Below are 107,780 nucleotides of genomic sequence, written 5' to 3' on the forward strand. Positions count from 1 at the left end.
CTGTATCTCTACATCTCTTGTGGTTTGTGCATCCTTAAAGAGATGTACGTGAACTGAGGAAATCTATTTAGCTCCCTTTTCAAGTCAGGTCTTGTGAATCTTCCAAGAGATACTTAAAAGGTCAAACCCCACAGAAATCAAGAACAAAACAAAACAAAACAAAAACAACAACAACAACAACAACAACAACAACAACAACAAAAAACACAAAAAAACCACCACCACCGACTCTTAGTGATCTCACTGGAGCTATGCCGTCATACAGCAGCTGGGATGTAATTGCTCAGAGAAACAGTTAACATCGTTTTTTGGACCTTCTGTACCATGCACACAGTTACTGAGAGATTAGAAAAGTATTTTTCTTAGTAAAGTGGCATCAGCGTAAATCAAAGATCTAATACACACTCTTCTGAAGTCATCTGCTATTGATTTCTGTGAACTTCAAATCAGACCTGCAGTTAGGAAAGCATTAAATAAAGAAAAAATGGAGGTTTTCCTTGGTGTGATGCAATGGTAGATCTGCATCTGTCATGCAATCGTTTGGCATATTTCTATCTGCAATATTTGCTTGAAGCTTGTTTGGTTTTATATGGGCACAAGTTGGCATGATTATGATCAACATATTCTCATGTTATGAAATGGGTCCCAACTAACCAGGTGAGAACCTGCTTGGTTATTCTATTTCAGGACGGACTTGAGCAACTCTTAGAGCATCTTTTTCAAACCAGGTAAATAATCCAGTTAATTAATATCTATTTGTACAGAAATCTAAAAAAGAAAGCTACTGTCTAGAACGGCAAGTGTTGGTGGGCAGGCATTTATAATACCTACTATCTGAAATGCAAAAGGGGGGATATGATGGGGAAATGTGCAAATCTCGCACCTGACAACCACACACCAAAGAATGCCCAGAGTTTCAGTGCTGGACATGATGTGAACACGTCCCTGCTGTCAGTGAGTCTGACCTGTCATGGTAAGGAACTGGAGGTCATGTGGAAGCTAGAGAGTAGCTAGAACTACTCTCTCTTTCCAGAAGATTTTCTTAAATATGCTCAAATAATCATTGGAGGAATGATGACAACCTCGAATAATGTCACACTTTCAAATCTTTGTTTTGGCTCTGAACACACCCATGACAATTTTTAGCTTGGAAACTTTGGGATCAGCTCTTTTTCACAGTGTAGGCTCTTCATCCACAGGCATTCATGAATAGAAGGTGACATGTTTATTGTATCAGGTGGGAGTATAAAGCACACTTAAGATTTGTGCTGCTGATGATATTATGTGCCATTGTCACCTAAAAAAGTACTTAGAAGCAAGTTAAAAATAGCTGGGCACATAAAAAAATGTACACTGCATCCAGAGTAAAAGCAAACACTTCATTCTTACTGACCAAAAAGAACATTTAATCAGAATTAATTTCTGTAGGTGACTGTGTGGCTCTATAGGTAATCAGTCTCCAAAGACAAGCCAGGAGGTAAAAATGTCCATTAGAAGACAGGGTCGGAGACATTATGCTGAGAAAACTGAAGAGTTGTATTTATGTTTCTCAAACAGAGAGGAAAATTCTTATTCCAAGAAAGCATGCCTAGTGGCAGCCAGGGGAGTTTCTAGGAAAATCTTTGAAGATATGCTAATGCTTTAAGACTCATTTAAATCACTTTTTAAAAAGTTTCTAGAAGATGCTCTTTTCAAAGCTTGTTTACATTAAATTTAAATTCCAAGCAAAATGATTTAGAGAATAGCAAGTTTCTGCAGAATTATGCAGGCAAGTCAGGAAATGCCCTAGTTAGGATTGTCCTTCAAGCTGTAGCTCAGATCTGAATATATATGTAACTCTACACATATAAACATCTGCATAAATTTTGCCATTTAGTGCTGATCCAGAAATGCAAGTCAACTGGAAAACATTTAGGGACTGAGAAAGGGCAGAGCTGGAACATGTAGGGTTACAGAGGCAGAGAGGGGGCCGCTTGGCCAGCTGTCACAATGCGTTAAGGGAACTGATGCTGAGGTTGCCCCAGAAAGACCCCACCACTTACTCCCAGGCCTTCCAATGTTTAGAAGAAAACCAAGTGAGATGGAGGAAGCAACAGCTACTGCCTTTCCATGTGCTTCGGGCAGCAGAGAATCTGAGCCATTGCCTTTTGATTATCTAATAGTGCTATTTCCATGGGTGATTTGCTATGCCTCAGTAATACTGCCACCTCAAATATACACGATGAGGCATTGTCACAAGTGCTCCTTGAGGCATGGATAGCGAGCATGTGCTAGAGGAAGCATATACAATGCAAGTGCTTGCACACACTACATTCTGTTACCCCTCATAGCTGCTCCTAGAACAAAACCACAACTCCAGATGATCTATACTTTGACCGATAAGCATATTAGTATTTATGGGAATTGCTGTGTAAAGTTACACATGGTGTTCCTTGCCAAAGGATCAATTTAACATCCTGCCCTTAAGGTGCATCAACTGTCTGAACAGTTTCCTCTTTATAGATTTGGGCAATATGAGACTGCATTTTCAGATACTCCTGGCTGGGATCCAGTCTAAGATTCACAGATGCATTGATTCAGAGAAGGAAATGAAGGAGATGGGGAGGAACAGGGGGAAGTAAAGACCTGGCAATCAGTCTTCTATTGCCCGCATTGGAGGGACTCTACCAATCAAAGACATGTTTAAGAAGGGGCTCTGAATCACTGATTTCTGTTCCTAAGTAACCAAAAAGCTTGTGATATTTTTTGTTGACCAGTTAATTGACCGTTTAAGATTCTTCTTTAGAAATACACTTATGACTGTGTCTACTACTCACCAGATTGGCACCTGTCAAAATAATCCTAGCTTGGGTGTTGAAGGTGGCTCCATTCCTCTCTCCAGCTCATCACCTTCAAGCTTCAGCTTCATTCCCTATGAACCAATGTGTTCATAGATGAACCCATTCAGATGGGTTAATCTATTTGGCAACTCTTCCTCAGGATCTGGAGTGCCATTTTTTACAATTTCTCTACTTGAAGTGGAATTGCATTCAGGAGTGGCATGTGTCCATGACTAACAGCCCACTAAGGCTAAATTTCCATCTTCACTGTCCTCTGTAAGTCTTTCTCAGTTAAGGCTGGGAAAGTCATGATACTCAGTCTGTTTTCCCTCATTTGCATAGCTCTTGTAGAGTTAAAACAAGAGCAATATAATTATTGACAAATCAGCAAGAAGGGGAGATGTGCTGATACATGCTGGACATTAGCAGGGAGGGAGCATGTCATTAGCCATTAGACCATAAGCCAAGCCAGCTAGGTCTGCTCAAAAACAGACAGTTTCACTGGATTTGCTGATCCTTCCAGAAGGAAATATTTTCCATAGACTACTTGATTGTGCTTGAATGGAATTCATACAGGAATGCTGCTACAATGCTTTCCCACTGTCCTTCTGCCCAGCTCCTGGGTTGCTCTCCTTGTTGATGTCATTGGAAAATGGATGTACCAGTTTCTCAATGACCTGACCAGGGTGACTTTTTTGCCTGTGGCTCTGAGGTTTTATTTCCTTTCATAAGAGGAGAGGCAACATTTAATGAACAGATATTGTTGATGTTCCTCTCAGCAAAGGACAACTCCTTTATTTTTTCAATGTAATACAGCTCTTCATCACATGAAGAAATTTGTTTTCTCAGCTTAGCTCACCACCATGTCTCACACCTAGCTCTTCAAAATGGGAAAAAACGGTGTCTGCTGTTTAGCTGCTTAGAAAGAGGAGAGTGCATAGCCAACCCATTGGAGAAGTTTGTATCAGTAAGGGAGAAAAGAATTTTTAAAAATGGCCAGCTGTTGGTAAATGGTATGTGGAAAAATCAAACCTTTAAGACATATTTGGGAGGTGCTATCTGTAACATATACCACATGCTGCCTGACATTGTGCCAAGGTTTTACAGAATCCTCTGAAAATTTAAGATGACTTTTTTCTCTTTTCTTTTCTTTTCTTTTCTTTTCTTTTCTTTTCTTTTCTTTTCTTTTCTTTTCTTTTCTTTTCTTTTCTTTTCTTTTCTTTTCTTTTCTTTTCTTTTCTTTTCTTTTCTTTTCTTTTCTTTCTTTTCTTCTTTTCCTTTTCTTTCCTTTTCCTTTCCTTTTCCTTTCCTTTCCTTTCCTACCCTTTCCTTTCCTTTCCTTTCCTTCCTTTCCTTTCCTTTCCTTTCCTTTCCTTTCCTTTCCTTTTTCCTTTCCTTTCCTTTTCCTTTTCCTTTCCTTTCCTTTCCTTTCCTTTCCTTTCCTTTCCTCTTATTCTTTCTCTTCTCTTCTCTTTCACTTCTCTTCTCTCTCTTCCTCTTCCTCTTCTCTTCTCTCTCTTCTCTTCCTCTTCTCTTCATCTCTGCTCTTCCTCTTATCTCGTTCTTCTCTTCTCTTCTCTTCTCTCTTCATCTCTTCTCTTCTCCTTCCTCTTCTCTTCTCTTCTCTTCTCTTCTGCTGTTCTCTTCTATTCTCTTTCTCTTCTCGTCGCTTCCTCGTCTGGCCTTCCCGTCACCCGTCCTTCCCTTCCCTTCCCTTCCCTTCCCTTCCCTTCCCTTCCCTTGCCCTTCCCTGCCCTTCCTTCCCTCCCTTCCTTCCCTTCTCTTTCTCTTCCACTTTCCTTCTCTTCCCTTCCATCCCTTCCCTTCCTTCCCTCCCTTTCCCTCCCTTTCTTTTTCCTTCCCTTCCTCCCTTCCTCTTTCCCTTCCCTTCCCTTCCTTCCCTTCCCTTCCCTTCCCTTCCCTTCCCTTCCCTTCCCTTTCCTTTCCTTTCCTTTCCTTTCCTTCCCTTCCCTCCCTTCCCTTCCCTTCCCTTCCCTTCCCTTCTCCCTTCCCTTCCCTTCCCTTCCCTTCCCTTCCCTTCCCTTCCCTTCCCTTCCCTTTCCCTTCCCTTCCCTTTCCCTTCCCTTCCCTTCCCTTCCCTTCCCTTCCCTTCCCTTCCCTTCCCTTCCCTTCCCTTCCCTTCCCTTCCCTTCCCTCTCATGTTTCATTGCAGACCAGGGGAAAGTTAAAAAAGCATTTATTTATTTATTTATTTATTACTGACACTGACATCTTTCTGTATGTCAGTGGTAGGGGAGTAATATAAACATTTGTCCAAACACTTGATGTATTTGGTATTTATATTTTAAGCGTAAATTTCATGCCAGATATTTTCTCTCTCCAAAGGTATTTGCTCCTTTACATCTGTGTTGATGTTGCATAACATAAGAAAGGTATTTTGCAGATGAACACATACGTATTTCTCCTCTGACTAATTGTTGCCACCAGAGTTTCATATCCATTCTCTGCTGAAGACTGAACTCTTTCCACTTTCTGAAAGATGAACTATCATTAGACTTAATCTTGTGGCATTTTATCCACACTGTGGCTCCTAAAAGGAAAGACAATGCTGTAGTATGGAAAGGGCAGGGCAATGATAAATAAAAATACGGATAAAGTCAAGGTCTGTCTTCAGCCAGATGAGCTCAAAGAGGAAAATAGCAGTGTTCTTCATTTAGAAAATCCATTACAGCATTCTATCTCTGGCTGCAAAATGGCATGAGTGCTGCTGTTACATGTGTCTGCAGTCAACTGGAATGAGCAGAATGGCAAGAGCTACTTAAATTCTGTGTACCGATTCCACAGCACCTCATAAGTCACTGGAAAAGCTGTTGTGCAGAAAAAAAAAAAAAAAAGGGGGGGGAAAAAAGTGTGTGGGGGAGGGGTGGAAAAGGAGAAAGATCTAACAAAGTTAATTTTGATTTAAATGTGTTCCCATTGTTCCCATTGTTGGAGGTTACATTTCTGACCTCTTATTGATGTTCATGAACGTAAATGCATATTTTCTTGTGTGGCTGTAAGAGTCTGTTCCCAAAGGAACATACTCTCCTGATGATGATGGGCAGAAAGTAGCCTTTCATGGAGAAAGCAAATATATCTGTGCTAATTCCTCCCTCTACTCAGCCTAAGACATTTGACACTGATCTCTCTCTGAAATTGACAAAAAGTTATCACTCCACTAAACTGGCCACATTACCGATGACACGTCAATCCTCTCAAACATCTGAGAACACAGGGTGAACAAACACGTTCAAGTTATGAATGTTGCCTTCAATTAGCAGCACTGCTGCATGCAGAAATTGTTTCTGGGCTGTTTTCACACTCCCAGCCATCTGCTACAATGGCACCCAGGCAGCTCAGAAATTCTTGGGTTTGTTTCATTGATGTACATGTGCCAAATGATAATAGGTTGACATGGCCAGGCTATCATAATCCTGCAAGGACCACTTCTCCTATTGGAGGTCTCTAGGAAAAGACTGCCAACCACCTGCCTTACTTCCTTATGAAGCACTTCAGTACCATGGTGATGAATGCACAGAGATGATCAAACACATCTTTGCTATCAGACAAGAAATCATAATCCTTTCAAGCAAGGGAAAAAAAAGTCCATAACATTAAAATACTTAAAAAGTGCAAGCATATCTTTTCATTGCAGAGTCTGACTGTGAAGCCCACTTCCTGTTATTTCTTGTTTTATTTGCCAGGATAACGTCCACAAAATCTATAGCTGCATTTGAAAATAAAAGGATCCTGAAAAGACTGCCCTGCAATGATGATTTATCAAGAACAATGTTCACAGGAAAAGCATTTAACAAAAGATCAGTCAAATGGCACTTTGTATGTACCCTGTTAGTGAAATGCAGCCACCTCTGGGGCAGACGACGGGCATTGTTGTATGGTGCACATTAGGAATACTGAACGGTGGAAAGAATCGTGTATTCATCTGAACAGAAAAGCTTTTACAGAAGCTGTTTGAAGACAGTCAACTCCATTGACCACAGGTGGTTTATATGGGGTTGTTTGTTGATCACAGCATGGAAACAGATGCTCTCTCACTGGTCCCCTGTGTACCTTTGGTCTGGTCAGGCTTATTAACACTTCCTCCAGGAAGACGGGCATCCTGGCAGGAGGAAAGATCTTCTGTCTTTGATGAAATTTGCCTTCCAGCTCATGTCAGTGTCCCCTTGCACCACATACAAGCTGGTGGGATCATGGATCTTCAAGGATACGAAGAAGAAAGCAGTGGCAGTACATTTATTACCAGACACAGACATCTGGGTTTGTGGCAGCTGAGAGGACAGCATGGCAACTTGCTTGCTAGGCACCCAGGTAGTGAAGCTTGACACCTAGAGAAGCTAATTAATGGTGAAAGAATGACCCAGCAGGTACGTAGGTATGCTGGTAGCAATGATAGGGAAGAGTAGGAAGATATGCTGTAGGATAAGGTCTCACTGCTAACAAGGAGAGTGAAGTCCAAGACCCCTAAGCTGACTTTTTCTGAATACTGCTAGTTTCCTGGGAGAGACCCTAGGGGGAGGTAGAGGTCCCAGGTACCCATGTGTGGATAAGTTGGGGGGTAGAAAGGAAGGATTTAGGCCTATTAAGACCAGGGGACAGGAGGAGCCTGTAAAGGATGGATGGGCTATGCCTTAAAAGAAACAGATTCAATTTGCTAGTACAGGAAACCAAGGTTGAGGGAGCTAACAAGCATGGAAGACTTTTTCACAGGTGACACACCCTTCAGAAGAGACACAGCTAATGCTCATTGTGTCTCTGAAAAGGCCAGAAGGAAAATTAATAGCACAATCACAGTGAACAGAGAAAATCACACTGCCTACAATGCCAGTAACTGAGTGACAGAGCCAGGGCAGTATCCACAAGTTCATTTATACCAACACCAAGAGTCTAAAAATAGCTTGGCATCAAATGGCAATCCTCATCAAACCAGCACCGTGGGGATGTTGGGGGAAGATGATCAATGGTAACTCTGCCACACCACCCACCTTACAGGAAAGATAGGTTGGGACATGCAGATGGGGGAGGGATGCTATACGTGAAGTGCAATAGCAGAATTGTATCATGGAAAAGAAACTAATTGAAGAATGCTTGTGGGTTGGAATACTGTAATATACTGTGATCAGGCTGATGATAAAGTTTAGGAAATGCTATCTCAGATCAGAGAACCTGAAAATTTAGGACTGGTACCTGTAGAAGTCTTAAGCTACCTCTCACAGAGTGAATAAATGCATCATCAGTATGAGACACAGAACAAAAAGTTCCAGGGAGCACTTTAAAAACTTTTTCTTAGAAACTTCAGGGGGTGTGGGACCTAGTTCTTGACATACTGGCTAAAGGCTGCTCTGTAATAATACCCGTGGAGCCACTAGGTTTAACGCTACAGTGTGAAAGAGCAAGCCAAATGAAGTCAGGCTGTAGCTATTCAACTGCAAATAAGAGAGCTACGTAAAAATAAGGGAATTGGTCATACATATACAAAAAACAATTCAAATGCCTTTCAGTAGTCTGGAGACTGTCCAATGACATTGTAACAGAAACTCAAGTAAACAGTATAGCACAAGTGAAAAAGAGAACAATAAAACCCTGCACAGAAATAGCAAATAGAATAGACTTATTAGAAATGTCAGGTAGGTTACCACTTCAGGGGCTAAAAGGTCAATACTTTCAAATTGAAATGTTGCCCAAATGAGGAGAACAAGAATGGTCATAAAGCAAGTCAGATAAAACGTAAACAGGAAATGAAGAAAGCTAAAAATGAACTTGAAGAGCACTTTGGAATGCATACTTATGCTGACAGCAAGAAATGATGTAAACACTAGAAAGCAAGAAGTGCTAGGAACTGTGAGATGGTTGGCCGACCAATTTGTAAAAATGACATTCTGTCAGGGCAAGTCCCATCTACAAATACAGCCCAGAGTAGGTGCTGGGAGCTGCAGACTCATAAACTACCGTTCCACCCCCAGTAAGAAGTAGTCTGCCATAGAAAATAATGTCTCAGAGCAGGGGATGAACACAGTTTGCTATGAAAGGGAAAGCATGGCTCCTATAATGGGAAATCTCTGCACCAACCTGCTGGAGCTCTACAGGGTTGTCAATAAGCATGTGGATAAAGAAGATCCAGTGGACATCATACATGTAGATTTTCAAAAAGTCTTTTACCATGTTCCATGTTGAAACTGTTTAAAGATGTTGAGTTGCCTTGAAGGAAAGCTGCTCATGTGGACTTAAAGGATAGAAAGCAAAAGATTAGCTTAACAGTAATTTCTTAGGATAGACTGCTGAAGGGCTCACCGAAGAACCAAGGCTGGGATCTGGTTTTTCTTTTTTTTTTTTTTTTCAGTCTTTGTCAGTTCCCTGGAAAAGTGACATAGAAATATCCAAAACATGGAGGTAAAGAGAAATATTCCAGTTGCAAAATGCCAGCAAAGACCTTATAGAACTTTGCAAAGGTGTGGTGGGAGTAGGGACAGATGAGACTCAGAGAGTACATAAATGTATGTTATCCATATAGGGGGAAAATAATCAAATCCACGCACATATGATGCTGAACTTGAATGTGCAGTTATAACTGAAGAAGAATCTCAGCGTCATCATTGACAGTTCTCTGAAATTGGCTTTTGGTGGCTGCTGCACACTTAGCAAACAAAATTTTGGTAGTCATCAGGAATGAACATGGTAGAAGTTATGTTTTGGCCCTAATAAGGATTTTGCACTAAAGTACTATGTAGAGTCCTGTTTTCTGCATCTCAAGAAAAGTCATAGTAAAGTTAGAGAAGGTTTTGCAAAAGTCAAAAGAATAAGCACCTGCCTTGCAAGAAGAGACTGATGGAGGCTGGGGCTTCAGTTTAGAGATGCAAGGCATTATTCATAGGGAAATCCAAACCTTACTACAGGTAACTGTAGAGGCACACTGTATCAGTATGCTAAAAGAAAACTCATGGACCATGAAGGTAATAAGTTAAAGGGAAATAGCAGAGATGAATCTTCAACACTGGTATTAAAATATATATATATATATATATATATATATATATATGACTACTGAGGAAATATGAGGAGAATGAATCATTGAAAATGGCCAGGCTCATAGGCTCTTGCTAAATAGTGTCTCCTATTGCCTCTGCTAGCGAGACAGTATTGGGCTGGATGGGCCACTAGATCTTCCACAGCATTATGGCTGCTACTGGAAACAGGATACTCAACTAAATGGTCTTTTGAAATGACCCAGTATAGATTTTCTCATGTTCCTAGAGCTGGAAATTAGGAAAAAAAAAATCAAAATACCCTGTCCAGGTAACACAGATCAGAACAAACCAAACTACTTCTTACTGAGGATTGCTAGAAGAAGCCCTGTGACTTGCAATTGTGAAGAAATTGGGTGACAGAAGAAAAGATCAGCAGAGGTGAATGATGCCATATGCATGGTGCTTGTTTGTGACACTAGCCCTTCAGCCAACCTCACTGAGTGTGGCCAGGCTGGAGGACTGAGTCAAAAAAACAAAGCAGCAGATTAAAACAACAGTTGCCCCAATTTTAAGAAGGAGTCTGAGAAGAGTCAAACCCAACTTCACAACAGTCAGACAAGGGAGGATTTACCATTGAGTTACCTGCCCATAAGACCATTATTCATCTAAGGCAGACATTGGCCATCAGACACTGATGTAAAAGACTGAGAAAGGGAAGGAAGAACCAGACTTACAGGTCTCTGACCTGCATTACAAGGTGTGAACAAAAAGACATGCCTTGCCTTAGAGAGCAGGAGTCTAAAACAGGAGATGACAGGGAGTATTACAGGTGTGGAAGAGTATAAGACATTAGTCTAGCGCAAGCAGTTCTAGCCTTAGACACCTTCACAAAATAGATCTACTTTCATGGTCTTACATCCTTGGAGATGTGAAATGAAAGTGCTTATAGGACGTATCCTAAACAACTGGACTGAGGGAAGGGAAGTCTGTGATGGCCAGGTTCAGGGAAACCCATGTTCTTGAAAGGACAGCAAGAAAAATCATGGAAGCTGAAGCCAAAGATGTCTGAAGCCTAGCAGATACTCAAGGCATGCAGGACACTGTGGAAGGAAGGCTGGCAACAGTCTGTCAGGGTCAGATTTAGCTGAATCGTCCATTTTCAGCCTATATTAGGTTTATGTGGCAAGATTTTGGCAGTGGGGAGCTGCAGGGGTGGCCTCTGTGAGCAGAGCCCAGCAGCTGCCCCATGTCAGATCAGAGCCAGCTCCAGCCAGCTCCAAAAGTGACCCGCTGCTTGCCAGAGCTGAGCTATTGAGCAACGCTGGATGGGCCTCTGGGAGAGCAGGTTGAAAAAAGGGGAAATAAAACTGCTGTGCCACAGCAGCTGGGAGAGAGTGAGAAAATGGGAGACAACCAGCCTTGCAGACCCCAAGGTGAGTTCAGAAGGAGGGGGAGAGGTGCTCCAGGCATGCAGCAGCAGTTCCCCTGCGGCCTGTGGAGAGGCCCCTGGTGGAGCAGGCTGTCCCCCTGCAGCCCATGGGTCCCACATGGAGCAGATCTCCACGCTGCAGCCCGTGGAGGAGCCCCCGGTGGAGCAGGTGGATGTGGTCTGGAGGAGGCTGCAGCCCATGGAGAGCCCCCGCAGAAGCAGGCCCCGGGCCGGAGCTGCAGCCTGTGGAGAGGAGCCCACGCAGGAGCAGGGGTCTGGGGGGAGCTGCCGCCCGTGGGGTACCCGTGCTGGAGCAGCTTGCTCCTCATGGATGGGCCCTGTGGTACAGAGCTGTGGGGGAGCAGTTCTTGAAGAGCTGCTGCCTGTGGGCAGCCCCTGCAGGCTCAGTTCAGGAAGGACGGCATCCCATGGGAGGGACCTGTGATAGGCAATAAATTACATTAATCCCCTATGCTGAGACTGTTTTGCCTGTGACATTAATTGGTGAACAAACTCCCTGTCCTTATCTTAACAGTTGAGCCCTTTTCATCATATTTCTCCCCCTTTTCCTTTGAGGAGGGGGAGTGAGGGAGTGATTGTGGTGGAGCTCAGCTGCATAGAGGGGTAAAACCTCCATGCCTGTCCAGGAAAAACCTGGAAGAGGAACCATACTTATTTACAGTAGGCAACTTTTGTTTCAGTACCCTTGATTTTTCCTTAGTACAAACATTTGACCACCAACTTCCCATCTTTATGACATGCTTTTGATAGCATGAATAACAACTTAGTATCTTGAGTAGGCTTAGAGGAAGGGAGGAGCTGCTAAATTTACTGCCTCACCAAGCCAAAGGGTACCCTCAAGGTTTGATCTGTTTACTCTTCAGTTACTAAATAGATTTGGAGGAAGAATTGATATAAAGGAGAACTATGCAGCTGGTACAGAAAAGGAAAAGGCTTTTAGGACATCTCCAGCAGTAAACCAGTTGTGTGAGTTCATAGGCAGGTGAGGAACCTGTTTGAGATACTGATTTTGGGGTAGGGTATGAATGCAAGTAGGAGACCAAGGGAAGAAAAAGAGAATCAAGTTTATATACACAGCTTGCATGCTGTTTATACAAGTTCTTCCTCAGGCTTATGTGGTACCCATGGAACAGTGCTGCCAAAGCTTAAAATCTTGAGGCTTTTAAAACATTTTCCTTTAATGCTCTTCTCTCCTTCAGTGTCTTGTGGATTCTGGCTCTTGCTTCAGAGATGATTGCCATTTCCAGTTATAAACTTGAGGAGGAAAGCTGGCAAAAGCAATGTAGTCAGCTGTTACAGCTTTGGGGAGATGAAGGGGTAGGGGTGTCAAAAAATGGGGTCTGCACCTTAAGTTCTCCTTAAAGCTGCAGATTCATGGGTCCAGAAAGAGAGTCAGTATCTTAGGATGGCAGCGAGAGAGGGACAGTTATAAAAGTTCTTGCTCCCCTCTTTGCAGAGAAGCTTGAAACTACAACCCTAGGGCTCCTAGAGGAAGGAGACGAGGGATGGCATTGCCTTCTTTTGCTGTGGGGGAGAGTTTGGTTTTCCAGGCAGCAAGGACTGAGATAAGACTTGTGATTATTATGATAAACCTGATTCTGTGACATCGAGACCTCCTCTGTTCTTTATGGCTTTTTTTCAGTGCCATGTAAAAGGAAACAAACTGGTCCAACTAGACATGAACATATTTTTAAAGGGTTTTTGCAACTTTTCAGCTGTGTTTCACCTTTTTCTCAATTAAAAAAAAAAAAAAAAAAGAGGATTTGGAGGGTGGAGAATGTGGTGCAGAGGGTACAGAGCAGTAATTGCCACAGCACACCTAGAATCAGCCGCCAGGAAGACAGGGAACTGCACCAGATGCATCATTGGTCTGTGCATCGTCAGCCTTTATTGGACTCTACAGTGATGTGGGAAAGATGAAAGCAATCTTTTGTAGTCTCTCTTCTGAAAGGATTGAACCTCTTCCAGTGCTGCAGTTATGTATTTTAACAAATATGAAGTTCAACAGGACAGATTAGGCCATTAAGACAAGAGCACGGAGTTCTTCCCATTTAGAAGGAAAACAATCAGAACCAGAAGTTTGGACTCATCATTCAAGCTGCAGCACCAATGCACTTTAAAGGAGACTATAGTAAGAAAATTAATATTCCTCTCCCTTACCTTGGCACTCCTCCATCTGCATATTAAGCCCATGGGCTTGTAACAAACAGATTTTCCATATAAATATACAACACGTAATTCAGTATGTGAGGCTGATTCTTGTGATTAACATATTAATTTTAGTCTTGTTGCTCAACGATCATGTCTCTTGCTGTTCTGCATTATCTGTTATTTCCCAGGGATGTTTGCTTGCCAAAAGTAGCCATCATTAAGCAAAATGCTGCAAAGATCTTGGGCTTTTGTTCTTTACTTTGGCCCAGATCTCAGAGGAGGAGACTTTTCTGTGGGGTTAAAGGGATTTCCTGTAGATCCTAAGAATGATCAGGTCCTGGGCTGGATGCAGCCACTTCTCCAGTACTTTTTGGTTTTCCCTCCCCTAAAGAGTCCCTGTGCTGTCTTTCACCTCTACAAACCATGCAGAGGAAAAGTTAGGGTAGCAGACAAAGCTCTACTGCTGAGTATGCAGCCCGCTTATCTGTGCAGGTGATGGAAGATGTGGGAGTCACAAATGCAGCCCTTATGAAACCGCATCAGTAAAAAGGAACACCTAGGCACTGAGTCCACAACATTGTGCCTACTGCAATAGAGTATTTAGCACAATTCCCATTCACAAATAATTCATGCTGATCAGCTGGATCAGCATCACTCTTGATGTTCTGCACGCTGCTCTTCCTCCATTCATTCATTAACTGCTTTAAGCTTGTTTAACGATGCTAATAATAGGCAAAAAAAAAGGTTTTGATTTACAGGATTATCTTCTCAATATGAACACTTTCAAGTTCATTATCAGTTTCAGAATGTGGCTCCAAGTGAGATAAAACCTTTGGCTCATGAATATTGTTAATAATGCTCTGCATGCTAATGAATTGGGCTTCTGTATTTAGAAGCCAAATAAAAAGCAAGCCTAGGTGAATCAGCATATGCTTTACAACTGAGCTATCTTGATCTCATCCAGTGACACTACTGATCCCTATTTAATCATACAAGATGACAGTACTGAAACGAGATAAAAAGGAAAAACTAGCATCTATGACTGGGTAACAAATCTAAAAGCTGTTGCAGTTCTGCTGGGTAGAGAGGCTATAATTTCCTTTAAGATTACAGAGGTTTTACAACTACTGGATTTGGGCCATCATGTCCTATTGGTTATGTCTCTGACCTTGCACACAGCTCTGCTTGGCATGCAAAGGCTGACACGCATCTCGGCTGAAAAAATGAGGAGCTTGACACTTGGAGAAAGCACCACTGTGGTCAGGCCACGCCAGGGGGGCAGAAGAGGAGCAGGGCAGAGGCAGCCACCACGTGTTGAACCAGGAGGGGAACCAGGGGAGGAAGAAGCAGCGAGTGCTGGTGCAGCCACTCTGTGGGACCTGAAGCCTTCGTCACGGGGGTGCTGAAGGGAGGGTGTGAGGCCCCTGAAGCACGTTCCCCTGTCTGCGGCTCCGTGCAGGAAGCCTCAACTTTTACCTCCCATATGGTGCCAGAGCTAACATTAGAAGCGTTCAGCTTGCGCAAAGCGCCAGTTCAGGAAAAAAGTAAGGAGGCTGTTCCTAACCAACGCGAAATTCTTCAACCACTTGCCCCCGCATGCCATCTGCCCAGTTCGTCACCCGCGCGAGGGCAAATTGGAAGCAATCCCAGGGCAAACAGCCTGGTGAGAGGGAAGAGAGCAGAGAGGAGAATCTGTCCCCAGGAGTCCTGTCTGCACCATTTGTCAGACCGGCGTCATAATTAACTGTGGAAGTGTTTTCTGCAACGCCTGTCTCAGAGGTGTACCTGCTGAAGGGCGGCTCTCTGCTGTGGTGGCAAGCAGCACGGTCTGTCGGCTGAGCATTCATGCCTCCCGAGAAACACCAGGGTGCCAGCTGGAACAGGTGGTGTGACCAGCCTGAAGTCCTGGCCGTGTCCCCCTGCTAGGCAGAAATGCAGTCATCTGTGGCAATAAATAAAGGTGAGGTGGTCTCTATCACAGTTCACAGACTTGGTTTTTCCAGCTGAGTCTTTCCTTGCTTGCTTTGCCCCATTCCCCCTGTTTACCATCTTACTCCAGGGCTCTCAAGGCAAAGTCTCATTTGTTAGAATGTTTGCATGTAACTTGGTGTTATTTTTAAGCACAGGTTCAGGAAAGTCAGATCTTTTACTTTCTGCTTTCAGCACAGTATCTGACGTGTAAGAGATCCAGCATTAGGGAGCAACCCCCACTGGATTCTGCCACCGCATGGGCAATGCACATGCCTATGTTGCAGGCAGCAGTAGGATTTCCTATGCCATCCCCTTGTCTCCATGGGGTGCACCATATGCTTTCCTGAGAGCTGCAGGAGAGAGGATCTTCCCCCTCACACAGACAGTCTGCAGCATGGTGGGCTGTGAAGGAAGCTGGATTTCTGTGAGAGCTGTCCAAGTAGCGCACAGGAGCTCTTACACCCCTGATCAGAGGGACGGAGCTGCTCCACTCAGCTGGCTGCAGTGCATGTTGCTGTGGTTGACTGGTGAAGACAACACATTCCTGAGACAGAAATGTTTTTGTCTTTTAATAGCTGTACTAGAGCTCGCTGTATCTCAAACGCTAATAGCTTGCCCTGTCTTCTCACTCCTGTTGTGGGATGTATTTGACTTCAAAGCAGATTGTGTGTTTGCTACTGGTTTTGGACAGAAGTTGGCATTTTCAGTGAGGCTGGTGTGTTATCTCTAAAGTTTTATACCTCTGGACATAATTATAACAAGTTTTTTGGATGTGAGAAAGCAAGCAAGGGACTATACTAAACTACATAAAAAGAAAGCAATGATTTGTCTCTCTTGAAGCCGGTCTCAGTGTACTGGGTCCTTGTAGGGATGTGCATCTTCTGTAACTAAATGGATAGGAAACCCTGTCAGAAGTAACATAGAGATTGCTGGAGCTCATCTGCCTGAGGGACAGAACCCATGACTGAACGAGCAGCATTTCTCTGTATTTTGGAGTCTCCAAATACAGGATTTACACAGACAACAGATGGCAGGAGGAGTGAAAACAATCAGGTGACGGCATGTCCCGTGGTAACGAAAACTCAAGTCCCGTTTGTAAGTAATACAAATAATGCTTTGCCAATCTCAAAGACCAGTTGGAGTCAGAGCCCTTCCAAAAAGCTAACTATCTGTGGAGAAGAACATCCCCAGTGTTGTGTGGCTCTCCAAGTTTTAGAAGAGACCTTGGTTCCTACTGCAAAACTTTTTCCTTCTGTCTGGACACACTTACCACTTTCTTGCTGTAAACTTGGTTCGTAGCTCTGCTCCAGAAAGGGCACGTCAGATGGGAAGATAAACAGATGTAGAAGAATGATGAGGCTTTTTGCAACATCATCACCTTGGCAAAGGAGGAAGACAGTCTTATGAAGCCTGCTGGATACTTGTTCATGAATTGATGCTGTTGTATTAATGATGGAGTTCCAGTCTAGTCTTCAATGGCTCCATAAAATAGCTAGTCATAGCACAGTACGGAGAAAAAAAGCAAAAGCCTTGCATATGCAGTGACAAATAAATAAGAGAAGCAGAAAAGTTAAGAAGGAACTAAATCAAGTAAGTTAGCATCTACTTGAGAACCAGTCACCAATTCCATAGCTGGAAAATGCTGAAGTGGCTACAATTCATATTTTTCTGAAGCATTTGGTTAGTTTACAGGAACACTTCACCTGCTTCTTCAATGGACTTTTAGAACATTAAGCAGCTGCTCTGTGAATATCAGCCTCTAAAGATCCACTGGGACTCTTTATCTGCAAGCTGCAAACCTTTACATATCAGTATTCAGGGGTCTTGGATTCCACAAAATCCTTTCCTCTCACAGTGCTGCTTCTTTTCCTCCAAACCCTTTAAGCCATGCTGCAGTTTTATTGTTTCGCTCTGATACCCTCAAGAGGTTCTGTTAGGCAACTAATGAAGAAAAGCAAGGAGGCTAAAATGTGTGTATTTCTGAGAATATTCTCAAGAGATTCCCTTTGAGATAGTGGCCAACAGCAACGAATGCCTTGGTCATACAGACCTTGGGAATATCCAAGACGTAACTGGTACACAATGAAACACTGAAGAGCAAAGATTTATTAAGGGGGCAAGATCTTAACAAGAATGGAGTGCTAATGAGGGAGGAAAGCCCAGGAACCGCTCTTGTAGTGCTGCTTTTAAACAGAAATACAGGGCAGGATCTGACGAAGTATATCCAGGCAACCTTTGCATTTTAATCTCCTTATTTTATATACATATATATATATATATATTTGTGTCAACATTTGAAAGAACTATGGGAAAAAATTGTTCATAAGAGCTACTAACCATGCAGGCAGGTAGGGCACAGTTAAGCTGAATGCTCCTGATGCGTGACTTAATGCATTTGTATGACATTCAGCCGCAGACACGGTGACTTCTTCCACTTGCCACTGGACATCAACCAACCTAGCCAGTCAAAACTGGATTATTTCATCGCAGGCAATGAACCAGTAAAATGTTATACAGAATAACTGGGGATTTATTTATTCTCTCTGCTTGAACGCTTTGCTGTTAATAGCTGCAGCTGTCACAGATAGGCGTATAAATGGGCTTGGAAGTTCAAGGGCCTGCATGCTGGAATGCCTCGCGTAAGTGGGCACACGGGAACGTGAGCTGTGATCTGCTCCTGCTCATACAAACTGCAGGAGGAAAAACTTGTAAAAAAATATTTTTCTCTTTTATTTCCTTTGGTTGTTTGCTAGAGTCATCCTGAGATGCCAAAGAGAACAAGGTGATATGGGCAGCAGCATAACAAGTACACAGTGCAAAGGTACCTAACCAGTGGTAAGAACAAGTGGATTTCCAAACTATTCAGTGCCTGGTCTGCTTGGTGACCTCCTAAATCCGGGTGATCTTGCTGTTTGGACATGGTACATTTTTTTTTTGTGGAATGACTGCAGTTTCTGACACAAATTTCCTGTACAGATGACCCTGAGTAACTACGATACGCACGTACCACTTTGGCTGTAATCCCACCTGAAGTACCTCAGCTATTCTTAATGGCTGTGCTGGAATTGCTTATTGGAGCTATGCCACAGTACAGAAAAAAATGGATGATTTGTGGGGCCAAAAGACCAAGGCATTTAAAATAAAACTTCAAAGGCCTATGGCTGATTTCTGTGTTTAACTACCTGGTAACAAAGGATGCGAACAGCTGGCCTGTTAATTAAAAAATGGGCACCTTCCTGCAAGCACTTAAACATTCAAATCCGTTCCGGTGAGTTATCTGAAAAGCACCTGCCCTCAGGAGAAGACTGTGCTTTAGAATACAGCTGGATCCAGGCACCCAGGCTCTGGGGCAAGGTGAGATGTTGCATTAGATCCTGTTGATTAGTTCTCGGTAGCTCCTTGCTTGAGAATTATGTGGTCTCAGCAAAGCCACCTAGTCTTCTCTTTGTGCTCTGTAAACAGCTACTGGACTAACTCAGGATCGTGCTGCTCCTACGCTCTGCTACAAAATGCTATTTTCCTGCCAGGAAATGTGTTGCAGGTAGGACCATGGTGACTTAATTGCAGGAAGAGTGAAGGACAGACTGAAGTGTAACATGCCCTCTCCTGGAGCTAAGGCAGGTATGGCTGAGCTAAGTGGACAACCAAGCAAACAAAAATAGACTGTACAATGAACTATAGGGCTTCTATTGAGACCTGTCAGCAAATCCCTATAAAGCATTCAAGGATGACAGACAGCCCTGCACCTTACAGCTCACTTCTCTGTGGGAGCCTTCTAATGCTGGGAAAGCAGATGTAGCTGGCAAGTGTCCTCTATTAGAGATAAAGAAAGACCGTGCTGTTTACCAGGCATGTGGATGCGGGGTCAACCTACCCTATACCATTTGAATAAAAACAACTGTTCAGGTTTATTCTTGGCCTATGGCCAATTTAGGGTAATTTCAGTAGGTACTGCTTAACACTTGAGGAGTAGTTTCAACATTTTTTCCACTATCTGCTGTACTTTGAAAGCATGCACTTCATCAGTATAGATCAGTTAAAACATGGTGACTTGAGTAACAGAATTTATTGAAATACCGTGATTGCAAGGAATTAAGGAGGCTAGCACCTATGAGAGATGTCAGAAAATACCCGGATTTTAGAATACTTTAGCAAATTTTTTATCAAGACTTTCAGTGCATATGTCACAAGCAAACACATAATTGCCCTACCTGTTAAGTCATGAGTGGTGTTTAGTGAAGCAGAATTGTGTGAGACCAAAGGCAGATCTTGCCCAGGAAAACCAGATTGCTTTCATGTCTGCAAAGAACAGAAATTTAAGTGTGGAAAGCTACCCGAGCCAAAAAAAGAAGCTGCCAAGATATCTATAGATGACTACACAGACCTTGCCAAATCATTAACAGACATTGGCAGGGATGGGAAATGTGAAATTGTTTTTGCATGGTGGGATTTGGTCAAGGGGGAGCAACGTAAGGCAAATTGGCCTTGAGATTTACAAGCATGCCTTCCGTACTAGTTTAAAAGAAACTGAAATAACTGAGGAAACTAGGGCAAGGACACCACACTCAGGCCTCAGCTTGTATTAGGGGCTGCAGTTTTATCTGTTGCAGAACCTGATACTAGCGCACTACACAGGCAGAAATCCCTTCTGGAGCACTGTAGCTGATAAGTGTGTATGCTAAGAGGCTTGGTTTTTCTTCCCAGCTTCCTGGAAAATAGCTCCACAGTTGAGTGCTAGCCTATCCTGCAGTGCTCTTCTCATGTGCCTGGGGTGCTTGGTTTAGTCATTTGTTGTATAAATGCAACTTCTGTTGGTCTAGTAACTATCTGCTGAGCCGCTTTGTTTTGTAAACCTCTAGCTGGGTTTTCTAGGCTTGCTTTATTTAAAAAATGTTCTCACTGAACTGGCAGTGAAAAAAGAGCTAAAGCTCCTAAGAAAATTAGTTTTCCTCTTTTTCCTTTTTTCCTCTTACCCATTAGTTTTTGCTGCTGCTGTTATTTTTGCTTTTGCGACAAGTCATGTAACTTTACACTGGGAAGTGTTGACTACTTTTAGAGGGGAGTGATTCTGACTCCCTTTCTGGCTCAACTAGCATTTATTATGGTGCTTTTCAGTCTTGTACCCTGGACACGTGTTGAAATCCTGAACACCGAACTGGTTACAGGTCTCCTGTTATTGCTAGCAGTGCACCCGAAGTGTCAGGCTGCTGCACCTTACTCGGGTTAGTATGGCATGTAGCAGGTGAGAAAACAGATTTTCTTTGGCTGAGACTCCTGAAAAAAAGCAATTATTTGACTTGCTCTGACACATTAAGTCCCATCAGCTGGTCATCTCAACTACCTGGGCCCTGCCAGCTGCAGAGGATTCGTGATAGTCTCGTGACTATTACTTTCCAGCTGCAATGTGGTAGTTAGTTGGACTAAAGCAATTAAACACTAAGCTTCAAAGCTTTTAAGGTACATTTTTCATTTTCAGCAAGATGTATCCTAAAGCTTATCTCTAACATCTCATCTATTACAGGTTGTAATAGTATATAATCCCAGTTGTGTTTCTGAAGCGCAAAGTTTTCCACCTGCAGCTTTACATGGGTAGCGTGCAGGAAGGTGACCAAACCCCTGAGCAGACAGCCCATTAGCACAGGATGCCTCAGTTTTAATAGATCAAAAATAGCTCTTGAAAGTTGTAGCAAAGGATCTTGCTCTGATGCCCCTCAAGCATCAGACGTTACTTGGGCAATGGCCCAACTCCTTTGTATTTCAGGCCCTCTACTGTGTGGAAACCAATTAGGGATCAAAAATGCACTCTTAAAGGGAGCGCTCACTTTAAATAGATCTTTACTTGTTGGATTGCAACTTCAGTGTAACAAGCTGTTAGGATGTTGTACGTATCTGACTCTTGTGCATCTCCGCCACTCCACCTCCCATAAGCTTGTCTCTTCCCAACCCCTCCCCTCCAGATAATGGGTGCATGCTTTCTGTTCAAGGACTAATTTGGTTGCTTTTAGGTAACAGGCGTACAACAGAGCTGTTCCCAAAAGGAGATGGCAGACGAGCTGTATCAGCTTCACCAGTTCTTTCGTTCTGCTGATTCATTCTGCAATGCCCGATGGAACATCAGGACGGCTCCAACATCCAGATATCACTGGGCAGGCAAGCAGCAGGACCCCAGCCTTGCCCAAACTGGGATACCTTTTCTGTGCTCCTTCCAAGCCCTTCCTACTATCAATGCACCAGCCTAAGAAGGGATCACCTCCTCCTCTGGGAGAAGCAGCACGCCCACTGAATTATAATCATACCATTAAATTCTTGCCCCTGAGCACCCACTATATCCAGGGGCTATCTCAGATCTACTTGGTTGCCTCTAGACTTTACTTCCTTCTCATTCTGACACTAGGATCCAGAAAACACAAAGTCAGAGCAGGAGAATAAAAGTGCAAGGCTAAGATGTAGCTGGAAACCTAGCTCCTTGATGGGAACCATCATCATTAGGAATTCCTTTAAGGAACAAAAAACTAACCTCCGCTATCCTTTGTACAATTTTTAGGCTGGGGAGGTAAAAGACTAAACTGTAATGCTATGAAGCGTGTTTAATAAAAATACTCTCAGCTCTGACATAGCTGGAGTTACCTGCAAGCTGTGCAGACTGTTTCTGAGTACTGCAGATAATCTGCATACTTGTCCTAACTACCCTTTGCTAGCAATGCTCTCCCTGGACCTAAATAAAGATACTCATAGCAATTCATCTCACAGAAGTCAGTGCTAATCTTAATTTGCCTTAGTGGCGAGCTTTGCCTCTGCATGAATGTACCCTTACTAGACTTTGTGTAGTAAAAACAATTCTGGGAAAAGCTTCCCTATGCCCTCTGCTGGTTTTCCAAGGTACACATTTCCATCTTTGAGTTAAAACTCTTCCAATAATAAAGCAGTATGTTCCCCCACATCTCCATTTTCTTCTGACCAAACTGCAGTAAGAAGTATAGGGCAGGAGTCACAGGTGTATACTATACAAATTGTCTCTGTCAGCTTCCCTGTGGCTTGACAAATGACTACCATTTTTCACATTGCATTTCTTTCTGAACTAGACTGTTGAAGACGTTCATACAATCCCCATTCTTTCATAAGCAGCGAGCTCCTTTGAGTGAGTCTATAGTAGTTTCATATGCAGTCTCATAGTAGTTTCTATGATTCATTTGGTTGCTCTTTCCTGTCCAGGAGGGCAGCAAACTCCATGCACCTTCAGCTGGAACCTTATTGGACTCAAAGCCATTTGTTTCTCCTTGTCAGTTACCTCTTTGCATTTCTGCCTTCACAGCCAAGCTTCTTAACGCCTATCTCTACAACCTTAGCAACTATACTAGGTTATGTTCAAGGCTTTTCCAGGATAATTGTGCTATCCTTAATATAAATTCCAGATATTCCAGAAGTGTTTTCCAGCAGCTACAGTCTGAACATTGCTCTTGTGCCGACTAATGCTGGTATTCAAAGCCTGTTCAGCATGATTCAAGTTAAGACTGGTTCAGAAGTCTGACCCTTCCATTTGTATGTTTTTTATGGCACTTCATTTTACTCTCTGTGTAGAGACAACCTAACTTGTCCATAGACGTAAGACCCTTTGATAGTAACCTACAACTTCGAAGGAAAATATAAAAGCAGTTTCAAGAGCCAGATGCTGATGCCTGAAAAACTTAAGTAGGAAATACCCTCAGTGCTAGAAATCCGTACCACAATGGCAAGCTGAGATATACAGTAGAGCCAAGTTATGGCTGTAATAAAGGAGCTGATGTCTTAAGAGCTACCCAGCTTGAGTCATGAAGGAGTAAGACCCAGTCTCAGCTAACTTTGAGAGTAAAGTCCAATAACCCAGAGTGTGAGAAACAAAGTTAGATATTTCTCACAAGAGCAAACCCTCTAAGATAAATTTAAATGTGAGCTAGATGTCACAATGGATACACAATGGCAGTAACTCTGCCTTCTCATGAAAAAGGAGGATGAGAAAGGAGGTGTTAATCAATCCAACTTTAGCTAGGATTTTGGATGTGAAGACAGCTTATCTTTTTTCTTTTTTTTTTTGTAAATTCTCTCTGCTTCAGTTTCCCTTCACTCATCTGTACCTTTTTAAGGTGATTAGTTGGTTTAGAAAATGCTGTGTCAAATCTGTATCTTGCAACAGGAATGGCAGAAAGCTTCCGAGGCAGCAGAATGTACTAAACAAGCAAACAAACAAACAAAAAATCCATACAACAAAAGTACATAGCATGCATCCATTGTGAAATGATTGCTTTCCTAAGAGTCTATATACTTCTTCAGAAGTGCTGCTATGCTGACAGTATTACTTTTTCTGCACTTACTTCTTAGGGCGACATTAGTGGATTATTTTAAGAGGTCAAAATGCAATGTTATTGACAAAGTTCTTATAATTTTCCCCTGCTATTTCCAGTCATACAATGGACAGAACATTAAAGGAAAGGAAGAAAATTTACTAAAATCATGCTAATCAAAGCCACTACTAGGGAGTCCAGAGCAATCCTAAAATGCAGAAATGCGACTTGACCGTAAGCAGCTGCAGCTAACCTCCATGACTAATAGGCAGGCAAGCAGCAATTTTCCTGTGGACGGTGTCCTGTTGACACTGTAAGTCCAGCATAGTACAGCTCAAGAGCATCATGAGCTAGGCAACATGTTTTGTGTCATTGTCCACCTCTTCACGTGAAGGTCAAAAGAACTGGTAACGCCATGGAAGCTTTTAACACCTACAACACCAGGACCAACACTAGCACTGGTGCCTGAGCTCTTTAACAATCAAGTTTTCTCTACATCTGTCTGTAACAGTTTGCATGCTCAAGTGGGAGAGCATGCTGTTGGCAGGAAGGACACTCCATTCTAGCCATACATGTCTCAGGTGACTTTCCTTCAGCAAGATCATAAAACACAAGTTCTCAATGGGAATAACAAAAGCTGACATCAATAGTTACTTCAGAGTTTTAATCAAGATTTTAACAAATAATCAGAAGTTTAGATGGACATTCACTTATGTTATGGTAATTTTGAGCAGTTTTCAGGTAATGAAAATTCATGAAATACAGTGCAATTGGTTTATGTTGAAAGTCATTAACCCAGCCCTGACCTGGAGCATTAAGCAAATACAGTCAGCTTCAAGGGACAAAATGAATCCTGGAGTTATGCTTCCCATCAGTGCATTTCTTCAAACAGTTATCACTTAACCTTCCCAGAATCTCTGCTTTCAAATTTCCACCTCAACAGTGCCAGCTAGAAGTCCAAAATACCCAGCTAACTTATGTCTGGCACCACAAGTAAACACCTCCAATACTCTCTATCTCCAGTTTAGATCTAATCTAAGCTAAGGTCAAGGATCTTCTCTTGGCCTCAGCCGTTTTGCAGAGTTGGAAATTGAAGGTATTCAGACAGACGGCAATGTCAACTGCCCCACAGAAAGGTATTGCACAAAGATGAGCAGTTAAGACTGCATCCTTATTCATGGCTGTGATTACTTCGCCACGTATTCCATTTAAGGTATTTTCATTTTTAAGTTAGGCCAACCATCATTTCAGTGGAAGAGACAAGATCCCTGCAAGACATCTTCTCATAGACAGGGACGCACACCAGCATACATACCACCATTTGTTAGGTACCAAATCCATTTTAATAACACAACCCACGAGCCAGAAACCATTAAATCCCTCTTTCCAAAAAGGGCTGCATGCAGCTCTCTGGGGTACTCAAAATCTGACTTGTGGCCGGAAATGCCTCTGCTTTGTAGCGTTGTTACTCATTCCCGTCTTGAGCATCCACTTTGACTTCATCCTCTGCAGGTACTGCATATCACGCTGCTGAGCGAAGACTGCCCCTTCAGAGAGAAAGGAGGAAGGGAAAGCGGGATAAATGTTTGTAGGATCACTACTAAATTGCAAAACTGCTTATCTATCCTTCTAAATCAGCAGTTAGCTGTATGTTTTCTCTTCATACAGGCAAGTTTCTTTTCACTTCTCTCTTGGTAAAGGACAGTTTCCTCTGAACATCCACAACTGTGGTGAAGGAAAAAAGTCATTCCAGTGTGGATATAGAACACATCACTGCTCCCCAACTCAAAAGGTACTCCACCTGTCAAATAATGCTTTATGCTACATATTAAACATCAAGAGTAGTGGCTTTGACAGGCAGAGATGAGATTATTACCCTAGAAACCAAAAAATATTAGGAATTCACCAAATATCACAAATGTGCTGGTGAACTGAAGGGCTAGCACAGAAGCTGCAATGGATTTTAGACAAAACCCACTTCCTCTTCTGCTTAGACCGCAGGAATGAAAGGGAATTGAGTGGAAAACTAACTAAAACCCCACAAACATGAAACAAACCTGACTTACATAATTGTACTATGATGATATCCTAGAATCTTATCACCTGCCAAAAGCTCAAATTGGCACCTACCTGTCTGGCTTGTCCAGCCCAAAGCTTTGTACTGCTGCAACACCCGACCCACTGCTTTCTTATTTTTGGCAACAGCCACTGTTCTTGACAGACCAAACCGTTGCTTGTAGTATCTCATTAAAGAACGATGACCCACTCTGGCACCTATTTAGAGGAGGAGACATCTTACTATGCATAATAATGCAGTTTCTGAAATATGGTAGTTAAGCATATTGTGAAAATTGTGGAAAGGTCAAATGCCAAGAAATGCTTTTAAAAGGCTAAGGCCTTAAGAAGAAAAACAAAAAATCTTTAGGACTATTATAAACTGAATGCAATTACTGTAAGGTTTGCTGTAGTGCACTTTACCTTAGGAAAAACACCAAACCACCTCCAAACCCTGAAGAACACTCTTCAAGAGGGCCTTAGCTTAGATAACAAATAGGTAGTTATCAGAAAGATTTAATTAGGGGAATAAGCAGAATGGGAATGCTGTTTCAAGTAACCACTGAAGACATCGGTGACATTCAGGAAGATCTCCTTTCTGTAACTGCATGGTTGGCCACACTTTTCAGAATGGAAGGGCTGCGGTCGCCTCATACAAAAACACCAGAACAACAACAACAACAAAAATGCGTAGGAGTGCCAAATTCTCAAATACTGTTACAAGGCAAGAGTAAGGTCGTTTAAAGAAATTTGTTTCACTGAAGTAGTTTACTGAATCTGTTACCAGTGTACCAGCTACAACTCTGCAAAAAAAACTACACTAGATAACCTAAGTTATAATCTCTTCATGTTGCACTAAAGCAAGATAAGGAAACTCTTGCAGTGTTATCATGAAACATGATAACATGTCACAATCACATGTTAATGAAGGAGTCAAGTAGCAAAAGGAACCCTGTGCCCCAAACCACATTTATATTAATGCTGAAGTTAAATTTGAGGAAAAAAAGGCAAGGAAAAAGAAAGAAAGAAAAAAAGGCTTCCAAGTTTGTTTAAGCTATTTTAGTATTTTCTGTAAAATGACAGACAGGTCTTTAAATTTTGTAGTGAAAACCATGTAAAGGGAAGACAAAACACCAAATGCACTTAATGCAAAATTACTTGCTCCCTTGCCAAAGGAAAACACTTATCACAATGACTTCAAGTAAAAACTACACCTATGAGAAACCCAGAGAAAGTACATCTTAATACAGATCATGTGCCTACCTGAAGGAAGTATCAGCTCCATGGTGTCATCATCGTATTCCAAGTCTTTCTCTGCTGGGAGCTCTCCAGACACCTCCCCATCTTGCCCTTCCTTGTGATCAGGGTAACTGCTCCTAGAGAGAAGCAGTATGTGTTTTACATGTGGCGAGCAGCCACAGCTATCCAGACCCATTACACAAAAGAACCGACATGTACAGCTACAGCAACCCACAACCATCATCATGTTTCACCTACCCTGATTTGAGAATTCTTCCCAGTAACACCTTTCCCTGAACAGAGGCTGAAGACAAGAACCTCCAAGTTCTATAGCCCAGTGTGGTTCTGCTGCTGTGCTCTTAACAGGTATTTATTTATTGTGAAAAGCCACCACCATATAACATAGCCCATCAGCTCTGCAGATCTATGGAGAGCATGCCAAGAAGCTCCCCATACCACCTGTAACCATAATAGTAGGCGTTTCTGAACAAAGTGATCACAGCTGAGGATAACTTCCAGAAGACCAACAAGAGGCCTCTAAACCACAGCAGTGCTGTTTAACTCCAGCTACTTAAAAGAAAAAAATCTACAGTAGATCTTAAAGCCTAAAAGGTAACATAAGTGATATTTCTATCCTTTTATGATCTTTGATGGACTGAAACCTAAACTCAGTAACAGCAAACATACAAAATAGAATTCAAAATACATTTCCATGTAGGACTGGTAATTAGTGGTCACAGGAGAGGAGAACCCATCATGGTGTTATGCTAACCTAGAAAGGTGACAAAACAGCTACACAAAATAAGCATCAAAACAGAAACAGGACCGAATTTTAAAAACTAAGAGATAAGATAAGAGATAATAAGAGATTGTGATGTGATGTAATGTTTAACTGTTCTTTTGTCTGCCGTCAGCTGTGCTCCACTGAAAGAAGTGTCCTCACCTGAAATCATAGAAGTCTGCAAATTCCAATGCTGCATCTCCATCTGTGAAGAGTTTGCAGTGGCTTTTGTCATTCATGTGAGCCTGTACTGCTTCCGTGGAGTAGAAGGACTTCCCCTTTTCATTACACCAGATGCAGATTTTCCCAACACCAATTTTCTCTCCTGCAGATAAAATTGACACTTTTATTGGTCCCTACTCAATAATTAACATTTCAGTGATGTGGCCTTCTGAGCTTGAAGGCAGAGAGACTGAGGAAGAACCCTGAGTCCTTCATCTCCAGAAAAGCCCTGCTGTTCCTATGCCTTGATCACATGGCTCCATCAGGGACAAAGTCTGTGCATTTAAAGAATTCATGTGACTAGGTATGGATCATTACGTATACTCAATAAAACATTTCAAGCCTCCATTACAACTTTCTATCTGATACTCCAGTAGTATTTTATGCTCATCACTATCACATTAGACAACACACTAGACATTCTTTGCCTAGCTTTCAGCTCTGTCTCACTGGCATTGTCAACAGATGAGGCAAACACTTATGACTCATTAGGTATTCAGAACCTCCCCCAGTATAAGACGGCTCAAATGTACACTACAGCAACTGAGATTTGTCCTAAATTTCATGTTACCTGAAAAAACTCTCTCAGCATTAGAAAACCATGCAAGACCTACAGGGTACATGGCCACCTGTTTGCTCAGTAGGGTTTCCTCTCACTCTCCCTAGAAAACCCACAGACCTCACCACGATCAAAATACTGAACTAGACAGCTTCCCAATCTCACACACACAAAAAACCACTACTACCACCAAAACACATTTTAAGTTGTATCCAAGTGAAAATAAGCATTAACAGTCTATAATTATCCGTGTTAAAATCAAAGATTTACAGGCATACCCAAGTACTTAATTAGTCCCCTGAGATCCACAAGGTACTCTATGTCTGGAATGAAGAAACTGTGAACTTTTGTCATATGGGCCACATTCTTCATAAGAGATCTTGAATGGTGGGAACAGAACAAGCAGTCCGTGACTGGTATGGCCCCAACAGCAGGAGCACTTTCAGCTTCTGCCTGCTCCTCCTCCTCTTCTCCCACGCTTTCCATCTCTTCATCAGAGCCAATATCTTCATCAGAATCCATATCTTCCCAGCCTTTTCAATGGAAAATTAAGAAAGATTTATTTACTTGATTATTTCTTCCAAGCAGAACAGTTCCCAAATAAGTTAAAAAATAGTTTTCAGAAAATACTGCATTATCTATTCTTACAGCTAAGTACCACATGCTTATTTCCAGGTGCAAGGTTTCATCATTTCCAGTAAAACAATTTTTTTTGTAAAACTCACAGCAAAGCTCAAGACTGGTCATAAAAAAAGCTGGCAGGTCTCAAATTTTTCCCCTCCATTTTCTCAACTATTAACTTAACTGCAGTTTCAAGACCTTTAATTTAATTCGCTACAGCACAAGAACACATGCATGCCTCATTAAAAACAATACAACTCCGTCAGAAACATGGAAATACTCATTTCCAGCAGTGACTTAGCAGCAAGGGAAAACACACTCCTGTTCACACATACTTCTTTAACCAAGGAGAAGAACAAGCCACTTCTCACAGTTACCCAAGATTTATTAATAATTTTACATGCTTGCAAGATTTCTGCAGCTCTCAATGAAGGCTACAAGCAACAGAGCATTCCCCACAGGTACTGACAGCGGGCTTCAGGACTCATCAGGAGGGGCTTTAACTCCACAGGGAAATGCTATTTCTTAACTTTATTTTGACCTTTTGTAAATTCACAGGGCCACTGCCAAATATGATAGATGTTTAAAACCAACAGAAGCAGAGTACACTTCATCTACATCCTTAATGAGCTGTCAGATGCACTATTACCTAATTATAATTTGAAAAAAAAAAAAAGGCTAGTGAACCACGAATCTGGTTATACGGGTAGAGGGATCTAGAAATCTTTTTCAAAGGGGGCAGATGTGGCACAGAGAGCATTTCCTACTTCTCTGCTCCCACTGCTCCAACTGCCATGGCACACAGTGTTTGAGAACAGGCAAAGGGACACTCCCCAGTGCTGCAGGCTGCTAATTAAAGATCTTTGCTACAGGATATAGTTTAACGATTTTAATGAAGCTGAATTAACAGGACATGTAGGGAACACTCCTGGACAAATACTTAAAAGGCAAATTAACACTGGGAAACCTACTGAGATTTAGCATCACAATTTATGACAAATACATTAATACAAAACTAGTGTAAGCTGCCTTCTTCTTTAGATGCTAAGATCCACGTTCAGCGGCATACATTTCTTCTCCTGTAAAAGAACAGTTCTATTCTATGCACAGATTCCCCAGAGACTGCAACTGAAACTTCACCAGCATTAAAAATGCTGTAACAGATGTAGTAACATGCCATAATGGCTTCAGTACTGAGGTTGGAATAGTATGTTCCCATTTCATTCACTCCTGGCCCCCCTGCTGCTGTTTAATCACCCCATTCTAATGCTCTAATAGATGCCTTTGTGGCCTGCACTGTAAGCTACAGCACTAAAAATGTCTAGGTTAAAAATAACCCCTCCTGGGAGTCCTGAAGCTCTGATTATTTCAGTTGTCCACTTCCCAGGCCAGCCCTCAGCAAAGAGCTGTATCCACACAAGTGGTGAGGGTGGCGCAGCAGGAACAGGCAGTTGGGGCAGCAACTCTTAAACTATTTTTATTATAGATGCCAATGTGCTGAGAAATTATGCCACAGAGTGGCAAGCTATGGAGCAAACTTCCACCTCTGATCTTGATGGGCAGTGAAAAACAGAAGCCCCACTCCCATCTCTTCTCAACAGCTCAGTAAAGTGAACCATGGTACAAATAATTATGATTGGTTTTTTGTTCATTTCATTTATTTTTCAGAAGCAGTTTCAGGGTAACCTTCTGTGTTGGCCCCGGAATTCCCCTGGGACTTTACACAGGAAACAGTGCTCAGGTTAGCAGCGCTTATATCCAGCCCTTGCACGTGTTAGTATCTTCCACTGCTGGCTGATCACACACTGTAATATGGAGTCCCTAACTGCAAGCATGGACCAGCCTTAAATCCTCTGTTCAGATGAAAACTTAATCAACAGGAAGACCTCATGTAATTAAAAAAGCTGCACTACTAAAGGAAACAAAAGGAGACTTTCACACAAAACCAACTACACAGCTTATACCCAGCTACCTGTCATCAGCCTATTTACTGCCTTACTTTCTTCTGTATCCTCCTCTTCCTCTGCCTGTTGTTTGGCCAGCTTCTTTGCTTGTTGTTCAAACCACTGCAGACGTGGAGGTTTTTCGGATCGTTCTCTACTCTGCAACTGACTGGTGCTTTCCATGGAAACTGGAGAGCTGCTTGCATTATTAGGAGGTAAAGGTGTTTTCTTTGGTGATGAAGATGGCTGAGCTCTGATGGCTTGCTGTATAGCTGCGTTCATTTCATCTTTGTTCACGCTCTCCAGGGCAAGCCCCTTTTCCAGGTTCTTTTCATTCAGTATTTTCACCTTCTTGCTGACAGCTTGAACAGCTTTCTTCTCCAACTCCAGGTGCTTCTTGGACTTCAGGTGATTCTCATAGGCATTGAAGGTGGAGAACCTCTTGCTGCAAACTGTGCAGTAGGTGGCAGTGCCTTTGTTCTGCTCCTCTGCTACCGCTCTCTGCGCTAGGACTCTCTCTTGGAAATTCTCGGCGGTGACAGGAGGCATGTCAGCAACCTTGCGCTTCAGATTGTATCTGTGCCAGTCGGTTTTGTAATGGGCACGCTGAATGTCAGCATCCTTGAAAGCCACGCGGCAAGTGATACACGTGTAGGTTGCCATTACTAGAAAGTGGGAAAAAAATAATAGTCACACTAATAAACAACCAGCAGCATAACAGGTACAGTTCTGGTACAAAATGACGTTTATTAAACACCAACATTAGCAAATGGCATGTTACCTACTAGGACAATCAAAATACAGAATCATAGAATGGCTGGGGTTGGAAGGGACCTTAAAGATCATCTAACTCCAACCCCCAAAGGCTCACATGTAGCTATGAGAAATTATGGGTACCACAGCAGCACCTCAACATCCCAGCTCTGGACTCAGCACCTGCTGTGCTTGCCAGGCCTCAGAGACAGATTGAGATGGGAGCTCCCAGCCTTAACAACAGTACTTCAAAAGCTCTGCCCCTTTTTACCAAAGACCAGAAAGTAAAGGTTCCCATCAGGCTTGTATTCTTCTAACTACAGGCTTTCGAAGAGATTGGCAAACTAAGGGTAAAAATGGAAAACCTACTTTCACACCTGTTTTCAGTTTTCCACAATCCCGTCAGACAGAAGAAAAAATCATCCCATTTAAAAATAAAAACCTTTCAGTTATTCTGGAGCAGTGCATGTGCAGCTGACAGCACTCTTTGTCCCACAGAACTGTTAACCCAGAGGTGTTAACCTGGTGTCGTATCCAGATCGAGTGCTCAAAGACACTGCTACCCACCAGGAAGTGAAGAGAGATCAGAGGTAGCAGTGCCATAGGAGTGCCTTTGCAGTGCCTCATCAATGCTGAGCTGCATTGCTGGGGCTGTCACGGGACAACTGGAGGGCAGAGACCTCTAATTGATGCCCTCCTTTCCAAAGCCAAAAGCCACACATTTCCTTCTTCCTCAGTTCTTAATGAAACTTGATTTAAAACAAAGCCAAAACAAAGCAGTTGATGGAATCTCTTGAACATCTTAAAAGCAAAGAGCAATGAAATGTGTTCTCACTGGAGATCACTAAAAGTACCCCCATGTTTTAATTGATTTAGAAAAAAACATGGTTTAAACTCAGGGGGGAAGGGGGAAGGTAAGTAATAGGTCATGAGGAATGCGGTCTGAACAGCAGCTGCTCCCAGAAGAGCAAAGCAATGGTGAAAGGCACGTACCGAGAGAGCTGGAAGGTTCTGCCTGGGACAGCAGCTCCCCAGAGAACTGGGTTCCTCCTGACTTACTGCTTGCTCTGTCCGTAATCCTGCAGTGACAGAAAATACGTTAACAGAAAACAGCGGCCATACTATTTTACATGACATGCAGCTGACGCGCGTCACACCGAGTGGACGTTTACCATCACAGAGCAGAGCACTCTCTGCCCCCCCAGGAGTCCGAATCGCTCTCTGAAGCGTCTCCCTCCCGCCCACACCACGAACGAAGCGCCGAGTTTTCCCTTATATATTGGGGGGAGGGAGGGGGGGGAAGGGGGTTAAGGAAAGTAAACGCCGTGTGCCTTGACGGGCCTCATCCCAAGGGCCGGAGTCCTGCCCGCCCGGCCTGCTGCTCCCTGCGGAGCCCTCCCCGCGCCGGTCCCCGCCGCCACCAGCCGGCCGGGCCTGGGCCCGTTCCCCGTCCCTGCGCCGGGCCGGGCCGGGCCGCAAGGCCCCGGGGCGGGAGCTGGGCCCAGGGCCGCTGTCAGGCCCGTCCCGTCCCGTCCCCGCAGCCCGCACCTGCGAGGGGACCCGTCCGTGTTCGTGTCCGTCCCGGCGCCGGTGCCCGCCGAGGGCCGCCCTGTGCCGACTGCGGCCGCGCTGCGCCACCAGGAAGGGCCGGGCCCGGCCGCCACCTTTCGCGGGGTGGGACCGGGCCTGCACCGCCATGCCGCCCCCTGCCGCCGCGGCGGCCACAGCTCAGCTCCTGGGCAACAACGTGTGACACCCAGCTCTGCCCCTGGACAGCTAGGTGGCAAGGTGGCACCGCCGGGGCACGAGCGAGGTGTTTGTCCAGGAGGACCCCCACCCCACCGAGCACTGCCGCGCATCAGGGGAAGGAAAGGAACAAAGGATGGAGTGGCAAACATCTGCGTGTTTTTTTCCACCCCCTTGTCTCGGGAACAAACATACAGTTGGATACAATGAAAGATAAAAACTAACACATATTTATTAAATGGTTTTACAAACAATCAATATAATAATTCCATGTTTACAAAATAGTAATCAAGCTAGGTAAAGTGCTGCAAAATATTTTAAATAAAGACATTTTGTAATTTTCCAGTTTCTGGTTACCTGTCAAGGTGTTACAGACTGTTACACTGCTCTTAAGCTAAGAACAAGCACTTGGACTACAGTGAATTTGTTCTGAACGCTTAGATGAACAGTCTGGAAAAGTGCAAAACAAACAAAAAGCAAGTAAAACAAGTATTGTCTTGTATCCTATTACTTCGGGTTAAAATTATTTCCCCTCCTCCTCTGAGTAGAATGATTTTTTTTTCAAGAGCAAGATTCGTAGTAAATGTCTAGCACATGTACAAGGAGAAGTGCTCTGCATTGAAAAGTGCTTTTATTCTGGACTTAATGCATGTAAGGCCACCAATTCAGTATTGATGACTCAGATGTAATAGCGCACAGGGAAATTTTGTGAGTACGAAGGAGTGAGCTGCATCCCACAGACCCTGCCCTAACACACGTAGCTTTCTCCAGGTGCGGGTACGTGAAGAAGCCACTGAAAGGCAAGGAGGAATGTGAACCACGTGACTGGAGGCAGAGGATGCAGAGCTGCACGCACGTGGGCAGCTCCTGCATCGCACAGATCCCACGAGATCACACATGGCATTACCTCCTGGTCGCTTGCTCACACGTCTGTGCTCTGTGATCCACAGCCTCCACGCTGATTGTGCTGGTTTTTGCCTGGAAATTGTCCGAAAGCAGGCCTCCTATGTAACAAAAGCACGTTCCAAAGCCATGGCCTATCCCATACTCACTTGCCCTTTTTCCTGCCTTACTTTTTTTAATTTTGGAAGATGATGGCAACGCTTAGTTGCACAGACTTTGTGGACCACTGGCAGATTACTCGACAGGCATTTGTACATAACAGCTACGTCGCGGCTGCTGTTAGAATACAGCAAAATGAAAGTTTCTCATGTGATGTCCAACTAAACATGGTATGGAAGGGATCTCACAAAGGAGAGAAATGTTTTCTTTGTGTTCTGCTTTCCAACTATTGGCAGTGGAATGTATTGTGTCTGAGCAAAGGGTTTCTTACCTGCGCTTGCTTAGGAAGGTAGGGGTAATTTTCCACAAAAACTAAGCATCTTTCCACTATCTTAGGAGGAATAGTAAGTATTAGAGAATTACCTCCTTTCACAGTATTTAGGGGCTTGAATAAAAAAAAAATACCATGTAATCAACTACCATGAGAACAGACAGAATTCAAGACAGGCAAATAAGTAATTAATTATGTCCCTAAGCTTTAATGATTTGCTTGCTCAAGTTTTGCTTTTACTTTCCATAAAAAAAAAGTGACTCATACTTTATTGAAGAAAAATGGATCTGTTTATCTATGTTGAAACCAGAAAATGGATCACTTACAAAAAGTCTGAGAAACTCCTCCAACTGCTTATTCTTCTTGATCTAATTATTCTAGAAGAGCACCCCTGTGTTAGGTACTTTTATAACCATGGCATTCTTCATAAAACAACAATAAAGTGCACGCTGTTGCGATGCCACCACCGACAGCTAGTTCGCATATCTCATACACCCGCTTCAGCAAAACTCGCTAAGCGCTGCTGCCTCTCCAGTTCTCCCTGTCCTGGCGCCTGTTGCATCTTCTGGCACCAGCGAGTGCCCTTGTTTGGGAAGCACGCTTGGCCTAGGTACCCTGCAAAGTCTTGTCAGCAACTTGGAAGTTGTACTCTTCTTAATATATAGATTGTCCTATACATGCAGCAAGGAGACAACATTTTTAACTTGTCTGAGAAACTTAAATGGCCTTTGAACTTACTGATTTTCAGCAAAAGCCTCTTTTGTTTTTGTTTTTCCAAATGGGAAGGACAGACTTGGGGAAGTCGAAAAGGAAACTTAACAACTAACAGTATGAAAGCGATGTGGCCACATTTCTAAAATAATTTCCAGAAACTTGTTTTTAATGTTAAGATGTTACCATTTCAAAAGCTGCATCTTCTGGGATCTATATCTGGCATCTGCTTATTTCAAAGTGGATTGGATAATGAAGGCACAGGCTCACTTTTTTACCGGTAAAGGACAGCAAACACAATCAATATGCATTACTGACACAAAAGCACAAGCAATGATAAAGCCAGTGTCAAAAATTATCAGCATCTTTTCTTTAGCTACAATCTGTTCGGCCATCTGCCTACTTTTTCACGTCAGGGAAAAAAAAAAAGAATGGAGTTAAACACAGGTTTACCTACACATATATGTTAGTGAACATTTTTACACTCCGTTGCTGTACTTTCTGAGGGTCCTGGATGACAGTATTCACCTCTTAAAATGCCAGCAAATGGAAAATTACTTGAGTAGTAGTAGCAGCTGACATGGTCCCTCGACTCTGCTAACTGTTTACATCACATTAGAAAAACTAGCTTTACTTCTTCCTACTTCTTTGATTACTATTGCTTGGTATTACAATTTGATTATATATTAAAGGTGAACAAAAAAGCCCTACGAAAAGTCAAACAAGTAACCTGCTTAAGATCCCATGCCATTCACTGAGCACACATGGAGTTTAAAATGACAAATAATTTAAACAAGTTCATTTTTATTTTACTAATTTACGTGCCAAGAAGATTCTGAGTGACTTCTATAGCGAATGACCGCACTGAATACTTCAGGTGTATTAAGAGATCCAGCTTGCAACACAACTTTTGTTGCAAGTGATGGCAGCTGTTCCGGGGTGGGGGGGGGGGGGGGGGAACAAACAAAAAAACCACAATAACAAAACAAAACCCAACCCCACAGAATCTTGAATTACAGAAGTGGCAGCTAAAAAAGCCCTTCTCTTTGCTTCTCTTATATCTTCCGTACTCCAAACAGTAACTACCCCACCTGCTCCCCAAAAGGCTGTTCAGTTTACATATTAACTCTTAAATATAAAAATGTATTGGCTGACTTTACACAGGCAATACTGCCAAGGACCAGACTCTATCACGGAACACAGCAGGTGGTCAGTCAAATAGTGTGCCACATTACAACTCTACAAGGCTAAAACAGCAAAAAACTTGGAAATGCATCACCATATCCAAAATAATTCAAAGGTTTTAAGTGTTAAATCAAGTCCTCCGATGATAGTATTGCACACAGTTAAACTAGAGTTCTGCTGGTTAACATGTTCATAAATAGTAGATGCACTATACCTAATGGTAACTGTAGGGCTCCATACGTTTCAGTATGATTGAAGGAGGCAAGACTTAATCTCACTGCAATCCTCTGATAACTCATCCTTGCTGTGTGAACCATTATGATTGCCAACCATGGTTGGCAACTGAGAGTAAATAAATTGCCGATGTTGAAACTTTGGCTAAGGACCCCAAAAATGTATGTTTGGCAAAAAGATTAAAAAAAAAACAAACCTCTTCCCCAAACCTTTTGAACAACTGACCTCCAACACTCATCTGCAACCAAACAGTGGATAGATAATTCATTTCCATGCTATTACATTGAGGTTTAACTACCAGAAACATTAAACTATCAGTATCAGCTGATATTTATCCAGTTAATTCACTCTGCATAAGGGAAATTATTACAACACATCTAAAGTGATAGTTAAAGCTTACAGCTCAGAATTTTCCTTTTTTGCATTTGATTTTGTGTGTGTTTTGTGTTTCATTTCTTCTGTGTCACCAACCGCAATTCCCAGGTTAATGATTTCCAAGCAAATTTGAAAGGAAGCCTGAAGACTTCTTTTTCTCCTGGGATTCTGCTTCTTGGCCTTGTGAAAGTCCCAATTCTTTCTCAATCTGCTCAAGCTCAGACTGGTCAAGCAGTTCAAAATCATCGGCTTCCTCCGTGTCTGTCTCTTCACTCAAACTGGGCACCGCATGTGATGGAGCTTGCTGTGCAGACTGCAACTGGTCTTTGATGGCAGCAGACACTGCAGCTGCGATGACATCCCCAGCAATTCCACTCATTAAATTAAAGGTTTGGTCACTGGTCAAAGGCAAGGAGAGCCCTGCAGTGGATGGTCTCTCTTTACTCTGTCTGGAAGAATGATCCACCTTGAAATATGTTTGTTCTTTTTTTCTTTTTTGCTGGATGGGCATACCAATGCTTGAGTCATCATCATCATTTGTTCCTGCACCATTTTCTAAGGAAGGGAATTCTGAGAGATCTCTAGCAAAAGCTTCCTCGTGATCACTAGGTCGGTCAAAATCTATTACACAGGATTGACAGAAGGGAACAGTGTTAGCAAACAAGAAACACTTCCCCAAAAAAGCAGCCAAGTGTAAAAATGCAGTTAGTAAATTTTCCTTTGAATACATTTACTATTCTGTAGTCTTCTGTAATCTTAATGCAGAGGAGCATTATCTTACATCTAAAATAAAATAAAAATCTAGTACTTCAAATCAACTGGTATCAGCCTGACTTTGAATTTGGATTCATAGTGTGTGTGAAAATCATTCCAATCCCAAAAAAAGAGAAATAACACAAGCATTCAGCTACATTACATTTCCCATTTCAGTGACTCCACATTAAATTTTTCTACCTAAAGTCAATTCGCAATATTTATGTAGTGATTTGGAAAAAGTGCTTGAGAATGACTCTTTTCAATAATATTTGAGGAAAAAAGTGGTATTTAGCTGTATAAAAAACAACCCATGCAAATCTTCAGCACAGACAGTTCTAAATACACCAACCACCTAACGTGCTAAAATTTATAATGTGGGAAGTCTTTAAACTCCTTTTCTTCACTATATATATACATATATATATTACAAATACGTGTATATGACGGTATTACAAATTTTTAATAAGCTTTTAAAAAGTTTAATAAACTTTTAATAACATGTTTAAATAAAGATATAAAAACAATGTAAAGACTTAATTCATAAATTTTTGCTTTCATGTTCAATGCTTGTACTAAATAGAGGAGAGAAAATGGGAACTCTACAGATTACCGGTATAGTTTCATGTTTCAAAAGGATAAAAAGCAGAATGTAAACAAATAAAAGATTGGATTTTAATGACTGTTTTAATAGTACGTTATTAGAAATGCGGAAAATATATTGATTACAATACATGGCCTGTGGAATATGCCTTAATGAACATAAGGGAATACTTCGGTCTAGTAGACAGTATATGAATGTAAAAATAAAATATAATCAATTTGAACTTACTTCCTACGAAAACAAGCAATATGAGCTTTCATAAGAGCTAAGGAAATGAATCCTAAAAATGTCTGACACATCAATTTCATCAATTTTCCCACTTTCTTTGGGAAAAAACAGTCTGGAAAGGTGAGGAAGAAGGGTTATGCTGTCTGCAGAGTGGTGGCTCAAATGCACAGAGCTTTGACAGGAGATGAGACAGTCCTCGGGTGCATCCCATCTGGTCTTGTACTTGTGTGCATGTCCAATTTGCTGAAGGGTTCCGTAGGGGAGAAGAGTGGATGTTTATTTTTAACTTAGCAAGGCCTTTAATACAGTTTCACACATTATCCTTACAGCGTAATTGGTGAGTGAACTAGGTTGGTAAACTGCTCGGTATGTGGAAAATTGGCTTGACCACCAGCTCAAGGGGTGGTGATCAGTGATACAACGTCCAACTGGATGGTGGCGTCTCTCAAAAGTATAGACACAATGCTGTTCAGTGTTTTTATTAATGATGTGGATGACTGAACGGAGCGCACTCTCAGCAAGTTCATGGACAGGAAGGAGCCACTGTGGGGCAGGTGCATTTAATATTCTGGAGGTCAAGGCCCACAGAGGGACCTCAACAGGCTGGAGAAATTAATGGGCTGGAAGGGGATGTCATGAAGACCATCAAAAGCAAATGTGAAATGCTGCATCTTTGATGGAATAACCCATGCAGCAGAACTAGCTGGAAATGAGACAGAAAGTAGCCACTTTGAAGACATTCCAATTTATGATTCCATGATCATACGATACTATTTACAGCTTGAAATATTAACAAAATATTTTAAATTATTAACTTGGCATTTATAATGTTGGTAAGTATTTCCACCCTACTTGCCATTTTCATTGAATTTCTTCCTAGAATAGAACTGCAAGACCAGAAGAGAAATAAATCCACACATAAGACTGCACCAAACTACTGTTCTTAATATTTATTCAGGCAAAGTACTAACTGAAACCTTGGTCTGTAAAAAGTACGCATTTCAGGATCTAGTCAAGATCAAGACAAGTGCTTGAGGATCTCTTCCTAGTCTTAGTTTTCGTGTTTCATTCAGGCTCATGGCTGGATGTCTTCATCAGCATTCTAGTATCCAGAGCCTAAAAATACTTTCTTTAATTGGCTGTTTAGCAATTCAAAGTATTCACTTCTTCTTCCTCAGCTTTTATTTGTATAGTTTACTCCGAAAAGCATTATTGATACTAACTTGCTTGCTTAAGAGGTCTGATGGAAGAGAGAGCTAAGTCTGGCATATATCCAGAGGTGTCTGTTTTACTCACCACTAGTTATGTATTTAGATGCTTTGTTCACTACTTGACTATTTTTAAGATGAAGACAGCTCTCATAGAAGATGCATTCAAAACAAAATAAGCACTGGAATTAATTCTAAATTCACTGTAGGGAAGAACAAACAAACAAAACCAAAACCAAACCCCACTTATGTCCTCAAATTCTCTAATAGTTTTCAGATAACTTACAAGAGTGCAATTCATTGATGAAATAGATGAAGCCACTACATACCATCAGATGTGTCTGTCTGTGGAGAATACCCCTCGGATAAGTTAAAGGTCCCATTATCGGTCCAAGATACTTCTGATACATCTGTGTCAGACACTGACAGCTCTTTGGCAACAACAGCAGGACTAACCTACATACAAAGAAGTCCCATACATTGCATTCTTACACTCAAAAAAATCACACAACAGGAAGCCAATGCTTAGATACTGAAAAAGAGGTCTCTAGCATATCACAGCACTATACATTGTCTCCTATTTAAGCTTTAATTGTAGAAACGTGAAAATAACAGTATAGAATACTTAGAAGTGAAGCATCCCGCTTCTTAATTGAAGACGGTTTTAAGCTAAAGAAGCCAGAAAATTCCAATTAGTCATTGTATAGGATTCAAGTAATGTCCTAGTGTAACAAATGCAGAATAGGCTTGCAAATACAAACTACGTATAAATATAAAGAAATTGTAAAAAGTTGTATTGAAACAAAAAAATTATCCATAAGGCAATTAAAAATAGCTAAATCAAAAAATCATTATCCTTTATGAATTTATCCAATAACTGTTCAATTACATCTGTAACAAGTTTTTATCTCTCATGAGATATCTTTTTTTTTTTTTTGCATAATACAATAACACCTTCAAAGCAATCACTGTCAAAGTCAGGTTCTACACACGACTGATCTAATACTGCTTAAGAACCTCTACAAACCCAATTTTTTTTTTATTCAACTGATGTTCTAATTATAAAGGAAAAATCCTTTGCCATATAGTTATTTAGAATATTAAAAGAGAAAGGAGGCATTAGATTATTCTCATACCTACCTGGAAAGATATTTGTAAATATAATACTGATTTACACTATCACTGAATGTGATCTGACAAGTCATTAAACAAGTATCTGACGAATAATATAGGTTTTCTATGAAGATTTCCCTTTTATAATTTAATTTGATAAAAATTACCAGCAATTTTACTTTTGAAAACTAAACAAAATAACCTGCCCTTTCTATGAAATTCTGGTTTAATCATTCTACAGCCAATATAAACTAAACACATTTTTAGTTTAGTAGGCCAAAGAAACCATTATCTTGAAGGCCAGAAGTCACGAACGCAGCAAATTAATTAGTATAGGTCTAAAGATGGAGACTATGAATCACTTTTAAGACATACTGCTTAGTTCAGGAACAGAGCCTCCTAGGGAGGTTAAAGTCTTCCACAGAAAACTCTCCATTATCTATATAGATTTTAAAAAGAAGACAGGGCTGACTGAAAAAAGTCACCTTAGGACAGAGGGCTGATATGTCTAATTCACTGTCATCTTCTGTGGGTTTTGTTTTTGCTGTTTCTGAAAGAAAAAAAAATATTTTTTATCCTACTCGTGACAATGGACTTCCAAGTTCTGCGTGTGCTATCACACAGCTTGAGCACAGCAAACTGTCACCTGTTGACATTGTCTATCACTTATGTACTTATGCTACCAAGGTGAGAAGAAAAGGCTAATCAAAAGGCTAGATATTTATCAAAATATATTGTGCAGCAGCCAAGGCAAGAGAGATAACGTTGCTCTGAAATGCATTCCAACACATCTATTTACCTGTTTTGTACTTCCTTCCGAAGCCTCTGTTACTCACACTAATATAACGTGCCCTGGCAATATATATCTATCTTTTAAACTACGCTGCCAGTACAAGGCATAATTGCAACACACTGTTAAAACAGGCAGTACAGTTATTCCAACACATTACTTTTATATGAGAACATACAATTTTCTGGATAATTGTGTGTAGTCTTCACTCACAAAACTTTCCTTTGCACCCAGCTACCCTGCTTTCATAACATTCATATGCAAATATACATACAAAGCATCCTCTGAAGGCTAGCAGGATGTTGCTCCTAACAATGAACAGAAAAGTAATTTTCATCTCATCTCCTCTCTCTCTCAGAACAGTCTCATGAACATTTTAAACTAAGATAAGCCAGTAGCACTGGAAAGCACAGTGATGTTCTTCTTGGTTGCCAGTTTTTGCAAGTTGCTGCTTCCTCTCTTGTGCCAATACGAGGGTGTATGAACTCAAGAGCTGAACTCAAGTGGTGAAGCAAGGTAAGGAGGTTGCCTGGGTTAAATTAAATTGGAGGGTGAGAGGCAGGAAAGCACAATTCTTACCTGGACCATCTTCCCAGAACTGGCTTATGAAATTTATGAAACAATAGTCTGATCTCTCTCTCTGCCAGATTCACTTAAAACTAGAATAAGGTGGAATAGTGCATGAAAAAAAGGAATAATGCATTGATTTATTTTTATTTCTAACAACTACTGTTCTATATGTAAGAGATACAAAAAGGCAGATGGTTACACTCACTGTATGTAGGAACAGCACACTGTATTATGAACTGCTACGAGGAATGCACACTTTAAGATAGGAAATTACTGATGTGAATCTAAATAAAAAAAGGTTAGGCTACCTGCAAATAATCTGATCACAACTACAATTTGGTTTTAATAAGCAAAACTAGCACACACAAAAAGGAAACCACAGACAACCTCACTCACGTTTTTCTGGAAACAGCTTTATTACTTAAAATCTAAAGGCATCTGATCTTATAAGGAATTCATGAGATAGGTGAGATTTTGTTTTAAACCCTTGTCTAACTAAAAACTTTGATTAATTTGTAGTTACTATCCTACTACAATTCTTAAATGTTTACCGAGTATTTGGGGAAGAAAACGTCTCTTTTTTTTCTTTGTTGCTCTTGGGAACAAAACAAGGCAGATTTAGATGCTAGAACAGAATTCAGGCTCTTACTGAAAATTCTGTGATGCACTAGTTTTGTATCCTTGAGTGGTTCTCTGTCCTGGATGAGTTTGACTTATCTAAAGAGAAATAAGCATTTCATACTTTACCTTAAGTAGTATTTTCTGAAAATCTACAAGCAGTACAGTTAATCATGTATGAAGAGAACCATCGATCTTGCCTTGTTTCCTTCCATGAAATCTATTTTTTTTTTTTTTAAACTATACCCCGATGTTTGACATACACTATGACTCATAAAGCTAATAATGGTAGCCAGGTTCAAAGTCCAAAACACCTTTACATTTGGCTTCACAGGACAAGCCAAACTGTGTGCAAGGTGAATAAAAAGGTCTCTGCATACAGAAATACATTATTTGGTACTACACTTAGTTACTCACCAGATCTCTCTCTTTTCTTCTGGTTAATGTATTCCACTATTCCAAAATCTAGTTTCATCAGAACAGACTTGATTTTGTTGCACAATTTCTGTCCAAATTCATTGCACTTGAGGAAGGGACATAAAAAGGCACACAATACTGTGACAAAAATAAAGACAGAAAACGTATTGAAATATCGCTTTATAAGAAGTTAAAAAATAAAAATTAATGCATTATATAATTATTAATTTTACATAACAGAATTAATTTTGCCTAAAAGACACTGTGAAATCCCCATATCTGACAAACTGTTAATGTCAAAGCCATTTTCTAGGAGCTACTTCTACTCATCACAAAACAATACCATTGTATTCATACCAAATTACACTTTTCTTAGTTCCAGTAAGGAACAATTTATGATCACTGCAATATTTATCATTATCTTGACTTAGTCTGATTTTGACATCTCTACCTGAGATACATAGCTATACAACATTATGCCAAAATCAACAAACTGAAAATACTTGTAAGCTGACTTCCAAAGGACAAATAACATTTGTCAGAACCTACATATATGTGTCTGTGTGTATATATGTGTGTATACATATATATATATATATATATATAAATAATACTCCTTATACATACTAATGACCACATAATGATCAAACTGTGTACATAAATCGTGAAAGAAAGAAAGACTCTACTTACACAGGACATAGGAGAGAACAACTCCAGGAATGTAACTTCCCAAGACAGTGAAAAATGTACATACACTGCAGACGAGTAGGCAAAACTGACAAAGACATTAAAATTGGCCATTAACGCTTCAATTTTTAGAAATATTTAGATCATTTTGCAAAAGAAAAATTCTCCAGAATGTTTTATTCTAAATGTAATGAATGCGGTGGAAAATAATATGTATATATATATTTAATTAGAAAATCCTTTAACACTTGTGCAAATAAACATCAAATGTGCATTTGGGCTAATCAGGACGTACTTTCTTTTCTATTACAAAAATATGCTATTTTTATTCTCTTGTTACTGTAAAGGTTTAACAAGTTCACAGTTACCACTAAAATTACTAGAAATTACTTTGCCTTCATTACACAAAAATGGCTTAGCACTTAATATGCAGGAAACAAACAAATCACTAAATGCAATTTTACAATGCATACTTGCTGCATGCTTTCAAAAACCAAGAAACCCTTCCTATGAGCAGTACAGTTCTCTCCTCTGTTATTTTCTCTCTCAAATGACAGTGAGCATTTTCTTGATGGTTGTTGGACACTCCAGCATCCCCATTAGGACAAGACCGAGCTGAATTTTGAACATAAAACCTGAGATTCAACCTCTGCTGTGACTGAGACATACAGTGCATCTTTCTGAAATGCACAATGCTGAGTACAGACCCGATCTGTTCAAAGTTTACAATAATTTTGCACACAGCACCTGTGCCTAATTTGCTCAAAACTGCAAAGTAGTGATGTGTCTCAGAGAATGAGGTCAGGAAAAAGAAAGGAAAACATGTTGTCAAAATCAACTTTTCTAAATCAGGATTAGATATATCTTAAAGATACACTTACTTCGTCATGTTACTACAGGACAAAATTACAGTACAGTGTATACCGATATCACATTTCCTTACCTCAATATACACCAACTTATTTAAAACATAATTTTATTTTCTAAGCCACATCATTACTTTTTGTGGAATTCATACATCTTTGAAATGTATTTGATCCTGTTGCTTGATCTGTACTTTCACTCTAAACTCCTGATATTTGCATGCACTACTAAATAATTTCATTTTGCTAATTCAGAAGGGTTGGAATTAATGAAGGATTTTGTAGCAAAGTTAATTGTGATCAAAAGAGGGAAAAAATAATATTCTCATTTTACATTTTTATATTTGGCAATACAAATGTAAAAATTAAATCTACATTTTCCAGTACTATTGTCATTATATGCTGCTACATTATTTACATTTTTCTTTAAAAAAGAAAGCTGTTTCATGTTGAGCTACAACTACATAATCATCTTCTTCCTATTAGGAAAGAATAAACCTTATTCTTGCTTGTCTCTTCATGAACTGGGTTCTCCAGCTCAGTCTTTCCAGACTAAAAAAAAAACAAAACAAAAAACAAAACAAAGTAGAGCTGTACAGAAGAAAAAATTATCAGAATAAAATATGAAGAATTCTCTTCTATCATATAATGCATATAATACAGCTATTTCTGAAAACTACAATTATTTGGAAAAAACACAGGCATGTTTAAGAGCTTTTTGTTTGTTTTTGCTTTTACAAGTTATTATTAAATCGTGGTGTTTTAAATTGCCTTTCCATGGAATGACTGGTGAGGTTCCAGCAGCTAAAAGAGGAGGAACTGTATTGCAATAAACTTTACCGTGGGCACATTTTCTTGCTGTTTACCTACCAGCGATCTGCACAGGTAGTACTTAACAGAAATTCATGACTAAATGTATGTGTTTTGTTTTACATTGTTTTTCTTTTTTTTTTTCTCACCTTTGTATCAAACGATATCAAATTATTACTCGGCAGTGCTTACCTTGCCAGGGTTTTGTTCCTTGAAGTGGGACATTTCTTGAAGAAATACAAATAAATTCATCAGTGTTTCTGAAATGCACTGATTTATTCTGAGTCTGTAGTCCTGCCTGGAACTTATGACTTCCCAGCTAAGTAAAACAAACACAAACACCCAACAACTTTGGTTATAGCTCATATGAAAGTTAGAGCTGTTTGAAAACATTTGAAGCCTTATCAACTTCTAAGCCAACCACGTTATACACATATTTTATACATATTTTTCTTTACATGTTGTAAAAGGTATAAGCATTCACAAGCATTCTGGATTTTCTGTTGAAAGTCAGTTAAGAGGTTGCTTTTGTCCACCCTTTCTATTCTCAGTGCACCACACTGAGAGTTGCAATGCACACCTCCCTAGCAAGAGCAACAGGGTTACCTACACAGCACAAGGAGATAAACGTTGAAGGAAAATGGGCTGGAATTTGAAGGGTGATTTACTGGAAAGTTACACGTATAATTGCACAGGCTACAAGAGATACATTGACTCTTTCTAAAAAGATAAGCTTCTGATTTGCTTTTCTTAGCAGGGCTGTGGTTATTTGCTACTACTTTTCACATAGTTTTGTTAGCACGCAGGACGTACTAACATGGCACTCACTGAAAGAATGGTTATTAAAAGGGTAAAGATGCCTGAATTAGCAGAAGCTTTGATCAATGAATCATAATAGCACATAAAATAATGTAGCCCACGCATGGGCTACATTACACTGGGTTCATTACACTGTAATGTCAAATGTAAAGAAAGGTTTTGGATTACATTATTACTTCAGATTTCCTGTCACAGATTAATAATCAAACTATACAAATGGCAGCTAACTATATGCAGAAATGTGTATTTCACTTTTTTCCCAACAAAAAAACAAATTACCATTTATACATTTACAGTCGATAACCCCAAAGTTATATCACTTCTTTCTGCAAAATGACAAAAGAAAAAAAAATTGAAATTCCTCTGAATTTCAAATCCAACATCTCAGCAAAAGGTCAGTTCTCCTTGAAACCTGTAACTAACATTTCAGCCAAAACATGGAAAACATATCCGACATCCAATTCAGCAATGTTCTTGATGAGCCTAAAGCAACTTTTTCTTAAAATTATGGTTTTCTAAATACACAGGATAAGGAGACTGTGGGCTCCTGCTGAATTGTACACTTGGTCCAACTGTTTCCCAACCTTACACTTGTGAATTTTTAGATATTTAGATATAAAGCAGCAATAAGCCTTCCTCCAACATACACATGACATTCATTTTTATTTTACATGGGCATTTTACATATTTTCTGTTGCTCTATGGACATCTTGATTACTTGGAAGTGGCTTTATGAACATAATGGAGACTAACCACCTTCTTTTCTCCTATTTTCAAATACATGGTCTAAACAGCTCTGTTTTTCAGGAAGAATTTCAGTCAAAAATTTACACATGGAGAAATCTTTCTCTGCCTCTATTTAACTTCATCAACAACTTGCATGCAAGTTGTGTACTGCAACTTCGCCACAAGGTGGTGATACAGCAACAGCAGCGTCAGAGTGAGGTTTGGAAGCCATTTTATACAGAACTTAAATAGCATTAAAGGCGGGGGGGTCATACTCAAACTGTTGTAATGCACAGTAAAGCACAGAACACAGCTTTTAGAAAAACTAGTATTTCAAACATGGTGTAAAACTGATCGAAGTTTGAAACCCAAATTGTTGCCGTATTCCTGGTATTACTCTAGTATTTATTATAATATAGTATTTGCTATAGTAGTGAAGTAGTGCGATTACCTCTTATGTTACTGAATATTCAGCGAGATTTTTTTTTTATCAAGAAAAACCATAAACAATTTTAAGTAATGTATCTGAAAGCCATAGGACAGTAGTCTCATGCCTTGGGCAAAGCAAATACTGCAATATTGAGAAAACGCAACACATTTTCCAGCCATGCACGGCACTGCATGCAGGTGCTTTCCTCTTACAGAGAATGTAGATAAAAACATTAAATAGCTCAGGAAGAACACCGCAAGAACCCAGCAGGAGGGACTAGGAATGTTACACAATATTTTATCCTCTACACATCCACAATATGAATCTCAACTTCCATCCTCTCTGATATTTAGAGGCTTGAGAAAAGTACCATATTAGGGCTTCATCTGTGTGAGAATGTCATTTTATGGATGGGCTATTCTCCTGAAAGAAACATTGCTTCCAGCTTTTGTAAACCCCTCTGCAGCATTGATACGTACTTTAAGAGTTGCCTGCTTATTCTAGTATTGAAAAGTACTATTGTTACAATATTATGAATTACAAAATCATTTCACAGACTTTACTCCTACCCTTTATTTAAAACTGCTGGCAGTTAAAGTGGAACTTAATGGAAGAGAGAAAATCGGTAGGTCTGGTCCTGCTCTCAAAACAGAGTTTTGAAATACACAGGGCAGTTACAGATAGTTAGCTTATTAATGTTAAAAACTAATCAGGGAAACAAAAAAAGATGAAGGCATAAGCCACAATGATAATAATGCAGACTATTTTCATGTAGATCAATGAGGAGGAGATACTACAAGGCACAGAGAAACTATTAAATACTGACACGTCAAACAAGCAAATTATGCAGAAAAACAAGAAGCATGGGGAAAATTCTTTGGAGTTGCTTCTCTTGGTTGTTAATACTGCTTTCTTCTACCAAACTGAAAAGATGATGAAAACATGAGCTGCAGTGTATTGCTAGATGCTTTGGTTCTGTGGTCTGTATGTGGTGCATTAACAAAGAAGAAACCAAGCTGGAGGACTGGATTGTACAGGTGAAGTTGGCTTCAAAGCATTACAAACCCACTATTAAGTTTGCTTCGCAAAAGAATACTTGGCAGTTTCTTGTAGCATTAAGCCACAAGAAACCATGATGCATTGTTGTCAGTTCTGCTACAGCCACACTTCTTTTATTTTATGAGGAACACCAGCGACCGTTTTAGGTCTCGTTCTGATCTTAGGCAACTAGAAATGTAAGAAAGCTGGCTTGCAGATCCTCAGTGCAACAGCCAGATGCACATGCAGCTTCTTGATGCTTGCATCTCCCACCAGCTGTCAGCCCTGGTAACATCCGTCCCTCTTGTCCCTTTTCCCCAGAGCTCACTTGAGTGGCAGTGTGATGCAGAGGGCTGGAACAAGGGGGCAGCAGCAGAGATCTTGGTGGTGGGGGAGTGAGAGAAAGGAGGGGGTACAGTGTACATTTGTATGTATGCAAAGGTAGAGAGGTTATTGCATGCTCTTTTGGAAACAGAGATTAAACTTGCATCAGATCAAATGGGCACTTAATGCCCACTCCAGAAAATCATGTTCTCAGTCATCAAATTTAAAAACAAAAACTAAAAAGATCCATGAAGTGTTGCAGATGTATAACGTGAAGTGCAAGACTGTGACATCAGTCAATCAAGAACAAAAAGTACTTCAGCACGATGTTACTTACAGTACCTTAATAAATTACTTAAACGTGAAACCTATCCTTCCTGCCAAAATAGATTTTCAAACTCCTCCAAGCTGTCCCTTTGAGGATATAAGTAGCCAACTCTGAACAGCTTCAAAGTTTTCTGCATACCCTTTAGAGAGAGTAACATTTTATACTCCCATCACTTATATCGAGTTTTAAATGAAGTACTACACTTCCACGCTTAAGCTACTGCCAATAAAATTAAGATATTCAGAGAGAAAATTGATTACTCACATCCTTCTGACTAACTACTACATCATTTCTAAAAGTGAGCAAATATGTAAACTGTTACCTAGTAGCTGTAAAAAAACACACCCTCCCTCCCCAGATGCTTCAACTCATCACAGTCACAAACGCTGGCCAGAAGAGTCACTGGCATTACATTCTCTAAAAATGACTGATGGTGTCATGCTCTCATTTTGTATCTGGACATCTGTTCAAGCAAAGCCCCATCACATTTCTCTCAGAAAGGTCAGTAGCTCTCATGTTACTGGTTTAAAGATCTCTTCGTGATGTGCTGGATTTTTTTTAATTATGTGTACACGGTTATATGTATGTTCATGTATATACACTACTCAGAACTGCAGCAGGCACAAGTAGACATGATGTGGCAACTGAAGGATTGCACCTACATAAACAGAGGAGGCAATAATTATAGAGCTTCTAAACCTGCTTGATTTCCCAGCTGTAAACACACACGCTGCAAACCTGTACAGAGTCTGTAATTTTAAGTGGAACTTAGAATCTATTTGTCAAGGTGGAAGAGCTCAAAGTTAAATTACCAAAGATATGTAAATCAAAATATAGGCAACGTGGCTATTTTGTATTTGGCATTTTTAAAAAATAATACGTAGAGCTTATAGAAATCCAATTCCAAGGAGTGTTTATTATCATTTCAGAGGATAAACATTTGATAAAATGACACAGCTGTAAGGGACATGATATCTAAGGACAAACCTCGCAGGCAATCAGGAGTTAAGTATAGAGCTTGAACAAATGAAATTGAGTATGTAAACTATTATCAAAACTGAAACATGAAGTTTTACTTTTTCAGAGCTTCCACAGTTCTCTCCTGAGAGGAACGGAAGCACCACAGTGCAAAAAGAAACGACTATAATGATGCAGTTACCCTTCTTTGAAGCAAAGATTTTATACCTGGCATGTACCTATGCCAAAAATATGTTTTTAAGATTGTCTTTGAAATTATTAAGGTACAGAGATAATGGATATAAAGCGGTATTTGGATTTTCAAAAAGTTTGTGAATAATACCTAAATGTGCCCCTCCCACCCCTGTAATTTAAATTTCAAATGACCACATACTCAAAATGAAAAGAACCATCCCTCTCTCTCCAAAATCTATAATAGTGTAAAAGCACAAATTTACCATTAAGTGTAATTAAGAACCAATGACAAAATCTCTAAAATCTACCACTGAACTGTGTGGTAGAAAATAATGCAATATTGATTAGCCTTATTGTAATACAATATACCAAATTTGTGAATGCTCTATGTACTATGTGGAAAGACAAAGTAGCAAAAAACACTGAGCTCACAGCATAGCATCTTAATAACGTATGTCAAATTTAAAAGGCAAATATGCAGAATTCTGTTTTATCCTGTGCCACTTTTGGATCCTATACAATACTTAAGCGTATGAAAGTAATTATTTTTGTGTCATGTGGCTATGACAAAATCAACAAAACTTGCAATTTAAATGAATCACTGTGGCACCATGTAGAATTCTACTTTCTTCAAAGAATTCCATGAAAGGATAACACATGTAATTGAAAGAATGGGGAACACAATAAGCACCTAGGAATATACTGTTCTCAGACTTCAATGAGAAACTTCATCTAAAAACTTCATGTTACAAAGTCCATTAAGCTTTTCTTAGAGAAATCTCTCCATCTTGTAGATAATCCATACACACTTTATTTCCCACTGCTAATCTCTAAGTGCTGCACAAGACTCAGCATAATATTGGGGCAAGCATATCCTTTAACCAAGCACACTGAACATCCTTTCAATGCTAAAGCTTCAGCACACTTGGTATCTCTAATATACACAAAGTTAAGACAGATTTTCCTTTTACATTGAAGCTGGAGAATGTGTTTATCAGCCTTACAGAGTAACTGACATGTCCCAGTCCAAAAACCTCTGTTGATTATCATCTCTCTCGTAGTTCAAATACATTATTTCTAAGACCTAAATGAATTATATAAATAATATGCAACATGGCTGCTCAAACATTAAACTGTTTTCCCTCTGATTTCATCCGTCTTCCTCGGACACTTCAAAGTTGTGCTTTTTACTAACAGCAAGTCAGTTCAAATTGCTTTTTTTTTTTTTTGAAGGGAAAATATGCAATAAGAAGCTGGAAAATGGTCTTCTTACACTGCTTTCAGTAACACATGCCCCTTTTTATTTCTTGACCATTAATATTTTTGATAATATTACTGTACAATAAATACGTTTAAATGATCAGCATTTAACAAGGCTGGATGTGTTTTTTTCTCAGTGGACTGCACAGCAGACTGCTCAACACATGACTATCAACACAACAAAATATAAGCAACCTTTCATCCCTGACTATATATACTTCCTGCACAGTGTATTACACTAAAGTCATCATGGTATTTTATTCTCTTCAACTGATATGTGAACAACCCGTCACTGCTGTGCTGCTAAACTGTATCAATCCCATAAACGAAGATTTTTTAAAATTTTATTTCTCCCCCCCTTATATTGCTGATCCAGAAAAACTTGTCTTAAAGAAACTTCAGTGAAGTCCCCAGAGTGAACGCTTGAGTTGAGAAACACTCAAGTATTCTGCAAAGGGACAGGGGAACTCATCTTGTCCTATAGGCTGCCTGAGGTGAAAAAATACAAACGACTACTAGGATTTTATTTTGGGGAGGATGCATTTCTCTCTTACACTCGAGTATAAGATCAGATGTCTTAGAAGGTCTTGTCAAGGAGCTATATTGTTTTTCTTTAACGATTAGATGCAACTGTTTAACTCCTGTTTTTCCCCAAGGTAACTGTAGTACACAAGTTCTTCAATGCAGCAGTGTTGCTTTTAGCTGACACTTTGACACTTTTGACACTTTTAGCAACACTTTGTGTCGCTTTTAGCTGACTGCCCTGCTAAATAAACAAAAATGCACACCTACTAAAATTTGGGGTGTTCCACTGTCTGCTTCTCTACACAGACTCTTCTAAGCTAACTGACAGGTCATCTCTCATGGGAAACACTTCCTTTGGTCCACACTACTCTCATCCAGCTCTCCTGAGAAGAATGCCACCTACTCCAGTCTGAGGTCATCCAAAATGTGGAATGTGATCTGACAGTCAAGTGCTTAGTCCAAAGTCGTGATTTACTAAATCAGCATAGATTCCTTAAATGCATCTTTGCATGAAAATGAGTCTTTCAGTGTCACATCAATGCTATTGTAGACTTGTTTTCTATTTAGAAAAGTGTATAATGTTATTACTATTCTATATGGGCTGTTTTATTTTTACTAAAACAGCAGAAGGGCTGGGATCTTCCAGGTCAGCATTTGTGAAAGAAACTGGTCATGCAGAAGAGGCATTTCTATCACACTACTTTTGTTTAGAAAAGTGAAGAAGTTTTATTTCTGTCAACAGAAGCATAAAGTTGTTTAAAACAACTCTGCCCATATGCTGGAAGCAATTTTTTTTACATTTTTTTTTTCCCCTCAAGGACAACTCTTTTAACCCCTTTTCACAAACTCAACTCATTTTCTTCTTCAGCCTCCACATTCTTCAGCTGGGATACTTCTAGTTCAAGGCCTCTAAAAGTCAAACAGCTAAGAAAGATGAGCTGAGCATTCCTTGAGTTGCAGAGCAGCTGCACAAAAAAGAAAAATTGCATTTTCAAGTGCCAAACAAAGAATACTTTTAACCCACAAGAACATCAGAACTTTTTTGGGGATATCACAAGATAGTTTTAACTCTTTCTGTGAAGAACGTCATTCTGATCGTTTTCAATGGGTTTCAATGCAAACAGTATGAACTGGTGACCATTTACCTTGATGCATTACTGCAACTTCCTGGCATAAGCTAACCACACATTGCCTACATCTGTGCACTGAATTCAGTCATAAAAGGAAATCAAATGCTTCCCACTTTATTAACTAACATTAGCAGCAGAAACAAGTATTCTTATATAATTACAAATCAGTAATGAAATAACATGCAGATTTGACTTTAAACTGGATCGCCATTTCTCTAAGTCTAAGCACGTATTGGTAGAGGTCATGCACTGAGATTATAATTCTAAAATAACTGGTTTAAAATATAGTTAAAAATGACAGCTACCTCTCATTTTTATCCAAGTCAGAAAAGGTTCCTGGCTAACAGCTTAGTGCATCATCCTTTTCAATAAGGAGCACATGATAGCAATTAGAACAAAGACATTGTTGTAATACAGTTAGTTACACTTCAGTACCTCTTTTAAGCACATACAGCCATGGGCTTCCACCACTTCAGAACTGAGCATTCACAGTAACTTTAATACAGTCTTGACAATCATTAAGATTCCTCATGAATTGTCAATTATTTATTTTTTTTAAATAAATTATGCTATCCTACACCAACGATTGTGTTTAACTGGGAAAACATTGTCTTATGTCCTTACTTCAGTCTTTGACCTCTGACCACATCTTTGCTCCCTGTTCTTTATCTGCCTGGGATCATAACAAAACAGAACAGAAGATATGAGTAGGTACCTGATCTTCACAACTCTTAAGCCTTTTTACCATCCTTACTATGAAGTATTTTTGCTATGTTCCTTTGGTTATTATATATTTAGATTCACAGTATGAATAACAAACTATTGACCAATGCCACAGCTTTAATGGTGTTATAATGTTGAAATACACATCCGTGACACAGTATTATACATTTTCAGGTGTGGGACATAAGGGGAGAGGATATATGAAGTATTTGGTTTTAGCTGAGGACTACAAGGATTGCAGCATACTGAAAGCAATCAGCAAGCAAAGCTCATTCTACAACTTCTACAAATTTTTCAAAAAATATATAAAACAATAGCTCTTTCACTCTCTGTGCCCTCAAAAATCACCCCATTATCTGTGCATTTACATTAATATCTCTTCTTTTGCAACCCTAAAATGCACTGCTGTAGTACAGTTCCCATACTGCTCCAGTACAGTTCCCATAGCTCCTCCTCCTATTCCTTCCTGTTTAACTTGGACCAAAATGTTCTGACCTCTACTAAATCTCAATAGCACATCAGTAAAAATGATCCTGAGCTATATCCCACTTGTTATCACAAAAGACAAAAAAAAGACAAATTAATTCCAGAAAAATTGGAACCTTTCGATTAGACTGTTTTCTCAATCCTTATTTGTCAATAGCAAAGGACGAGGAAGTAACGTTAATTCAACAGTAGTTTCAGAAGTGATAAATGGGGAGAGCAGGCTTTACTATAATGATTTTTCAGGTCACTGCTTTAGAAATGTTTGTCCTTTTTCAATAAAAAAAGTTTTGATTCATAAAATAAGAAGTTCTTAACAGGTTTGGGCCTAGTATTATCTCTTTTTTTTACTGCCAAAACCTGTTACAGAGAAATAATTGTGAACAAAGGAAGTTATGTATGACAAAGTGTGTATGTTTTGCATAGAAATTGCCTCCATTTGCATACTGATAAACACTTTTTTTAAAATCAAAATTATGATTTTGTTTTTCTCAGCTGATAAGATCTCCAATCTTGTATTTGATAAAACATTTCCAAGGAAGTACGAGATGTATATCCTTCATAAAATCAATTCAAATATATATTTATAAAAAGTGATTATGATCTGAATCCTCTTTTTCAACATGTCATACATATTGTTGTTTTCCTGTATTGAAAAATACACAGTTTAACAAACTGGAGATCCAGCTAAACAGTTTTTAATGAATAGCAATTAACACTTCCGTGGCTATCACATAATTAAAACATTTCATTAAAAACATTTCATTAAAAGGAAAAAAAAAGTGCTACCTTGTGCTACAATTACTTTGCATCTATGTCATATATAGGGCACAACTTAGATCCCTGCAAACGGAAATGCGTAGGTGACCCCACCCTTAAAGACCCAATTATGCTACTGGGGATCCATTCACCCACATTCATCCAGTTAGGTGACAATGCCCTATCTGATCTACAACGGACCACCAGAAATATTTTTTTCTGTATTTCACCCATCCTGCAACAATGCATATGCATACATATTGGAAAAGCATCCACAATGTTCAAATTTAAATACAAAAAGAAGAAATCAAGTCCCAAGACATAATGGAATGCTCACTTTTAATTCTTACAATTTTGTCTATTTGCCTACATGTACTACTTTCTTTTAAATTAACCTCTAAAAAAGTCTACTTCCACATACAGGACTTTTTTTTTTCTTCCCCCAATATCAAATATTTATTAATGCTGTTTTGGAGCCAACATTTTAATTAGCATCAAGACAGTGAAAATCTTAACTATGGAAAGACACTTTGGACTTTAAGAAATCTAAATTATAAACTCTGTCATAGCCAAACACCAATAACATCTGCTTTTAAAATATCTATTTTAAAATCTATTTAGCTAAATTTAATTAGCACATTTATTTCCACGGGAATGTGCTAGATCACATTTCAAAAAACCATATTTGTTAAATTGCTGTGAAGTTTTAGGTCCAACTACTTTCTTCTTGTCCTGGCTGTTGGTTTTATTAAGATAAAAATTAAACTTCAAAACAACAGGCATACCACAAAGGGACACAGTGCCCTATCTCCTACTAATGAATTATGGTTCTGTCAGCATGTGGCTCCATATAAAGTATTTGCCTCTCTGACATTTTGAGGCTTGTAAGCTGTCCCATGGCTGGGACAAAGTAGAAATCACCCAGTATTTTGTTCCATTTGGATTTAGTTTAAGAATTATACAAGACTTGTGCAATTTAACCTCTACGTATATTAAGATTCAATTATTCTCTTCTAAGAGGCCTTAGATTAGCATTAGAGGCAAAGCTCTCAAGAACTAGACTATCTGTTATAACAAATAGCAAACTGATCTTAGAACTAGTATGAAAACTTAGGACATCATACAGATTAATTATAGGAACCCTTGGTTTATATTATGTTGTACAAAAAGGCCATCAGAATCAATTTACAGTACCTTTCATCTTGTCCCAGATCCTCACTGTCTGGCATTTCAGACGTAAAAAAAATTATGTCTCACTCTCTCTACCAATTTAGATAATCCAGGCAAAGATCTTCTAGTCTGCTTTGTGTTTTAGAAGCACCACACCAGGAACCTGTTCTGTTTGCAGTGGAGAAAAGCTCCTTCCTCAGAGAGCAAATGTTTACAACACATCCTAAGTGTCTGCTTGTCTTGAATGAAGTTCGGAGTGTTCTGCGTTGATTGGCCAATGCTATAAATAAACAAGTCGTGACTCACCTTGCACACTATGACAGGGTGTTTAGTAGCAAGCACAGCCAAGAGCACAACATTTTTTTTTCTTTGGGTCATGTGAGAGAAAATCACCACCCGGTTATTACATCTTATTTTTCTGCTTCCACTGGAATTCTTCCTCAATGTCTTTCATTTGCTCAGGTGCAAGTGAGCATAAACCAAAATGATACGAAGCTAAATGGCACAGCGCTTTAAAGTAACACATTTAGAAAACTTAAGAGTGAAGAGCTTACTGTAACTGTAAAAATTTCTATTTTTTACTTCTCACAAAGTGCCAGTCACTACCTGTCAGAACAAGCAAAATTTTTTTCCACTGACTAAATTCACAGCCGAAATAAAAACTTAGCAATTCTTTTAAAATATGGATTAGGAAGAGAAGTTTTCATTAAAGATTAATTGCATTATTTTTAAGTTCTGATTCCAAACTTGTCTGCCACAAGCAGTCTCAGCTGTCATAGGTATAGTGGCAAATTATACTGGCAGTCCTCTCATAAATGAAAGAATGCTGACAGGTGGAGGCTTTCTGCCAAAATACTTCCAAACTCTTTGTGAGCAATCTAAGGTGCACTAACAAAATCACTTTCCTCATATCGCTTTTTGCTGCATGCATGACAGGGATTCTGTCACTCCAGCTACACCAGCTATGTTTCTATTAACTTTCAACACCCCAGCCACCTTATCTGTGCTGATGAAGCTTTGTAGTGCAGCCCAAGACTCCAGAGGTCATGTATTTATGTTGTTCAGCACTGCTCCTTCGCACAGCTTCTTTCTTCCATTTAACAGCCTGACCTGTTCTTTGTATGTTTTCAAACAATTATCCCATCCAAAGACCCTCACATGGATTTTTTTTTCTCTATAAGGGAGTCCACACCAAGACTTAGATCTGCCTGTCCAGCATGTAAAAATTGTCCTGGGAATGTCACATCTTAAAGATAAAAAAATAAAATAAAGCTGGAACAAAGCCATGGCAGATTAAAAATAACCACCCTGTATCCTCAATTTGTTAAGCTGTACTTGATGCCTTGTGGGTCCTACAGCTGGATGCTGCTTAACTTTCCAAACTACAAGCGACCATATCCGTTCTTCTTATTTCAATATAAAATGCTTCAAAACAAATAGTAAGATCTAAATAAAAATTGTAAAAATTCCCAAAACAGCATAATCAGAGATCTATTACTTTAAATTGTATGATTTATATTTACTTTGCAAGTATCTAAATTAATGAAGTGATCTCAGGAAATGGTGAGAAAACAAAACAAAAAAAAAAAGGAACACTGGGTGTCTGTGAAGAACAACTTATTTTACTATTAGCATTTACTGTTACTTTATTATTTAGCATTCTCATTAGTTCTTTTCTCCTTTTCTTAATCCCATCCAATCTTCTGTACCCATACCTTTCCTCAACCTTTTGTATGACATGTCATTCTTGTAACAGTTTAATCCTACTGGACTTTAAACAGAAAAGAGGGAGAATAAAAACAGGAATAAAATCCTAGTTCTAAATTATTATATGTACACACTCATATATATATAAAACCTTGTGTAATTTATTGTTTTACATATAAATATAAATAAAAGCCCTGTCCTACTCAGAAGTTCCACGGCAAACTATACCTGCTTATTTGAATATTCTTTTATTTTTTCTACTTACATGTATAGCTGAAATAATGAGAGCTGTGTTTCCTTCTAGATTACCCTGAAACAACAGAACTGCTTAACTCCAAACGTTCCTTCGTAAAATCTTTATCTGTGACAGTTTCATTTTCAGATCAAAATTCTGAAGTCTGACAAGTAGGAAAAGAATAAAAACAAATAACTGAAATCTGCAAACAGGCAAAAGCAACATTCAAAATGTAAATGTAGCATCAAAAATGAAAGCAAAACTAAGCCTTCTGTAAAACTTAATTTCTCTTGTTTGTTCATATGCATTACAATACAGTTTAACATAGCCACTTGCATTTTACTGTGACACCACACCCTTTTTAATATCTTTGATGGCCACATTTGTAAGCTGAAGAGACTTCAGTATTGTGCTTATCCCTGTGTACCACTATTGGAACTTGCTAAAATCCCTATTTTTCCAGTACTACTTTGGACTCTTCATTCCCTTGTCATGCTCTCATAAAAATTATTATTTTTACAGAACCTTATCAGCACTCATCACTGCAACAGAAAAATGTTTCACAATTTACAATTCCTTAGAACTCTTCCCCTGCCCTCGGTGAGGTATGGAGGATATTATCACTCTACTTACTGATAGATTTGGTTCCAAACTGTCTACCAAATGAGTATCTAACTGAAATGTCAAGGACCTGTTACTTTGAAAGCAGAGCATTTATAAAGCACTCACGGACTACTCTACTGATTTCAGTGCTCATCATTTTTGCAAATCAGACTTCAAAACAGTATGAGCACATAGTTTACAGTACTGTTATGACAGTATTTTACCTCAAAGATGGTTGTCTCAAAGACAACCATCTACAAAATTCACCACGTTTTTTTTTGGTCTTACATCTTCCATACGCAAGGGAATGAGAGCTTGTATTGACCAAACTGTATTTTTCCAGCAGATATGGCTCCAGGCTACTTCACAGCTGCATGAAATGGAATGACTTCAAATACACGTGGGTGGGACAGCAGTAGGTGAACAAAAGCACTGTACTGAATCAGGCCAAAGAGTATCTGGCACCTCCAACGGTGTCCAGAAGTGCAGCCTAGGAAAAAATGCATTGCTACCTCCTCCAAATGTTCTTCCAGGCTCCAACTGTGTCTCATGGATTTCCAGAGCCAGCAGTGAGGTCTGTATTTTTAGCTCTCCTCAGTGGATTTTCATTCTGTGATAACATTTCGTAACATCTTGCAGGAAGGACGTCTGCAGATTAACTACGTGCTGTTTGAAAAAATCACCTGATTTTAGCTGCTCTGAACTAGCCACTTCCAGCTTCAGCTGATTTCTAAGAACGTCTGTTGGACCAGATAGATGACAGCTCTGTCACATTAGATTTTCACACTATTACTTTTACAGACCCTTACGATATTCTTTTTGATGGAACGGCAGAATTGTGAGGTGGAGCTGCCTAGAAAAAAGCTAGTATTAGAATTGTTAAAAATCCGTTTTAAACTTTTTCAACACGGAAAACTCAAAGTAACAAGAATGACAGAACTGAGGAGGGAAAAGCCGTTTCCCTATCTACATTTTCACTGTTCTTTTCCTAACTCTTCCCATGTATACTGTAACCAATTTAGGATGGAAGAGACCAGAAACATACGCTGTTATTCCAGGTGAGGGCATGACATCTATTTACACCTCATCGTTAAGATATTTTTATTCTGTCTCTGTACCTTTCTTAGCAATTCTAATTTGTTTTTGGCAATTAGTAATTACTACACTGACATTTATGTCACTGACAATTCATTATGATCAAACCATCTAATTTCTGAATAAGAATGGCCAGTTCAGAACTAATAACTTTATGCAGAGATTCAGAACTAGTTTTTCCTCTTATAGCAGCCTTTTGGACTTTATTGGTCAGCTCTTCCCATAAATGCAGTTTTAATACTTTAAAGAACAGAGTTGTGAAGCATGGTTCCCCTTTTCTAAGAAAAGAGTTGCTCCTCCCCAGAAGTATTGTCTTTAACCAGCGGTTTACTTTTTTTTGGTGGTGTTTCCTTCCATATTCCACCAGTTTGCCCAGTACAGACTACATCACCAGCCCACAGCTCCCTAGGTGTCCCCTACAACTTTTTTTTTTTTTTTTAATAATTGTGTATTACCACTAATGTCTTGGTACAAAAGTTACACAGTAAAGCTTGTAGTATTTCATCTTTGAATTCCTGTAGAGCCCTAACACTATTTGTTATTATTCTGTTTATCACCCTCTTCTAGAGAGGCTGCAGTTTGCTGTAGATTCTTTGAAGATTATTCTAATGGGAAAGAAATCCTAAAGAAGATCATTATAACGGGAACCTTCCTAACTTTTCACAGTGAACACAAACAGAAAATCCATTTAGTTCTTCTGCTATGGCCAGATCTCTAAATTCTTCTCTTCTACTTTATCATCTACTGGCACTAAAAAGTGTCTCAAAGATTTCCCGCTCCTGATGTGTTAACAGGACTATCAAGATAAATCAACTACATTTACTGATTACACTAATCGTCACATTTTTACCTTTTCAGTGAGTTGCTCCTCACACTCGGTTCGCCTTCATTACCACAGCTGTATACAAAACTTTCCAGAGTACACAGTCTTCTTCATTACATTTAGATAACGTTAAGAAATTATCCTTACTTCTGATCATCTACATTACCCTCTTAAGTAAAAAAAAAAAAAAAAAAACAAACAAAAAAACCCCACCTTCTTTAGACTACTTCCTTGATTGTTGGTAACTGCTCTCTTTACACACATGAATTAAGACACCCTCCCAAAGATGTGCTAGCGCATAGATCAGATGCCAGCCTGACATACTACTTGATCAGGAATTCCTACCTGTTATGTTCTTATCTTTGATTTGGACTGAACATGTATCACAATCATCAAGTAAATGGCCTCACAAAACAGTGTAGACATCTGCATGAAACTTTCCTTTTACAGACAGCCACTGAAGAATTCAAAGGATGTCATCATCAAGAGAAGAAAATAAGCGTACGTTCTTGACGGAGACAAGAATGCAGCTACTGAGTAGCTGAGAGGATTGGAAATAGTGTAGATGCACTGTTTTACATACTCAGATACTGAACATGCTCAAGGACTTCAGCAGGTGGGTGAAAGACAACACGCTGTCCATGTGGAGTACAAGGAGGATAATCTGGCACTGTGTGGTTGACAGCGTATCCCACTTAGTCTGCAAACCTACAAGTATTTTCGTTAGTCATGCTTTAACTTGTCTACCAGCTCCAGAACTAGTCACAATCACTGCTGCCTTCTGTGTCTCTCCTCATCTAGAAAGACAGTAAGAGGGTGTTTTTCATGTATAACCCTGGTCAAATTATTCAGCTATGAGTGAGTCTCACTTTTAATAATGTGAATAAAAATAACAAACATGATACTATATACTTATAAACTATCTAAAAAAACCTCAACTGACTCATAGCATAAAATCAAATTACAAAAATAATATATAGTTTAGATCAGATTTCCAGAAGAAATGGGAAGTCTAGCTTTTTACTTTTTGTAGACAGTTTATGCTGATATTACTTTCAGCAAGAGTCTGTTTAAAAGTTTAAAAATTACCATAATTTCAAAAGCATGTTTAAGATTAAACTCATTTGAAATGCATGTTACTTGTAAGAAAACCTCTCTTTTTAATAACATAAACAAAGTTCCCCAAAATACAGTGTTTTTTCCCCTTTTTTCAATATAGAAGAGTGAATAGACTGGTCACATTTATGTGTACGTGCATGCACGTACATTTATGCATTTATACATGCACACATGAAAAAGTAAATGTTTTACTATATTTCATCAATTTGAAATGCACACCCAATTTTCCAATTTTTTCAACATCCAAATTTGTTGAATACCTGTCCCAATTCTTTCTATCTAAATCCAACTTCAAATTAGATATGTTTTTTATATTATATTATCTTATATTTACTTAACTTTGAGATCTCATCATACACTACAAGGTACAGGAAGCTTGTTTTAGAAGAGATGAAGCCTTTCATACAAGCATAAATGAACAATCATCAAGACAGACCTGCTGAATATGCACAGTTCTTTGCAGTATTATACAGTATTATACCACGTATGACCTCAGTCTGGTAAGCATTGTGCTAGAAGAAAGCAAACCTTAAGACACCTACTACACACGAAACAGTTTTTGTATTATCTGTACATGAGACTAGGAATGAAAAAAAAAAAAGATCTTTCAACAGAAGACCAACAAAAGTAAAGAAAATATGCACTCTGGATTTTTTTTCTCTCCCCTCATGTAATCCTGCATATTATGTGGGACTCTTTCTTCATACCTGAATAAAATAACTACTTGTTACAGCATTTTTTAAATCACAAGCTGCATATTCAGGAAAACAAAACAAAACAAAGCCAACATTCGGATTTGACAAAAAAAAGATACGTGACATTCAAAAAGCTAAACATGATATATCACATGCAAGAAATATTTACTCAGCAGAATAAAGCACATGAATATGCATTTCGAAAGAATCATGAAAAAATGGAATATCATAGCAACACGACTATCAACAGACACCCAAACCTGACTCGTATCAGGAACAATAAACTGTCATTGTGAGATATTAGTGTTTCAACATAAAGCACGCATAATAGTGCGCCACTGTGCATGAGCTTATTTCCAAGTTTTTGAACACAGGCAGAAAGAAGAGTTAAAGGAAGTAAGAGACACTTCAACAGCATTTAAAAAGCAAGTAACTGCAGTCACATGAAGATAGCAAATTTCCTTCTAGTACAAATATGATAGATCATGCTAGAGTTGTGTGACAGAGAAGAGCTGGAGACAGGGTTGTAGAAGATCTTACCACTAAGGCTGAAAATCTCAACTGCCTTGGGGCTTTTTGGCCATGGGATCTCAAACAGCTATAAAAGAAACACATTTTGGAGAAAAAAACAAAATCAAAAAAAACAAAACAAAACAAAACAAAACAACAAAACACGTCACCTAGCAATGATCTGAGCAATTTGTAAAGATAACTGAATATTTTGCCATTTTTTTTGAAGAGACTCTTTACACACCATATCATGAAATTGTTATTTTGTTTACTATACCACGTTTCCAATTTCCTGAAGACCTAGAAAGGTACTTATGCACTAGTTCATCTACAATCGTGATCTGTAATTTAGTTAAGTCACATTAAAATGCAAATTCTTTCTGAGGCATACACTCAAGATTTTGAAACCTGCATCTCCACCAGTTTCTCTTGGTTTGTAGCAACCTGAATCTGCTTATTCTCAGCAATGATTTCTTCTGCCACTGAAAAGAGGTGAACTATATGTAAGGCAGACCAAATAGCAAGATATTTATACAATGAAATCAGCTTGCATTGAATGAATTGGTAAAGGATAAAAAATACTTAAGGACACATGAAGACTTTAAAATATTTTTCAAAAGTGTTGATACAAAGCATTAAAGCACAAACCTGAGAAATTTGTTGCCTTCTAATGTAACTCAAACACAGCGCAAAGCAATGCAAAAAAACCCAACCAAACAAACAAAAAAACCCACAGACTGCCATTGAGCTACCAAAGAAAAGAGAATATTTGGATGATATTTCTCTATGTAATTAAATTCAAAGTAAGAAATCACTCAGCTTTGCAGAATCTCTAAGATTACTATGACACTCAGGGACACATACTGACAAATGCCCATGTCCAAATGATTTTGCTAATATGCTAACAGTTTGCTAAGAGAACCCACCATTACTTTGACACTGACGTCTTCCTACGAAGAGGAGGATATGAGCCAGTTTTCCACCTTATTAAATAATTTATTCTTAGATGCAACATAAGAATATCTCAGAGCGGAGAGTGCAATTGCAAGCCATAACTAGATCGAAGTCCAGGTCACCAGCCCTGAATTAGACATTACAAACTTAAGGATAAATTGTCACAGGACTTCATGTACATTATAATGGATTCATAGAACACAGTTACATATTATCGATTATTTTCATTGACATCAACTTGTTCTTATGCCCCAACTCAATCAGCCAAAGTTCTTGATTAATATTCGGGATTGCTAGCCAGGTTTTTTCATTCTAAATATGACTTTATATTGGTTCTTCTGGTTGCCCTTCTGGGCTTCATCCTTTGTTAATGCCTACGTCACAAAAGAGAGAGAGATTACCAAATTATACTGTTAACTTTTCTCATCGATTTATCTGTTTTTTTGATTTATTGTGTGATGGAAGATAAAGTCTCTTAATGTTTGCTATGTCTGAAATTAAAACCAGAATAAAATTCTCTCCCTACAAAAAGGGTTTTTTCACTAGAATCATCCTTATTTAGTCTCACTGTAAGAGCTTATAAAAATGCAAATCTGTGACACAAAAGTATTAAACTATCACTGCTGTGACTTGATTTAGGCCAGATTTTTTCTGACAGACCAATAAGTAATTAATTTGTATGCTACTTATTACTACTTTCCAACTCCAATACATGTAACGGCACATTAGTGAATCTAATACAACAAAATCAAAATGTAAATTTATATAAACAAAGGTTGAAGTATTTACCAACTAAAACAGATCAGTGAAAATAATGCATGACATTTTAGAAGCCACATACTTGTGTATGCAGAGCAACCAAAATGTTAAAAGCAAAACAATAAAAAAACCAAACCAAAACAACAACAATATATAGGAACTCATCATCACAGTTCAAGTTACCATTTAATCTCAATTACAGCTCTGCCAGTTGGAAGAAGACATATAAGCTTCTTAAATGCTAACATCAAAACAAAAAAAATACTCTTGAATAATATCACAGACAACAGAATAGGAGGGTGAGATGGGCAATAATGAGAAATAGCATCTGAAATACATTAGACATAGAAATGGTATGTTTCACATGATGGCAATGCATATACATATACAATTGCCGACTTAATAGGATGACTAATTCTGAGATTCACTGATGAAAACAAAGTAAACTTTTATCCTGGAGTGACTAGTATACCCAATTTCTTTCTGGAGCTTCTCCAAAGCAAATACTTGTCAAACCACAATCCTTCTGAACTTTTAGCATCCAGCTCTCTGTGAAATAACTGCAAATTTAAAGCTAGGAAGGCCAATAAAACACCACAGAGCTCCACAGAGAAAGCAAGAGGGCAGCCAAAATTGCAACAGAGAAGTCAACCCCCTCCTACAATCACACCTTCCCACAAAAAACTACAGAGCTAAACCATTCTGGGGATAATACAAGCCAAGAGACATTCAGATCAGGAGCAATGATCAGTGCAGAGCTGCAGCCTAGCCTGTTTGTCATCGAGCACACAGGCAGACTTACAATTTAGAGGAATGCCCTGAACTGGTTGTGTAAATGGTGCCAGAGCACTCAGCCAGAAGTGCTGAACCTGATAACCTTAGCCCTGCCTTAAAAGATCATAATAGGGATGACATTCTGCTGAGAGGCTGACAATGCTATCAGGAAGACAAATTAACTTCACTTATCTAGACTTTTGTACCAAAGTATATAATAATTTAATTTTCCCGTTCCTTTCCTATTTTTTATTTAAGTTCAATCCATTTCACAAGGGCTTTTAGACCACATATACAGAATACCTTGTTTCGCAAGGCAGAATAGCAGCCCTGTTTTAACTTTCTTCTCCCTCATTTTTCATGGAGGCCTATAGATTTCTAAAGAAATCATTTATTAAGCTGTAGGAAGTATTTTTCAATTGCATATGCTGCCATCAGTATACTGAAGAATTAAGCTTTAAGTTTATAAGTTACTCATACATACTTGTATTTTATATACATAAACGTGTAAGCTGCATGGTATTTTGTTAAAGCTTTTGCTGTTTCCTTCAGAATCTTGTCCTCAGACATAACTCTGCTTTGAAAAACCTTCTCTGTTGATATACAGATGTCCTATACAGGAGGGAAACAGAAGGGTGAAAAAAATAAGTTTTACTTTAGTCCAGGGAAGTAAGCTTTTCTTATTTAAAAAAAAAATAAAAAAGGTCTTTATTTGGCAAATATTCAGAGCACCTTAAATACACCAAATACATCGTCTTTCAACTACTTTTCAGGTGTCCTGCATTTCTCTTCAAATCACCCCAGGAACTGACAAAGGAAGCCCTAACAGACTGATTTCCATATGCTAAAGCTGTTCTTTAAACAAAGAAGCAAAAAAAAACCCTCTTCAGTATGCAATTTCTTTGATTAATGACTGATGAAATAAATATTTTTTCCTAAGTACATCTGGAAGGGTTTTGAACAAAGGATTTGAAATAATTTTCAAAGTATTGAATGGAAAATTCTGCTTATATATCCTTTACAGTAGCTTCCTTAGAGCTCTATTTGTCATTAGATTAAGGAGTTTTCAGCTGAATTCCCACATGTTTTGAGACTTTGATTATAGTACAAAATACTGAGTTCAGCAAACAAATGATAACTGAAGTTGCCAAGCTGTCCATCCTAGGAAAACTGTGTGCTCAGGGCGAACTGACAATGGAATCAGTTTTGTTCCTGTACAGCTATGATGTGAAAACTTCTTCACACACGTTTCGGGTCCTTGCAGTCAATACATAAGACAACAGTCCTACACGGTTTTGTTTCAGTTCGCATTCTACGGAAATATACAGGTGCATTTGGCTAAATGTTCTTAAAAATGTTAAGAAATTGTTTTTTGTTTGTTTTTAAAAGATCACACGCAAACCTCAGACATCACGGCTCTGACTGACTTTATGACACTGATCTCACACTCAAATGCATTAAAGCAAGTTCATCGACACATTCTGACCTTGAATTTCCCATGAATTTGGTAACAACAGTGTAAAACTGGGCAATGGCTATCTAACATGCCCTTCCAGAATTTCTCAGACTTTAACATTTATTTACAAGTTATTACAAATTAAAATTACAAATTACAAATTATTACAAATTAAAACATACATAAATGCAGAAATAAATAGATGCATTTATTTCAGTCTTAAGTGATTACTTTAGTACTACGTCACTAAATGAAAAGTCTATGCTTGTAATATGGTTAACAAAAACAGGTAAACTGGGCCAGTCAAAGGTTTATCTAGCCCTGTATCCTGTTTTTAACAGTTGCCAAAATTGAGTACCTGGGGGTACTGACGGAACAGAATAAGATGCGGGAAAATACGTAATGATACCTCTATAAAATACAATACAGCCTCAAATGAACTGTAGATCAGGGACTTTCAGAGGAGGTGACTTTGTATTTTAATAGCCTTCAATTAATTTGCTTCAATGAACTGTCTTGTAATCTATACTTTTAATCCACATGTACTTCTAGTTTTCACAACAATCCTGTGTTAAGGATTTCCAAAGCTTAATTGCATCCTTTTATTTTCTCAACCTGCTACTTGCTATTTTTATGCTTCCTCATTCCAATAATGGGAGAGAAAAGGCATGTTCCTTATGGTATCTTAGAAATACATCTAACAGAATGGTTCCAGCACACCCTGCTGAAGGACTCCTTCTGACCTTCCATTAACACAAAATTAGCCATTTACTCTCACCTGTCTCCCATATTCTTTTTTTTTTTATTATTGTTTGTTTAAAGCACAGGAAAATCTTCTCTTGAATTCCAGACTTATTTCCTTTTAGAACAAGGAAACTCAGCTAATGCCTGTTGGAAATTCTACTGGCCTACCTCAAACTCTACTCAGCGTTCTCTCGGTTTTCTTGTCTGTGATTTTTACCACAGATTTTTAAATACTTCTGACATTTAAAAATACTTATTTTAACATATTTCTACTACTTAAAAAGTGGACATTTTTTGCATTCACCACAAAATTCTCTTAAAAATTATCCTGACGTTATCAACTGGCCTACAGCAATGTCAATGGCCATAACTATGTCAGTGATCTCTTAGTTGTACTCCCAATCAAAGCACTTAATAAGAAATGGCTTAAGAAATGGAAGAGGATCGTTCTCGTTATAGAAAATCTTACCTAGGAAAAGAAGGTGTTTGTCATATGATGCTGTGAACATAACATACAGCAGGTCTTGAAAGAACTTCCATATTTTTAAGCTACAGTAAATATTTATTTCTGAAAATTTTTGTTAAATTGGACTCCTGAGTACATCTGGTTACCTCACACGTATTCCAGGAATGGGGAAACTTACCCTGAGCATGAAAAACAACATGAATATATGCCGCCCTCTATTTTCCTCAGTGTAAAAATTAAAGATGTGTAGCTTAAGAGCAGAATTCCATTGTTATTTAGATTCTGACTACAGCATTTTGGAATATAAGCAGAGAAAGAATTTAGGCACCAAATGCACTTCAGTAGGTAAACATGCAACATATGCAACATCTCTTCTGCAAGTAAGAAGAAAAAAAGCAGACTCAGGGAAGGAATATCATAACATTTGTTTCAAAATAGCTGAGCTGTTTTATTCAACTGTATGTTGAAACACGTAAAAGAATATAACATGTTACTCTGCTGATAGGCTCACATGCTTTAACAAAACTGTGTGCCAGGACATTCCTTACTAAATTAGTGACTAATCAGATGTTGTGCTGGGAAACACACCCTCACATGTTACAACAACCCAGGCGTCTGCAACAAGAAAAAAAATGGGTCTACAACTAAGTTCTCATGCCCTCGGTAAATAATTTCCATCATGCGTTTTGTAATCTAATGCCTGTATTTGGCAAACCAGATGCAATTAAAGGTCAATACCCTACTGCTTTATAAACTCTTGCTATTGACTGTCACCGTTCTAAAGATTCTACGCAATGAAACCCTTTTGGTTACACAACAACATGCAGTATATTCTTATAAATTCCTTGTTCCATTATTCATAAAGGAAGTAAGAAACATTTGAGTTGTCAGATTAACTAAAGTTGACTTTTTTTTTCCCTTTCTTCTTATTACCCTTAAATTTCCAATACGCTTTATAAGTTATTTAGAATTTGAAAACTTGACATTAACTCAACAGGCTGTTGGGAAACATGCACATACTTTCTTTTTGTGCAAAACATTCTTGCTGCATATGGGGAGTGTATTGCTTATGGAAAACTGCGTAGCACTATAGACCTTACCACCTGTGTTCTTGTTGTTGAGATTTGAGACAGTACAAAATGTTACTTAAATAATACAGTTTATCAAGCCACATACAATGGTACAGAAAAACAAGCTTCCTAAGCAGAGAAAAGAGCCATGGATTCAATGACTTGTGTCTCAGGTTCTAGAAACCTTTTCATTGTCTGCAGAATGATGTGAACACTGGTCTGACAATGCTGCAACCAATATTCAGGTACAACTGCCCTGGAACAATTCAATTTCCATGTAGAATCATATATATATATATATATATATATATATATATATATTCTCTTAATTGGATTGACGCTGATTGATGTGGCAAGAAAAATTCTGTGACTGGCATCAACTGTGACAAGCAATCACTGAAAACGGGAGGCAAATGCCTGTGATAAATAAACCTATGGCAGATTTGGGATTTTGATTCAGTAACCTTTCCATGTGGGACAAATTTTAGTTTTGTCCCCAAATAGTAAAATAACAAAAGCAACACTTCTTCCTAAAGGAAACATAATTTAGACCAACGTTAAAAGGGAAAAAAAAGCCAATTGTACTTACAACAGAAAAATACCTCTTTAATATTTTTGTTTGGCATAACCCATACCATTTGCTTTTCATGCAGTCTTTCATTATTATATTAAAATACAAAACACAATTAAGTTTGCTACCTGCTTTTTTGAGATTTTATTCAAATATGATTTGACCTGTTTCAGAAAAGCTACTTCAAAATGAAACAGTCCATTTTTTCTTAATCCTAAAAGTAGTATCTCTATTTAAAGTAACACTGGGGGCTCCCTGAATGCTATAGTTTATAAATACCCTTTAAGATGACAAGTCAAATGACTTCAGGATTGTAAGTTATCTCCCACAGTTGTTCAACTGTTAAAATGGAAAGCGGTAAGAATAGAATAAAAATATCCATGGTGAAAGTGTTACATGTGCAATGGAATAAACATAAGGAACAAGGCACATGAGCGTCCTAACATTAATCTTTACACTTAAATTTACCCTTTACCCTTTAAAAAGGTCAATTTTATGAACTTCTCTGTTGATGAGCAATTTGAGGTCTGTCATACTGTACAAAGGTCCACACTGGTCAGAAATGCAGCCTTCCTCTCTGTACTCGTGATCTGTCCCATGCTTATTGCAATAATATTCTGGTAGTTCAGGCATTTATAATAATTCCATGCAACACTCCCTAATTATAAAGAGCTTTTTAGAAAATATACACAAGGCAAAAAATATCAGCATTACATTTGTGAACAGAACAAATCCCTGAGACAATCAAACACACCAAATAACTATTTGGTAATCAAACAGGCTGTTCCTAAACTAGACAGTAGTTCAAATGTACTGTAAGATAAGACCATACAGAGAGTTACAAACAGAATGTGTTGACTGTATGTCAGTTTTCTGTCCTCTTCACCAGGCTTCGTACCTTGCTACTCTAAAAAAATACTGTTGTTTGTTAACCAATTCAAAGATAAAACATAATCAGCTGAGATCTCGCTATCTAGAAAAATGGCTGAAACATTTTATTAAGTCTGCCTGGGCTCTTGGATATCTTTAATGCAGAAGAAAGCCTTACTGACTCTTAAGAGTTTGGAGTTGCGCTAAAAAGGGCATTCTTCACTTCATGAGAGATCGACTTTTCCAGTTTACACTGTCTACAGCCCCTTGGAATACAATACCTCAACTTGAAAATAAAAAAATTAAAGATCTCACACCAACCAATGACCTTGTTTTAGTGTATTGATATACAGCTACTTCTGCATAGACACAACAATAACTTGCAAGACATTTGAAATAGATTCCCACCATAAATTAGAAAATCCCAGAATACCAAATGCTAATTCAAATATGTTCATGGATGAGGAATAAATATTCAGGGTGAGAGCTGACAGAGGCAGGGAATTGCAGGCTCTTCATTTCAGAATGCTGTGACTGTATCCAAGTTTTCTCCATTCCCTGTCTGAGCCTGGTAGGAAGTATCTTGCTGCCCTTCAAGAGACAGTTCATAACGTGAGGCTGAGTTCAACATATGTGCTGAAGTACACCTGTCTAAGAAAGAACATTACTTTTTGGCTGACATTTTATGAGAGTATGTTTAAACCTTTTTGATTCTCCAACTGGATATTTATCTAAGATAAGAAGGGTCTTTTCCACTTTCCCCCACATACACTTCATTCCAAGTTTCACTTTCTTATTGAGGAAATACATGTCAATCATCTCCTTGAACAGATTTTCCTATAATGCTATTTAGGTAAGCAGCCAAAATAAGAGCGTACTCTTCTACACCCTGCCTCTGAAGCATGCTATTCATAATAAACACTTTGTTAATATAAACGAGTCAAAAAAGTAACAAAGCAAAGTGTTTTATACCGCAAGTGCAGTACTAATCAGATTTGACAACAACATATACAATGTATGTGCCAGAAGCTGAGAATTTCCAAGCAATTTTGAATAAGTAGAGAAAGAACAATAGATGCTATGCCTTAGCAAACAGAATACAGTATTTCTGAGAAGCTGATCTGCTCAAAAATGGTCAGTGAACACCATCTGCTTAGATTTAGGAAGTACGTGAGCGTTTTCTCTTTTTCTACAACTCATTTAATACTTTATGTGGAGCTCTTGCACCCCAGAACAAGCAAAGCTAATTAATTGCTTCAACAGGGGTCCCTCAAGACATACAGAAAAAGTAAGGCAGATGGTACCAGCACAATTTTCTCTTGAGTATTTCAGGTATAATTTTCCTATAGAGATGTTCACTGGCTTAAGAAATCAACCCATGAAGATGGGATACATAAGTATTTTAAGAGAAGCTTGCAGCTCTCACCTTACATCCAAAATGCGTCCCACAAACTTAACACAGGAGAGGGTACATTCTCTTTTCCCTATAGTAAGGCTTTTAAAGCTTTATCTCTCATGCTAAAAAACACTTGTGATAATACTGCTGCATCAGTGTGGAACAAGAAAGTATTAACAAGTGAAGGACACCTTTAAACTCCCTCGCTGAAAGCTGAGAAAACTTGGCAAACTACAGGCAACTGAATGTTCTTGCACTGTACAAATGAGCAAATTCAACTGCAGGATCTGCCATACTTGCTCTTGCCTAAGACAGGAGAGTAGATCTAGACACTTGTTTTTGAGATGGTACAAAAGTGAAGAAAGGGACAAGTGGCACAGGAGAACTGCAGAGTAACACCAGCTATTATTGCATTTTTCTCTGGCTCATTTCTCCACCCACCTCCTCGACTGACCTGACTGTATTCACTTTATCAAATCTTCCTTCAACTCTCATCAGCTTTCAGGAGCTGTTTTGTTTTCTTAATGCTGAAAACAAGCTGAAGGTTAAAAAAACCACACTGAAAACAACAACAACTTTGGAGGTTACATTTTTCCTCAGTGGTGCTAATACGGGTATTATGTGACATGCCAGCAAGAATGACACACAGCTATCAAAACTGGGTCAGCTCAGAATTAGCAGTTCTTAGGTTGTTCACAATGTAAAAATCCACCTGGTTGCACTCACAGACACCTTTAACAGAACTGCATTTTGGGCATAAACAGATCCATAGGCAAAACTCTTATGAATAATTGAAAGGTGACTATAGCTCCATACTTACTCAAAAAAATAAACAAAGGTAGAGCTGGCTTTATGTTACAAGTTGCTGAAGAAAAGCTGACATAGGTTTATATATAAAGTGATGAACAAAGGCTGTATTTCCATCCTCCCATCATTATGAAGCTAGCATTTTTTCAACTGAGTGCAAGAGTTCATTTTTACCAATGAGTAACAAAGGAAATTAATTACTGAGTCACTTTTGCACAGGATGCAGCATACCCTGCAGTTTGCAAAGACTATATTTATGTCAGGTATTTATTTCACACATTTAACCATGGGTGCAATGACTTCACTTAAATAAATGTATTTTAAACACACGTCTCATTGTGCTGGTGCCCAGGTGACCTATTTTCCAACATGGAGGCAAACTGACAAAATGCTATGTACAAGGACTTCTAGAAGCCTCCACATGAAAACTCCTATTCCATGCTATTTCTCCTTCTGATTTATACAAGAAATAGCATTCATTTATCCATGAGAAGAAACTAAAAAGAATGCTTCAAAACGCTTAGAAATGATCAGCTTGGACAGTCTGATTTGATAGAAATTTCAGTATTCTTCTGTATCTTAAAGTTTAATTAAAGATTTGCACAAAAACACTTTTGCTATCAGAAGAACAGGAAAAAAAATCAGAAGTAAACAAGGACAATCTCCTGAATGACTCCCTAGTACCTTGGTGCTGCAAAACCCAAGCCAAAATATACAGTAACTAATAAACCTGTCAGAGCTGTCTAAATAGTTTACAAATTTTTAAATAACTCTTGATAATTCTGACTACGACTAGTTAATGAATTAAAAAAATATTATTAGAGGAAAAGACAGGAATGAAAAGACTAATCCATTTCTTCAGGTGTTACAGTTTATTAAAGGTAGAAAAATAGAGTGATCCAGGCAATTTCAGATCAACTGCTCTCACTTGGATACTTGGAGAGATACTAATTTAATAACACAGCTGAGAAGCTGTTAAAGCAGTCAACAAGGATTACTCCATATACAAACAAGCAAAAAAGAAGGCATATTTCTTTTTAAAAGTAATTAACTTGCAGTAAAGAAGAAAATAGGAGCATACATCTTAACTCTTGTAATGCTTCTGAAACTTTCCTATATAAGATTTAAAAACAAACTGTTAAAATATGTCCTATATGCAGTACCAATAACTGCACATTTAATAAAAAAGTCACACCAAAAGGCAAATATTAGAAAAATCTCATTATATGAGATTTATACATCCTTAGCACTTTCATGGAATACCTGTGCTAATCCTTCAGATGACTCAGTGAAAATACCCTGGGAGGAGTGGCAGATGCTATAGCAGACAGAATCAGGGTTCACAGAGGAACTCAGACTGAAAAATGATAGGAAACTATCAACCTGTCAAATTCACCAGGGATGTATGATATTCAATGAGCCAAATATACAAATGCAAAAAATAGAAATACTAAACAAATATTATAGAGAAAAAGAAGAGTGTTCCCATCAGAATCTAAGCAGCTGGAAGTTACTTGCAATAGTCTCAGAGAAAATAAATCTATGCCTGGGATGTATTTGCAAGATGTTTATAATATATAGCACAATTAATCTCTTTTACTTAACAATGAGAAGGCCTTGGTTTGACGTAACATGCTAAGAAATACATGGATACTGAGAAAAGAGCAACATGAATGATCAAAGTTTCAAAAAGCCTAAATCACAAGTCAGCAAATATCAAATTGGGGTGATGGAATATATCCCAGTTAAAAACAGCTAAAGAAACCTCAGTTAAATTCCCCTGGTCCTTTGCTTCTGCCCTTGCTTCCTCAGAAGTTACTTTTTCTTGATATCACAAGAATGCCTTATTGCTATTTTTACCTGATAGGGACAGAAAACAAGTTAGAGTTACAGAAGTAGATAAGCAATGTTTGGTAATTGTAAAGAGGCTAGACAATTCCGGTATTTTCTCCTCTCACCTCTTCCATGCAAACTCCATAACAAAAGTTGAATTGAGCTCCTGGAGCTGAGGAAGATGGAAATGTCATGTGATGGCTCAGGAAGAATCACATTGAAGACAAATTACTAGAGAATCACGGGAAGTTGGTCTGACCTCAAAAGTTTGTAAGCCACTCTTTTTGTGAGAAGAAATCCGTTACATGCAGAAAAACAAAAACAAAAGCAGAACTACCAACTACAACAAACCAACAAAAGATACAGTTAAGATACACAATACAGAGTATCTACAAAGGTTATGCCACCTCCTTCCTTTCCCTGGGCTTAAGAAAAGAGCCAACCAACAAAGAAGCAAGTATAGGTGTATAGGAAAACACATTAAATGCTCTTCAGACTTCAAGTGTGACTCTTGCCTAAGTTATAGACTTTCTATTAAACTTTTATTACTTTTTGTTCCTATAAGAAAACTAATATACCAAATGTTACCAGAGTGTTGATTTTGTAGTTTACCAAATATAAAAGTAAACTCTGAAGAAGAACCCGCTACCCGAGAACTAAGTTAACAACTTGGGAATGACCAACCACTAAGCATGAAAAAGGTAACGCACTATTAAAAAAAAATACTAGCGTCAAGCTGTTTTTATAATGGATACATTTTTTTCTGCAATTTACAGGAGCTTGGGCTTTTATATATATGTATGGGGAGAGAGAGAGAGAGAGAGAGAGTATAATATTTAACCATGCATGTTGCTATATAAATCGGGACAATGCATTATCTAAAACAGAATAATTCCATTTTTATATTTGAGCAGTACAGTGGCTACTGTATAAATAAAATCTAAATTCAATCTGTAAATAAAGCTCACATTTCATTTGCTAAGACTGTAGTTCCACAAGCACATATCTGTTTTCTGCAGGACTGCAACCACTTTTTTTTTTTAAACCAAAAACATGTAAAAGTCATATGTTTAAGGAGAACTACTTGAGGTATGTTGTATAGCTTTTATGTAGCTATATATATTTCACAACATAAACTCATAGGAACATATGAGCTAAAATGAACAGAACAGCAAACTTTGTCAGGAGTAGAACTCTGATTGCACTTGATGCCTTCAGATTACACTGAAGCAACCCAAGAAGGCAATATTTGCATTCTGAAGAATATTTTTGCTTACTAGACTATATCCTGCCCTCTGTCTGCTGAGGCATTTAAGAGATCCACAGGGAAGTGTTTTTTTGTTTGTTCTAATGTCTGTTACCAGACTTCATGCAGTTGTGTATAGCCATGTGAAGAACAGATCTAATATTGATGACCAAACCAAGACTGAGCATCTGAGCAACAGAAACTGATAGCAACAGCCCCGTCTCAGCACTGGCCCACAGATGACTGGCTTTGGCTTACTTTAGCTTTGTTACTATGTACCACATCAAGGAGATGGATTAACAAGCATAAAGCAGAAACATTTCTGTTATAACCGTGATTCTGTTTCGTTTTCCTAATGGAAATCTCTTATTACCTAATCTGCTCATCTTCAAACAGATCTCAGCAACACCCTGAGGGAAAGGACATTTGTTTTGAGATATGATTAAGCAGCATATCCTCAAGGTCTCAAGAGCGATCTGAAGGCGCAATCATACTGTGCTGGATATTCAATTCACAAAAACTGCTTGCATACATAGTGACTGAGGTAAATCTAGTCCCCAGGCTTGTCTGTCAAACCCTGCAGTTATTACTGCTGTGTAACGGTATCCCAGCACATTGCTGCAAGAGAGCGCTTCTTATTGTAGGCATTAGCATCGTTCAATGACATCTTTAAGATAGATAGGCCTTCAGAGCAACAGGAAAGAATGATACAAGGACCTTATGTGTTTACTTACCTCACCCTAGGTTTACAGTATATTCAAGGGAAACAAAAAGTAGGACATATCTGGCTAGCCTACAGACATCTGATTTAGGACAAGATAAATCATGCTATCTACCTCACAACGTATTTCTACTCTTTCTTAATTGATCACGAAAGACGACTAAGCAGGCTAGATCAGGAATCTTCAGTCAAATGACTAAAAGACTGTCTTAAACCAATGCAGCAGGCAAAGCATATGCAAATCAGATGTAAGTAAAGCCTCAGACATAATAAATGAAGCACATCCTCACAGTGTGGTAATTTGATGGAATGGGGAATTATTCATCTTTTGTGATAGCACGAGTTTTTTCGATTGCTGTCTGTGACATACTAGGAGAATTTTGCACCAGTGCATTATGGAGTTATATTTGAAAGATTTTTTTCTTCTTGGAAGAAAACAACAAACAAGACCAAGCAAGAACCAAACATTTCTATGACTTTCAAGCTCTACATACTGTCAGTACAGAATACTGCTCTTCACAGACTGCAATGACCATTATAATGTATACAGACTTCTATGATCTAGGCTGACACAAGCATGGAATTTGTGTAGGTCAAAAGGTGAACTCAGCTCTTGAAAAATTACATTCTGAATTTGAAGCTGATCTACCAAGGCAGGGATTTAACACCTGCTAGCCTAGTAATGGATGTAGTATTCTATCAATAACATTTGTTCTCCTGAAAGTACACAGCAACTTCAACAGCTCTCGGAAGCCACATCCACCACCATGGTAAAGTCATGAAAGAAATGTCTGAGTGAGGTACTGAAGGGGGGATTAGCAAGAAACAGGTATGTTCTGGACAATAACCTCTGTGTGTCTGTAGGCTTCTGTCAGTGAGGCTATAATCTTAGAAATATCCAATCTGGCCAGATACTGAACAGAACTTCATGATCAGCTCATGGTTTTCAACATGAAGTACTAAATGGCTTCAATATAAAGACGGCTGCCAGTTAGAAGCTGCAACCAAGAAGAGCCTCTTTTCTTTTAATGTTCCCGTTTCCTCTTACGGAAGTCTAAATCTTGACTGGTCTGACGAAATGTGGGCAGCAATGGATAAGACATGTTGTTCAGGGTAATGCGTATTCTTATTTTTCCCTCCTCTTGGGAATGGGAGAGTGCAAGTCTATCTGCTAGGCAAGCCCCACTCTGGGTTTCTTCCCAGAAAGGTTCTTCACTCCAGAAAGCAGAGCCAGGAGAACCCTTTTAGAAGTTCCTCAGGAACAGAAGCAAATTCAGAAACAGAATGCACTGAGAAAGGTTCAGGATGAGATCTCATCTTGGTCTGGTTTGAAATTTTTTTTTAACATCAGGTAGTAGTAAATGTCTCCATTACAAACAGAAGCCACGAGTCTTCTTACATAGACACATTTTAAACAGGAGACAATTACCATTCTCCATTTGAGGTAGGACAACAAAAAAGAAGCATGTTGCTCTACCTTGTCAGTGCTTGAGCAGTGCTCAATAAAGATCAACAAGGACTGAAAGCAAGTGCAACAAATTAAAAATATCTTCACTGAAGGACTCTTAATGCTTAGATCTTTGATGCTTAGAGTATACCTGCAGCAGAAGGGATGTGCAATGTACGTGAATGTTGCGAAAAACTGCAATGATCAGAACAGTGATATTTTATCACAAGGCAAACATAATAGTGCAACACAAAGTTTTACTCTGAAAATCCTCATAAAGCTGTGCTACCATTTATGAAACATCACAGTGAGATACTGACTAATTTTCAAAACCAGAATTGCATAACAAAGTGCTCTTTTTTTCTTTTTCTTTCAAGAAAAAGTGGCTACAGCCAGACAGAGAATGCATGGTAACAGCTTAAAACCATCGGGTCTAAGACACAGTGACATCCAAGATCATATTGTAATGGTCTTGAGCATCACATTGTATCATGTATGGAAAGAAAAGATTGGGTATCCTTTAGTAAAAGTCAAAAGGAATTAGACTGCTGTACACAGTGCTACCAAAAGCAACGTCTCCATGATTATAATGATTTCTGAACATCTACTGTACAACTTTCATAAATATAAAAAAAATCAATCCTAAAATTGGGATTGATCATGAAACTGGGAAGCTTTAAAAGTGACGCTTTACAAAAGCTCTTCTTAAAAACAAAACACATCCAAAAAAAGCAGATGTTTGGAAAAAATCATCAGCATTAATGGAAAAAAAAAGCTTTTTAAATGATAGAAAGTGCATTGAATTCCAGTTTTTTTTCCTTCATTTACTTTGTAAATTTAAAAGTCAATAATAGTTTCATTAGGGGAAGAACCATATAGATAGCTTTTCATGTTTATGCATACATATGAAACAAAAATTTCCCCCTCACTAAGCTTGTATACGGGCTGTGGGCAGCCGCGGGTGAGGGTGTGTGTCTGTGTTGTTGCCAAAGCGCAGGGCGATGCCAGGGCTGCCCGGTGCAGGCTCCTCTGGCCCTACCAAAGGTCACGGCTGGGCCCGGCAGCCAAGATGGCGGTGACTTGCCTCGGGGACAGCCTGGGGAAGGGAGAGGCTGAGAGGAGCTGCAAGGGCCAGCCCCAGCCCCAGCCCCCTGCCCTGCTCAGGAGGAAGAGGAGTGGGGAATGGAGGGGGAGATTGGGCCTGGAAAGGGAGAAAAAGAAAGGTGTTGTTTTAACAAAGATGTCTTTGTTTTTCTCCACCCAAATCTGTTTTAATTGTCATTATATTAGATTAACTTTCCTCAAGTTGAGTCTATTTGCCTACCAGTTACCATCACCAGCAAATCTCCCTGTTTTATCTCATCCAGCTAAGGTTTTCCTCCCGTCTTCTCCCCTAGCACTACCGAGAAGGGTGAGTGTGCACACAGGCGGGTGGGTATCTGTCTGCTAGCCCAGGTTCAGCCAGCCCAGCTCCCTAACCCTCAGTTCAGGATAATGCTTCACTGTCATGCTGCTGACCTGCATACCTGTAGCACAGGGAAGAATCTACACAAAGGTATGAAATAACTTCTGAACAATTATTCTTGCTGTTAAAAGGTGTTGAGCATTTTTTACATTTTGTTATGTAAAACAACTTGTAAGAAACAAGCAAGAACCTCTTAATGATTATAGTTAAAGATTTTACCTGATGCCAGTGAAGGCAAAATAAGAATTTCAATCCTTGACTAGCTGGAGATCACAATATCAGCATTTAAAAAACATTTTGCTGTATGTGGACACTAGTACACTCAGTTCTGCAAATGTACTAATAAATATTATGAAATATCATGGACTGCAAAACTATGTGCAACTTACAGAACTGAATATAAACAGTTATTGGTTAATAAAGCACTTGCAGTTTTATCCCCTTTGGATATACTGTAGCAAAAGATTGTTTAATGCAATTAACTTTAATAGCTTCAAGGGAAGTTTGGCTTATCATCATCCCTTATCAGAATATCAACCCTATCTCCCAATGAGATTGAGGACCAGTTCCAGTTGGGGAAACAAACGTAAAGTAGGAAATTAGCCTGTTTGTATCATTTGTTACTTTCTGTCTATTTTGATAAACAGAAGTGTGTGTCAATGCTGCTGTGTGCTAGGACTGGTCCTTTGTAAAGTTAAACCATGAATATAGCTCTTGGCATAGGTTTGGCACCTGCCAACTAGCACTCTCCCGGTACCTCCTCTAAGCAGTTTTGCAGTTGGCACAGACCAGAAATCATTTCCAACCTGCACGTGGACATTCTGCCTGGACCATAGAGCAATTAAATGCTATGGACTCAGTTCTTTTGTGCCTGTGAACATCAGTGCCAGAGAATGGTTGTGAACACATTTGACCTATTAGAACAAGCAAAGCATTCAAAGCAACATAGATCTATTAATTTTTTTCTCTGTATCTTATTTAAGAGCATGTGATTCTCCATGGGGTAGTGGTTTTTGTTAACCAGCAGTATGGGGATATGTTTAACACAGCTTGCTAATGTAAGATAACATGAGAACAGTCTTTCATGTCCAAGACCAAGGAAAACAAAAAGCTTTGGAGCACCAGCCCCAATGTCTTACAGCAGTTATTCCATTTTCAACCTGATCAATGTGCACACGTGCTCAACAAAAGAACCGTAAACACCCACGGCATAAAAAAATGCAAAGTCTTTACATGAGCTTGAAAGAGTTCTAACTGAAAGTTAGAATGCAACAGTTGAAATGTCACTTATGTTAAATAACCTCTCAAAGCGCCTTAACCAGAGGACTGTTAAGTGTCTAAAGCAACATCCATTTTTAGAGGAGCTATGCCAGAGCCAGAGAACTGCAAATCAGTAAAGACTCATCTCTGTTCTGTGCAAATTGTCAGAAAATCTAATGAAGAACATGCATGCCTGTTCTATGGTACACTGGGAGACAGCAAGCACAATTTTTAAAGGGACATCACATCACAAACCATTTGTGCTTTCAAAGTCAGCGAGACTGAAGATGAACACTGATATTCATAAAAAATTACCTGCATTTCCTCTAAGGCTTTCAACAAGGGCTCTCAGAAAATGCTCTTATGGAGGCTAAAAAGTCATGGAATATGAGAGGAAGTCCTTGCAAGTATGAAAATAAAAGACAGTTTTGAACTGTCTGTACAACATTCTGGAAAAAGGAGTGAACAGTAAGATGAGTCTCCTTACAATGCTAAATTATTCTGGTAAAGATGAAGACCAACTGCAAAGAACTGCAGAACTTCAACAAAGCATCAAGCAATGTGCTTGCCAAAAGATGGAAGAAATGTCTGTAAAAATTAAGAGATTCATACAGGGGAAAAAAGAAAATTAACGTCACATGGGCTTTAAACTAACCTTTACTACTCAGGAACATAATTTTGAGATTATATATTCACATAAACATCAATTCAGTGCTCAGTAGAGGTTTAAGAAGTCAATCAAGCATTAGGATATATTATGAGGGCATTTTTATATTAATGTATAGTCCAAAGTCTCCCTGAAAGCTGAACACAATTTCTAATTCTGCCTACCCGTTACGAGAAGGATAACAGAAATGGAAGAAAAGTCCAGAAAATCACAATGAAGATATCAAACCTAAAGAAAGCTTCTATTTTAGAAACAATTAAGTAGCCATGGACTTAACAGGACAGGATAAAAGTTTATAAAGTCACGGCTTGCTGAAGATTATCAACAGTGTGATCGTTTACTAACTCTTCTAACCAAAAAAAAAAAAAGTAGGATAGGATTAAGAAACTATCATATAACAGTAAAAAAACACAAGGCTGTGTTTTTCACAGAACACGTAGTTCAGCTATGGGTCTTTCTGCTATAGGATACCAAGAACACCAGAATTTTGTAATAAGAAAAGCAACGAGACATATTCATGGACCTTTTCTGGTCCGCTGAGAACAGCTTGGAGGGGTTAAGTAAAATACACCACATCTGGAACCCAGAAGTCCTTTAACTGTAAACTGCTGGAGGCTGGGAAAGTATACCAGGAGAAACATCTTAAAAGCTTGTCCTGCTCTTACATACTACTTTGCTGGCCATCTTCCTCCTGGCTGGCCACCTTCAGAGAGAAGATACTTTGCTAGTTGGATATTTGGACTGATCTTGTGTTCCTGTTATTGCAAATTATCCAGAAGTCCAACTAGCCATGGTGGTCTATTTAGAAGAATAATATTTTTACCATACAAACTTTTATTTTGGAAATTGTCTGTAAAGCATTTAGAGACACTGTACAAATCCAAAACGAATTAAATTGATTACGTACTCTACCCTACCAACATTATACAAACATTTGCCTGTAAACTGAGTCAGCCCAGTGGCAAGACAACTGAATTCACAATTATTAATTTATATTGCTACGGATATCAAGTAATTTTTATTTTAAACGAAATTGGAAAGCAATTATTTGTATTGGCTACTACAAAGATAAGGGAAACCACTGCAAGCTTACCTGCTTCTGGACAGCACTTGTGTAACGATGTTCTAAAAGAAAGTTAACTTCCTTAACCAACAGTGTTTTTCCCTCATAACTGATTTCAAAGCAAACACTAATTCCCAGAAAACACAAAATGTGATAATCATAATAAGAAAAAGCATTTCTAGAATTATTTGACATTACGGTATTCTTTATTATAATACAAATCAGAAAAAATACTTTGCAGAAAGTTATTAACAATTAAAATTGGAACAAGCAGTAACAAATTTAGAAAAAATGCAAATATCAAAATCATTCATGTTCTGTTTTAATTGCAGGGTAAGTAGACTGTGTTTTAAATCCCAGATTCACTGTAAGAAAATATGTTATATATCCAGAATATTAAAAATGATATACCTACTTGTCAGTGATTCTCCTCCAGAGCTGTGCACCTGCAATTGTGAGAATGTAAGATGACACACAATGCACTAAAACAGAAATCACATATAGGTTTTTCTTCTAAATCTGCACGTTGATTATGAATAAAGGACAAAATGAATACGGAATTCTCCCTAACATTTAAAACTAAACAAAACTAACAGTTCTCAGAAAAAAGTCTTTTATGTAAACTTCACATATCAGCTTAAAACCTTAATGAAAAAAATACTTTATTATGTTGCTATTTTTTCATGTGGAAGGAGATAACCAACATAACTTTTGCTTTACAGCTGCAAACTGGCAACCAGTTTCTACACTCCTTATGACTCTGTAATAGTCTTGCCATCTAGTGGCTGGCTGGAAGTGTGAAGTAGCCCTACAGAAGTGTTATCCTAGGAAGAATTTTTTCCGCTGTTTGGAGTGACACCAATTGTCACTACAAGATTTCTATTCTTAGGTTCAAAAACCTAACTGTTCATGAACTTTGTGTACAATACCACCGAAGGCAATACATTTAACTGTAGTAAAACAATGATTCTGTAATCATAAAGCTGGGGAACAGACGAAAGAGAAATGAAGAATAGATGGTAGCTTGGTCAACAGTGGTACATCTTGGATTTGCTCAATACAAAAATATTAGTCAGTAATTACAGCTAAGATTTACTTGTGTAAATCACCACCTTCCAACTGGTGAGGTATTCAACATTAGCGGTTATTTATACAACACAGAGTCTAGAAATCAAATCATGCTAAGCTTTTTAAATTGGCCTCTAAGTTTGCATCACTCAAGCAGGAAACAATGGTAATGGAGACTCCGCAGAAGGCAGTGACAATGAAATGTGTTTCAAAAAGGTTGTGAATAACTGCTGTAACTTAGCAGGAAAGAATAGGCTGTGGAGGTCAAAAATGAAATGCTAGCAATGTTGCAGAGGAATACTGTGATTCTCTGACACTTATTTCCTGCTTTCCTTTGCATTTTTTCAAACACTGCACCTTATTCAACGTCAAAGAAAAAGCAAAATAAGCCACTTCAGAAAATCTTCCTAGCAACAAGAAATACACGTTGATGAACAACCTTTTGCCAGAGAATTTTCAAGATGGTAATGAAGTACAGGACAAAAAAAAGTTAAAACAAATACAACAACATAAAAAACAGCCAATAAATCCTTTTTTAATTTGGTAGTATTTAGATAAGACTGTACACACTGGAAATGGAACACTCCAAAAACTAGAAAAAAATACTGTTTCACTTATTTCAACTGTGAGAAAGATAGGTTATTTCACAATCCATTACAAAGTTGACCAATTTATATTAGATTTCCACAACTTTCCAACAGTGATCTAATTAGAGTAATGCCAGAAGAAGTAGGAACTTTCAGAAAAACTTTGTATTTTAGATAATGGATTTTGAGACCTTGTAGTTAAAATACAAGAATGACTATTCATTGAAACTGATTATACTCATGCTGAAACAAATCTCATAATGCCCTGTCTCTAAAATATAGTAGAACTTTACCGCACATGGTAATAGATCATTGTAGATTATGTCATTTCACTCAGAAATTAGCTAATATTTTTGCAATAATCCTTGTATCATAATATTAAAGAGGATTTTGTAAAGAAGTTGTGGGTGTTTAAGCAAGGAACTCTATCAGTATACTGACCTACCTTTTATCCTAGATAAGACCAAATCCTTTATTATCTGAAGAACTAGCACTCCAAGTATTATGAGAGAAGTCAGATGATACACTCTCCAAGGGGTCAGAGCAACAAACCTAGAATGTTAAGAAGAAATAAACACTTGTAAACTTATTGAAAGTATATGTATAATGACAGCTGTTATTAGTATAGAAAATAAAGAGAAAAAATAGACTGATACTACGTTAGTTGAATTTAGTTTGTCCCCACAATGTCTTCACAGAAAGCAAACAATGAGAGTTCTAAGCATGAGAGTCTCCTTCAGACATAGAATGTTGTTCACACTTTTATCAAAGCACAGAGGAAGTATACAAGCCTGAATATTTTCATTATTGCATAAGAAGCATTACTATTTAAATCATTTAAGGTTTTAGTAAAAATAATTGTCTTGACACAACAACTTTCTTTTTTATTCACATATAAAGGTTGAACATTTTCTTGCATTTTCTACAGGACCTCAGTTCACATCAGATTTTTATATGAATGATTCTTTCAAATGCAAAGATGAGGTAAAACTGTACAATTCAAGGCACAATACTCAAACTTCATGTTGAGCTTCTGTGCTTTTGTTCTTCATTACAAAAAAAAACTACAATATGTCTAGTCAAGTCAAACAGCCCTGGACTCACAATGTATGATTTATAATCTCATGCACTACTGACTTTACTGTCCAGGTGTGTCCAGATTAGCACTTCTTTCTGACCTTCAATTAAATAAAAGAAGTATTTTGTTTGTTTTGAGCACTTTAAGTCAAAGATCTGATTACAAATAATGAGTGCATTATGATCATTTTCAAGATAAGAGCAAAAAAGATTAACTTCAAAACAAATAAATAACTGAAGTTGAGGATAGTCAAAAATAAGAAGTTGTCACTGTGCAGGGCAGTGGATCAAATAAGAATACCAACAGAAACAAAATCATATAAAGTGGAGAGGTTTCCAAGAAACTGGTTTGTAAACAGGGCATTTGGCCACCCACCTAGTTGCTGCAGCAGTTTTCCTACAGAAAAGAGGGGAAAGGAAATGTAAAGAAGCAAGTATAGGCACTAGAGGAAGCCAAGGAACACCCTTTGAGCACACCAGGATTTTTACAAAGAAAATTGCCTTCTAGGTGTTTCTACCACAAAAAGCATATCCAGCAGTTGTGAAAAACTGCTCAAGTATTCCTTGAAATTCTGAGAAAATATGATTACATCAAAGAAAATCTCCATGCCACTAATTTTCACACTTAATACAATCACAGAAACTCAAAGCTCTATCACCCTGACCAGACCAGGATATGTCTTCCAATACAAACAGATAACTTATTCTGAAAGTCTTTTTTTTTTGGAAAGGTTTCTACATCTATACAAAGTATGAATTATTATTCTATGGGGACAAAAAAAAAGAAAATGTTTTCTCAATTCAGTACCTCTACAATTTCAGCCAGCTCAAGAAAACCAAGAGACGCTTACAGAAAAGATGTTGACAAGCTTTTTCAAAACTGCCCAAGCATAGCTCTCATTAAATCAAATAATAATCTTCAACATTAAACATCCTTGATTTTGTTTAAGGGTGAAGTTCAACTGCACTGAAGACTCCATCTAACCTATTTTTTTCACTTGCTAACAAGTGAAAGAAGTGAAGGGGTGGAGATATGACACCGTGGAGAAAAGTAAATTAAAGAATTTAAATGTGATTTCTAAATGCCTAAAGTTTGTAACAAATGCAGACCTTTAAGCGGCATGGCCTTAACACCACGACTATTCTACAGGTTCTTCATGGTGCTTGTACATTAATGTTTCCTAGGATCAAACAGTATGTTCTGACTTAATTACTAACACTGGGCCATCCTCTGTGGGTGAAAGAAATACATCAATACTGGAGTTTTTGCATGTTTTCACACGTGCATAAATACACACAGTTTACTAGTTCTTAAAATAAGATGAGACGTTTACTATCTTTCAATGAATATATAGAGGGTTTGACCTACTTTACGGTCACAACTAAGCCATACTCATCGTTTCACTGCAATCACAGCTGTCACCTGCTGTTAAAAACGGCTGTACTAACATGGACGAGGATTAGCAAAAAAGGATTAGCAAGGTAGCGTGCTGTCTGAAAGACGCTTCCAAGTCATTTCATTCTACATTCTCGATACTGCTTTTTTTCTGTTCCACAGCTTTTGGGGAAAAGAAACAACAACGTAATCTATTTGGAGCAGCTAATGTAGTAGCTGAGCAAAGGCTCTTCACTTACTTGGAAAGCTTTGAATTGTTCTGACATGACTTCCAGTGCCTTAGCGTTATTAGTTGTCACAATCCCCCCTCCTTTGTTTCATTAATTTAGACCGCAGTGTTTGCGAGAAAGGCTCTCTTCTGGAAATTCATTCACAGCCACCGTGTCAGCCCCCAGGTGCTCTACCAATACAGATTAGAAAAACTGCAAACCACACATCAGACAACTCTGACGTATATCCTCAAATCCATTACCAGTCAATGGCTGACAATGTCCTCCCTAGTTTTTTTGGTAGGTATCTACCTTCAGCTTATCAAAATGTTAGTCCAACATGCTGGGATATGAAAACCACATATTATGCTAATGGTGTAGGGATTCAAAATTCTTGAAGGAATTATCAACATGATGCATAGCAACCAGATTAACAAAAAGTTTCAGTCGTACTTTTGCTTGTTATTAGGAATTAGGTTTGGGGTCCCCCCCCTTTTTTTTTAATTAGAATTTACTATTATATTTCTAAAACACAAGCATTCCTGACAAAACTGAAAGGCTCCAGAATGACATCACCACATATTGAACAAAAATATTTGTTTAGTAAAACAACAGCTATACTTAGATACTTATACTTAAGAAGCTTTTATGTTTTTTTTAAAAATCAGTAAACAAAACAGGCTGAAGTTCAAGTTGTTTAATTTCTTCTACTGAAAAAAGTGCTGCTACAAGTGGTGTTGAAAATAACCATTTCCAGAGACAAAGATTTGTTCCCCCATGAAATTTTGCAGTATTTTGATAGAGATAGCTTTTTCAGAAAGCAAAGGCTAAAACAATGCATAGAATTATGCATTTTACATAATGACTTCAGCAGTTAACAGGGTAGCCTGCATATCAATGTGGCAAGGGACTGCTGCAGGCAGCGTGGGACTTCATAAAACCAGCTGTGAGGTGCCACAGGACTCAGGCCCTCGCACTGGCTGAAAAAGGCATCCCCAAGACATGAGAGGCCTTCACTCTGACAAAGCTCCAGAGGCAGGAAACAGCCACCTGGTTTGGGGGCTGCAAGAAATGCCTCAAGCCTCTCCCCTGGGCAGATGGCAACAGTGATCTCACCTGGAGATGGTTGCTGGTTGGCATACAGAACAGCCAAACGAAAGACCTACTGGAGGCAGTAAGCAGGGGCAGACCATTGGGGAAGTATGATCTCCAGAATTTGATTGGGTAAGCACCTGAGCAACTTGATCTAACTGGACCTACTTTGGGCAGGTTGGACTAGCTGACCTCCTGTTGTCCTTCCAACCCACGTCCTTGTATGACTCTACAAACAGGTGATTTACATGGTATCTGCAGAGATCTTGCAGAGGCACCAACTCAAATCCAGCACTGCAAAGCAGGAAGGCCAAACAGACCTTGAGCGGTGGATGGAGATTCCCACAATGGGAGAGGCTGGAAGCCTGGGACTTCTGGCAGCAGAGGAAAAGTTCCTTCTCTAACCTTTGAGCTGAACTTGCAGAATCAGTACCATACCATGCTGTAATAGCCAATACAGGGAAGACACCTGCGTTAAAGGAGGCCTCAAAACCAGCCGGGCCTGAAGACAATGCTAAGACCAAGAGGAAGCAGAAACTGTTAAGGGGTTAAAGATTATCTTCTGCAGGGAATGGAAGCAGACAGCTGCTGAAAAAACACTGTCATGAGAGGCTCACTGGTTGCCAATGGCTTGGTTTGAGGTCTTGCAGAAAAACTGCTAAGGCTTATCTGACTTGACTACTATTTGTTGTTGTTCATGCATGTGGGCACAACTGGTACTGTCAAGGAATAGCAGGAAAGAACAAAGAAGGACTGCAAAGCTCTAGAGATGAACGTGAAGGATATAGGGACCCAGGTGTTATTCCCATCAGTTCTGTAGGTTAAAAAGTTGCCCTTTGTCTGATCAAGCTTTTGTTTATTACTAACACTAAACTGGGAATGGGAATGGGGGGGTGGGAGGTTGGCTGAGCACTCTAGAGGCAACAACTGAAAGAAAATGAAATTGATGAAAATCAAAGGCAAAGTCCTGCACCCGGTACAGACCAACCCCCTGCATCTGACTGGCTGAGGGGATACTCCTTGGAAAAGGACACGCAGGCCCTGGGTGACAGTAGGTTTAGCATGAGTAAATTGTGTGTGCTGGCAGTGATGAAAGCTAACAATGTATCAGGCTGCATGGGCAGGAGTTCACCCACAGCATAGGTGGTGAGCAATTCCCCTTTACAGAGCAGTCATGAAATTACATCTAGAATACTTTGCTTGGTTTTGGGTCTCCCAAAACATGAAAGACATCAGTGATCATGAGCAAATTTAGCAGACAACCACCAAGATGGAGTTGGAGGTGAGGGAGGGGAGGAGCTGGAGCACTTGTGTTGTGTGAAAAAACTGAGGAACGTGGTCTTGCTCAGCCTGGAAAAACCTGGCTTTGCAGGGGGAATGTAATAGCAGCTTTCCAGTATAGCAGCTTTTCCACCGCAAAGTCATTTTCTTAAACACCACAGTGCAACTTCTCTCTGAAAGTATGACTGCTCCTGCTCTTACAGGGAACTGACCATCACTATGGGCTTTTCCGAAACAGTGTTGGGATGTAGATAATGAAAAAACATGGCTGTAACTCTTTCCTGGTTGCAACTCTTTCTCACTCGGAGCTGAATGTAGATCCTTCTTCCGTGCCTACTGCTGGAGTGATCAGCACCAATCCTGCTGCAACAAATTCTGGTGCCCAGTGCAAGCAAGAGGACCGGGGGAAGGGGAGTAGCAGCAGGTGTTTTTCAAACACAGCATGAAACACAGTTCCTGAAGAACACTGCTGAAACACACTGCAAAGGCAGCGTCAGAAGGCTTGAGCACTTACTGATCAGTGGCTAGGTCACTTCGATTGCCCTCTCGTGAAATCAAGAAGCAATATAAGCTAAATTCAACTGCATTTTTTTTTTTTTAAGTTAATTTAACACTTTGAATGATATCTCCTATTGAAGAAAAAAATCCCAAGTTTGCAAAAATTCACATTAAACATGTAAATTTACAACTTCTACATTAACTGCTCTTAGATGTAAATTATTTTCATATTAGGCATCTGTGTTCTGGAAATACTAAAATGCAGTATCTATAAATATTAAAATCCAAACGCTCAAATATTCAACGCATTTAAAATCCAAAACTCTTAATTCAGTATTTTTCCTGTTGTTCCTTTAGTGCATTTAGGTCTGAGATGAAGTATTTCCTGATCAGGAATTATGGTGCAAAAATCCTTTCCCCATTGCTGCACAAAAAGCATAGATACCCACTTATGATAGAAAAAGTTATGCTTGCTGTTTTCGCAAAATGTCCAGTTTGTATTTGCTCTTATTATATGTATGTGGTATTTAACTGTTAATCTGCAAGTCTGAAAGATACCACAAAAGGCTGTGGTATAGCAGGTTCCCTGCTGCAGAGAGGGAAACATATCACATGTAACAAAATACATTTGTGTATATACTGTCAAGAATTTTAGAATGAACAAAGTCTTTATAAATTCTAACAACCCTCTTCACCCCTACAAAAAGCGTAAGTTGTTGAAAAAATTATTTCAAGAAAACACTACAAATATTTACTCCACAACTCCCATCTTGCAAAGAAATCACAGCATATTAACCCAAATTTACAATATCCACACTGCCACTTCTGGTGTCTGGCAGCTTGAACATAAATAGCTGTGTGTCTGTTTAGCCAAAAACATGCAGATTACTGTAATGGACTGTTTCTTAAACTATGTACATTAAAAAGTTTAAAAATACTTCTCATTTAGTGGAAAAAAGTAAAAGCCTTTGTAGAGATATAAATTAGTAAGAAACACCTTTTTCTCTTTAAGTTTTCTGTAAGTATGACTACTCAAGAAAGTAGATATCTAAGACTTTAATAAAATATTACAACAGGAATAGAATGAAGAACTGGAAAGTAGCTGATTTGTGACTTATAAACTAACCCAAATGTTTTCCACAGGATAGTGCCAAAAGACTAAAAATTCTATCATTAAATAAATAAAAAGAAGTCAAAACAAAACAACGACAACAACAAACAGAAGTGGCATGACTACTATTCTAAAACTTGCCACATTCCCTTTAATTATTTCTTTGTTAAAGACAATTCAGTAACCAACCTTTTGTTCAAGAAGCTTATTTGCCAGGTTTTATTCAACAGATTAGGATTGTATTTGTTCAGCCAGAAAGCACAAATCAAATCAAACAACCTGAATAGCTCTTCTCTAGAAAACCTTCTAGAATATTAGGAATAAAGATTTGGGAATAATAAGATAACTTATCATAAGAAATAGATTGCCACAAACTCAAAGTATTATAACTTTGACAGACACATGTAGAAGCGATGGTTCTCTCAGAGGTTTGTGAACAGGTTGCAGTACCAAAGGCAAAGGCTGCTGAACACTTCTAAAGAATTACATGATTATTACCTAAAGGTTAGTAACACACAGGATAGAAATTCAAATTGCATATTCTCTCTTCCCCAACTAGAAGAAACAACATTTTAACTTATAAATAGGTACAAATAAAAATGAAAATAGTATTCTTCTCTAAGCAAAAAATACTGAGGAAAAAAAAACGCACTTTAAAATGCTTTCCATTTAATTGCCAAAGATAAACCTGCTTATAAGTGGTAAATTTTTGAAGCATATTGGTGATTTGGGAAATACGAACAAGTCAATAATAAAGCGTCTCACTGCAAAGTTATCTCACACTCTTTGCAGGAAAACCTCTTGGGAAAAGCAAGTTAGAATTGTGTCTGAACATTTGTAGCTTGCATATCAGATTTTCTCTAACCAATTGTATTCAGAGAGGCATTTGAAATAAAAAGATTAAGAAGGTGGAAATTTAAGTGACCTAAACACCATACCTTCTGAGTCTATCAGGACATCAAATGCTACTGCTACTTCAGCAAAAATGGGGTATTTCCGTCAGTTAAAATTATTTTGTATTAAACACAAAATCAAAGAGCCTGGCTTCCTTTATTTTTGTAGAAACTTGTCCAGATCACCTTAATTAACCTATACTCTGGGAAAGCACTGAAGAAATCTTAATCCCATTTTGTCATACAGTAGCAGCAGTTTGATGTTAACACAATCCACCTCTACCACGCTGCCCTAAGTGTCCTTTTCGTTAATGCTCTCATTAGTCCTATAATACACACGAAAATATATTTGTCTCTCAGAACAACTGTGCTAGACACAAAATTTATTAGTTTCGTCAGGCTAGAACAAACCCAAGCCATGTTACAATTCTGCTATTCTGCTCTGTTTGGGATTTCCATCTTCTGGAAAGTCCTCATCATGTATTTGATCCTAAATTGTTCAGTAAAGCTTGCTTTCCCTCAGTTCCTCAATTATCCTATTCAATTTCTTTTCTGATTGATTCTGTTTTCTTCTGAGTGGTTGAAAAAATGCTGTGAACTGCCCAGCTTTTTACGTAATGCAGCTTGGCTCATAAACAATGTCAATTTTCATTCTTGTAAACTAATCTCTCAGCCAAAGCTTTGCAAACTGTCACTAAAAAGCTGTTCAGTTAATGGCTTTATTTTTTCTTCCTTAACTAAATTTAATTAATTTAGCTTTCTGTTCCACTCTACCTCCAAAACCCTCAAAAGTTAATAATGTGTGTTGAAAAAATAAACATAAGCTTAAAACTGCTTGAGTGAAAACAAGTAGCCCCTAAAACTAAATCATGACTTGTATTGCCATCGAAATTGTAACTTTACTTCTGAAAGTATGGGAAGCTTCTGGGAAAGTGTAAGACTGAGAGGAAAAGGGATTCTGAAACAGCTGAATTACTGTGTAAGCTGATTAAAGCAATAGGGTGTAATCCACTGCTACTTGCAATTTCAATAACTGGACTCATCAAAAATCCAGAGCCGTTTAAGTGAAATTAAAAGCCAAATTTAGATAGCCAACAGAGTCAATACAGAGTCTCTGTGAATTTCCTGCTAATGGCAGCTGGTGGCTGTTGGTAATGAGTGGTTTGGATGGAAAAAAGCCACGGGATCCTTGTACACCTACTAAGTGAGTCATCATTAAAGACAGCACCACACAAACTGCTGGGGAAAACAGCCACTAACCTCACAACCCACAGGCAGTACTGCTACACCAACTGAAAAACACCAAGAATCACCACATCAGCCTTCTAGGAACAAGATCACTAGTATAAGGAGACCACCTACGACAGACAAAACCAAGAAAATAGTATTTTGTAAGCAGTGAAATTCCTAAGGCTCAGAATGCCCTGATGCCTGAGATGTCCTGCTGCTGAGGGCTACCTTCTGAGCAGTACCTATGCTCAATTTTGAGAATAGGCAGAAATTTACAATCACCTTTCTCAGACACTTAAAATGGAACATCATAACATTGCTACAGCAAACACAGCGTTATGAATAGCTAGAAACTGGCCTATCCAGGGACCCTTTTTTTTAAAAAAAAATCTTATAACAAAGAATAGAAATCCAGGTGTTGCATATAGAGTGTATACACACTGCTATAAACATGTTGAAACCTTGCTTTATAGGAAAGTTATCCATCAAGATGTGGTAGTGACATTACAGTTTGTGTGCAAACACCTGAAAGAAATGTTTAGCCCAGCACTATTTTCCTGCTTTAAAAGGATAAATTAAGGAATGAAAAAAATGTTGAGATCTCTCCATGGTAAAACATTATTGTTGCTAAGCAGGGATTTCAAATAAGAAAAACTTTAATAGCAAGTCTTAAAGAAAATTGGATAGTTAATAAAAAAACAAACCAGACAATAACAACAACAGAACAAGCCTGTGAACTCTGAATGTGTTTTGGTTACTAATAATTAAATAGCAATTAGATTTTATACCTGGAATAACTTTACTAGCAGTCTTTATCTGAAGCAATACACATGGCTACTTAAGATATAAGAAATACTGCTTCTTCTTTTGATTAATTTATTCTTCCATAAAATCAAAACATCCATTAGGTCTACGACCAAACCCCCCAAAATTTGAGTATGGATGGCAAAAGATACTATTTTAATGGCACAATTTGGCCAGCTTCCCTGTCTTTAAACCAAGGAACGATAGTGGTCTTTTAGAGTCAATCAGTTAGTTGGTTCATCCAGTACAAAATCATCTAACGTTGTTAACAAGAGACCTGCAGTAACGTACAATTTGTATATCCGAAAGTGTATAAAAATCCTCAAAGAAAATTTGGATTTGGGCCAGCAATGAGAACAGCAAACAGGATAAAGCAATACAATGCAATAAATCTTTCCACAAGGAGACAGAGATCTACTAGATCCTAGCCTTTTTACTGTCACTGTTCCCAAGAAACCCTAGAGAAATCTGTGATTTGAGCAATCAGTGGATATACACAACTGATGCACCCAAGGATGGACTTGCAGAAATTAAGGTATAATGTTAAAAACGCACAAACCATCTGCAAACTACAAGAGACATATGACAACATAGGATTACTAAAAATAAATCTGCCCCCTGGATCTCATAAAAAATATTTGACAGACTGAGAGAATAAAAATGAAATTATTTTATCAACCAGCAACCCCTCCCATACACACAAAAAGAGGTAATAATTAAGCTAGGATAGTAGATTAAAATCTAAGATTGACTCCTAATACTTAACTTTCATTCTTAGGTGTGATTTTAGATATCCGTTGCCTAACACTTGGAATGCCTAGACTCAACTTCTGGCACCAGCAGTTTGCCTGCACATGGGAAGAAGTGCTCCTTTTTTCTGTACTATATGTATAAAATAGAATGTGGCATTTTTCTTATTTTCCTATTTTTTCTTTTATTTTCTTATGTGGCATTTTGACTTCAGTCCATAAACTATCTACAGCAGAAACAATCCAAATCACACATCAGATAATTAGATGCTAAATAATACATATTTAACCCTTGTTCATTTTAAACATCTTCCATTGAGGGCATTTGCGGGGGAGTTTAAAGCTGTTCACAGTGAATAAATAATGGTGTGATAAGTGATGGCTGCTTTTTCAGTCATCAGATTTGTTTCTACTTTTATTGTCAGCCTTTTTTTTTTTTTTTCAAAACAGTAGTTCACTAAATATACCAGCATATATCAAAGCTGAATTTTAATATAAATATTTGATATTTATTTATTCTTAAAAATATTAAAGTAAAGCATATCGCACTAGCTTTTGCTAGGTTAGAAGTGCAGTCTTTTACATTAGGAATTTCCAAGGAAACTAAAAAATGTTAGAATACAGTAATGCCCAGTCCAAGAACGTCCTGAAGTCATGCTCAAAACCAAGTTGCTTTAAGCCTTTTTAAACAGCCCATGATTATTTATTTGCAATGTTCAAAAATGAAGGAATTTTGGAAAACAGAATGAAATTAACTTAGTTTAAATTAAATTTCTTGCACCCACAAGCAAGTTATTTCAGTAGAAAACAATGAAAACGTTTTCATACAGTACCACGGTTTAAAGATTTTTCATGGGAAAGAGGTTACATTCGAATATATTAAAAAAAGATCTTGTGGCAAGACATCATACAAATAGTTAACCCTCAGCAGCTCATACTGTAAGGGGTTTTGAATGACGTACATAGGTTCAAGAACTAATCTAATGGAGGGGAAGCATTGCCCTACCAAAACCAAAGGGGTGGGAGGAAGGAACTATGACCGCTCTTCTGACATTTGGAAATCAGCACAAGTAAACTTCACCTCCCCTTCCTCCCTCTCCCACCAGTACTGCTGCTGATCCAGAAGCAGGCCCCTGTCCTTCTGGCCATTCTCGTTTCTCAGCTTTGATGAGCAGAGAGATGAGAGGCCCTGCATACCGGGAGTGCGACGCCCCTGCACAAGGACAGGGATGCTTCCAGGCAGAGGGCACGGGCGCGTGTGGCAGTAACTGAGGGGCCCTTCTTCGGCCTCGAGGCCTGGCAGTGCAAAGCCCTGCAAGGAGAGGCTGAGTCACGGCAAACCCAGACAGCCAGCTGCATCTCCAGAGAGGAGCGCAGAAGCAGCAACCACACTGCACTGCAAATCCGTGATGCCAACACCAAAGCAGGGAAACGTGAGGCTAGCTTTAAGCTAGTGTCTCATTTTCTAAGTGTTTGATTTCACAGGTTTGCTAACAGGACCATTCCTGATGTCCTTCGGTCTCACACCGAAGAGTTTTACCAGCCAAAACATTACTGCAGTCTTCCCTGATTTGTTCCCACCATTCAGATCCCGTGGCACCAGGACAGAGAGCTTCCTGGTGAGCAACAACAATGCCAGCAAAACAAAAGCAGTCCTTGTGCCGACTTTTTTTTCATTCTGACTCATTTTGACAGTAAAAAAAGTAGAGTGAGCTACACATTTTGGTAAAATAACATCGAATACTGGCCACTTAGCAAGCTGCCAGCGGGACTACCACAGGAGATTTTCTGTGCATGTTATACACTACATGCATTATACGCTTTGCTTATGATCAAAGTCACACAAAAGAATGGCAAACAGGTTGCCCAGTAGCTATTATTCCTTGAGATACAGAAGTGAACGAATCCTGTCAAACACTGGCTCTGATAAAATCAAGAACAATCTCAAAGAAACATAAAGCATTAAGACCCTTCCACATTGCTGAAAAAGCAGATAAACTCTGAAACTGGAAGAGCAGAACCACGTAACTTTCCCAGTGAAAAGGCCTACCAAGGATACTTAACAGCAAGACTGATAATAAAAGGCAACTTAAATTAGACATCACGTGTGCTGCTCCTGGGATTAAAGAGGATAAAATGTTTTCAAAAATATTTGCAGAGAGATTTTCATGTGCAGCACAAAGCTTCAGAAAGTTCTCTTTCCATGACTTGGATCACGTGTTTAAACATCACGCTGTTAGAGTTACAGAGAACTAAGTGGAGTTTGCAATTAATCCACCTCTTTGGTTGTTTGCCTCTCATTCATTTGAGAGGAAACGGGGCAGTTTTAACCACAGGAGAGGAAACAGAATTCAGTCTCAAAGTCTCTACAGTAATATTAGATGGAGTCCTGATACACAGACTGCTCCACGTGAACAAGTGGGCACACAGCAACATTTTAGATGAGAACATTGAAGGCATCGCCAGCAGCTACGATCGGGGGAAAATTCTGAAGAAATTTCACAATGAAAGGCAAGTGGTCTGCTACAGGCATGAACAGAAGACTTGTTGCAAACGCAACAACGAAGTCACCCCTAATGCAACCTGAGTAAAAAAGTTTAGCCAAGAAAGAGTACAGGTGCCCTACAGTAACGTTCACAGAACCGCAGAACGGCTGGAATGGACCTTGCAGATCACCCAACGCCTGCTGCCCGCACTGCACAAAGGCTCCCCGAACAAGGCCACCACCCATGCCGGGCCGCCAGCCCCTGGGGAAGAGCCCACGCAGGGACGCGCGGCCCCACCGCCCGAGCACAGCCGCCTCACGCACCAGAAGAGCAGGTTGGCGCAGATGAAGCCGCCCAGGCTGCGCAGGGGCCTCTCCCAGCTGAGCGCCGCCGCGATGCAGCAGCCCAGCGCCAGCCCCGTCTCGCCCAGCAGCGCCGCCCCGGCCCCGCCCGGCACCTCGGCAGCCGCCGCCGCCTGCCGCCGAGCCTGCGGCCGCTCCTGCCCACCGTCGCTCTCCCCGCCCGCCTCCGGCTGCCGGCGCTCCCCGCTCGCCATGGCTGGGCGGCGGCGGCCCGGCTGCGGCTGCCACGGGACAGCACCGGCGGCAGGGAGGCACGGACGGAGGGACGGAGGGAGGCGGGACCGGGGCGCGGCCGTTACCCCCCGCCAACCGCCGCCAACCGCCGCCGGTGACGTCACCGCAGGCACAGGAGGCGGCGGCAGGTGGAGCGAGGCGTGCGCGTGCGCGTGGCAGGTGCATGGGGATGGGGCGAGTGGCGCGTGCGCGGGGCGACGTTAGGGGCGGTGCGGTTGGCTGGGCGGCCGTTAGCATGGGGGGATACACACGGCAGTTAGTGGCTGGGGGCTGTCTGTGAGGGTCTGGCGGAGTGCCAGGGGTCAGACGGGCTTCCCATGTAACCCAGAGCACGGGGATGGGCAACGAGGTCCTGGGAAGGAGTGACAGCAAGGCTGGAGAGATGCTTTGCTGGTTTGCTTCAGTCCTGTGCTGGTGGATGAAGCTTTGTCCTGAAAAGAACTTCGTCATGACAGGATGCACTGCCTGGGTTGGCAGGGGGGCAGCTGTCCCCTATGTGAGCGAGCTCCTACTTAGTTGCTGAGCTCTGTGGTACCGCTTGAGCATCTGACTCCTTTCTAGAGCATGTGCAGTGATTGCCTACGGATGCTGATTGCCTGTTTTGGGGAGCAGAAGTAGAGGGAATTTTATCAAGTCCATGGGAGTAAAAATAGGGTCCTATGGCAAAGAGGAAGAGATAGAGAAAGGAGCACAAACAGAGGAGTCTCTCCTGTAATTAACTAATTATCTTTTTTATTATTTTTTTTTCCAGGCCATTTTAGGATGTTTTTTTGTGTGTTCTAGTGAATGCTGCCCGTAACACTGCTAAACCTTCCTCAGCTCAGCCAGTGGCGGCTAGCTTTCCCTTGCCAGCATTGAGTTATTTCGGTCATGTGGGCTGTCCTGTTCAGGATTTAAGTCTAGCAAGCTCCAAACAGCCATTAGATAAGCTTGGAAGGCAGTCAGGTGTTCTTGCACACTGTTAAAGTGAGCATGGGATGGTTAAAATGTTTAAATTTGGATTTAACCAACATTAGGTCTTAGTTTGTACTGAATTTGTGAAATGTCGATAATGGCTTTACAAACCTGTGGCCACAAGGATTACAGCCATGGCAGATTTTAGGTAATTTGCTCTTTCCAATATTTCATGTTTTTAAAAATGTTTTTCAGAAACATTTGAGTATGATCGTGTACCTCTGCATTTGCACTGTATAGTGTAATCCCTTTGATTCAGACTGTCACAGGAGCTGCTGAATCTCCCCCTCCCCAGAAAAGGGGGGTGATGAGGGGTTGTTTCAGAGGGTAGCATAGACTATGGGTGTGGGAACTGTTTCAGATTTCGATTAAACTTGCTTCCAATCTGCATTACAGGCCTCTGCTTTTCTGACCTATACCATAAAGCATATGAATGGAAATTAATGGAAAGCTTTTCCAGAATGGTTTTTGTAATTTAGCTAATGGAAAAAATGCTTCACGTATTGGCAGGTGACAGCTTTTCTTTTTCACTGTAGATAGTTATTGGGCTGGATTTATGACAGAATTTACTGAAAGCACTCTGGTATAAACAGTGTGAGAGAAGAGATGGATTGTTCATTCGTGACCATTGGAAGTTTAAATGTTAAATGTAATAGTATGTATGTTCCCTGCCTTTGATCTGTCTGTAATTTAATGTTTTGTCTGCCAGGGTTTGAAAGGTTTGTGTGCTGTTTGTGCTGGGAAGATCTAGGACTAGTACCCGGTAAACAGTTGCATGTATGAGCTGTAATGTGCAGAATGAGATTAGAGAGTGCAGTTCTGGTGTCAGGGACTACAATGTAAATGATTGATGAAGCCTGCAGAGAAAGCTTCCTAAACGGCTGTGTCAAAGGAGTTTACAGCTATCAAAGCATTCTAATGCTTCTGAAATACGTTTTAAAATTCTGATGTCAGCATAGAGTAACGTTGTTAACATCAGTATTTCAGCTCAAAATGTTATGATTGAAACAACAATGAAAGTATCTTCAGTGGAAAATGCATAACTCGATAATAGTAGACAAACTTACCAAGTTTTTTTTTAATTTGGAGGTTGGTTCCCAAATTTGCTTTTGTGCAGGACAATGGATTGCTCTGGATGCTGACCTATGAGGAGGTGCTTTTGGAACTGATGTATTAAAAATGATTATTTTGTGGGGAAAAAATATATACGGAGTAATTTTCCTTCATAACCAAATTGGTTAATTTTTCACCAATTAGAAAGTAACCGAATAAAAAAAAATCACGGTTTTATTGTGACTGTTAGAATTCACACATTCAACCAATCCGATACATTCAAAGCTTTTATGACCATCTTTTTAATTGCTTGGGTAATGGCTCTTCATTGTACAAAGTGTCGCTATATTGTCAAATCTCACATCTGGTAGAAGATTTTATGTGCAACTGAGGAGTATTTCTGGTCTGGTGGCTGGACCAGAAGGCTGTTTCCAGTCTAAAATGCTGAATACGACCACCAAGTAATTCCAACGGTTTGTCACATACAATTATATTAATGATTTTAAAACCAATGAAAAGTCGAATTAGGTTGAGGACAAAAGGAAGAGAAATGTATTTAATTAAAGAACATTTATTAAATAGTGAAAGTATATTAAGCATGCAATTTAACAAAAAAAAAAATACCGAAGTTCATGTTTGCCTCTAGAGATCTCTCTCTGTTGTTTGGATTAAGGTGTGGATTCCGTTTTTCTTCATACTGCACTTCATTGATATTACCTGTTTTTTTTTGTGTGTGTGGTAATACAAAAATCTACTAGATGTGATTTTAAGCTGTTAAATCTTCAACACTAAAGCAGATATTGAGTGTTGTAACTAAGAAGTCTGAAGATCTTTTCCGCTTCCCAGAATAACCTTCATGCAACAGGAAAAGGAGGACTGAGGGTGGAATACGAATTTCAATGTGTTTTTCATTATCAGTTACAGATCTCCATAGTTTCTGAAACTGCACCTAAAATACTGTTTAAGGTAGCTTAAAAATAACTCAAAAATCTCTGTCCTATATTTTCTGGTTTGTTTCTTTTTAATAGTTTGTTTAAGTTAAGATTTATTAGGTTGTGCACTTCTCAGAAGTGGAGACAATAAAAGCCAAAGAACTAGACTACAGAAGAACTGAGCAAGTATATATATACATATAATGCTTTGTTTATCTCTTCAGTTCTCTCCCAGCCCCCGACTGTTTTCTGGTCAGAAAATTTCTTGAGCCCAGTATGGCTTGCTTATTTAGTAATTCCCTACTGGGTTTCTCTTCCAAATGCTCCTAGAGTAGCTCCTTGAATTCGTGTTCTTAGACACAACAGTATCCTTTATCAAGGAGTTACACAGGTCTGCTGCCTGCTGTGCAGATTCACCCCACACCCCTTTTTTAAAAACAAAAAAACAAAAACCAAAACTTGTTTTCTGTCTGTTTTATTTCATCACAGGACCACAGAATAAGTTAGTTTGGAAGGAACGTCTGGAAGACATTTGGTCTGCATTCTTACTAAACGGTTACGTCAGGTCACTCCCTGTCATGCCCAGCTTAGTTCTGAATGTCTCTGAGGACTGGAGATACTACAGCATGCTCTGGGCTGCCTGTTCCAGTGTTTGGCCACCTTCATTGTAAAGAATATTTTCTTCACAAAGAAGAATTTCCTATTCAAAACTTTTCATGCTGCAATTTTTGTTCTTTACCTCTTCTTTACTTGCTGTGCATCCTCCGAGAGGAGGAGGACTGCTCCGTCCCATAACCATACACTACGTGCTTAGCATGTAGATCATAGAACCATAGAATGGTTTGGGTTGGGAGAGACCTTAAAGATCATCATCTAGATCCCCATTAACCTTCTGTCCTCCAGAGTGAACAAGCCCAGCTCTCTCAGTCCCTCCTTCTACATCACATGCTGACCTTCCATGGGCCCTCTGGACTCCTTACAGGATGTCAGCGTGTCTTGTTTTGGTAGCCTGGAACTGAACATAGTGTTCCACATGTGGTCTCACACATGGTAGAAAGAGGGGAAGAATCACTTCCCTTGTCCTGTTAATGACCCATAGTTAGTGCATGATTATGGACTCTGTATCCAGTCGTCACCGTGCCACTTCCTAACTTGCCTCTCTTTTGAGGCTGAAGAGTCATGTTTTAGTCATTCTTCATGCAGTAGCAGTTCCATGGCTGTGATCATCCTTGTTGCCCGTTTCTGAAAATTTTCCAGTTCTAGCGTATCCTTCTTGTGCAGTTCTAGTCACATCATCACTGCATTCAAAGTGGTGTGTTGTAGGGTCATGGATTTAGATAGTTTCGTAGCATTGCTCTATGGTATGCTGATGTGCCTTTGATAATAATTTCTAACATCTGATTTTATTTTTTAAAACTGGTTGCAAATACTGAGTCAATATTTTCCAGGAACTACTACACTGTCACTATTTTGTCCCTTAGTGATAACAATCAGTTCAGAGCTTGTCGTTGTACAGTTGGATCTGGGATTGGGTTTTCCCCCCCACCTCCCCTGCCTCTGCAGAACCCCTGCAGAACTTCAGTGGTGGTCTCCTCTCTATGTTGAGAGTGGACCATTTCCTCTTATTGTCTGTTCCCTATCTTACAGCCAACTGTTCTTCCACATCAGAACTTCACTTCTTTTTTGGTTTCATAGCTTTCCTAAAAGCCTTAGGCGATGAGTTTTGCCTTTTGGAAATCCACGTGAAAGTTTTCCCTCATGCACAGGTCATTAAGGCCATCAAAGAACTCCAATACAGAGCTTTATTGTACAGTCTGTGCTGCCTCTCCCCAGTAGATTATACTTCTCCAGGTGTCCACTAGTTATGTTGTTTATTTTAATATTCCCTAATTAACATTAAAAGCCTTTAGTTCCCTGAATCACTTGAACTCCTGGTGTCATACATGATATACATAGCATGCACCTTTCTTTAATTCTGTTTCTGCTTGAAGCTTCATGCATGCTTTTGTGGACTTTCTCAGTGTTTACTAACCTCTGATATCTTTTATAGTTGTGTCTTAAGAGTAGAATAACTTCCCAATTAATAACAGCCAAAGAGTTTTTCTCCTTTTATGCACACCCTCTTAGCCTTTCAGCCTCCAAAAGGTGTCTACTCTGTTGTGGAGCATTGTTGAAACTACATTCCAAACTGTTTCTTTTATTTGGCTTGAGTATGTCATAATGTTAAGCAGAAAAATGTTAAAATTTGTCCTACATAATGTACCACACAGTTAACATCTGTGTCGCACCTTTTAAAGTACTTTACTTAGAAGTTTGTGTATCTGTTAGAGTGGTAGGCACTAACTGTCCTACTCCACCTTCATTCCCTGTTTTAAATACACAGCATTCACTTCAGTATTCCAGGTCTTGGGGTTCCGTACAGGTGTATTTTGGTTGTTGTAACTAACTAATAGCTAAAGGAAATGCAGGGAAATTCAGAGACATAATTGCTAGTCTGAGAGAACATCAATCACCTTCCAGAAATGCTTTTAGAGACTGCCCTCTGCTGTTCCTCTCAACCCTCAGCTTTGCTTCTTGCTTTTTTTTTTTTTTCTTTGTGAAGTAAAAGTATTTTTAAGTTTTGTGTGTCAAATGCAGCATAGTATATCTTGTCCCAAATTATATTCTACAAGAAGAACTTTAGTCACTAAAGTCGTTTGGTACTGTATGAAGACTGTATGTTGCTTTTTCTTACTGTCTCCTTATTTTTACTTCTCACGTGATCTAATAAATTTGTGATTAACTTTCCTTATCTAAAAAAGGACAATTTATGGGAGAACATAATTAAAACACAAACCCTAACACATTGTTATCAGCAGGATTGTGGTGTTTAGAATGCTTGCGCTGCCTCTGCTGGCTTTTTAAAGTTACACTAATCTGGAAAAGAGAGCACTGGCTGGGAATGAAGAGATCTTCACTCCAGTATTCCCGTTGTCCTGCTGCATGAGAGGGGTAAGATTGTATTGCCTCCCTGTGTCTTCTTGACCTGTTTTTTGTCTTTTCTGTTTGATTGAAGTCTTTACAGATTGAAGTCTTTACTGGCCTCATAATGTGTGTTTGCACAGTGCCAAGCGTAATAAGCAGGGTGCAATCTTGAACAGATTTCCCAGGTACTTTCCCAATATAAATAACAAAAACCATGAGAACTTGTAATTTACAAATCAAAGCTGTGGTTGATTTCTAAAACAAATCTTAAGAAAGTCTGTGCTTGCAAAAGCTTGTAAGCGGCCTTAAAATGAAATGCTTGGTTGTCTGAGGTTATGAGACTGCTTAGGGGATACATAATTATGCTGGATTGTAGTAGACAATGTTAGTTGATAGGATGAAGTGAAAACTTGGTTCTTTTAACAACATGTCTGCGTAGATATATGTTTATGGGAAGAAATACATTAATATGCATAGCATGCTAAGCAAAATAGAAGTTTCCCAATTCAGACTTTTCAAAAATACTCATGTTACACTGGAATGTTTCTGTTGGGCAGCTGGAATTCATGTGACCTATTGGCCTTGTAAGTTAAAACTACCAGGTGGTACAAGATGAAAAAAAAAAAAAAAGACAATGTTATGATGTGAATGTTGATGCTGCTTCTTATCCAGAAATGTTAGTATTTGGTAGTTTTTTTTTCTCGCCACTAGGTTATGCTGCTTCTTAATGCTGGTGAACTCGAAGCTCTAACAGTAGAATCCAATAGTGAAGTAATATATGGAAGAATCATGCTTATTGTTCAATTTTAGTTTTTCCTATAATAGAGATGTTGGTCGGGATGCTCTGATAGCCCTGCAAGAGATACTCCATTTTGCATGGTTAATACATGTGAGAGCAATAGTCAACATTCCTTTCTCAAATGCAGTGTTCTCTGAATCTGGGTTTTACAGAATTGAGCTAGTGTTAACGGTGTACATTTCAACATTTTGAGTTGTTGACGTGGCATTAGATGGTTGCTTGGATAATACAAACTGATCAACTTTAAGTTAGAAAGGAAGTATCTTTGATATAATTGTCTAGGACCTGAGACAAAGGAATTTCTGAAAGAAAATGCATGTTCACAGGCTCAGCAGCTATGGTCAAAGCCCATTAAGAAACCAGTTAAGACGAATGTTTTTGGCTCAGAAATCGTACTGTACAGCCTTCTCATAAAATATTTATGCAAAAATTTATAGGTGTTGTTCAACACTAAAATATGTTGCTGTTCTTGTCTGATTAATCATGGTGTGGAAGATTAATAACTTTAATTGATTTTCATGGTTCTAATTCTGGACCTAATTACATTAACCTCTTATATAGCGTTAGCTGTTTGAATGTATGTGGGAGAGAGTCAACAATGACATTATAGGTTTAACTGCACTCTTTGGTCAACTCTGCCTGAGAGCAGGCCAAGCAGGCCAGGACCCTCTCTGACTCTGATAATTGTTAAGAATTTATGAAACAGGTAAGCTAATAAAAGGGGGAGTGTGATTAGTAAGACAGAATCAAAATCACTGGGAGTCAGCAAATTTGTACATTAGTGTCTTGGCTTTATTTGTAAGGAGAGTGACTGAAGCAAAAATATTAGTATCGTGGTAAAACCATACGATGTCTTAGATACTGGGAGAGGAAAGTAATTAGTTGAATTTGATTGTAATGTTGACTTTGTTCATGAACTGACTTTTTAGACATAAGCTATGTGTGTGAGCAGTTCTATGAAGATCAGCTGTTTGACAGCGCTTGTTTAAAAACTGTAGTTCAGGAGATCAAGATTCTTATTAGGTGTTTGCTTGCAATGTGAGTTTAACTGGAATTAGTAACTCAGTAGTTTGAAAGAAGCGGGTGAAGTCCCGTCAACATACTGCAAATGCTTGTCTCTGCAGTCTCACCCACCTTGCAGCTGTGTGTGTTGAGGTAGTTGTGCCAACTGCACCATTGGTAGCTGCATTCCTCTGTCTGATGGAGTGAAATGCAGTGGGTTTCTATGGCTGGACACCATACAGGATTAGTTATAGTCAAGACAGTGCTGTCATATTTGCTTGGTACTCTTCCATATTTGCTTCACAGAGCTGTAAATGATGATTTGGGGTGTATGTGCTGTGAGAACTAGTCTGCACCCAAGAAATTCCCACTGTTCTGCCCGAGCTGCTGTAACGCAGGACTTATGCCAGGATGACTTTCTGTTCTGTAGCCTGTTTGGCGTTTGTGCTGGTGCAAACCTGCATGTACCTGTTGTTACAGCTGTATGTCTCAGAAACACAGGGATTGAAACCTAGGTTTCTGATGCAACACTTTTTGGGTGAAGCAATTTCCTGTGCCTAACTTGTATAATTAAGTTTATTAAGGATTCTGGCACCCTTACAGATGGATGTATTTTTGTTATAAGGCTCAAGGAAAGTGCTTGTTAGACTGAAGCCTGAGGACATGGCCAGCTTTAAGGGCGTTAGGATAGGGGTGTGCTAATATGATGATGTACGACTATTTCCGTTGCAGCTCCTGCCTTATTCTGCCGATTACCTGGGCGTGTTCCTAGGCTTGACCGAGCAGCTTCTGCCCTGGAAGGGACCTGGCAGTCCATCTCTCCAGTGGGGTCGTGTGCCTTTTCTCACTGCAGCCGTATGTGACTGGGCAGTTGGCAGACATGGACGGCGATGTTTCTGCCCAAAGGGATTTTGTCAGGCTCTGTCCAGCCACGCAGTAACTGGCTCCTTCGTGGCAGTGCTGGGGACTGCGTGGGACTGGACCTAGTTTGTCCTAGACTCCTTTAGCTGGTTAATAGTCAGTAGTTTGTGATGTCTGATGCATTCAACCTGGAGCAACCAGGAATGTACCGTCAGGCCTCAGAAAATTCAGGAACTTACTGGAGAGAAGAGGAGCCTTATGCAGTGTTTGCTTGTGCTCCACCACTGAGTTACCGAAACAGAAGCTAGAAAACTGAGGATACAGCTTGGCAGAGGAGAACTGCCCATACCCTTTTCCTTTATTCTTTCCTCAAGTAGTAGTCCTCTTTAAAAAAGTTAAGTGATCTTGTAACAGCCGAGATAGCTTTCTTTTGTTGTATGTCTTAGTTTTCTGAGGGCATGCACTAAAGGACAAAGTTTAACTGGACTTGACTTTGAACTCCAAGGTTTAAGGCAGAAGCACATGCTTAGTTCTTTAAAACCAAACATTAAGACAACATGGTGGAGCAGCTGCAATCCTATACCCTGTCCAGAAGTACAGCTCACCTCTTGTAAGTAGTGGTAGGCTTCTCCAATGTTTGTTGTGTTGGAAAAAAAAACTTTATTTCAATACAAAAATAAAAACGTAGTCTGATATATGAGAAAAGCTCCTCTTCTTTGTGCAGATAAGCTCAACTGCTACTGTAACAGAAGAAATCATAAGCAGGCGAGAATTTCTGGCTTTAGTAAGAAATTTCTTGTGTTTT

General features: G+C 39.1%; 2 protein-coding genes across 6 annotated transcripts; both read right to left on the reverse strand.

Moving 5' to 3' along the window:
* Positions 1-24,341: 24,341 nt before the first annotated feature.
* Positions 24,342-33,624, reverse strand: ZNF622 (zinc finger protein 622). Of its 2 annotated transcripts, none has more exons than XM_040550256.1 (8): positions 33,414-33,624; positions 32,859-32,944; positions 31,169-31,777; positions 28,827-29,081; positions 27,930-28,092; positions 27,011-27,123; positions 25,823-25,966; positions 24,342-25,239 (listed from the first exon to the last, which is right to left on the reverse strand). In XM_040550256.1, exons 3-8 carry the CDS (start codon positions 31,773-31,775, stop codon positions 25,112-25,114), a joined length of 1,410 nt encoding a protein of 469 aa, XP_040406190.1. In that variant the 5' UTR covers positions 31,776-31,777; positions 32,859-32,944; positions 33,414-33,624; the 3' UTR covers positions 24,342-25,111. The 2 variants fall into 2 exon arrangements, with proteins under 2 accessions (XP_040406190.1, XP_040406191.1); XM_040550257.1 differs by lacking the exon at positions 33,414-33,624 and adding an exon at positions 33,038-33,056.
* A 196-nt stretch (positions 33,625-33,820) lies between these two features.
* On the reverse strand, positions 33,821-93,889 carry RETREG1 (reticulophagy regulator 1). 4 transcript variants are annotated; one of them, XM_040550259.1, is made up of 10 exons: positions 93,806-93,889; positions 85,434-85,540; positions 83,745-83,779; positions 66,736-66,863; positions 46,303-46,429; positions 44,441-44,525; positions 43,751-43,888; positions 41,841-41,905; positions 40,572-40,698; positions 33,821-38,070 (listed from the first exon to the last, which is right to left on the reverse strand). In XM_040550259.1, exons 4-10 carry the CDS (start codon positions 66,819-66,821, stop codon positions 37,559-37,561), a joined length of 1,140 nt encoding a protein of 379 aa, XP_040406193.1. In that variant the 5' UTR covers positions 66,822-66,863; positions 83,745-83,779; positions 85,434-85,540; positions 93,806-93,889; the 3' UTR covers positions 33,821-37,558. The 4 variants fall into 4 exon arrangements, with proteins under 4 accessions (XP_040406193.1, XP_040406192.1, XP_040406194.1 ...); XM_040550258.1 differs by having other exon boundaries at positions 83,749-83,779; positions 93,806-93,882; XM_040550260.1 differs by lacking the exons at positions 66,736-66,863; positions 83,745-83,779; positions 85,434-85,540; positions 93,806-93,889 and adding an exon at positions 57,002-57,291.
* Positions 93,890-107,780: the final 13,891 nt, after the last annotated feature.

Source organism: Cygnus olor, chromosome 2, assembly GCF_009769625.2.
Source record: "Cygnus olor isolate bCygOlo1 chromosome 2, bCygOlo1.pri.v2, whole genome shotgun sequence".
Classification (NCBI taxonomy): Eukaryota; Metazoa; Chordata; class Aves; order Anseriformes; family Anatidae; genus Cygnus; species Cygnus olor.

Excerpts from the sequence above, each read along its gene's own strand:
- ZNF622 (XM_040550256.1), bottom strand. The coding sequence starts at position 31,775 with ATGGCAACCTACACGTGTATCACTTGCCGCGTGGCTTTCAAGGATGCT. Across the intron at positions 28,093-28,826 it reads GGGACTAATTAAGTACTTGG|GAGAGAAAATTGGTGTTGGG; the intron begins GTATGCCTGTAA and ends TTTTATCTGCAG. Across the intron at positions 25,967-27,010 it reads GGAGCTGATACTTCCTTCAG|GTGCCAGAGTGGGTCATCGT; the intron begins GTAGGCACATGA and ends TCCTCTAAATAG.
- RETREG1 (XM_040550259.1), bottom strand. The coding sequence starts at position 66,821 with ATGTCTGAGGACAAGATTCTGAAGGAAACAGCAAAAGCTTTAACAAAA. Across the intron at positions 46,430-66,735 it reads TTTATGTATATAAAATACAA|CTGGGAAGTCATAAGTTCCA; the intron begins GTATGTATGAGT and ends TGTTTTACTTAG. Across the intron at positions 41,906-43,750 it reads GAAGAAAAGAGAGAGATCTG|AAACAGCAAAAACAAAACCC; the intron begins GTGAGTAACTAA and ends TTTTTCTTTCAG.